The following is a 128,231-nucleotide window of genomic DNA, read 5'->3' on the forward strand; positions in this document are numbered from 1 at the left end:
CTCCTTTTCTGCTTCTCAAAATTACTATAAAACAATGAATTTAGTTAAAAATTTTTATACAATCAAAGACTAAAAGAAAATTTCAAATGTAAGTAAAATAAATAATAATGGACTGAAGTTTTAAAATATATCAAATAAATATGATTTTCCGAACAAACTACAATTTTGTTAACTTTTAAAAGCTTCCGATCTAAGTACAGATTTGAGCCAAAAATCCGTAAAAAGTGATTTTTCTCTCTTAGTAAACGGCCAAAAACTTTTTATTTTTGTATCAATTTGTATCTTAATATGTCTACTTTACCATATGTGAAAATAAGAAAAATTTAAATATACGAAACATGTAAAAATAACTAATGTATCCAAAAAAACTAAGAAAAATAGTGGAAATTCGGATTAGCCAATATCCATTTTAGTTAAATTATCTATGTCAATTTGGTAGTATCATCTGATAGACCCTATATGGTAATATCTTTTTATACAAAAAGAAAAACATTTAATCTTTTGAAAAAGAAGTAGGCATCGCATGATTGGCAATGGTATTTTTTTTATTCCTAAGGTAAAGAAAAAAGATAATGACCTTGACCTGACCTTGCTTTTAGAATAAAACGGTCAAATTTAATCTAGTTGATACCATCACTTAATGATAATGTCTTCTTGAGTCTAAGAAAATTTAATTTATTTTTAAATACAAGAAATATGAGAAGAATCCCCCCTTAACATCGCAAAAATTAAATATATTTTGTGAAGTTCTTCATTTATATATATTTCATTCTTTTTATGAAATAATGTTCATGTAATAAAAAAAAATAAATAAATAATAAGGGTAGGATCATATAAGGCACATATAGTCTTGCCCAATTCAATTGAAAAAAAAATTAGATTAAGTTAACATGGTTAATGGCAAAGATAAATATTGCAGTTTTAAAACACTGAAGGAAATCGCACATACTAAAATAAAAAAAAATGATATCGCCATTTTATTTTGAGGTCTTTACACTACATATCTATCTGACAGGTCAACAACAATGGTCTTATTACGTTTGACGCCCAGCTGAGTGAGTACAAACCTAAGTCCTTTCCCCTCCAAGAGAATATCCCCCTAATAGCGCCTTTCTGGGCGGATGTCGATGTCAGCAGAGATTGGTCTAAAGGAAACATTTGGTACCGACAGGAGAACAGTTCCCTTCTCCTGAACAGAGCATCCCAGGAAATTCAGAACTACTTCATATCGCAGAGAAACTTCCACGCCAACTGGCTGTTTATTGTAACCTGGGACAATGTCGGATTCTATGGTGCATCTGGACCAGGCCGAAACAAAGTAAATTTCAACTGTCATTCTTGTAAAAATTTAACCAAGAACATGAAACACACATGTACAGGTCACTTCTCAACGTTACTGAACATTTTCAAATTTAAAATATGAAAACCGATATATTTTTTTTCCTTCAGAAAAACACCTTTCAGGCTGTGCTTGTAAGGAATGAGGAGAGATCTTTTGTTATTTTTAATTATTTACGAGTAGAGTGGACTACCGGCAGTAACAGTTTGGGTGATCCTTCCACTGGACTAGGGGGCAGCACAGCTCAGGTATACAGACAATTCAAGATTTTTATCTTGTTAAAGATATATTTGTTATATATATGTAGGGCCTATATATTTATTTACTTATATGAAATAAATACATGTATTACTTTAAAATTTTAAATGAATTACAATCAGACCAATTAAAATATTTGTGAACTTGTTATATGAAATCTATGTGAAAGAGTATAAAAAGATAATGATTAAATTGTATTAACACAGGCGGGGTTTAACGCTGGGGACCAGAGGAACTATTACTCCATAGAAGGAGCCCAGACACCTGACGTTATTAACTTAACACTGACCAGTAACGTGGGTATCCCTGGAAAATGGGTTTTCCAAGTAGACGGAGATAATATTCTGGATATCAAATGTAGTCATGCTGGTAGGGTGCACATGTCTGTAATTCAGCATTTAAATTTACCCATAAGTGCATGACTAATTTTATACTTATAACTGTTTGATAACTATCCTTTTGAGTGAAAATTGTTGATAAGTTGAATATTTCTAATAGTAAATTTGCATATCAATGGTAAATGGATGAAATATTTTTTAGAACAAATTAACGTTTTTCCTAAAGTTGGATCCATGTTTGGAGGCGAGGAAATACGAATATCAGGACCATGTTTCAGTTCAGCATTTACAATTTTTGCCCGCATCAAAGAAACTAATGAGACATTTCAGTGCACGACTATTAATGACATATCAGGAGCTTGTATCATGCCCAGTGTTTTCCGCACCGGTCAGGTGACAATAGAGGTTAACCCCTATGAAATGGGTTGGAATTATTCCTCTGCTTATCAGATAGGTATGTTGCTTACTTGAACTTAGACTTATTTACGAAAAAATCAAAACTTTTTTTGCGCTTTCAGATTGTAAAATTGCTTCTTTTCTTTTGCAGAAAACGTAGCGTTTTTGACGCCAAAAATCATCCGCCATAATCCCGACTTGTGGGTCATCCAAAATAATGTGACCATGTCCTGGAATTTATCCCTTACTCCGTCCTCTCTTTTCTTCCTGGACATACTGGCCTATCAGGTTTGTTACCAATGATAATTTAAAAATACCCTTTTAAATGTTTTATTTATTTCCTTCATATTTTTAATAATACAGTTATCAAAATGAAAATCTTGGGATAAAATAATTTCTACGGATACTCTTATTTCATTTAAATATATACATGTAAGAGCAAAGTGTAGTTTGTAATGGAGTAATTCTCGTGGTAAAAAATAGCTTGCAGTTTGAGAAGGTTTCTATGTTTCATTTATTTTGAAGTGAGCTGCTTTTTTTTTTACAATTAGATTAAAACTGTAATTGTAGATCAGCAATATAAATAAAATGGGTGGGACATAGTACGTACATTTGCCTTTCTTATCTCTGCATTCGGTCTGTTTGTATCTCGTTTCGATTGAACAGACTCGGAAGAGGTTTTATCTGAATTATAGGCTTTCCTATTCTCCTCACTTTGCCAAGAAATCTGGCATTTTATAAATTATGTAGAAAAAATAGAAAAAAGCCGGAGGAAATTGTATTTAAGGTGGATTAACAGCTTATGTTTGATGACTTCATAAGCAGATGAAGTGAGAGATTACTAAAATTCATCTCGTCGCATTGCGTCATCGTATTCGTAAATGATAATTTATTAAGAGACAATATAATTTAAAAAACCCAAATAGACAGTAGTCTGCATAATTTATTAAAGTACTTTATCACAATTTATATTATTTAATTTGATCTTCGAAAGTCCCTCGATATGCCAGCAGGTTTGTTTTTATTAGGTATAAACTAAAGGGGTACAGTTTTGATACTATACCCCTTTTTGAACCTCACTGGTGAATTCTTCACACCTAAACACGGTAGATTATGTTCTAAATAGCTAATTCAATATATTTTCTTTGAAGTAAATTACCAGACGTTTAATGATAACCAAAGACATACAACTGTGTGACCGAAAATTTATTGATCAGTAAGTCAAGGTATTACAATGTTGGGAACGAGGAATGTTTTTAAGCGCTGTCTGGCTTTGCCTTCTTGGCTTATTTTGCAAGTCAGGTGGTACCACAGTAAGAAGATTGTCAAGAAATGTATTTCCTGAAGAACGTTTTGTCTTCCTTTCAGAATATAAATGATAGTGGGCCTAGCTTTGTTACTGTTCACAGTGATGAACTCTTTGACCTTCAGACTCCAATTAACTCATCCATTGCATTCACTTCCTTCATATTAGACGGGAATTTGTACGAGAGTATGACGTCACTGGTGTTGCGTGTAAGATACAATACCTCTGCTGGATTTAGGTAAACTTCATTTATTAGAAAATGGTCAAGAAAAGGGTTTGGAAAGCAAGTCAAAAAACTAAATTTATATAGACACACAAACCTGTAATTTGTAAGATACAATACCTCTGCTGGATTTAGGTAAACTTCATTTATTAGAAAATGGTCAAGAAAAGGGTTTGGAAAGCAAGTCAAAAAACTAAATTTATATAGACACACAAACCTGTAATTTATGGAAAGAGCAAGGTTCACTTAGGCCCCTTTTGGCCCTGTGAGTTTCTGAATCATAACTGCCCTGTTTTAGTTGACAGTACATTACATATGAGTGTAAATATCACTTGGACCCTTGATGACTGCATATTTATTGATCTAGCTAGTCCATGTATTACATAACGTCATGAATTGCGTCATTATTCCCAAATTCTGAAAAATTCTTCATATATGGTAAAAAATGTAAGGTGTTTTTCAAATATTTTGCATAGAACCCAACCTCTATTTCAAAATATGAAGTTGTATTATGATAAAACTATTTCTGAAGATTATAAAACATGATTTTGGATCTAGGGGAAAGAGTCTTCATTTCTTTGCTGTTCAAAACTCCCTTTTTTCTGCAAAATTCAAAAACATTGCAATTTCACAAAGCCCGTTTTTTTTTTAATTCTGGACTCAGGGGAAAAGTTTTTATTGAAAATAAAAGCACTAAATTATTATCTACTTTATATTGGTGTTTGAAATGAGACATAGCCCGGTCACATAGGGTCTTGATCAATTAATGCTTAAATTAAAGTGAATCATGCATGGTCATTGATTTATGAATAAATTTAAATTCCCCGACAGGGTATAAGGAAGAAAATGGACAACAAAAATGTTGAATCATCTGAACATTTCTTCACTTAATTATTTCTTATCTATTTATTTTAAGACCGTTAAAAATACATGAAATGCATTTTTAAATTCTGTTTTTTCTGTAGTTCGATTTGGTCAGACGTATTCCCAGTACGATGGTCCTCACCTGCAAATGCAGAAAAAATGTGCCAAAATTGGATAAAGAGTTCACTTCCTTTACTAAATGAAACTGAATCGACTTGTCCATGTACATTAAGACAAGCATCACGTGATACTGGGCGCTATTTTGTGGACCCTTTATGTAACCTTCAAAATAATCACAAAGATACAAATTGCCTGTACAACCAGGGTGCAGTTCAGTGCTTCCGGAGAATGCTGCACAGGTCTGTGGCTTATTTGTTTCAGAGAGTTGAATGAGCTTACTCGTTTTCTGGATTTTCTTTGAAAAAAAAGAATAATAAACTCTTACTACAATACAGCGCATTTCTTGACAAAAGAATTTCGCAGAAAAAAAAATCAATTGATCAAATACCGGTAACTGATTCTTACAATTTGGATAAACCGTTAAAATTTAATCAAGTATATATCATGTAATACTTGTGCAATAAACTATGCATCAAAACCTTGAAACGGATTAGAATATTGAAGTTTTGTAATGACTACTTATTCTGCTTTGTAGCTTATCTGTTAGTGGGGAAACGTGCTGCTACAACAGGGATGGAGAACTGTTGGATGCACGTGATACGCCTCACGCTGGAGGGACCCGTTCTCTCTATCACATACAGGCACAGGGAAGGGACGTTGTGCCTTTCTTCTCTTATTTCAAGAACGATTTGGTGCCTTTTGTTCAGTGTTGTCAATATTCCTACAATAATACCATGTGCCAACATTTCTTAAAACTTCGACCGCCAACAACGTGCCAAGCATACACACCGCCCACTCCTGGTAATTAATCTTTTAATTTGCTAATTAAGATTTGCAGAATGAAAGAAAAAAAATGAAGGCAGGATTTGTATTACAGAAAGTGTGCAGGAAAAGTGTAGGTCAAAGCAGATAACACTAACACAGAACACTTAATACCTATGGTATAATCAAGACACAAAAAAACGTTTGCGTGCTCTGCTTCTGTGTTTCGCCTTCTTAATGTAAGGATTCACAAATAATTTTAAGTATTTGCGTAAATAATATTCAGTATTCAGCATGATAATTATGATAAATAACTCACGAAATAGTTTCGTTTAGGCCACATAAATTTAAAATTTAGATTATCTCATCCTAATTTGCAATTGGGGCGGTTGGGCGGATTTTTTTTTTTTTTTTTTTTTGAAAATATCTACATAACACTCTTCTTACACAAAATTTTCACATGTTTATGCCAATATGAATAGATTTCATTGTTTATTCTTTTAAATATCTACCGAAGATTCTTGTAATTTGTAATAGAAAATTAAATATTTATAGTTTTTGAAATAGTTTAAAAACTGGTCGCTCTAGGAGAAGTGAATGCAACGTAGTCTTAGAAAATCAAATGTGGCATGAAGAAGGTGGAAACTCTGATTACTAATATCTGCTTGACAGTATCTAAGACATGCTACACTTTCATTTTACAGCCCAGGCAGCTGGAGATCCTCATTTGACAACGTTAGATAGGAAAGATTATACTTTTAATGGCATTGGGGATTTCGTCTTACTGCAAGACGTCAATTCTTCTATGGTTGTGCAAGTGCGCGCCATTCAGACGAGGGACACCGGTGGTGAGTCATGCAACAAAAAGTTTACTAGTATCTGTTCCTGACATAAAAACCAGATATTGATCAAATAATCTGATCAAATCCTACTCTTATCAGTACAGATACCCCAAAATACACAATTTTTCTATATTTTTAATGCTCTTATGGTTCCTTTGCCAAAAAGCGGTTATTATATAATTTTGAATGAAGACTATTTGTAACAATAAAAAAGAAATTTAGCTTTTTGATACTCAGTTTTTAATATCCTCCTTTTTCAAAAATTTCAGGGCTTTTACAAAACGCCAGTGTATTTTCTGCAATAGCAATGCAAACGAGAAATTCTGACAAAATCGAAATCTACAAAACTTTTGATGGAATGGCAGAGATTTTAGTAAACAATGACTCTGTAGAACTTGTAGAAACTACCTCAAACTTTAATGGTGTTAATCTGGAGATGGGAGAGAGAGAGGACTCTAAAGTGAATGTTCTAGTTGTGTTTGAGAATGAGGATTTATCCATATCAGTCGATGTGTCAAAGGATCTCCTCAACGTTCTAGTCATGATCAGTGGAGAAAGATACAAAGGTATCTTAAAAAATAAAGTCCCCTGGACTAAGTTTTCATTCTTAAGTATTAAATACATACTTAGTTGTACATCGTTCATCAAGTATTATTTTCTAAGCGAAATCTTGTTTCCTGTCACTAGAAGTCTGCACTCACTGTACTGAAAGTTTTCAATTTTGTTCAAGGTCTTTTGGAATCGTTGTGTAAGTCTTTGAAAACAGGTCAAGTTCTTAATCACCTTGACAATTTTTTAACTTTTCACTTGTATTTCAGGCCAAATTCGTGGCTTGCTTGGTAATTTTAATGGAGATGACAACGATGATTTCATAACACGACAAAGCGAAGTGCTACCTGCTGACGCCTCAATGGAAGACTTGCATTTTAAATTTGGAATGACCTGTAAGTAATTAATTTTTGGGATGACCTGCAAGTGATTAATTTTTGTCTGTAAGTGATTATTTTGGATCCACAGGATCAGTTAACTGAAAGGTGATTGAAAGTTTACAGAAAGGTGACTGAAAAGCAGAACTCTGCCATTCAGCCGTCTTTCCAGACCCCTCAGTTGCCATTCAGTTGCCTGAAAGATGCAGTTACATTCTGTGGGACTGACCTGTAATTAATTATTTTTGGAATGACTTGTATTAAAGTAATTAATGTCTAGTTTGTCTTCCCTTTCCTTCTAAAGAAAAACAGTTTTAAAACCAAAATTTCTGCGACAGTCATTAAATGAGAATTTTGATTTCTTTTTTAGGGGAGGTGCAAAATGATGAATTGCTATTCACACACCAAAACACCGAAAGCAATGCAATAAATTACACACCAATATTTCTGGACGATATCGGAAATCCGGACCTAAATTTTACTGCTGTTTTAGAACTATGTGGTGATAATAAACAGTGTCAATATGATTATAGTGTCACTAAAAATGAGAATATAGCGAAAGGGACCATGCAGTTTATAGAGAAATTTAAAGAAATTGAAAGTGATGTGCAGAAAGGTATTTACTGTATCCCTAAACCACGTCTAAGATTTTTAATCGAAACATTTCAATTACTATTTCTCTTTTTTTTTAATGACTTGATATGAAATGTAAAAATACATGTCAATTCCTCTAAAATCATGTTTTTATAGCAAATTGACATTTTTTATTAATAACTCAGTTGTAAGGTGCCCGTTTTTGGATGTACCTACGAATGGAAATCGCTCAGTAAGCGGGTACTCTGTAGGGGCCAATGCCACATTCTGGTGTCTCGAGGGTTTCCAAATTATTCAGGGTGCGTCCTTCATTGAGTGTAGAGAAGATGGAGGGTGGTCAGGGGCTACACCTATGTGTGTTAAGAAAGTTGGTAAGTTTAAGTTTCTTGTGTAAATTTCTTGTAAAAATCGCGTGCCGATTTGTAACATTTGAATGTGTTGACAAATCAAATTGTAAATTAAACGGTTTTGAATTGATAAATATATAAATTATTGATTTTATTTTATCTTGAAGTTGACGAGAGTTCAATCAGCGGTTTGGTTGTATACATAGCATCCAGCTCTGGAGCTCTGGTTGTTGTAGTTGTTATAGCAATTGTTCTTATGGTGCTCATAAAGTGTAGACGAAAACCCAAACCAGAGGCGGATCCGGAAATGTAATTTCTTGATTAGCTATGGACATTTAAAATAAATCACTGCTTCAGTTCGATTTTTTTTTTCTAAATTTGCATGTGTGTAAACTTCATGAAATAGTGATAACTGAATTTATTGATTTTATTTTAATTTTAGAAATGGACCTATATTTGAAAATCCCGTTTTTCTGGAAAGGTTCGTATTAATGTTCTGTAATGTTTCTAGCTGTTTTGTTTTTTGGGAATCTAGAAAGCAATCGATTGCATTGTAAGATCGTATAAGGTTGTGTTTAGTTTGGATCTCTTTGCCTTTCAGTTTATCGACGTTGGGAAATGGAGGAGCATTTAAAATCCCTCGTCCTACTTACGTGGATCCTAACCTGCTGGACGACTATTTTTTCTAGTGGCTTGTTGTGAATTTAGCAAACATTTCTGTGGTGCATCACTCTAGTCAGTGGATCTTTGAACCAGTCTTTCAAAATAAAAACTGCAATATTTTGACCGCCTCTCTGTTCTAGCCAGTCATTTCATTGTTAGATATAATCCTGTTGATTGTTATAACGTTTAAAGACAACCATTTTTATAGGAGTAATCTAGAGTATGGTTTTATGTGTGTTTATTATCGATAGGATGATTTTAGTGATTTTTATCATTCCAATCATCGGCAATGTCCTCATCACTTTATCATAGTTTGTATATTATCATTTCTACTTTCAATGTCATGGATGGGAGAAATATGAGCGAGTGTTCAGTGAACTTCGAATGTGAGCCATTGTGAAACTGTCACTGTTATTTTTAAGAATGCTGCATGGATATGTGCCGAGTATAAGTTTGTTGAACATGATACAAATTATTTGTATATAATGACGGAACAAAATCTTGAAATGAACAAATAAAAAAATAAAAAATAAGAATGGATTATGTTTGTTCAATTTTTTCTAATCATTTTTATTATCATTTATACAATAATAAAAATCCTTTTTTTTGTACAAAAAGGGGAATATAACAGATATTTTTGTTTATGTAAGTTTTAGCAAAATACAGCATTAATTGAATAACGGAAACCCAAGAAAGAGCGAACGTACATCGTTTACCGAGTAAAATACTAAAAGGTTATTTTTGTCGAAAATTTCCTGCGGTATCATGAACAATATCCCCGCCCCCTACATCTGGAGGCGTGCCAAAAATCCCAAAGGGTACTAAGGACATAATGCACCTTGTATTAAACAGAATAATTACTAGTAGGCTATATCAAACCTCTAAAGTATACATAAACGAGAAATTGAAATGTGCCTATTCATAACGTATTCTCTAGTCTCAACTACTTGAGGGGGAATACTAAAACGAGTCACCAATTCAAAATAGAGAATATTCATTACCTTCCACGAAGAATTAAGCGCTGTGTTTCATAAATATAAACTATCATTAAAGTTTTTAATTGATATACGTGTAGATTATCGTAAACACTGTGTTATTTTATTTAAACTATCGAATGTCTGAAAACAGAGTTGTAATAATTGTAAATCCAGAACTTTCAAAACCCAGCTATCATTTTACACATCGTTAACACACCCAAACAGTGTGCACCAGTGTGCTCCTATTTCATGTGACATTTGACACACTTGGGAGGATCGCCAGATTGAAAGTCAACATGCAGTCTATCATGCAATGAGCCTAGCATGGCATTCTCTATCCCGAGTTGTCGTTCCCGCTACGCTCCCACATACACAATTTAGAGTTGTCTTCCGCTACGCTCCCAACACCGAGATCTATCAACACTGGATGTACAAAATATTACAGTACAAGTTTTAAAAGGTTAAAATAGTAATTAATTTTTGTAATTATCAATAAAGATGATAATTTATCATTTGATTTAAATCTATAATCCCTCAATACGATATGATTTATTGTCAATAGCGGGAACGATTGATTGGTGTTTAACGTCCCTCTCGAGAATTTTTCACTCATATGGAGACGCCACCACTTGCCGGCGGAGGGCTGCAAATTTAGACCTATACTCGGCACTCAGGGCCAGTGAGGGAGCAGTGAGGGATCTTTTTCGTGCCAGCACCTACAGTGACACGGGACCTCGGTTTATATGGTCTCATCCTATTGGCTAAGGACCGGTCTCCACGTCCCGCAGTGGGATTCGAACCCGCGACGTAAGGATTAGCGTAAACAACAACCTCTGGATAGAGAATGCCTAAAGGCGTGAATATAAGATGACTTACCTTTTAAAGTGATCGACAGCTGATAGGCGGTAAGGGAAATAGGGATAAGAAGGAAAACCAGAGAAAATGAATTGAACAGAATCATTTAATGTTTTGTTGTTGGATATGGAATTAAATTTACTTATGAAACTTTTTTCCTCAAAAGAAGTACTAGTTTTTGTGTAATTCTACCATGTGTCCCTCTTCCTCTCCGTAGTTTTTATAGTTAAATCTTAAGTTATTTCGAGACTATAAATATTAAATCTAAATAGGACTGCACATGCTCGTATAATATACATGTAAATCTATGGATATTTATGAGAAAACTATTGACGGCCGTTTATTGCAAATAATTCAAATAATATCAAATAACATTATGCGCCGATCATACAAAGATATGGCAACATAGACACAAACATATACAATATGTACACAAGCAGTAGAACTACCATCTTGGCCCGAGGGACCTGGAAATACAGTCCCCCCCTCCCCCCCCCCGGAGATGGTTCTCTATACAAAATTCTGCCAAATGTGCCATGAGATCAAATCTCATGGAACATTCGCCAACAAAACGCAAGTGAAGGTGGTCAATTTTGCCCCTTTCTATATCAAATCAAATCAATATTCAATCATCAACATCAATCAAATCATATATACAAATCAAACACTTTGGCACTGTCACAATCAATATTTAATCCTGATTATTGTTTTATTTATTTTTATGATTTTTACTTATTTTTCCTTTACGGGACCTCTTTATTCTGTTACCTGTAAAGGCCGGTTTACACGGCAAAGCAAGCTGTATAAACCTCGTTGTATAAAGCAAAATGTTACCGTGTGTACGGCGCTATTACACGGAATTTAAACCTCCCCGGAGTCATATATTTCACGCGTTCGAATAGAGCGTGTCTCTATTCTGTACAGCAAGTCGTATGAGACTTTCTTTCTCTAGCCAATCAGTGGCCTGGGATTTGGGTGTTATATTTATGCTTCACTAACCACTTCAATTTTTTAAAAGAATACCTCAACCTTTTTATACGTGTACATTTACATGAGTTATGGCTTGTTCAAATTTAAAATGTAGAACAATATATTTTTACTTTTTCTCTGAAAAAAAATAAACAAAATCGTATAAAATAATTAAGAGCAAATATCAGTCTTTCAATGCTGAAACCCTACTTTATAATGGATGTCTTAAAGATCCATCAAATAAATTTTTGGCTTAGCATTCCTCCTTAAATGTATTTCAAATAGACGGTTTATTTTATATTACCGGTGGCCAAAAACGCACTGTAAGAGCAAATCGTTCTGCTGGTGAAATTGAATTTCTCATTAATATGTCCCTATTCTCTATAAATGAGGATACTGCGTCCAGAAGATCATCAAAATCTGTCATATCTATTCACAGAAACTTTCTAGAAAATAAATTAAAAACAGTACTTAGTTCTTTAATATGAACATGATATGCATGTAACAACGCACTTTGATTTTTTTTTTTCAAAGTGCGTTAAATTTGGGACCAAGTTAACACACTTTGAAAAAAAAATGTGCACGGCTTGGTCAATATATAATTAATTGGTTGGATAACTTTTTGTCACTTTAGGATCTGATATATAGAAGTTTTAAAGATTTTTCCAAAGGTTCTCGTAAATAATATAAAAGGAAAATGAGTCTTTAAGAAATAATGGAGGAATGATTGTTTAATGGCACAATTTCGTTTGTTCTTTTTTTTATCCAGTCTGTAATACGTTCGGTAGATGTAGGGTCGATAATATAAGTGACTTAAAGCAATGCATTTTTCTTAGGGAAATTATTTCTCCATTCCATGAAAATCTCTCTCTCTCTCTCTCTCTACCATATTCATCTATATATAGTGAACATAGATGAAACAATGGGTGACTCATTTATTTGATAGTAAGAAAAATAAACCTCAGCCAAAATAATTTTCCGGCACAATATGATGGTCTTTCATAGTTATTTGATTAGTATTACTGTACATTCCTAAATATAAGCAAAGAATTAATTATCGGATAATTTCGCGAGAAGCTCCACTCGCGAAATAAATTTACTTGCTTTTATTTGTATGATACTGTTCAGGCCCGTAGGAAGCAATTTCAGTTTGGGGGGGGGGGGGGGGGGCACAGCCATACAATTTTCAGTTGACGTTGAGGGGGCACTACCAAAAATTTCCTGACAAGCCAAAAAAAAATTCAACTACCAAAATTCCTTAACAAGCAAAAAAAAAAAAAAAAAAAGGTCGTCAGACGTTTTTATTGAGGGGGCACAAGCACACATTATCTATGTTTACTATAGTAATCTATCTATCGGCAAAATTATTGGGGGGGGCACGCCCCCCCCCGTGCCCCCCCCCCCCCGGTTCCTACGGCCATCGCTGTTATCCATATGAAAAATCTTAATCAACCGTCCATTCTATTGTTCTCGCGATTTGACGTCAAAGATCCATTTCGCGAAAAATAAGGAATCTACAGTAAGAGGTACGAAAAAAATATTTATGCATTTTATACACTTTTTTTTAATTCGTATTGTATTTGATTTTGTAAAGCTACTTTGGCCAAAGTATAGTAAGTTGGCTATTGTTTCTTAGGTCAGCGATATGGCCCCTGGGCCTCTCTTCTTTAATATAATAGGGTGCGTTATTTTATTTTCCTTATTTTTTAAGGAAAGCTTATCTCAATTTTTTAAATCTATTTTATGTTATCTCAATTTTATTGAGAGAAAATATACCAATGTCATACCAGTTATGTTAATACATATATTTGGGTAGGAAAGATAAACGCTGAGGGACCTTCTACCCGTCTTCTCCTCGTTTTTGATAAGAGTTGATCAATTCATCAATTTTCAAAGAAATATAACAAAATAATGCTGTCTATTACTTAAATCTAAGTCCAGAATTTTTGTTTGATACATATTTTTCAAAGTGCGTTAAGTGTCCCCATGGTAAAAAAATGTTAATGTACACTCTTAACGCACTTTGAAAAAAAATTTCAAAGTGCATTGATTTTGTCCCAATTTTAACGCACTTTGAAGAAATTTATCAATGTGCGTAATTTTTTCAGTGCGTTGCCACATATGCACCATAGTAGTCTCTCCTCCCGATCCATTGTCTGACCCGTCCTCTAGATTTCCTTTGCTGGTACAAATAAATGCAGTGCAAATGAAATTATCAAAATGTACATTAAAATAACTGTCTTCCTCTTCCTGTGCTTCCATGTTGACAAAATGAAAAAAAAACCGTACTTCTTCAAAGGGGCGTTTCGTTTGTTTAAATAACAATAGAGTGGAATGTAAACCTGTTTGACCATGTAGACACGTGAGGAATATATTAAAAAAGTTGTATACGACAAGTTGTATACGACATGTATTACCGTGTAAACCGGCCTTTACGCAGTTGTTACATGCTTGGCGTACAATCCAAGATGTGTAGATAGGTAGTTTTTACAACGGTAACCATTTCTCCATGAGGGGTAAGTTAAATTTTCTTATTATTTAGTATTTTGATATTGCATTAAGATTTGTTAACTTTGTAAGAAAACGGGTTAAGCAATGTTTTTGTTACTGTTTACGTATACAAGTCTTGCCGAGTAGAGCTACTCATGCGTGTAATGTTCTGGTTTTGTGCATGTAGTGATGTGTACTAAGTTATGTACGCAATGTACCGGTATTTTGTTGTTTTTTTTTTTTTTTGCCGCTTATACAGTCGGTGTTGTGGGTTTAGTTGTTAAAACCACTTGTGTTAAGAAATTGTGTATTCTTAATGTTGTCTACATATATAACAGTGTTTGGTTAGGTTTACTGTTTGTATGGTGCACAATTAGTGACTAGTTTTATTTTAGGTATACGTAACCTGTGACTTAAAAATGTTATTTAATTTAAAGATTCCTGATATAATCCTGATAATATCTAGTCATGTGTGTGTTGGCAATGACGTTCAACAGACCGGAGACCCACTGGGAGCCAGTTGGCGGTAGTCCATCGTGAAACGGGGCGTGTCTGGACGTGGTTGAGAGCGAACACCAGGATGACATGGATTGAAAGAGACTTTTAAGATATACATATTGTAAATTATAACTGTAAATATGGTGTAAATATTGTTCATACTGATTTTATTTATAGATAAAAAAAATGTCAATAGAAAAAAAATCTTGTGTCTGACTGAACAGAACACGACGGCTGTCGTGACAGGCACATGACAAGCAACTATTTAAGGATAGAGGAATACAACATACCTGATGTTACTATGAACTGGACCAGTGCATTTTTCATTAAATTTACAAATATACTGTTTCAAAGGTCAGATAGGTGCACGCCATCTCTTCTGAATAAACTTTTATTACTATCTACTTTGTCAGGATTTTTAATTGAAGCACAATCAACTTTTACAATAAATATTGCCAAAGAACTATTAATCCTTCTTCTACACTTTTCACCCTTAGAGTTAGATAAAGGATGTTTCCAATTTCTCCTTGGTAATATGTAGGACCATACAAATTATACAATTACAATTTTGGAAACAATTCCAGTAGCTTTAAGTTAACAACTATGTATTTCATGTACTTCTGTGTATCTAATAGTGTACTGTAAGGATTGCCTATGTCATTGCCTCCACAATGTGAAATAAGAAATGCTGGAGCTTTATATTTTTGAAACATAGATTTGATCGTAGGATATATCTGGTCCCAAACCAGTCCTTTAACTCCTTTCCAAACAATTTGATGTGAGAGGATACTCAAATTCTGGTTCATGTAATCAACTGCATATTTCTGTGCCCAGTGTATAAAAGAGGATCCAACAATCCAAATACATTCTGAAAATAATGCCAATTGAAAATTTTCTGTATTGGATATATATTTACACGCGTCCAACAGGTTGCATACACCCCGAGCACAACATTGATTTTTCGTCAATATCTTTAAATACGAACTGTTTTACTTACAGACAATTTATACATACGTTTATAAAGATTACATGTACTTAAACAGTAATATGAAAGTGATGATAAAGCGAAGCTTTATTCTGATATTTGATCTTAAAAACACAATGTCGCATCAGTCTTGCTCTGATCCTCGGAATTGTGTTGAGGTGTTTGATAAAACTAGAAAGTGTACAGTGGATAGTACTGGATACATTGGTATCCATATACTCTTCGATTCGATACACAAGAGCATGCTCTACGTATGAACAATGTCTTAAACGAGGTAAGTTATTGACAAACAAGTTGATGAAACAAAAATATCAGCAGTCTCGTTTAAACTCGTCATTTCGTAAGTTCTATGATCGATACAATGACCTTGTCAGCAAATACAATTTATCATTAAGCCAAATGCTGACTGACGTTTTTCCTACTAATTGTTAGGCCATTATTTACTCACTGAATTGTCTACGGATTTTTTTTGTTATCTCCCGACCATGGCAAGAAGCACACGGCGGGTGTGACGGGTCGGCAGGGGATGCTCACTCCTCCATTACACCTGATCCCACCTCTGATGTTTTAGAGGTCTGTGTTTGCTCTGCTCCAAAATTTGTATCATTTAATGGACTTTTGAGCTTGAATACTGTTTGTTATCTCCATACATTTCATTTCTTCCGTAGGCATATGCTTTTTGGCAAAATATATTCATAAATTGATAAATTGGACAAAAGACATTCCTTGACCGCCTTTCTATTGTTTCAAAATCATACATCCCGTGCACAACATACATGTAGTATACATCCCGCATGTTGGGATATACATGGTGTATTCGTTATTTCATATCTTATCTTTTATAGCTTGGGGGACACGTGTCCCTAATGAAAAAACAACACTATGAAAAGACATAGGATTTTCAATGTCATAATTGCTTGTACCTGTTGGAACTGACTGTCTTGTTGATTGTTGGGATGCAACTGTGTCAATTTTTGAGGCCAAGGTTGCTGGAACAGCTTGAGAATTTGGGTGCTTGAGAATTTGGGTGCTATGCTCAATTCTGAGGTGGAGGCAACCAATGTCGGGTTGGTTGCATTTAATGTAGGTTATGACATGGGAACTACCACTGTGGAAGTCTCTTGTTGCACGGACCTATTAACATTTTGAGTTGGTGTTATGGAAGGCATGTTTACTCCAGTGGTTTTGGCCCTTGCAAATGGGCTCCTCACCTTCGAGGCCCTCGTCTTCCTCGCTCGTAACATGCCTCATGATTGAAACGGGAAAAAATTATTTGTTTTATTATTATTATTATACATTCTGATTATTGATTATTTATTCATTTTAAATTTTGCGTTTATTTCAAAAATAATATTTATTAAAGATGGCGGATACCGAATGCCAAAATTGTACAAGTTCTTAACTTACTTTAGCCGGTCAACGATCACTGAACATCCGGTAAATTAGTATGAAATAATTCTGCAAACAATTATTTTTATTTACTTACTTTAATTGTTGTTTCGATACTTCTTTCATTTGCCGATGAGCGAGATGAAATTTTGTACCAAAATGTTCCCGGCATATAGCTTTGGAGAATGACAGAAGAGGAAGCTGGCAGTGAGCATGCTCAATGACGCCAAGTTAGTTGTACGAAAGAAATTAAAGTTATCCTTCTTGACCCATGATTATTAAAATTAAGAAGCAAATTGTGCTCGAAATAACCTAGCTGGCTTATCCAGATGAGATAAACCTAATCAAGCTTGTCATATTGGAAGATGTATTCAATTATAAATGAAAAACAACTTTTGGATCGTAACCAAATCAGAACAATAACTTATGCAATATTTTTATTTTAAAAAAGTGATCAAGAAAAGTTTATAATACTTTGGCAGATCAAATGTATTGAATAATTGACTTAAAATTTAAAACAATGTACCGAAGTATTAGTTTTGCACTTTTTTCATTGTACATGCTGTTAAAATTTCCTGTAAACTCGAATACACATCATTTTGGCTTCATAAGTGGTCCACTGATCTGCACTTTTTACATTCATGACCTACATGTAACACAAGAAGTGTTAAACATTTACCCGGAAATGGACTTTCTGAATAATTAGTAACCATTTTCTTGAGAAAGTAATTTTTAACCAGCCTGAAATATAAATACATACTCATTATTAAGAATAAAGGCACATATTCTAAGGATCTAAAGATTTTTCGAACAGTTAAATTCATTGAATTGAAAAGCATTTTTATTTGTGCCAAATAAAACATGGAAAAAGGCACATGTATATTTGATTACCAATTGAAATTTGTTTCTTCTCTTAAATTTTTATGCATGTGTACTTAAAAATACTTTCGGTACATGCAGGTTTCACTTGATCTCGTAAGTTAATAAGAAAATTACAAAAAAAAAATGTCTTGCGGAAGTGTCCCCTGGCTGACTAAAATGAAGTTTAACGTTCTTACAATGCACGATTAAAGGTTGTACTTGAATATGCATTGCCTATTAATTTATTTACGTATGTTTGTACCTTTCAAACTTTACATGTTAATTTCAATACGTCTCTCTTTCCGTGGACTGACTTTTCTGTTGCTTTTTAAATGATCATCATGATACAGTTTTCTTACACAAATTAAGTTATGATATATATGGAGTTAACGAACAGTATTCAAGCTCAAAAGTCCATTAAACATTACAAAATAGGAGCAGAGCAAACACGGGCCTCTTAAAACATCAGAGGTGGGATCAGGTGCCATGGAGGAGTAAGCATCCCCTGTCGACCGGTCACACCCGCCGTGTGCTCCTTGTAATGATCGGGAAGTAACGTAAATATCCGTCGACAATTCAGTGTGTAAATAATGGCTTAACAATTACTATGAAAAACGTCAGTCAGCATTTGACTCATTGATAAATTGTGTTTGCTGACAAGGTCATTGTATCGACCGTAAAACTTACGAAATGATGACTTTAAACGAGACTGCTGATATTCTTGTTTTATCAACTTGTTTGTCAATAATAATAACGTCTTTTTCAAGTAAAATATCCAAATATGAAACAGATATGTCAGACTCTATGGTATCTTTTATCTCAAGCTCACTGGGATATATTGTATCGACATAAGAATAGAAATAACCATTGTTAATTGACAATACGTCGTCGATATATCGAAATAATTTAATTTTGTTTGTATTCTAGCCCCTGATTGGTTAATATCCAAAAAGTAACACAAATTATTTCTGTATAACCTGGTTTGGTATGGGGACACATCCCCCTGACAATCAGCTGAATCATCTGTATCCATACAATCCTCTCATTTCCAGTCCTTGGGATTCATGGAAAATTCCAAATTTCATAAATGTACCTTTAACTTCAAACAATAATTCGATCTTACCACATGTAAACAAACAACACGACTGCTAGGCCTATGTATCAGTTTTGACCTCCCCTCGCCTCCCATCACTTCCGTTACTTCCGTTACTATGGTTGTATTATTGAGCGGCAAATTTGAATTAATAAAAAGCAACGAAATTTTACACCCATAGTTATTTAATGATTTTAAAATTAAATTATAAGGAATGACTCTAATTCTTGGCCAAATTATTCGAGTATAACCTGGTTTGGGTCAGTTTATGCTGTTTTATAATCCATTTCGCGGATTATAAAGCGTAAACTGACCCAAACCAGGTTATACTCGAATAATTTGGTCAAGAATTAGAGTCATTCCTAAAATGTCGAGTTGAAGGCCACAGCAAGTGTTTTCTTCTTTTCACGTATAAGATTTTGGACAAATTCTGCTTCATATGAATACAAAATAGGCCTGGTAATAACGGGGCGCAAATTGGTACCCATGGGAATTCCAATAGATTGTTGGAAGACCTGATCTCCAAGAACCAGATAGATATTGTCAATCAGAAACTCAAGCATCTTTTTATTGTCAACTTCAGAGTACTTGTGTGTACAATCAGAATGTTTTTTAACAAAATAATTTTGCAAATGACCAATGACAAGGTAAGTAAATATAAGAGTTCCATTTTAATTGAAAAAGCAGCTGTCAATGATATCAAAAAGCCTGGACTTAAATTTATCGTGGGGAATGGTTGTGTATAAAGTTGAAAAGTCCTAAGTTTTTAAGCTGTTTCATGATTTTGGTAAAATCTTGTGATTTCAAATTTTCCAAAAGTTCCTTGGAATTTTTAAGTATCTACTGCTTTACACCACTTCTCGATATCCACAATCACAGATCGAGGAATAAAAAATGGACTTTCTTTGACCTTTTCAAGAAGACTATGTAAAAGTTTCAAAGGGGCAGAGTAAAGTTTGGTGCGGATATGATGTAGACCTAACTGCTGATTTACGTAAGGTAGTAATGAATCAAAAGAGACATAGTGTTTAAAGGTTTATTGTAAAACCGATGACTACGCTTGTAAACATCTCTGGTTAAAAAGTCCCATCATATTTACATTGTTACACTGTGGACTCGAAAGATTTCCAACACTATCGACATTGTCATTACATCCATAGGGAAAGGCTGTCCCTAGTTTTCTAATCCAAAATTGTCTACGGAAAGGTGTACTCAGTGATGGACTGCTTGTTTTCTAGAATTCTAACTTTCATTGACAAAATAGAATGATCAGGTAAATTAAAATGCTTGTATAAAAGCTGCTGACCCCCATTATCTATTTGAAACCTATGACCTGATTTTCTTTTATTAATTGATCCCTTGGTTTCACCAACATAAACAAGTCCACAAAAATTATATTCTATTCCGTGGACAACATTAGTAGATTTGCAGTTCAGATTTTCCGAAGTTTTGGTATAGAAGCTCTGTCCAGTAAGATTACTGGTGAAAGAAGTGTTACATGTAGTTATCAAAATGTCACAGGTTTTACAGTTTTTCGCAGAACATTTTGAAATAGAAGACATGGGATCGCAAAAGGAATCTTCAAATATATCTCTAATAAAAACCTTACATTTTTTCATTTTTTTTTGTATTATTTTAGGAATGACTCTAATTCTTGGCCAAATTATTCAAGTATAACCTGGTTTGGGTCAGTTTACGCTTTATAATCCGCGAAATGGATTATAAAACAGCGTAAACTCACCCAAACCAGGTTATACTCGAATAATTTGGCCAAGAATTAGGGTCATTCCTTATAATTTAATTTTAAAATCATTAAATAACTATGGGTGTAAAATTTCGTTGCTTTTTAGTTCAAATTTGCCGCTCAATAATACAACCATAGTAACGGAAGTAACGGAAGTGATACATAGGCCTAGCAGCCTTGTTGTTTGTTTACATGTGGTAAGATCGAATTATTGTTTGAAGTTAAAGGTACATTTATTAAATCTGGAATTTTCCATGAATCCCGAGGACTGGAAATGAGAGGATTATATGGATACAGATGATTCAGCTGGTTGTCGGGGGGGGGGGGGGATGTGTCCCCATACCAAACCAGGTTATACAGAAATAATTTGTGTTCCTTTTTAGATATTAACCAATCAGGGGCTAGAATACAAACAAAATTAAATTATGTATTTTAAAACAATGCAGTTGTAGAGTTTTCATAGCATGACCTCATATGGAATAGAAAACACAATGATAGAAAATTATACACAATTCGTCTCGATGAACTGCTTTAATGGAAGAAAGTACATTTGCCTAGGGTTCTTTCCAAAAAGTACTATTTCTTCAAAAATGATTAATTATTCTCTCAATACATATCTTAGACATCGCACGTCAAAACCCTTCCATTTTGACACCGTTTTGGCGTTACAACATTGAGAAGCAATTTCTGACGGGCAGTTGCATCACACTATTCTCATTCATAGCTCAAGTTATATCCGTGTTTGGTGAAAAAAAAATGAAAACAAAAATGAAATATTTATAAGAATATGCATCAAATACATTTAGATTCTAATTTTGGTGGTTTTAAGCTTAAAAATTAGTGTTGTTTTTTAAAACAAAAATATTATTTCCTATCCAGTTTCCAAACCAACAATTTACTAAAAATATTGTTTCCGTGTAGAGGATGTTTTGATTATAAATATTTGAATATGTTTGCTTTATTCCTTCCTTAAACCTAGATTCAAGTATGCAGTCAGCAGAGGGGATCTGTTTAAAGTAAGAAATGTTGACAATGTTCTTTATATACAAAAACTTTCTTTAAATAATCGCATGTTGAATAATACTTTTCTTCTATAATTATTGTAAAAAATTGATTTCAGAAGTGATGGTAAATCCGATTGCTGTTTAGGTTTCCATTTAGTTCACGGTAGTTGCCAAAGTAAGTACTAAATATTTGAATAGCTTCAAGGCAGGTAGACTAAATTAATGGGTATTAAATGGAAATTTTTATTATTTGTTTTTAATTTTCCTGAGATGTTTATATTTGACTTTTTTCTCTCAATTTGAATCAAATTCAAGTGCCTCCATATTTATGGGGTTTTTTTTTTCATTAATTACTCCTCCCCTTCTTTTGGATTCAATAAAAGTTCTGATTATTTTTTCTTCAATCGTGAATACACTCTATAAATGTAACAAAGTACAAAAAAACTTATTTTCCCCTTATTTGGCAGAGTGTCCAGATGGAAAGTTTGGAGCCGACTGTAAGGAATCCTGTCCAGAAGGGAGGTATGGAGCACAGTGTGCAGAAGAATGCACGTGTCCACCGGATGTTTGTAAGAAGTACAATGGATGTCCCAAAACTGGTATTTAAATGGTTCTAACATAAGAACATGTTTATAGACTTCTTTTACATGAAAAAGGTTTGAGATTTTATTGTCAAATAATGTTTATAAATCGATAATGATTAACATGATTGATGTAAATATTCATGCATGTAATTACATTACAGAACTTATGGTTTCTGATGTAATCGTTACAGAAACACCTTCTTCATCTTTATCGCTCTCTACCTTAATGTCTTCACCACAACAACATTCCTCTTCCTCACAGTCCTCAATGTCCACACCAATATCAACAGTATCTGGTACTTTGATTGCAAGAAGTACCAAAGACTTACCTGTACATTCATCTCTACCCCATCTTATAATCCCGACTCAAGAGGTTGCTACTAGCAGTGACATGAAGTTAGTTATAGGAATGGGAGCAGGAATGGGTCTGCTTCTGATAGTTATCCTTGTGTTAGTGGCGCAAAGATTTCTGAGTAAGAAATCGAGACGATACGGTTCAACAAAACATGTCGAATGCAAGCCTTTTGGGGAAAGAAATTTATCTGCAGTATATCAAGAAATTAATTACGATTTAATAGAAGAGACAGCGATTGTGAAAAAATCAAGTAAAGAATACAAACAATACCATGTGATTAAGGAAGGAAGCGGCACCAGACCAAGATATGAAGGGATCCAAACATGCGACTTAAATTCTGATCTCAGCTCGTCAACGTACCTCGAACCACCTGATATCCAACCATCTCTGGAAGCTCACGGAGAGCCCTTAACTGGAGAAAAGAAAAATTCCTATGTAGAAGTAATTGAACAATCAATTCATAGTGGCAACATGTTTCCTGTTTCCGAATACAAGAATGAAAATCCCTTATTGAATGGTGAGCATGATTCTACTGAGTGTGAAAATACCACTGCCCTATACAGCGATACGGTAAATGTTGAAGCTGCAATAAAGACAGTCACAAAAAAGGACCCTGCTTATCTTGATGTTATCAACATTTAAAACATAAAATAACATTTTATTTTTTTATCATTTTATTTTAATGTCATATCGATTTAAAATCAAGTCTTAAACAGTTTGGCTAATGTAAAAAGATGAAAACGCTCGAAAACAAATTAGACACTACTATCTTAAAATATTCATTCATATTTGGATTTCTTTTGGACTATTCTAGTGGTCCAGTCAAAATTGTAGTAGTCTTCGGATACCAGATCTTCTAACAAACTATTGGAATTTCGATGGGCACTGATTGTGCTTTTTTATTATCCGACCTGTTTTATATTTCTATGAAGCATAATTATGCTGGAAAAACTCGACATTTAGTTATATCGACGATGTTTTATCAATTAAAAAAAGTTACTTCTATACATTTGTCGACTCAATATACCCAAGTGAACTCGAAATAAAAGACACCACTGTCTGTCACGTCTGTCTCATATTTGGATGTGTTAATGACTATAGACGATAAGGGCCAACTAACAAATAAACTGTATGACAAACAAAATGAATTTACCTTTTTCATCGTCAGCTATTCCATATTTATGTAGTAATATTCCAACATCACCTGCATATGGTATTTATATCTCCCATCTTATTAAACGATACTTAAGAGTCGAGCTTGCAGTATTTCGTAAATTTTATGGTCGTTTTAATGACTTTGTTAGAAAATATAAACTAGTGTAGAAGCACAAAATTTCGTTGATTTGTCATGAAAAAAGGTTTCGTGGGCATTAAATTTCGTTGTTTCGAAAGTTACCCTATTCAATATATAGTCATAAAAATTTAGTGTGGGATTTAATTTCGTTGATTATTACTAACAACGAAATAAACGAAATTTAATCCTTAGCGAATATTTCTGCTTTTATATAGGGTCTTATTTTGTCCGACACATTTCATACCAATTGTTAGGCCTTCGTTTTAATACTAGAATTGACTACGGAACATTCCGTTTACCTGATCAATACATAGGGCTCTTTGAGGGTGTGACCGGTTGATAAGGAATGGTTACTCCTTCTTGGCACCTGATCCCACCTCTGATTTTTTTTGGGTCCGTGTTTTATGCCCTATTCACAGATTTATATTGTTTGTAGGTTTTACTGAGATCCATCATGTTTCTCATTTCAATCTAGAAAATAAATCCATACGAAGCAACATTTTTTTCTTAAACCACGAGGACTGACACCACGAAAATAAGTGATTTTATAGTATTGTACGTAAAATTGCCTTTGAAATTTGTTAATTATCCTGACACAGTCCAATGATGTTTATGGTTGTTAATCCATTTATTTTAAGAAATCTGACTTGATGGAAAATTATTCATTATGTTGGGAATCAGCTCCATTATAGTAGACATTTCACGTGATTGGATCATTTTGAATTTGGGATAGAGCTAAAAACAATGTATCGGATTATGATTATCCAGACAATCTAGTAAATTTTGAGCACGGAAAAGGAAAACTGGAAAATGCAATGGTGAATTTTTATTTGAACTTGACAAGCGAAGAAAATAAAGCAGAGCCTGCAGGTACAATATCCACGTTTCGGTCTGTAGATCTTTTTCAATAAAAATGGAACTCGTAAATTTACTTACCTTGCCAAAGGTCATCTGCAAAATTATTTTATCAAAACATTCTGATTGTACACACAAGTACTCTGAAGTTGATATTAAAAAGATGTTTGAGTTTCTGATTGACAATATCTATATCTATGGAGACTAGGTCTTCCAACAATCTGTTGGAATTCCCATGGGTGCCAATTGCGCCCTGTTGTAAGCAGACCTATTTTTGTATTCATATGAATCAGAATTTATTCAAAATCTTATACATAAAAAAAAATCTTTTGCTGTTGCCTTCAACTCGACTTTTAGATATATCGACGACGTATTACATGTATCAATTAACAATAGTTATCTCCATTCATATGTCGACACGATATATCCCAGTGAGCTTGAAACAAAAAAAATACCACAGTCTCACACACCTGTTTCATATTTGGATATTTTACTAGAAAAAGACGTTAATGGTAATCTAACAACAAAGCTTTATAATAAACGTAATGACTTTAACTTTTCAATCGTCAACTTCTCATACTTATGCAGCAATATACATGTACCCTTATCAAATGCATATGGGGTATATATATATCTTTTTAGTTGATTCGATACGTAAGAGCATTCTCTACGTATGAACAATTTCTAAAACGAGGTAAGTTACTGACAAACAAGTTGATGAAACAAGAATATCAACAGCTCTCGTTTAAAGTCATCATTTCGTAAGTTCTATGGTCGATACAATGACCTTGTCAGCAAATACAATTTATCATTGAGTCAAATGCTGACTGACGTTTTTCATACTAATTGTTAGGCCATTATTTACACACTGAATTGTCGACGAATTTTTCCGTAAATTCCCGATCATGACAAGGAGCACACGGCGGGCATGACCGGTCGGCAGGGGATGCTCACTCCTCCATGGCACTTGATCCCATCTCTGATATTTTGGAGGTCCTTGTTTTCTCTGCTCCCAATTTGTATTGTTTTAATGGACTTTAAACTTGAATACTGCTCATCATCTCCATATTTCATCATACGGTTCTCTCTCCCGACACTCCCATAATTGTCCCCCGCTTTCACAAAAGCGAGGGGACATTACATCTCATTCGTCTGCCTGTCCGTCTGTCAGCCTGTCCGTCTCTCAGTCTGTCTGTCACAAAAATTTTGACCTTGGTCATAACTTTTGAATGAGAAGAGAAGAGAAAGGGCTTTCATATTTCAGTTGTACATTACCTGTGACAAGACCTTTCCAAATACACTATGATTTTTGACCCCGTGACCTTGAAGTTTGACCCAGTTTTCAAAAATTAATTGCTCATAAAAATTGAATGAGAACAGATAGGGCTTTTATATTATATATGAAAATTACCTGTGACAAGACCTTTCCAAATATACTATGATTTTTGACCCCGTGACCTTCTAGTTTGACCTACTTTTTAAAAAGGTTATCTTTGATTATAACTTTTGGTTGAGAATAGTAAGGGCTTTCATATTTGACATATGCATTACCTGTGACAAGACTTTTCCAAACATACTATGGTTTCTGACCCCCTTTACCCCGTGACTTTGAACTTGAAGTTTGACCTACTTTTCGAAATTCTTATCTTTGCTTATAACTTTTGATTGAGAATAGATAGGTCTTTCATATTTGACATGTGCATTACCAGTCAGAAGGTATTTCTGGGCATGCTATCATTTTTTACCCCTTGACCTAGACCTTCATTTTTGACCTAATTTTTGACAAATTTAACTTTGGTGATTACTTTTGAATGACATATGATAGGGATTTCATATTTGACAAGTGAATGTGCTATGATGTTTGACCCCGTGACCTTGACCTTCAAGTTTGACCTGTTTTTCAAACATTTCATCATTGTTGCTAACTTCTGAAGGAGCGATGATAGGGAATTCATATTTGACACGTGCATTACCTGTGACAATCACTTCTAAATGTAGTATGAGTTTTAATCCCATGACCTTGACCTTGAAGTTTGACCTACTTTTCAAAAATTTTAACATTGCTAATAACTTTTGATTGAGAGAAGATATGACATTTACATTTGACATGTGCCATGTGTATTAGTTGATTCAAGACCTTTACGATTGTATACTCTGCATTTTGATATTTTTATTTCACACGTGCATTACTTGTAACAAGACCTTTCGGATTTTATTATGATATTTGACCTCATGACCTTGATTTTTAAGTTTGATTTAGTTTTGAGAAGATATAATCTTTGCCATTACTGTTTTTAATTCAATAATTTATGTCTTTTTTGTATAGTGCACACACAAGACAGGACAAACAAACAAGACAGTTACATTGGGGTAGGACTTGGGTCCGGTATGGGATGAGAAGCAATCAACGGTTATATTATCAACTAATCAATGTTGAAAATATCTTAGGCTAGCTTTTACGGTGCAAAATTTCATGCACATGTACATGTACACCTTATTTTTTAAAAGCAAGGATACTGAATTTCTTCTGCGTTTCAGTGTGCTTTCGCGCTAAAATACTGTACGAAATAACTTAATTATATATTGTAGTGTATGTTAGTTCGTATTGAGTAATCCGGAAATAATACTTCTGTGCATGTTTTAGTAATCCGGAAATTACATTTCTGTGCATGTTTTGATTTTCTCTGTTAGTTAAATAAACGAGTTAAAAACAACACGTGTTTTTTTAATACAGCACTGTCTCAACGACATGTTTAATTGATAATACCAGATAGATCCTGAATCTATTACCATTACAACAAACGTAACAACTGGCGACGAGGAGTAAGTACGTGATTGACCTACTTTCATTTGTTTACAATGCCACACATCGGTAAAATAGAACAATTTGACGACTCGGTCGAATCATGGGAGTCATACGAGGAGAGATTACAGGCATTTTTTCTCGCAAATGACATTGATAATAACCATAAAGTTCCTGCCTTGATAAGTTTAATTGGTCCAAAAACCTACACACTTTTGAAAAACTTAATTGCCCCAGCTAAGGCTACAGACAAAGGCATAAAGGACCTTTTGAAGGCACTACGTGAGCATTTGAGCCCCAAACCCTCGGTGATTGCCGAGCGGTTCCGATTTCATAAGCGCAATCAACGCCCAGATGAATCGGTTTTGTCGTACATAGCAGAGCTCCGTAATCTGGCAACACATTGTCAATTTGAGGCAGCCCTGAGTGACACGTTACGTGACAGACTAGTGGTTGGTTTACGCCAAGAAACCATACAAAAGAGGCTACTCTCAGAGAAAGACCTTGACCTGGAGAAAGCAATCAACCTTGCTGTTGCTATGGAAACGGCAGCTAGAGATGCAGCTGAAGTACAGGGGGTAAAGAGTGAGACAGTTAACAAAATCAGCACACGTCCTAAACCACGTCAATTCAACAAGAAACCTACTGTGAGAAACACAAACGCTCAATCTCATGCACGACCAACAATACAGAAACCTTCATGCTATCGTTGTGATGGTGATCATCCAGCATCACAGTGTCGACACACAAACACTGTTTGTTCTTTCTGTCGGAAGGTGGGACATATTGAGCGAGCCTGCATGAAAAAGAAACGTGACAGGAACAAGGGACGTAACACTTCCCTATTCTATAATGAGGAGGAATTTCACTCTGAAGAACGCTACAAGGAGGGTGATGGAGAACCACTTCTACACATCACAAGCACTTTCCACATGAAATCACATCATGAACCACCAATAACTGTGGAACCAATTATTGAAGGCAAAGTCATCAAGATGGAAGTCGATACAGGAACAGCTGTTTCCGTGATTTCCAAGAGTGACTACAGTGCAAACTTTAGCAAGGTAAACCTTGAACCATCCAGTGAATTACTGCGTGCATATTCAGGAGACATGATTCAACCTGTGGGCAAGATGAAGGTGAATGTTAAACTCAACTCACAATCTGCTAACCTTGAATTACTTGTTGTTCCACATGATGGACCAGCTTTACTAGGAAGAGACTGGCTTGGAAAGCTACAGCTCAACTGGCAGGAGATAAAGACTTTACGTTCAAGTAATTCAACAAATCAGTCACCATTGAAGGATCTGCTTGACTCGCATAAGAAGTTGTTTTCACTGGAGTCGGAACTCTTAAACACATTAAGGGGACAGTTACAGTTGATCCAGAAGCCAAATCTGTGTTTCTTAAAGCTAGGACCGTTCCTTACTCTCTGAGGACCAAGGTTGAGCAAGAACTTGATCAATTACAGGCAGATGGAATTATTGAGCCTGTTGCACATAGCAAATGGGCTACTCCCATTGTTCCAGCCATTAAGAAGAATGGTAACGTTAGACTGTGCGGCGATTACAAAGTAACTGTCAATCCTGTAATGTGCGTCGACAAATACCCTCTTCCCAAAATTGAGGACATTTTCGCAACCCTAGCTGGTGGAAAGAATTTCTCAAAATTGGACTTAACGCAAGCATATCACCACATGGAACTAGATGAAGATTCACAGGATCTACTCGTCATAAACACCCATAAAGGCCTGTTTAAATACAAGCGACTTCCGTACGGAATTGCATCTGCTCCAGCACTATGGCAGCGTGCAATCGAGCAAGTATTACAGAATATACCATCAACACAAGTGATCATTGATGACATCATTGTTACTGGTCGCGATGACGAGGAGCACTTACACAACTTAAAACTGGTACTGGACCGTCTACAATCCTATGGACTACATGTGAATCTTCAGAAGTGTGAATTTTTTCAGGCTAATGTGAGCTATGTTGGACATGAAATTGATGCTCGTGGCCTACACAAGTCACCTGACAAAACTGAGGCTGTAAGAGATGCCCAACGCCCTGAGAATGTGTCACAGCTTAGATCATTTTTAGGTCTAGTGAACTATTATCACCGATTTATAGACAATCTGTCAAGTGTAGCAGGACCACTACATGAACTTCTCAACAAAGGAACCAAGTGGGAATGGAGTTCCAAGAGAGATAAAGCCTTCCAAGAAATCTAGGAGTTGATTTGCTCTGACAAGGTTTTGTGCCATTATGATGCCAAACTACCTTTGAAACTAGCTGCAGATGCTTCACCGTATGGGATCGGATCTGTACTTTCTCATGTGTTCCCAGATGGCTCCGAAAGACCTATAGCATTTGCGTCGCGCACATTAAACCAAGCAGAGAAGGCTTATTCACAAATTGACAAAGAGGCCCTTGCCCTCTATTGGGGTGTTAGAAAGTTCAATTCATACCTTTATGGACACAAATTTACACTTGTCACAGTCCACAAACCTCTTCTTAGCATTTTCAATCCAAAGAAGTCCCTTCCTGTGATGACAGCAGCACGTCTTCAGCGCTATGCTGTATTCCTCTCAGGATACCAGTATGACATTGAGTTTCGTGGAACCAAATCTCATGGTAATGCTGACGCACTGTCGCGTGTACCACTACCCAGTATTAATCAACCACAGGATGAAAAGGATCCCATTGATTTGTTCTACAACAGACATTTCGATGACTTACCTGTAACTTGTGTGCAAATTCGTAGGGAAACACAACGTGACCCAGTTCTGAGTCAAGTTTTGGACTATGTGTTCCGAGGACATTTTCCTCATGATTGTGATGAACAGTTAAAGCCGTACTACAATCGCAGAGAAGAACTCAATGTTTATCAAGGATGTGTTACATGGGGAAATCGTGTGATCATCCCAGACATTCTGCGTGAGAAAGTAATGACAGAGCTTCATTCTGGCCACATAGGTATTGTCAAAATGAAGGCAGTAGCCAGATCATATGTATGGTGGCCCAAAGTTGACGAAGCAATTGAGGAAGTCTGCAAGGCTTGTTCTGGTTGTAAACGTGTGCAGAATACACCTTCCGCTGCACCTGTTCACCCGTGGAATTTCCCGCCAAAGGCATGGCATCGCTTACACATAGATTTTGCCGGACCTTTTCACAATGCCATGTTTCTCATTGTTGTGGATGCATACTCGAAATGGCCGGAAATCTTTGAGATGAGGAGTACCACAAGCAATGCAACAATTAACACCTTACGAACCTTATTTGCACGACAGGGAATACCTGCAGAGATAATGGACCTCAATTTCGCTCAGAGGAATTTCGTCAGTTTATGGAGTCGAATGCCATCAGACACATAACCTCTTCTCCATTCCACCCGCGGACGAATGGCCAAGCTGAGAGGTTCGTTCAGTCATTTAAAAAAGCAATCAAATCTGCCTCAGGAGAATCAGCTTGCATAAACAAGAAACTAAGCTCATTTCTATGCAAATACAGAATCACACCACAAGGAACAACTAACGAATCAGCGTCTATTCTAATGTATGGCCGTAATATACGTACCCGATTGGATATTATGAAACCGGATTTAACCAGTACAGTACTGCAAAAACAATATGGCTCAAAGGCAAAACACTGTGGAAACGTGATTCGAGAATTTGCTGATGGGGACTCAGTAAACACGCGTGATTATCGCACTAACTCGGACAAATGGGCAAATGGACGAATCCATTCACGCACTGGACCTTTATCTTACAAGGTCGATGTAAATGGATCTCTTTGGAGGAGGCATATTGACCAAATAGTTCATACATCCAAAAATCAAGCCACATATCCAACTCCAGTGGATATTCCGTTTGTGCCATCAGCGAAGGTTCCATGTCCTACCGACAAAACTCAGGAATGCGCGAAGGACGTAGAGACCAGTACACCAGTAACAGTGCCACGTCGAAATCCGCCAAGAACTCGTAATAAGCCGGACAGACTGAATTTGTGAGCTCATCCATAATCTGAAAATGATCATTTACTGAGATGAACCTTTCTCATGTTTCTGTAAAGTTCATTTTGTGTGAAGTAATTTTTAGTTGTATTTGATTGAACTGTTTGCTACATTAATCTATTTCATTTTTGTTTTCATGGTGATCCTTCTACTAGTCAGGGAGGAGTGTAGTGTATGTTAGTTCGTATTGAGTAATCCGGAAATAATACTTCTGTGCATGTTTTAGTAATCCGGAAATTACATTTCTGTGCATGTTTTGATTTTCTCTGTTAGTTAAATAAACGAGTTAAAAACAACACGTGTTTTTTAATACAGCACTGTCTCAAAGACATGTTTAATTGATAATACCAGATAGATCCTGAATCTATTGCCATTACAACAAACGTAACATATATAACATAGTGAAAACATATGATCGTACAATGCGTTGACATCTTGGACTACATTGTTTAACTTTTTAGTTTTATTGACCACTAAATACCAGTCGACGCTACCTAAGATTGTTGTAGATATTTAAAAAGAGTAGGTAATACTTATGTAATAAAAAGCGCACATGTATTCGCAAACTTCCATGGAAATAAAATAAATCATTAATGTAAAAACATGTTCATGTCGAAGTTACAGTTGTCGCTACCCTTTGCAACCTATCGAAATGCTTGTACATGTCCCAATATTGCCTTGTATTTTTTTTTATTTTTTCGGCATGTTATGTTTACCTAATGAAACTTAGTTTATGTTAGTTTATATGAGGTCGATTTCCAATTGACCATCAAACTAAAAAGTCGTCAATCGCTAGCCAAAATTATGATTAAATGTCTCTAATTCTTTAATTATGCATAATTAATGCAAATGTATATGTTGAAAGTTTTCTTTAAAGTTAGGACATGACATATAAGCATTCATATATGAAAGTTTTGGAATTATAATAAAAGTTCTTTGACATCTATACTGACAGTACTATTCCCGTACTATATAAATCAGAAGGCTATTTATTCCCAAAGGGCGATGTAATGATCACAGATATTCCGTGCAATATCTCCTATTCTATTTTTGGACCTGATATGCCACCATAAACAGCGTGCTAAAGATTCGGCACACCCAACATTTTCATGGTAAAACTATACTAGTACACGGAAACATATCACACTTAATCAAATCTTCCTTGCATAGTCTATTAATAGATCATCGCTATTATGATTTGAACTGAGCAGAATATAACTTCATTGGCTTTTAAACCATCATAAATATGCCCGGAATTTGTAATAGATAAGCCTATAAAAAATTGCATGCTTAAAGATTCTTCTCATATTTATTGTTTTTAAAAATTAATGAAATGTTCACAGACTCGAAAAGTCAAGAGATATGGTAACAATTATAATGTAATTGCTCCTGATTTGTATTTTGATGGAGTTTTGTGCTTGATTGCTGTTCGTTATCTCCATATTTGATAATAGAAAGAAACTCTTTTTTCCCTCATATCGCCTCTTAAATTGGAAGCATTTCAAAGCTTACAAGACTGAAGTTTGTTTGGAAAATCATATTTATTTGATATTTTCAGACACTTAAGTCCTTAATTATCAATTTTATTTACTTCAAGGAATTCCTTTAGGCTTTCGATTGTTTAAAAATGTAAACTAAATTCATAATTCTGTAGTAATTTTGAGAAGCAGAACACGCCATATTTTCAAACGTTACGCCAAAAATATAATCCCTGCTAGATTTTAAACTCAGTTTACCATTTCTATAAGTTGAACAGCTGTAAGAAGGAAAGAAAATATGATTTTTTTAAATCCCCTACATCTAAATCTTACCGACATATGAGTTAATATGCTTTTAATATTTCATTTAGTCAGAACCAAACAAGAAATCATTCTTTTAATATCAATTCTAAGATATAGAATATGTTATAGAAGCAATTGTGCTTTCTGTCAAACCTAGAAACAAAGACAGTATTGAATGCTGTGTGAATTATTATCTAAAAGGTAATTCTTGTGAAGGTTAGTTGAAGTTACAAGCAAATTTCAATTTTTTTTGTAAAAAGTAATGAAACAATCATTTCGATTAAAAGATTTTTAAAACACGGTCATAATTATTTTGTACAGAGTGTTCATTGGATTGGTTTGGTTGGAATTGTGCGACTCCTTGCCCCCAGGAAGTTATGATTAGCTATGTTAAATAAGTATGATTGTAAAGACACATTTTGCAATAATAATGGCTGTCAGATCGATAACAAGAATACTTTTACTTCAAGTTTACTATCGGCGACATCAACAAGTACACGGAAAACAGATTGCACTTTAGATTCCATAAATATTACTCATAAAAGCTTTAATTTGATGGTAAAGTGATTTTTTCTTATATGTTCAATAATAAAATTCTAAATAATAGTCGATTTTCTTGTGAAATCAATATATGTTGTGTGGCCTAATATTATCTAGTTATTTATTGTTCCTATATTTCTAATCTCTGTATATTATCAATTGGCTAAAATATTTTTATTATTATTATTATTTTTTTTGGGGGGTTAATTTTTTTCTTTAAATATAATTGCATATAAATGGCGAAGAAATCAAAGAAATATTATACCAATATACACTAAGAAACAGCAGAAATAAAATTAATATTTATGTTTTTCTAATTATGGTGAATCGAGTTGTGTAGCTCAAATTGTATACAATTTTGTAATAATCATAATATTTTGTACAAGCAGATATGACATCTGCGTTCTCATTTATTCACAGAAATGACATTACAGAGTCATGTTGAAGCATCTTTTAAAAGCGGAAATGTGCCGAAATATCAACCCTTATAATCGTCACGGGAAGAGGTATTATTTTTCTTCTCGTGTCACTCATGATCATCATTATCAATCAGAAAGCTCGTTATACTAAGACACAGAAGAAGTATTTCACCATTAGAGAGGTGGTTTTCAATCTATACAGAAATTGGCGAGGAAATCAGCAAATCTAAAAAGAAGAAAGAAAGGAGGAAAAGAACAGGGTGACAAACGAGCATAAATCATCAATCAACACGATTTACCCGACACAAAGACTACCACTAAGATGAAATAATCATCCTTCAACTCTAAATGTATTTTTATAACTACATTAAATCAAAATCACAATAGAACTACTTTATTACCTGTTATCTGAATCAAATATGTTGCTGATACAAAATAATTTTTCTTTTAATTTTAAAAGTTATACATGTAGTCAACAATAGCTCTTTATCGTATGTAAAATATTTATATTGTTGATTTATGGATTTTTATTCCAATTGATTAAATAGAATTTCAGATACTTTATTGTAAAATCAACATGGTTTGTTACCATGGAGCACACTTAACTACATGGTAGGCCAAAAAAAACATATAGTCATGAGTTTCTCAAATACTTTCCCTTAACATTTAGTTTGCTAACAATTTTTTTAAGTAGCACGAGTTCGTTTGTAAATGTTTTAATATTGTGCTGCATACATGTTACCCTGCAACAGTGAAGCGCCATGACGTTTCTAACTTTTAAATCAGATTTTTCCTGATGATCTGTTTCCTCATAGACCGTCTATCCTCTGATATAGAGTTTCTACCACTCAAAAACTGTCTAAGTTATTTACACACAAATGCACGGCTCACTTTTAACATATTTCCTTCTTCCTCCAGCATTTGCAGCATTAAGCACTATTCGGTATATGAAAGGAATAACAATTCTTATTTGAACGTTTTTTTTTCGTTTTCCCTTCATATCGCAGATACATGTATGCTTTTAGACATTATTTAGTGTATTGTTTGTAAATTACTCAAGCATCGTACAAAATTTTGACCTGCTCCGTTACCCTTTTTCGAAGTTTAAAATTTTAAATAAGGTTGAAATATATAATAATATATTTGATATTTTAATACCAATCACTTGAATTTATTGTAAAAACATGTCTACCAAACTGGGACATAACATGATGTTAGGTAAAATAGCTATGGCAGAAGTCCGCCAACTTTTCGCACAGCCTTTGATCATGAAAAATGTGAAGATAACAAACACGATCTCAAAAAATCTACCAACAATACCGATCTATGAACAGGATTTCCAGACATAGAATTAAAACCAAGTTCTTCTAAAATACTTGTACAGTTACAATAATGAGCGAATGATTATACGTTGCTGTTTCTTTTACAATCAGTTTTTTATCTCTTTTCGTCAAATGTCCTATCAATTTAGAGGCATATCAGAACTGAAATAGCACAAAAAATTCAGACTGATAACTATATCGGAATGTTGCCCACTAATATCGGACTGCCAAACTGTCCGTAGAAATCTGTAAAATAATAATTAAAATATTTGTACTATTGATATCTAATGTTAAGTCTTATCAATAACAGTTTATGTGATACATATCTTATAATAACAGTAACATGATCCAAAGAGCCAGATCGAGACAAGTTGACAGATCATCAAATGAAACCAGACGTGATCAGACACTTCGAAAGAGTCGAGTTTGACCTGATGATCCTCATCTGACAACATGACAGGATCAGGCTCTTCGGACAAAGTTACTGTTATAATGCCTTTTTATTACATGCTCCTCTATTATTAGATAATATAATAAAAGGCTTTTTCTTTGTTTTTTGATTGAACAAAACACATTTTGAAGGAACGTTTTTGATAAAGAAGAAAAACGATGGGTTCTCATTATCGGTTTCAGTAAGTAGTCATTTAGATTCAGAAAACCACAGTCAGGTGAAACGGAATGTTGGATCATGTAAGCACATGATCATGTGAAAGTAAAACTGAATGAGACTCAAAAATATACTCGGATATATACATGTAATAAAAGTATTCTTCACTGATGCCATGAAAATGTTCATAGATCAAGGTTGGAAGGTATCCCTAACAAAAATATAATAAACTTTAGTCTATGAATGAAAATGAACAATGTTAATTGATAAAACTTCGAATTCGTTGATATATTTAAATGTTGAATTGAAGGTCATAGTGATCAAAAAATAAATTAGTCTACGTATTTTTCAATTAATCATTCGGAATGGTAATGGTGTGGGGAAGTTTTTGGTATTTTCGTATTTTTCATTTTTGATGATTTTGGAAAACTTTTGCAAAAAGTTGTAAATATTTTTTAGTATCGTTATTCGATTAACATAACTTCTAAAATTTGCTCTGGCATAGTAATTCTGTAGTTTTTTCCTTTACTGTTGTTAACATTTTTGTCAGGCGTTAAGACAGAGGCATGTAGAAACTTTTAATTATCCTGCTATATATCTTCGGTTGTAAGAATCACGCGTTTCCCATGGGTCTAATTGTGCCCCGTTATAAGCAGACCTGATTTTGTATTCATATGTAGCAGATTTTTTTTTCATGAAGAGAAGAAGAAGTCTTTCGCTAGGGCGTTTAAATCAACATAAAGATATATCGATAACGTTTTATCAGTTAATGATATTCATTTTTATTCCTACGTTGATTCAATTCCAATTCTAATTGAACTTTAAAATTGGCACCACAAAATCCGACACATCTGTTTCATGTTTGGATATTTTACTAGAGAAAGACATTGATGGCAAACCAACAACTAAACTTAATGATAAACATAATGTCTTATTCGTTTCTATCGTCAACTTTTCTTATTTATGCAGCAATATACCATTATCACCTTCATGTGGAATTTATTTCTCCCAGTTGATTCGATATGCAAGAACATGTTCTACGTAAGAACAATTTCTTGATCGAAGCAGACTAATGACAAATTAGTTCGTGATACAAGGATATCGACAATCTTGTTTAAAGTCATCATTTTCGCAAATTGTATGGTCAATACAATGACCTTGTTTGCACGTACAATCTGTTGTTAAGTCGAATGTTGACAGACTTCTTTCATACAAATTGGTAGGCCATTATTTTCACACCGTATTATCTACGGATTTTTCTCTTTACCAGATCATGACAAGGAGCACATGGCAGATGTGACCGGTCTAAAGAGGAAGATTACGGGACTGGCATATTGGTCCAGACCCCCCCCCCCCCTTGAATTTGTAGAGTTATTAAAAGTATATACTGTAGGAAATCAGATATAGTCTTGGAACCCCCCTAGCAAAGTTTGACCCCACCATCATCACCATTCTTTTCACCTTTGGGAAATGGATGTTAGGCTTTTTTTTTTATTGCTTGTCAAGAAACTTCCGCACATATATGAAAAATGTTATTGACTGAATATCGGGTAATGCTCTTTCTAGGTCTTTTCACAGGTGCGGACCTCGCAAGCTTAGTCCTTATCTAGGGCGGGCATATTTCCCGATATTCATTTAATAACCTCATTAAGTTTCATGTACAATTCTGAAATTATTTATCTTTTCTTTTCTGAGGAGGTACACTGCACAATCGTTTGAATAGAGCACACAACGACAAAATAAATTCATGCTACAACAATCATTTAACAACACGGAAACATATAAATTATTCTTTGCATAATTTATTTATAGATCACCGCCATTTTTATTTCCATTGAACGGAATATAAATTTCTTTAGCTCTGAACTCAATGGATAAATCCGGAATTTGTAAAAAGTAAGACTATACAAAAAAGCATACTTAAATATCATTCTTTGGCTAGAAATATATTGTAATAATAATTATAACTTTCCTTTGTTAAATCTAGAACAAAAGATGGTATTGAGTGCTGCGTGAATCATTATCTAAAAGGGAACTCTTGTGAAGGTAAGATGAAGTAAAAAATAAACATAAACAGGATAATGAAACTAAGACACAGTCAATATTTCTTTCTATCAATATCAATAATAATATTAAACTTTTAATGTCATTTTGCACAGAATGTTTAGTCGGTTGGTTTGGTTGGAATTGTGCGAATTCTTGCCCTCCAGGAAGTTATGGTTGGCTATGCTCAAATCAGTGTGAATGTCCGGAACAACTATGCAATTATATCTCAGGTTGTCCTACTGGTAACAAGATCACACTGACTTTAAGTTCATATTCTTCGACATCAACAAGTACGACGGATATCACTGAGGATGTTATAGATACATCTAGCAAAAGCTCTGATGGTGAAGTGATTACATTTCAGTTTACTCTTTTCTGTTCAGGAAGTTAAAAAAAAAAAATGATTGCCTGAAGAATGGCTTTCAACATTTAAAAAAGTTTAAAATAATTGTATGCTGTATGACCTATTATTTTTCTTGATATTCATTTTTATAATCAAAAACTATAAAACTTTTTATTTATATGGGTGCAGTCCACCAATTGTTTTCCCACAGACGGCAATGTTAACGTTTTTTCACATAGCAATGTCCCTAATTTTCGTTCAGCGGTGAGTGACCCCTCAAATCAAAGCACATCAAGTTGTCTTTCCCTGGTTAAAATCTCGAGGTGGCATGTCAGATTCGTTTTCCGGCAAAATGCGTCTGTCTGCGCTAACCTCTGAAAATGAAAGTGTAAGTAGGGGGAATTAAAGACTTCTCACTGGTGTTATAAAAAAAAATAATTCTGCTGTTCTTGATAAATTACATCTGCCAAGCTTTTTTTGCAAGGGAACATACTCCTTATCAACAAGTATGAGACTCAGTTTAATACATTATCACAGTTTTTTTTTTTTTTTATTCAGCTCTGCAAATTAAGGAACTTGTAATTTTTTCTGCACTACTTTCTTCCCCTACTGATTCTAAAAATAATTAGATGTATGTACCCATACATAATAGGAAATTACACATCCTCATTTTCATTTTAAATTGAAGATATCTTCATTTCACTCAGTTTTCTTAATGTCATTACATGTCACTGTTTGTAGCTTTTTTAAATTTATATCACAAAAATAAGAAAATAAGACTCCATTCCTGTTTTGCTAATATATATATATATATATTAAAATGAGTGATACTTTTGTCTAAAAAGGAAAATTGAGTACAACATCTATATCGTAAAAAGTAAAATTTATACCATTGTATTTAGGGCCAGTATTACGATCTTCTATGAAATCAGACTTGTCATCATTATCACAATCATCATCGTCATCATCAACATCGCAGATTATCTATGCAACTTCAACCGTCTTAAAATCGACTGTAACAACAAGAACGATATCTAACTCTGATAATGGGACTACAGATATCGCCATTTTACTAGTTCCCATCGGAATCGTAATTGTATTGCTACTAATAGTCATTATACTAATGATTGCTTGGAAACTAAATCTGGTACAACGTCACAATCAGGTTTTGACGTCAGAAGTGATAACATTGAAGAATGTAACCCAGTCTAGCGAGGAGACTACAGAATATCAAGAAATTAACATTGGAACCAGCCAAGAAAGAGCAGCTGAACAATTCGGCGTTAAAAGGAATTACCAACCTTATCATACAATATCAGAACAAGATATTTTGCAGTTATCTCTCTCTAGATATCAGGAAATTAATAGAATTGAAGGGGAAAATATTCCAGAACTTTTTTCAACTGAAAATGAGCAAAATGCTTCTGCATATCTTATACCTACGTCTTCAAAACCGACACATGCCTATATTGACGTTATAGAAACCTCACAGGAGGACATTGTGGTGAGGCCCAAAGGAGACGGTAACAATAGTGAGTCGTTTCTACTCACAGGAGAATATGACGATACTCTATGTTCTACCGACAATGAATGCATAACGTCTGAAAACATTTATCTTGATGCCATATAAGTTTCCATAATCAAAATTGCAAGAATATAAAGTGTTTTTGATTTACCTATTCGTTTGAACATTTTTATATAGGGAGTTTACAAGGAACTCTCTTAGCTTTGAAATGCCTGGCCTCAAGTCCATAAACTGAGAACAGACTTTAATTCAATTTTTTATTTTGAATATTTTGAGTTCTATTCACCATATGTGCATAAACTTTTGCAGTTTGTATAATACACAAATTAATACACATGTTGAAAATTTTATTCACTATCAAAATTATTTCAAAAACTACATTAATCTGAAAGTTTGACTTCAGTCTGTTCTCAGTTTATGGTCTTGGGATCACTATTACACGTACCCAGCGTTTTAAAAATCACTTTCAGGTGAAATCCTAACTTAATTTACTCAGTAATATATACTTAGTACATCATGTTTTGAACTAGAGTAATTGAAAAAAAAAAAACAAGTTAAAATGTTTTTCTACGCACTTGTTGTTATCAAGCACTATTAAAGGTTCAGGACGTAATATTGCGAAATTTTTACATCGCTTTTGTAAAATTTCTCAATATTTCAAGCACATTCTAATAGTTTTTTCCGGCTTAAGGAAATTAGACATTCCCAAACCATTTTATTATTTATATTTTTCTGAAAACGGTTTAAACAATGCACTATATAATTTCAAATTAAATAATTAATATTCTTCAACTTAATAACAATGTCATTAATTAAGCATTTCCTGTCAAAATCAAAGATTTTTTAAAAATATTATTATGTAGACGCTTGTCAAAACAAAAATTCTTGGTATGTGAGACAGAATTATATACATGTAATTTGTTTATCGTTTAAGTAAAAGCTTCAATGGAGACTGGCAGATGTAACAGGTAAATGTTCATGCTTTTGTTCGTCATGAATCATGAAAAGTAAAGTAAGTATGATGTTAAATCGGGGATTTAGTTGATAGAAAGTGCAATATCAATAATTGTCTAAATGGAAAAAATGAACATGTTAAACATCAATAATTTGTTTTGGTTGTAACGCGTCATTTGATTGGATAAAAAATTAGTTTATATCATATTGCTTGTGTTGTCTACGTCACAATAATTAACGTCAAAAATGTATCAATACGCTTGACGTTACATTTAAAATATGTACACTTTGAAGGCAATTTTGAAAAAGAAATAGTCTTATTTTCTACACTTAATGATTAAAAATTTAATCATAAGGAATGAATTTAATAGCTACCCATGTTATACTGGTCTAACCCGGGTTGGAACAATTTACGCTTTTTTAATAAACCGCTTTTCGGTTTATAAAGCGTAAACTGTCCCAACCCAGGCTATTACAGTATAATTTGGGTAGCTATTAAATTCATTCCTTAAATAGATATCAAAGAGTAATATGTTTGTTTGTTTGTTGTTTAACGTCCCTCTCGAGAATTTTTCACTCATATGGAGACGCCAATTGCTAGTGGAGAGCTGCAAATTTTTGTCCTATACTCGGCACTTACGGCCATTGAGCAGTAAGGGATCTTTTTCGTGCCAGCACCTACTGCGACACGGGACCTCGGTTTATACGGTCTCATCCGAAGGACCGATCTCCACGTCCCACAGTGGGATTCGAATCTGCGAGGTAAGGATCAACTCCTTACTTCGCGACTCTAGAGCAGACGCTCTAACCACTGCGCCACGCGGGCGACAAGATTAATATGATTTACTATTTAAAGAAAATATGCAAAAGAACAAAGGTAAAGGATAAATGCACTTAACACAGGTTTTTTTTGGTCTTTTTCGGTTGCTTCTGTTGCTTTTATATCTAAACCTTATTTCACTTTGTATGTTTATGAAAGAATCCTGTCAATTTGGAACCAAATTTAAATCTTAAAATGGTTTTAGACTGTGATACTATAAATTGATTCAATGTTTTTTGTCCTTACTACTTTCCAAATATAGAGAATTTACACTTACCAGCCCTTGAATGAACGTAAGATATGCATGAGAGGTGGAGCTAACATTGTAAAAATGGGTCTTAAATTAGACTTGATAAATAACAATGACTTATTTGGAAAAAAAGAACGTGATCACTCTTTCCAATCTGCTCTCCATTCTGTATGGTACAAATACACTACTGACAAAGGTTTCAATACGAAATTAACAATAGGAGCACGTCAATGTAATTAAAGCAGATTTTATATCAATGCCAGATGATTTAACGTGTTCGAACACAATGTCCTAGTTAGCACAAAACATGCTACTTTACAAGTAACGTGACGGAATTTAGTACTCACAAAGTTACCTGAGGTACGAAATCACGTGGTGAATCATAATATTCAACATGTCACAAGCCTTGGTTACAACACAGAGAGCGAATGTAAGAAGAAGCAGTTTTTTTCTCTTTTTAACCATGAGCACATGTTTGTTTATTAATCTTCTTTTGACACATTATTATTTATGCAAATATACAACTACTGTTAAACGGAGAACAAAAGACAAACATGCGCTGACTATGTCAAAAAAGTGGGCGTCTTCATTATCGAACGGAGATTCAAGAGATTGTGATGACCCCTGCCTTTAAAAATAGATTCGAACTTCGTAAATACACACTTTTATTAAACGTAATTACATAAAGTTGTAGATTGGATGTTGACCGTTCTTGCAATGAAAAGAAAAATGCTTGTTTTGAAAGTTTATTTTGTCGTAAATTTCGCATGTCCTTAATAAATCATCCTTTAAAGTTGTGAATAGGACTTTCGGACTAAATTCTAAGTTCTTTATTATTCTGCAAGACATTTTTAATATATATGCGATATTGTCATGAAAATTTAAATTCTATTTTTTAAAATCTCTTTTTGCAAATTATGTGTATTACATGTATGTGTAACATCATGTATTATTTCAAATAATTGAATGACATGCAATGAAGAGTCTAACAAATATAAGCATAAAACAAAAACAACATTCCAGAAAACATTTCTCAAGAATTTTGATCATAGACCTCATATAGTTATAATACCAGCAGAATAAGAACAATAAAAGTCAACTGATGTTATAAAAAGTTTAATGTTCCTGTCATTCAGAGTTTTGTAATATTAAATAAAAAATGGATAACGAAGGAAATTCGGACTGGTGTAATTAACAGGTTCATTGTTCAAATTCTAATGGCTTTTATTATATATTTAGCTAAACTGTATCATTTTCATTATATTTTATTATTCCCATTTTTTTCATTTATTTATTTATTTATTTTTTTTTTTTTTGGGGGGGGGGTATATTTTGTTAATAAAGGAAATATTGGTCATACACAATCAGGTATTTTCCTAGAAATATTCAGAGGAAAAAGCAGGTCATTGACCTAGTTATTTGAAAGTGAATAATACCACTACAGTTATAGATCTACAAAGTACAATAGGTGTTTTTCATTCAGGACTATCAATGGATTTTTTTGTAATTCCTAAATGTGTCTTCTAATGAAACAAAAGAAAAATGCTAATATTATATATAATGCCATGATTTGATTTACAGAGTGATAGTAAAAACACAAATCTACTATAAGAATCTAAAGAATCATAATCAATGGCTCATACAGTGGTAAACGTCTAAAACAAGATGTGTTTGTGAAACACCGATGCCCCCGTATTGCAGCTTATGGCGAAGGTTAAAGTTTCTCAAATGCAAGTCAAACTCCAGGTCAAGAGATCAAATATGTTGGTACCCAAAGAAAGGTCTTGTCTCAAGGAATATACTTGTGAAATATGAAAGCCCTAGTACAAACTATTGAAAAGTTATGGCGAAGGTTAAAGTTTTTCAAAAGTAAGTAAAACGTCAAAGTCAAGGTCAAATAGTGCCTAAGGGAAGGTCTTGTCACAAGTAATACACATGTTCATGAAATGTGAAAGCCCTAGAACCAATCGTTCAAATGTTATTGCCAAGGTTTAAGTTTTTCTAAAGTAGGTCTAACTCCAAGGTCAAGGTCAAAGGGTCAAAGTTGTTGGTATCCAAAGGAAGATCTTGTCACAAGGAATGCATATGTGAAGTATGAAAGCCCTAGCACCAACTGTTGAAAAGTTATGGTCAAGGTTAAGGTTTTCAAAAGTAGGTCAAACTCAAGGGTCAAGATCAGAGAATCAAAGATGTTGGTATCGAAAGAAGGCCTTGTCACAAGGAATACACATGTGAAGTGTGAAAGCCATAGCGTTAACTGGTCAAAAGTTATGGCCAAGGTTAAAGTTTTTTCAAAAGTAGGTCAAACTCCAAGGTCAACGTCAATGGGTCAAAGGTGTTGGTATCCAAAGAAATATCTTGTTACAAGGATTACACATGTGAAGTTTAAAAGCCCAAGCACTAACTGTTCAAAAGTTATGGCCAAGGTTAAAATCTTGTAAAATTTTGCAAAAGTGGGTCAAACTCCAAGATCAAGGTCAAAAGGTCAAATATGATGGTACCCAAAGAAAGGTCTTTTCACACGGAATACACATGTGAAATATGAAAGCCATAGTTCCAACCAATCAAAAGTTATGGGCAAGGTTAAAGTTTTTGCGGACAAACAGACAGACAGACAGACAGACGGACAGGGCAAAGACTACATACAGGGGTATAAAAAATCACCTAAAATGTTTCTGATCAATTTGCGTAATGCATGTCAGGCATTTAAATATAATTTTGATAAGATTAAATAAATGTTTCTCTTATAAGTGTACTTCTAGTATCAAAACCAATAACAGTGCTGAAGTGATGTTTGACAAGATATGTATGGGCTTGTACATGTATATTTTTTTATACGTATAACAACTGTTTTCACAAGTTTTATACCATTTTTGCAAAAATGAATTTTATTTAAAATTTAATAAATCATAATTTCTTTATACACAGCGCTGAAGAAACCATCATACTTTGCTGCACAAACTTCTACCAGACGAGTAATGCTTGTAAACGTAAGTAAACTAAGGAATAAGTCTGTGTTGTTCGATGTACATTAGGATAAGCAGCTTATAAAAGAGATATCACTAGCTCTAATGGCAGTTATCCTATCCTCATATACAGAAAAAATAATCACCTACTATAAGCTTAAATTGAAACTTTCAATAGCATGTACTCTTCGACTAAATTGACAGGAGTGTCATTCTACAGTAGGTCTGCATGTGAATGTACGTGCATAATACCTAGTTTTTCGTTTAAATTGATTTTAAAAAATGGATCTCTCGAAATGGATAGCTTAGGGATTCTAATACGGATATGTTTTGTCAGAACAATCTCGACAAAGACAATAGCCAGTTTATCCTAAAATTGCAAAGTGTATCTCCTACTTTTGTTCACAGCGTGTCCTCCAGGTACATATGGAAGAAACTGTTCGCTCATGTGTCCACGAGGCTGGTTTGGGAGTGAATGTAAATACTTGTGTAATTGCCAGCTTTCTGATTGTTACCCAACACATGGTTGTATGACGACGACCACTTCTAAAGCATCGTCATATCCTGCAACAGTAGAGTTAAGAGATACATCTCAAGGTGACGATATAAAAATGTAGAATGAAATAAAAGTCAAGCAAATTTTTAGTATCTAAATCAAATTATTTCATTTACATTAATGGGATTGTTTTCAGATATGACGAAGGTCTCATTCCTAGAAGTCAGTGGTACATCTTATCCAAGAAGTATAACAACATCATTTGTCTATCTCCATACAAATTCAGGTCTCTCAGCATCTCAACCGAATTATTACCCTGTTGTCATTGTCACCATATCAGTTGTGGTAGTTTTATTTATAACTATTTTGTTTACCATTTTGTTTCGGAAAATTGTCCGTTTACAAAACAGGAATAACATGATATCACAAGAGGTAGTTGCATTAAAAATGACTTCAGTAAATGATAATAATGTGTACGATCAGATTAGCGGGGTTATGTCAGCATCAGAAAGCTTAGGGCAGAAAAGTAATTTCTATAATGTTATTGACGAAAATAAAACGCTGCAAAATAATATTGATAATTATAAGGAACTTGAAAGACATTCAGGGGCCAACCGTTATCATTTCAAGGAGGAATCAATTCCAGATATACCATCTACAATGGAAAATGGGTCAGAATACTTGGAACCAATTTCAGATTCCAGAATCAGCAATACATATATTGACGTTATTGCCTAATAAATATTATTTTGTGGGTGTTCCTATCTGTTCAGCAGTATAATCAGTCTGGTGTGATTTAAATTGGGAAAAAAAAACATTTTGTGTGTGTTCCTATCTGTTTTGCAATAAAATCAATCTGGTGTGATTAAAATAAAAAAAAACCCATTGTCACTGTCTTGATTGTAAAATAAAAATATATATATTTATACTATGAAAAATGGTGTTCATAGTGTTCTAAATATAGTCATGTGAACGTGAAGATTGTAATGTTATTGTACTGACTGGCACCAACTGGCCTCATTTGAATCCTATATTTTTGGATTACTTTGATCTTTAAATTCATGGAAGTGTGCACTTCAGAAAAACATCACAAAATCATACAATTCATCGATTTTGAACCAGACAAAATATATATCCTGTACTTAAACATTACATAATATTCTAAAACGTGACAAATGATCAGATTTAGATTTAAAACTGAGCATTTCAATAACTAATATATGAACTTTTCAGTTTGTGCTGATGTCATTGAGTTGCATTCATAGACTTTCGTGTCCTTTTATTTAGTTTGATATTAGAAAAGGCACATATATTCTTCGTGGCTGTACAAAGGATCTTTAATGTAAAACCATATTGCCGATATTCATCACAATATTGTTGCAAGAACATTGAGAGAAACTAACATGAATACATTTATTTATCGATTTAGCTGCTTTGGTCATTCATCACGTTAAAGTCATTGAATTTGAAGGTTTGGTTTAAATGCTTTTATAATTCTAATTTATTTTTTTTATACCCTTTATTTAATCATTATTTATTTATCCATTTATTAACTAATTAAGTGAAAAAGGAAAGAAATGCTAAGGATTGAACATTGAAAGATACTCCTTCATTGTCAGCAGCCACTGTTGACTAACAAACAGATTTAAGACGATAGTCCAGCAGGAAAAAGAAGTGGGAAAGTGCTTCAAACAAGTGTCTCAAAGAAGTTTTCAAGCGAGTGGGGAGGGGAGAGGGGATACAGGAGTGCAAGATATCCCAAGTCAGAGGTACACACTTAATATATTTTTATTATGGTCAAAGCGAAAAGTGGTAAAATAATTTATAGTGGACATTCTTCTTAGGAAAATAAGAATATGGATGCAAACACGCGTTACTGGTAGGTACCACTCACAAAGGGCCTTTTAACAATGAAATATAGAGATAATGAACAGTAATCAAGCTCAAAAATAACTGAAACTATACAAATCGGGAGCAGACCTAACACGGACTTCTAAAAACATCATAGGTGGGATCAGGTGCCATGGAGGAGTAAGTCCCCTGTCTACTAGTCACACCCGTTGTGTGCTCCTTGTCATGATCGGAAAAATCTGTAGACAATTTAGTGTGTAAATAATGGCCTAACAATTTATATGAAAAACGTCAGTCAGCATTCGACTTAATGATAGATTGTTTTTGCTAACAAGGTCATTGTATGGACCATAGAACTTGCCAAAAGTTTACTTTAAATGAGATTGTTGATATCCTTGTTTTATCAACTTGTTTGTAAGTAGCTTGCCTTGTTTTAGAAATTGTTCGTACATAGAGCATGCTCTTGAGTATCGTATCAAATGGGAGATATAAACCCCATATGCAGTTGATAAGGGTATATATTGCTACATAAGTAAGGGAAGTTGACTATAGAAAAGTTGAAGTCGTCACGTTTATCGAGAAGTTTTGTTGTTAGGTTACCAATTGACACAGATACCCTGGTTCAAACTGTATCAGTTGAAGAAATTGTATTTTATAAGTTTTAAGGTGGAAGAGTCTTATGTGTTTGTTTTTTTTTTGTTTGTTTTTTTTTTCTCACGCTTACTTATATTTACCCTTACTTAAGGATCAATGGATCAGAATTAAATCACAATTTTTCAAAGTACCACAAATAAAATAACCAATGATTAATTTCTGAAAATGAAATATGTAGATGAGAGCAAAGGGTCATCTGGAGTTTAAAAAGAGTTTATTTAAATACGATTACAAAATTAAAAATAAAATTTTCTGGTGATTAGAATGATTTTATAAGTATATTTTCCTGACCGGATACTGACAAATAATCAAATAATGAAAGAAGTAAATTAATATCAACAATTATACACCACTCAAGTCTAATTTACAAATTGTTCACGACTGGGATGGATCAAGGAAGATGCATAAGGTATCTTGTTTTCCTTTTAGTTATAAAAAAATCACTGATTAAAGATATAACCTAAATGAATCATTGAACACTTTTATTTTTCTATTTAATGCAGTTCCTTAAACGGCGAAGTCGAATGTTGCTCTAATTTCTATTTGGATTCAGACGTCTGTAAACGCACGTACCATTTTAAATGTTTTTGTCAAATAAATTAATATAAAGTTTGTATTTTAAATATATGGTATTGATTTTTTCCTGGAAAATATAGTATAAAACTGTATATGAATTAAGCAAATTACAGGAAGGAATTTATATTCTTCCCTGTATTTTACAGCTTGTCCCCCCGGCACCTATGGCGTTAACTGCTCCTTCATCTGTCCCCGTCTCATGTATGGTGACCGCTGTGGATACTTCTGTAACTGTCCACCAGACCAGTGCGATGCTGCATATGGCTGTGTGGCAACAACTTCAACAGTCTCATCAAAGCCAACATCAGTTGGTATAACGATAGAAAATAGCCGTTTTATGTCAGTAAAAATATTGGTTTAAATTTCCTCCTAAACTCTAGATCTTATGCTATTTTAATCTTTTTTTTTTTTTTTTTTTTTTTTTTTTTTTTTTTTTTTTTTTTTTGCTGATATTTTCAGAAGTATCGGTGACGATTTCTACGCATACATCTCTGACTAAACGTTTTGGGATAACTGAATCTCCCTTCTCGACAATAAGGGACAGCACTCTATACATTAGAGATCAGATTGAGCCATTCCCGTACAGAGCAATCATACTAGGAATGGGTGCCGTGATAGCATTCTTTTTAGTATTTTCATTCATCCAAATATGTTCCAAAATGCGGTCAAAACGAAAGAGAAACAAATCGTCTGAAGAAAGTGGAATCTACCATGAAATTCCTGCAGCAGATGAGACAGTACAGCAGGAAATTACCGAACGTTATAACCAAGTTACAGAACACAGCGATATCAGCTATATTAAAAGACAAGAAAATAAGATAATGCAAAATACGAAGAAGGACGTCGATCCGTATAGAACACTGCTACATGATGATGTTAAACAAAAAGATTTTAAACCACCAATATCGGAAACATATTTGCAGAATATGTATTTAACAGTTGAAGAAGCAAAGAAAGACGAGACTGACTTCAGTTCGGATTCCGGAAGCAGAAAATCGTATCTAGAGCCTATTACAAAACAAGAAAAACATCTTTATGGCGATGTAATGGAAAATTCAAATGATTTTTCATGTTACACAAGTATTGAGAGTGACAGGGATATTACAATATATTCAGTAGATTGTGAAAATGACGATACATTGATGAGAAATCGAAGTCCAAAGGATTTTTCACCACAACAAGACATTTACTTAGAAGTCATTTAAATAATTAATATATAGATTTATCATACAAACGGACGATTTGCTTGGCGTCACAATGATCGGCTTAGGTGGAAATATAACATCATATTCACTTCACGTGCTGATGACAGGTTAACACGACTCAGAACACTAAAATAACTGTGATGAAATCGTGTATTAAATACGAGACTTCAAGTACTGTTATTCTATTTTAATATTTCTAATCTTCCATGTGACTAAGAAATAAAATGGCCAACCCTTTGACTTCGATGAATATTGTTCTTTTCTGGTAATTAATTGTCTGTAACTGTTCGTGTATAGGACCTCCATGATTGTTAATAAAAACGACAATACATAATTCTTAATCAGAAAGAGGATATATAATTGCATGTTATATAAGGATGAGCACATTGAGAAATAAAGTATACTCTTAAGTTACAAATACTATCTACTATAATTAGACAGCATACTTTATAAAAAGGAAATGGTTAATTTCAATAGGAAAAATGCTTTTAAAAACAAGTATTTTGATTATACAGACACGAGAATGGTCTATTATAAACTAAATAGACAATAAAAATGCAAAATGTTTGTCACTTTCACTTTCGTAGACATTAGAAATGCTGAAATAATTTAAATGATGAGAACTCCATAACTATAACGCTCTTTGGATGCAAAATTCTGACACACTGTCTGAATTGAAATCGGCTATTCAAAGAGTTTCAAGTCACTCTCTTTTGTTTTCGTCGCTTCAAAAGTGTGCAGGGGACTTCAACAAAATATACTGTATATAGCTGAAATTGGTAAAGATAAATTTCATTTGAAATGCATTTTTCTCAAGTATTATCATTAATTTCCCTAATTTCTTTCTTTTTATGGCTGGTAAGAGCAATCAACTCTACGTAAACAGTGTGCAATATAAAGCTTATACCTATACAATTTTTACTGAGATCAGCAAATTCTCGTTTTCTAGTTCATACATGTAGGAGGAAGCAGATATCTCGCGATCAGTCCCTCAAATAGTTTTTTTCTGGTTTTCATTGTGGAAGTCTTCTGTGTCAGGTTGAATACTGGGTTAAACATCAGCATCAAAAGCATGTAAACCAACAGCAATTCAATGTAAGTATGATTTCAATTCGTAAGGGGTAATTACTAGGCACCTAAAATATATCTGTGTCCTTTCAACGTTTTTGAATTCAAATAATAGTCCTATTATACAAACCACTATATATCGTTTTAAAAGAACCATGCCAATTAAAGCATACGTAGGAATTAATTGAAACTAATTATCATAATACTAATCTGAAACAATTTTCCGCACATGACAAGGAAAACAATATGTCTTCCACCTTTGAAGTAAAGACATAAAACTTGTAATATACTAATTAGAAACAAAATACCTGAACTATCAATATGAGTTGAATGTGAATGCCACAATTAAAGCAACCAATTTTCATACGAGCATTGAATATTTTTGTATTATTACAAACAATACAAATCTGTGAACAGGGGATAAAACAAGGACCCCTGGAAATTCTAGAGGTGGGATCAGGTCCCTAGGAGGAGAAAACATCCTTTGTCGACCAATCACACTCGCTGTGAGCCTTATTATCGATCATGTAGAGGGAATAATCTGTAGTCAAATTAAGTATGGTCGAAAAATTGATAAGACTTAAATTTGTGTAGAATACTGTCAAATTGCGCTGCTAAGAACACACATTTTGTAAATAAAACCTATTCAGAAAATGTCTGAAAACTTCTATTTGATTTTTCGTTACCATCTTAAAATAAGTTTTATGAATAGAAATAAAAAAAACTACAAAAACATGTTTGAAGATCAGACATTCATGAAAACATCAGACAGTTCATCTTAAAATAACTATTTACAATTTACAAGGACACAGTAACTTTTCTCTAGAGGAAAAGGTGTACCTATTTATTTCTTTCGAAATATACATGGAATGCTCAGAAACAAATTTAGCTTATACAGATACAATTCAATTAATTCACACAGATATAAAGTAATTGAAAAGAGATCGTCTTGTGTCATTCGCCACCCATGTTTCCTTTTTGGATCAGAAAATCTTATCCAGGACTTCTTTCCTGAGCAGATCTTTAAGTGACTGATTTTTCATGACAGCAAATAAAGCATTGTATCGTATATCTTTGATAGATTGAATCTTTGCAATGATGTCTACAGTCCAATTCATATACAGAGGTTAAACATTTTTTCAAAGATCATATCATTTCAATATTTAGTTGATAACCATTACAATTTTAACAATGGATATTATGGGTATTGTGAGCTGAATATAAAATGTGTTTTCCTATTCCTTTTGCGGGCAAAACTTTTTTTGGAGAATAGTTTATACAGAATAAGCACCTCAAATTATTATCACAGACTACCACTAAAAAACAAGTGACACCATTTCTTAATTATTTATTTATTAAGTTTGGCATCATATGGCCACGGCTGGTTGCAGATCAATTATTTAAGATACATGTGTTCAGTGGGTGCCGACCCAATTGGTTTTTGGCACACCTCCAATCAAAGCAAACAATCAATCAATCAATATTAACTGTACACATGTCATTTTTTACACTATAAGACTGGCGTTTGCTTTCCAAATTTTGCGGTGCGCCAGCCTTATAAAACAATATTCAATCAATCAATCAATATTCAATTGAATCAATCAATATCAAGTTCAATCAATCAATCAATAAATTTATCAATTCAATTAATGAATATCCAATCAATTAATGAATATTCAGTTGAATCAATCAAAAAGTTTCAGTCCAATGAATCAATCCATTTTCAATAATATCAATCAATATTCAATCAATCAATCAATATTCAATCAATCAATGTTCAATCAATCAATGTTTCAAAATTCAATCAATCAATGTTCAATCAATCAATGTTCAATCAATCAATACTCACTCAATTCAATGAATTGTAGTAAGTTTATGTTTAAGCCAAACAATATTTCAATAAATTAATCAATGTTCTGTGTTAATTATCAAGTCAATTAATTGTTTTCCATCGATAAGTCATCCACATAATCAAGTTGCAGCTGCGCCCTGTTAACAGCGACGCGTGTCAAGATGATTTGTGTTAAGCGCTATACGATGTATCTCTCCAACTGGCTCTTCGCTCTGTCAATTACAGAGACAAAATTGTCCGCATAATAAGATGACCAGCCGTGACGATGGGTGTTGTCTAGTCCTTGATCGATAGTTATCGTGTTGCAGCTTCACCCTGTTTAGAGTCAATAAGCCAATACGATTGGGTGAGCGAAGTCCTTCCTTCTGGTACTTGGAAGTGTCCATCACGATAGCATTCATCACTGTATGGCAAGGAATGGCAGCTTTGGCCGGTCGTGACTAAGGCAATGCAAGGTCTTATAATGATTGACAGCTTGGCTCCTTAGGCCTCTTTCTCTGAAATGAAAAGAACTCGGCGCAGAAAACAACTCAAAGTAATATGGGGTGTGGAAGGGCGGGTAAATTTTCTTAAAAATTCACAGCAAACCCTAAACGTGCAACATTTGGAAATGGTGTGAGAATGGAATGTACAGATGCTTGCGCATATATTGCGCGCGCATCCTTCCACGTGGGGCGCTGTGATAAATGGATTTATAACGCATTCACTACATAAATCCGATTATCACAGACTACCACTAAAAAACAAGTGACACCATTTCTTAATTATTTATTTATTAAGTTTGGCATCATATGGCCACGGCTGGTTGCAGATCAATTATTTAAGATACATGTGTTCAGTGGGTGCCGACCCAATTGGTTTTTGGCACACCTCCAATCAAAGCAAACAATCAATCAATCAATATTAACTGTACACATGTCATTTTTTACACTATAAGACTGGCGTTTGCTTTCCAAATTTTGCGGTGCGCCAGCCTTATAAAACAATATTCAATCAATCAATCAATATTCAATTGAATCAATCAATATCAAGTTCAATCAATCAATCAATAAATTTATCAATTCAATTAATGAATATCCAATCAATTAATGAATATTCAGTTGAATCAATCAAAAAGTTTCAGTCCAATGAATCAATCCATTTTCAATAATATCAATCAATATTCAATCAATCAATCAATATTCAATCAATCAATGTTCAATCAATCAATGTTTCAAAATTCAATCAATCAATGTTCAATCAATCAATGTTCAATCAATCAATACTCACTCAATTCAATGAATTGTAGTAAGTTTATGTTTAAGCCAAACAATATTTCAATAAATTAATCAATGTTCTGTCAAATTGTTTTCCATTGACAAGTTGTCAAAATAATTATGTTGCAGCCGCGCCCTGTTCACAGCGGCGCCAGTCGAGATGAATTGTGTTAAGCTAAATCCGCCAAACGTGGATAGTTACTCATGTAATATGCACGCCGCCACAAACGTGGGGGTAGCTTAACACTCTACTCACAAAACCAGCCGTGACCCCCACAATATATATCAATGATATTACTACTACTATAAATGATAATATTAAATCAAGTTGGCAGTTCACTATGTTTTTAAGCCCGCTTTTAAAAAAAAAATTTTGCTTACTGCCCGACGAATTGCATATATAAAATATCCTCTGTTGTAACTAGATTAATTATGCTTGGTAACTGAGTTAATTACTTTTGCGATCTTTTTCCTGATCGAACTTCCCATCACATCTGGAAACGACCCTATAGTTAACTTTACTGAACTATTTAAGGATTCGGCAGTTTTATCAATGCATATCTTTACACAGCCAAGGTCATTTGCCCCGCAATAGAATATCGGATTAGGAACCCCATTCTAGCACATTCCTCTCTTGCTTTGTTACAACATACTAAAATTTACTGCTGATTAAAATGAACAGATGAACCAAATATCTAGAGAAAAAGTTCAAATGTCTTTCTTATTCTATTGAACTGCAGGGTTTATAATCTATGAATGATAACATTTAAATTGTTCTCTTCCAAATAATTGAATTGATTCGCATGAAAGTAAGTAGCTTTTCAAGTTCTAAAAGAATATAATTTACATGTATAGTGCATATATTTATATTGAGACGAAACACATCTAGTTTAAGGTTAATATAAATAATAAATTACCAGGAATGTTTGCTCTGATTCGTAAACAATGGTGCATGACTAATAATTAACAATACAGAGAGTAACTGTGTCTCTTTACCCTACTGCCCCCCCCCCCCCCCCCCCGCAGTTTAACGTCTACGTGAATAAAGTACTCGTTTATAACGAGGTTCTACTTATGCAATGCCGAGTTTAAACTTAAAGTGCTTAGTATAAAAAGGTTTTCTTACTAAAGATAGTTAATTGTCTACTGTTGGATACATAATAACATTAATGAGGACATGAGATGGAATACACTATTTATTTATTTATTGATGATGATAGTATGGTAGATAAGATTCTTTGTTTCCAAATCAGGGCCCTTTCAGGCATCACAAACAACAAGCATGATTTCTACAATTACAAACAGTACAAACAATTTATGTGTATACATACTAAATAATCTATACATGTATTTGTATATTGTAAAATTTGACACTGTATATGTAAGTAATGTTGATAAATAAAATAGTACTTGCGTGATGATAACATGTGAAGTGTGATCAAGTAATTCTAAGATGGAGATCTCAATTTAATAAGGTAAAATCTAACAACGTGTATAAGTCATTTATAAATATACTAAACATCAAATCAAACTGTATAGATCTTACATATTTTGACGTCTGTTTATAAAGTTGTGTGATCTAATCGTAACCAAAATAACTTTACTACAATTATAGGTGTATAATCATATGCTGGCTTTCCCGCAGCCAGTATGCCTTCCGTCTGCGCTTACCGTGCTCAGCTAAAGAATATTACTGCTTAATCAGCCATATCGTAAAGAAATAAATATGAAGTGATTCAAAATTTAAATGACATAAAAACAAATGGTCTTTATACAAATGAAAAGTTGCTGCATTTTTTATGCCAATCATTGCATCGTGGGAACGCTGGTAACAGCGCGGTAAGACGGCACTGAAAGAATTGCATTTCATTTGAAGTGACTTTTAAGATTTATTGGCCCTTCCTATCAGCAAAATCTTAGGTTTAATTAGCTTTTCGTCAGAATGCAAACTTGACATGTATCAATTTCCAAACCCAGATGAATTAATTTTTGTGACGGGAACAAATGTTCAACGCATTGAAGAATTCCCAATGCTGACCAAAATCGCCAAACGTGTCATCAATTTTGAGCAAATGTTGGCGTGAGCTGAACAGAAAGACATCAAGATAAATAAATGTGTTTCATATTTCGAACCAGGTTGTGACCTGAAGACCCATTGAAAAAAGATAATATTTCATTTGTGTTTAATAAATGTACTAATCACTTTATTTATTTATTTTTTTTGTGATGATGTGTAACAACAAATGGAAGGCGTTTGACATAGTAGTTATACGAAGCCAAGTACGCAAAAAATCATCTGGTTTTCTAGACAATAGTCTAAAAACGATTTTTTTTTTTTTGTATCCATTTTGCCAGGTAAAGCTCTTATCAATGGTGCTATCATACCGATTATGGCCCTCAATCTATAAAATTTTTGGATTTATTGTTATGTGGATATTGATCCCCCTCCATGATTTATGGGCCTAGTTTTGATAGAGGTGTTAAGGAAAAAAGGAACAGCCATTCGCCCATAGCTATTTCACTCAGCAACATATACTGAATTTGTCTTGATACAGATCTACTGAAATTAATTTCAATTAATTAATTAATTAATTTGCTCTTCACTCCATGCGCCCTAAATTAAATTAAAACCATTTCTCAACTCATCGCCTAATTCTTGCTTTGGTGGAACATGACATGCATAAATATTGGAAGTAGTTTAATATTTACTTAAGAATGACCGATGTTTATTAATTGAATGCCAAGGAGTGGCGAAATTTAAGGTTTTCTGTTTCAAAAAGTGTTTCCCCAGGCCGGAGTTGCTGATTTGTTGAGGACGGACACGAAGATGTTAATCGAAGGGAGAACAAGCTTAAAATACATATCTTATAACAATGTACACATATATACACAATAAAAAACGATATTTGTCATCAAAACACTAGTCTTTCAATTGTATGAGGGGTGCTAGCGAGGACAGTTAAATATTACAAGTGAGGATCAGGTTCAAGGTATCACACCGGTAATTGTTTTCACTATGTAATTCTATATAGAATAAAAAATCATTAAAAATCAGGTATTCGAATTCATGAAAAAATATTTAGCAGGAAGTGTTAAACGTTACCAGTCACATCAGCTGACACCAAAAAATAGGGTACCTACACGGCATTTTCTGATTTTTTCCATCCGCAAACAGGAATACCCTCAAAACCACGTGTATTCAATGTGTTTATAAACATCCTGTGTGCACCCCAGGAAGTGGCCTCCTATGCCCCCAAAGAAATAGTTCCTGTCAAAAACCTTTCATATTTTACAAAGTACATAAAATATCCTAAGCACAGATACCAAAAATGTAAAAATAGAATAAGGGAAATTAAAAAATTTCTCACAATAAAAAAAATATTTCTTTATTATGTATGGAACTACAATTGACTAAGTTCATTTTGATTGGTCAATTACCGGTGTGATACCTTGAAGGACCTTTGAAGTTGTCAGATTTTTTTCATTTTTGCACCTGAGATTTCTTAAATAACTGTCACTAACATCCTGAAGTCTGGGGATCTAATTCCCATTATTGCTGGAGATATGATGCATTTATCTCCCTTACTTCAGAGCAGTCAAGAATACACACTGAGCACTCTGACAAAAGTTTTTTGTGCATATTTTGAAGCAGAATTTCATCCTTAATAGACTAAGCCTGGCAACCAATTTTGTATCCGTGGAGAGTATATGCACTGTTCTTCACAACAAACAAAAAATAATTCACAAGTCTGAGACCATTATGCAATTATTACATAACAAAATTGCATTTTACCCTCCTAAGAATGAGAGAATTTACAGAAATTGTTAAATATTAGGCTGATAATAAAATCTGCATCTGGTCAATTTATGTTCCAAATAAAGCCTAGGTACTTGTCTACAACCTGCTATGCAGAAGTTTATCTAAAAGCTGTGTTGTAACACAGGGCAGTCCAAATGATATCAGCATCTGGGGAGGTTCTGGACAGCTCTGACACTCCATTAAACTTGCTTTGATGATAAGAAAATGGAGAAAACAATTCAGATGTAATTTATTGTTGTGATTTATGTAACTGGCTTTCTCTGCAGACACAAGTTAGCCATGAAATTCCAATTGAACATACATAATTATCCTCTTTTCATTAAATTACTTAGGAATTTCAAAGGTGTTTGATGGATTTGCATGATTAATTCAAGATTACAGCTTTTTGTTTCACCAAATTTACATAAAAATTCAACATTTAAATTTAAAAATATAAATCTTAAACATTTTTATGGGTCTTAACACTTTTAAATGTGAATAAATGCAACAAAGAAACTAATATCAGGCCATCCTCCATGATTCTTGGAGGTGGGTGGGTGTACAAAAACTGCTGATAAAATTTATAGGAAGTGACAAAAGAAGAACAGTGCACTTTATTAGCTGAATTATGGTTATTCTGATATTTTGATTGTGTAAATATGTCAAATTTCTTCATCACTTTAATTTGTGATTTATTAATATTTCAGTACATTAATGTGCTTAACAAATCATGCTAAAATAAACATCCTGACTGAGACTTAATTTAAAAGAGAGGGTCAACACCTACATAAAAGTGGTAAAATGACAAAAAACATTCTCCGGCAAACTGAAAAATCTTGAATGTCAGCTGCGAAAGCATGGAAAAAGTCTAGAGAACCATAACAGGCATACCATGGTGCTAAGTGACATTCTGTACTATATGTGTGATGCATGGTTGGGACTCAGAATAAGTATTCACTCTCATGCCCTGACAGTATTTATGCATTTTTGGTCATAAGCTTCTTATTTTTGAAAAATTCTTAATAAATTTTATTTGTACATTACTTTTATTAGACAAATTTAACTCATTTCATTATTTCTATTCCTCCACTCCAGTAATAAATGAATCACTTAAGGTGAATAAAATGAAAGTAAACCCAGTCTCTGTAAAATTTAACACTTTTTAAAAACATGTTTTACTTCTTCACATTTTATCGCAGTTGTCGCTTTTGTTGAAAACTCATTCGCAAACCCAGAATTAGTCTTTTCTTGAAAAAATCAGCCTAAAGTGCTTTTACGGCAAAGTCTGTAGACACTATAATTGACTGCGGTCAGGTGGTGCACAGAGTTTAAAGTCATCTAAAATAAAAAACCAACAATTTCTAATTTCTTTCTACATGTCAGATGCATAATCCTACTTTGAAAGTCATAATTTGGAGTTTTGAGGGTAAAACATGACATATTATTAGTATTTTACATAGAAATCTGTATAAATTAATGTTAACCCTGCTTCTAAATTTAAAAATATGTACTTTCACACAGAAAGTTCATAAAATGACATATTTTGTTGAAATATGCCTTTTTAAAATTAAAACTGCCTTTAATATGGGTGTAGATGATTTTACACAATCACCTTCAAGGTATCACACCGGTAATTGTTTTCACTATGTAATTCTATATAGAATAAAAAATCATTAAAAATCAGGTATTCGAATTCATGAAAAAATATTTAGCAGGAAGTGTTAAACGTTACCAGTCACATCAGCTGACACCAAAAAATAGGGTACCTACACGGCATTTTCTGATTTTTTCCATCCGCAAACAGGAATACCCTCAAAACCACGTGTATTCAATGTGTTTATAAACATCCTGTGTGCACCCCAGGAAGTGGCCTCCTATGCCCCCAAAGAAATAGTTCCTGTCAAAAACCTTTCATATTTTACAAAGTACATAAAATATCCTAAGCACAGATACCAAAAATGTAAAAATAGAATAAGGGAAATTAAAAAATTTCTCACAATAAAAAAAATATTTCTTTATTATGTATGGAACTACAATTGACTAAGTTCATTTTGATTGGTCAATTACCGGTGTGATACCTTAATATTGCACGTAATGCAGCCATTACTTGCTATAAACTTAATTGTATTGTTTTTATAAATTATATATATATATCCCCTCCTTTCAAAGCTCATTGATTGGCGAATAAATAAATTAGTCTTATTATTATAGCCTCATATATCGATAACATTAAGGCTCCATGAAGTATATACTCGGAACAATGACCGACGATGCCGAGTGCGTGATCTTAAGAGTATGAGGTTAAATTAATTCAAGTTTATGGAACCCAATCTTAACGTGTGCATAATTATATTTATATTGCTCTAAACTCTGTGGTTGAAGGGGGTGTGCTTCAATTTAGATTCTACTAAATACAATAAAACAATTGTAATGATTAGCTTATTCTTTGCCTTTTCCCACTGATTTTAACAGAATGATCGATTAACTGAACATTTAGTATTTTCTTGTGCATTTTTTAAAAATGTAATTGATACAACAGTGAAAACATTATACTGATAATTGATGTAGGCATACAAGATGACATACCGTTTGTGCTGTGTGTAGTAGTATTATGCATGTCCTCCTCATTGCTGGTATTGACGTTATTCTCTCTCTCAATTTTGTAATGCCTTGTTTGGCTTTGGCGACTATAGATGTTGTGGACATCTTGGTCAATATTTACAGCAACAATACTCCTACAAGTAAGAGCCTCGGCTAACGTCCACACGCTCCTTACAGCCCTTCGGCGCGAAGTCAAAAACTCTAGCATGTTGAAGTACACTAACTGTACAATTAGTGCAAACAATCAGTAAAACCTCGTCTTTGTACACCACAGTCTTTTGACAATGTCATTGTGCAATATTCTAAATTTTCTTAAAAATTCACAGCAAACCCTAAACGTGCAACATTTGGAAATGGTGTGAGAATGGAATGTACAGATGCTTGCGCATATATTGCGCGCGCATCCTTCCACGTGGGGCGCTGTGATAAATGGATTTATAACGCATTCACTACATAAATCCGATTATTATCAATATTGAATTTAAAAATCATCAGAAATAGTTAAAAGTTTTCTTTTTCTTTTGAAATGTACCAACATTTTAGTTCTTGTACAATTTATAAAAGATTATACCGGTAAGAAAGTTATGATGAGGCATATCATCGAAATGATGCAGTCATCCTAATTTTTCTGTCATTTTGAAACAAATCATCTATATATGTCACATCCCTGTTATTTTTTGATTTTGTAGCTTATAAGAAAAAAACTCGTTCAAAGTAAATTATTATCCTTTTTTAAGCTCAATCAAGTAAATTGAGTGATATCTAAAAATACGATCGACATATCTATATTTTAAGCTCACCTGAGCTGAAAGCTCAAGCGAGCTTTTCTGATAACATTTTGTCCGTCGTCCGCCTGTCCGTCCGTCTAGCTGTCCGTCCGTCTGTAAACTTTTTACATTTTCGACTTTTTCTCCAGAACGACGTGGCCAATTTCAACCAAATTTGCCACAAGGCGTCATTGTGTAAAGGGGATTCAATTTTGTTCAAATGAAGGGCCACGCCGCCCTCTTTCAAGGGGAGATAATAAAAAATTAGTGAAAATTTGGTTGTATATTTTAAAAATCTTCTTCTCAAGAACCACTGAGCTGAACAAAGTTGAAACTTAAGTGAAATCTTCATTACATAGTGTAGATTCAAGTTTGTTCAAAATCATGACCCCCTGGGGTAGGGTGGGGCCACAATGGGGGATCAAAGTTTTACATAAGAATATATAGAAAAAAAATCTTGATTAATCTTCTTCTTAAGAACAACAAAGCCATGATTAGTTATGTTGATATGGAATCATCCTCAGGTAGTGTAGATGTAAATTTGTTCAAATCATCATCCCCGCGGGTAGGGTGGGGCCACTATGGGGGATCAAAGTTTTACATAGAAATACATAGGAAAAATCTTTAAAAATCTTTTTCTCAAGAACAACAAAGCCACAATTAGTCATATTGATATGGAAGTATCTCCAAGTATTGTAGATTCAAGTTTGTACAAATTATGACCCCGGGGGGTAGGGTGGGGCCACAATTGGGGATCAAAGTTTTACAAAGAAATATATAGAAAAAATCTTTAAAAATCTTCTTCTCAAGAACAACAAAGCCATAATTAGTCATATTGATATGGAATCATCCTCAGGTAGTGTAGATTCAAGTTTGTTCGAATCATGACCGTCAGGGTAGGGTGGGGCCACAATGAGGGATCAAAGTTTTACATAGGAATATATAGGAAAAATCTTTAAAAATCTTCTTCTCAAGAACAACAAAGCCATAATTAGTCATATTGATATGGAATCATCCTCAGGTAGTGTAGATTCAAGTTTGTTCGAATCATGACCGTCAGGGTAGGCTGGGGCCACAATGAGGGATCAAAGTTTTACATAGGAATATATAGGAAAAATCTTTAAAAATCTTCTTCTCAAGAACAACAAAGCCATACTTAGTCATATTTATATGGAATCATCCTCAGGTAGTGTAGATTCAAGTTTGTTAAAAGCATAACCCCCTTGGGTTGGGTAGGGCCACAATGGGGGATCAAAGTTTTACATAGGAATATATAAAGAAAAATCTTTAAAAATCTTCTCAAGAACAACAAAGCCACAGTTAGTCATATCAATATGGAAGCATTCTCAGGTTGGGTAGATTCAAGTTTGGTCAAATCAGGGGTAGGGTGGGGCCACAATGGGGGATCAAAGTTTTACATAGGAATATATAGGAAAAATCTTTTTAAAAATTCTTTTTCAAGAACAGGAAAGCCATGATTAGTCATATTGATATGGAAGTATCCCCAAGTATTGTGGATTCATGTTTGTTCAAGGCATCCTCCAGTAGTAGGGTGGGGCTATAATGGGGGATCAAAGTTTTACAAAAGAACATATATGGGAAAAATCTTTAAAAATCCTTTTCTCAAGAACAACAAAGCCATGATTAGTTATATTGATATGGAAGCATCCTCAGATAGTGTAGATTCAAGTCTGTTCAAATCATGACCCCCTCCCCCTGGGTAGGGTGGCAGACTTCTTTAAAATTCCGTTTTCAAGAACAGCAAAGCTATGATTAAATATATGAATATAGAAGCATTCTCAGAAAGTTTAGATTCAGTTTCATTCAAAACATGGCACCTGGGGGTAGGGTAAGCCTAGAACAGGCGATCAAAGCTTTACATATGAATATATAGGACAAGAAATCCGCTGACGAAGAACAGCAGGGCCATATTGACTCAGGTGAGCATTGTGGCCCATGGGCCTCTTGTTTCTTATATTCTTATATATATATTAATAGTGAATATTTTACAAATGGTAAAAAAGTAATTCTGGCTAAAGGTTTACATGTAAATCACCTGCATCAAAGCATGACCTGTATCAAAATTGGACCGATGTCTTAACAGATCAGCTGATAGAAACATAAATATTTACATTTTGATACACAAATGTTTGAGGAAAAGTAATTTTTGTTCATTTTCCTAAATATTCAGATGCAACGTCAGGAATTGCTATTCAACGTTGTAACGCCAAAAAGCTTAAGGCATCGAAATGGATTGTTTTTGACGTGATAAGATATCTATTTAGAGAATAATTAATCGCATGGAAGTAATAGTAATTTGTGTAGAGAACCTAGGCGGCTAAATATATTCTCTTTTTGAATCTAACTCCAGTTGACACAATGTTGAAAGAAAATCAGAAGAATTGGCTAAATCAGACAATCCAAAAAGAAAATCTGCTTCAAAATACAACAGATTTAGTGGTAAAAACCTCGGAATTCATTCAGAATTTAACATCCAAGAGTTTGGACAGCGAAGTGGTAACCAAATGTGAAAACTTACAAGCAGCCGTCTATGTACTGGGTGCTGCTGTATTTTGCCTACTAGTAATAGTAATGATCTTCATCTACAAAATTAAAATAAATCATAAATTATACGCCTTTAATGAAAACTCTGTTCACTCCATTCAGGAGAAAGTACAAAAAAGAAAGAAAGTGCGGGAGAAGCATAACAATAAAAAGCATTTTGGAAGAGTTGTCCTTCCTGTTTCATCTTATTTACATAGGGCTGAACGTCCTGATACTAATTGTCCAGAGGGTTCCGATATATACATCAGACCGAGGAACAGCGACGAAATGCATACATATATAGACGTTATGTCTGATACACAAAGTACTTTTAATGAGAAAAAGTATTTTACCTATTTAAATGAGGATGAAGATCACACGACAGGACGTACCGATTTGGAATATTATAATGTGTGTGATGTCGGTGAAAGAAACATTAAAGTACGATCAGTGATATATTTTAATGACACTGGATAGAAAGGAAAGAATGTATTTTTCATAAAAAACTCGGATACTCGAATGGTTGAGTTATGGTTGAAACAAAAATATACGTTTTCCGTGTACATGTACGTACAATGTGTATGAAAAGAAGTTCACATTTATAAAATTAATCTAGTTCATATAGCCCAACAGCTATGCAATTTTGATCAAGGGAGGATTTATAAGTACTTGAAAATGGACCAACTATTAAAATATCTACATATACCTGAGCTCTCATCCAGAAAATATTCCTGTAAAAGCAGAAATATTTCATTGCAGATAAAGGAGATGGGCGAGCAAGGCGTACAAAGTGCCTGTAGCTTCAAATTTATTAAAGTTATGTTCAACTTGTGAATTTAGTATTTACAGTAAAATTCTTATCATTAAGAGGTATAAAATTATGACAAACGAAACTTTCCCTTCGAGACTAACACGCTAACCACTTCGCTTTACCGCTCATACATGTACCATATATTGGCATTTAAAGTATGTTTGTGATATGACCTTTGGCTAAATGGACTTCAAATATTTCTCGAAAAAAATACGAATACTGAGTCAAAAGTGTATTTTTAAGGTATAGTGGAACTTTGCGCCATGTTTTAGTTATAAGAATGTATATATTTTTACGGATACTTTGAGTATAATCTCCTTTTTAAAAAATGGAGCGAAGACCCACTAATATGGGAAAATTGTTTGTTTTTTTCTGGTATGAAGAATTGATCATTTTAAGCCCTCTCTGGTGTATGTATGATTTTTCATAGATGAATAATTTCAATCTTTGTGAGATTGTTGTGGTTAGTGTAGATTTTATGAGGATTTTATTGCCATTAAGTGATATCACCTATTCGAATAGGCGATATCACCTATTCGAATAGGTGATATCACTTGTTTGAATAGGTGATATCACCTATAGAAAATGAATAGGTGATATCATCTATTCAATTTGAATAGGTGATATCACCAATTCGAATAGGTGATATCACCCATTTGCATTTCTCACAACAATAGATAATGAATGCTCCCTTCCTTAAGACTATCTAGATTTCCATTGGAACCAAGCAAATTCGGACTGCCCAGTTTTCCCCTGTAATTGAGACATTTAAATACCTTATGTTATCGACCCCTGTAAAGTTATATAACTCTTATAAATTATACCAAGCTGGGGTACAACAGATTGGCACACTTTTCTCTCTTTATTATGTAAATTGGGGCATTTTCCGTATGGAACAGTTAAAATTTATTGTGAGTTTTTCACGATTTTTCCTATAGTATACATGACAGATAAATGAAATAAATATAATTTGTGAGCAAAACAAACTATAAATTCTACTGGGGTGCTTAAAACTAAATGCGAAGGTGTAATCCATTGTCTCCAAGAACGGAGTGTTATAAAACGAAAGTGAAAGTAAATGAGAATTAAAGGCTATAGTCTTGGGAGCAGTTGTTATTTCATAAATAATTTAAATAGGTGATATCACCTATTCGAATAAGTGATATCACCTATTCAAAATGGTTAAGTGATATCACCTATTCGAATAGGTGATATCACCTATTTGAATTGGTGATAACACCTATTTAATTTGAATAGGTGATATCACCTATTCGAATAAGTGATTTCACCTATTCAAAAGGAATAAGTGATATCACCTATTTGAATGGGTGATATTGCCTATTCGATAAGTGATATCACTTAATTGAATAGGTGATATAACCAATTCAAATCAAATAGGTGATATCACCTATTAACATAGGTCACCTATTCGAATAGGTGATATCACCAATTCAGAAGCTGAATAGGTGATATCACTTATTCGAATAGGCGATATCACCAATTGAATAGGTGATATCACCTATTCGAATAGGTGATATCGATATCACTTTTTGGTACTAAATACCAAAACGGCGCCTCATAAGATTTACTTAAAGTATACATTAACGTTAAATAAAATATCAAAGAAAATTTTGTAATACAGAAAGTAAGACTTTTACTTTTACTTTCTTATTTGTCACACAATACGCATTTTTCTCACTTCGTTAGTCCATCTTCTTTCATTTATTTCGTTAACATTTTAGACAGAAATTGTTACGTTTGAAATAATGAAGCTAAGTCTCTACGATACTATAGATCCCTAAATAGTAGTGTGCGCGAGAAGTAATTAATTAATTATCAAGGAATTTTGCGAGAAGCATCACTAGAATTACCCACTTTATTTTTTTTTATTCATGCAAAAACTCTAGATCAAGATTGCGAATTTATATACTCTTGCGATTTGACGTCTTGAGGTCATTTTGCGATATCAAGTAGTCGCATAAAATAAAGAATCAGTTCACAAATCAAAGATATTTTCCCTGAAAACAATCCATTGCTTTTCATATTACATAATTAGTAATAAATACAGTTTCATTGCTTGAACAATACATAGCTGATGTCCAGTCTTTGCGTTGTGTTCGGTTAATATAAAGATTCATAATGTATCAATATGTATTGATTCCATCACCTGTACATTTTATTCTTGCAACTTATCCATGTTTACACGGCCAATTGTTTTACATATTAAAAATGAAGGTTTTAGACCATTGCTCAGTCTAGACAAGCGTTTTCATGTACAATTGAAAGAATTGTTATTTCATTTTTGATAAACCCTGCTTGTGTATCATTACTATGTATGCAATAAAGATAATAAAAGATAAATATCTCTTTACAATACCTCACAATAGCCCTCCAGTCTGGAGCTAATAAGTACGCGATAAAGAAAAAAAAATCATTTTACCAACTTCAGATATTTTACTTGTAGATTTTACTACATGCTTTATTGAATGAATTAATTTCAGAATCACTTTGCTAAAGAATATTCGTATTAGCTTAATCAAACCTGAGTTTATTTAACTGCAACTTGCAGCAAATTAATCTTTGAAAACCACAGAAATCCTTGGAAAATAAAAAAAAAAGAAATAACATAGTTTCGAAAGGAATAAATCAATATCACGCTTCATTTTTCTCCCATAATTTTTCCGGAATGGTTTTATATTTCTTACTGCCATTTAGGACCCTCTATACACTGCACACTGAAGAATTCCAATTCCATGGTACTTTAATCAAGCAAGATTGATTTGCCATTTGCTTTATACTGAGTAATTGAATGACGAGTTACAATTGTAATTGCTCCACATATTCTAAACTTAATAATTAAAGCAAGATGAAGTGATTGAAGACTTGCTTGTGTTTCCCTATATAGTAGTAAAAAAGCAACTATGATTTCTGTTCATGTTGTCTTTGAACTCTTTTCCTGGGAGAGGATAACAGATACATGTTCCCTACGTTGAAAATGAAATAGATTTACTCCATTTTTGCAAATTTATACCATATAAATTTTCTCACAGTCCAAAAAAATCATCAGCAGGTAGAAAGTCCTTAATTATTATTTCATCTGAATATTAATTTAGTGACAACACATATATTTTGTTTGAAAAAAATAGTGTCGACTGAAAAAATACAAATGCCGTTGATACTTCGGAAAGGAAATTCGTGAAGGGGATACAGTAATTTGAAAAAAAAAAACTCAGATTAAATTTGGCTGAAAATCCTAAAACAAAACACGTATGAATTCAGAAAGATTTTTTTACAGGAAAACAATGTTTAGTTTGTTGCCTTGAGAAAAAAATGTAATATTATCAGTTCATGCTGTAATTGCCTATTATGGTCTGTGTGTTGAATGTGCTTTCTTTTGTACTACAAATATAACAGAAATACATGTTTAATAAAATATATTGTAATATTTACTCATCTTTCTCTAAATAAAATACGTTTACTACCGAACAAAAACTTTCTATAGTTAACTATAGTTTATTATAGTAAGTAAAATTAACTATAGTAAATACTTTGATACTTTGATTTACTATGAAACTTTACTGTAGAACATTTTTGAGATTCTGAAGCATACAATCTCTTAAATTCAGTACCAATGATGTAAAATTTTAAAATAATATGCTAATTTAAAGTAATATTTCTATTTAATAAAAAAAAATACATATGTGTATTCCTATTTAATAAAAAAAATGCATATATGCATAAGAGAACATAAAATAATCTGAAATCCATTGTTAAAAAAACTCTGATTTATTAATGAAAATGTTGATACTATAGTCAAGTATAGTTATCTATAGTTTATTTTTGATAGGGTATTGACATTTTAATGATTTCTCTAAATGTCGCCCTGTTTACTAATCCGAAGCAAACATTTACTAACAGCTAACTATTGTTTAGTAAGTTAAACTTTAGCTAGGATAGTACATACGGGTACGATTAATACATATATTTTGATTTCTTACTATAATATGCTTTCAATAACTATGACTCTGTGAAACTTTGCTATCTCTCAAATTCAATATCAGTGGTGGCAAGTTAGAAATGATACAGGAATATGTAAGTTACATTTCTTTTTAAGGTACTCCGATCCTCAGGTTCTGAAAATCAGCTTTTAAGTAATTGAAAATGCTCACAAAATGTCTCTGATTTCACATAGTAACGTGAATTTACCCATGGAATTTCTTCAAAGTTTGTCATTATAGTTAATCATATTATATGGGGAAAATTATCAAATCTAAAACATATATCAAGGAAATGCGAATAAAAACACTAGCTATGCATTTTCTTATTGAAAATTGATCAACAAATATAATTTAGGATAAAAAATATAGGTACCCAGGCATTTGGAGAAAATTGCATCTTTTTTATGCTTATACAGTATTTTAGTTCTTCTTTTCACTTATAAATTGTCCTATAAAACATAGTGTAAAAAGTTTGTGCTATCATTGCTAGGCATCACATATCTCGATTACTCGATTACCAAATGAGATTTTTATTTATATTAAAAGGAAAGATTACTTGTATATTCCTTAATGAAATACAATGTATAACAATTTGAACTTAAAGGAAAAGCACTTGCTTTACTATAGTAAAAGCTTTACTTTGATTTACTATAATAGTGAATACTTTTATTTTTTGATAAGTCTACTAAGGTATCTTTTGTTAGTGATTTTCAATTGTGCTGGTTCCCAACTAATTTTTGAATACTTTAAGAAAATCTCATTTAAGAAAATTCATTTTCTGTTAAATGTTTTAACACGTTTAGTGTTTGGTTGTTTACAATTGCTGTAAATTCTTCAAAAACACTGAAGTATGAATTCAAAAGACAAAATATAAATGTAACTATTGGTTTTGTCTAATCTATACAACCCTAATAAATGTTGAAAATCACAACGTGAAGGTTTTTTTACCGGAATATTACAAAGTTTAGTTTCTTGCCCATTGAGAAAAAAAAAATAAAAACCAAAAATGATATTACAAGAACTTTGTATCTGCTTTCTATGGTTTGTGTGTTGAATTTATTACATTTTCAACAGTGAAATACTGTGATTTGTTCATTGAATAAAAGTGATATTCTCTCACAGTGTGAAAGGATACCAAAAGTGATATTCTCTCACAGTGTGAAAGGATATCAAAGTAAGTAAAATATAATTTCTGGCCTGTAATAAGATTAAGATAGTAACTAAACCGTCTTGACAGAAACCAAAACTGCCAATTTCTTCCCAAATATGTTGCTAAAATCCATGTTAGAATGTCTTATCATTTCACAACTGCTAAGCTATAGCCTCTCAACTGCTCAACTATGAGGTCACAGCCTATTACATTGTGTTAAGAAAAGACAGAGGCAAAGGGAAAATCAAAGACAATGTAATAAATAGAAAATTCAATGTTTTGTAGTTGGATATGGAATTTATTTCACTCGTGAGACAGAATTTTTTGATATTTTCACTCGTGCTTCGCACTCGTGAAAATATAAAAAAATCCTGTCCCACTCGTGAAATAAATTCCATATCCAACTACAAAACATTGAATATCCTCTATGTATTCGTTTTTACTTCAAATCTGTTAATAATTAATATAATATTGTATAATATTTACTCAACACGGAAGAACATCTTTATTTAAATACATATTCATCTTTTCGGGAAGTTTCCCTTAATTTCCCAAATAAAAAAAAATTTCATATCAATTTGACGTTTTAAATATTAGAATAATATGTTTTACGGTGTGACCGTTGGGGCGAGCGCAGTTGTACCATCACAGGAGTTCGCAATTTTATCAATAAAGTCAATAAAAATCACTCGATTGACCAAGCCATGAGCTATGCGTTAGCATAGCGAACAGGAATGCAACGCGTTTTGGAGAAATCGACCAATTTGCTTTTTCCCACCGCTTATTCAATACAGCTCGTCAGCATTCGTATCAAACAACATTTCTCTACTAAAATTTGCTTTCTAACCCTTCTCGAATGCTGTCAATACCCACTTTCTTCGATTTCGCGTAAACATTCGTTTTACCGAGAAGCCATTGCGTGACGTCACATCAAACCCGAACCTGACAAATAATTATTCGATTGTTTTAAATAAAAAAAAATAAATACGTTGTAAATTATTGTACATATTTTATTTTATAAATAAATTGAATAAATCATAATACTTAATATCCCCCGTTTATTTTTTTATGGGGAGAAACCATGTCGAGTTGTTCAAAAACAAAGGGCGATAATTTCAGTTGCATGTGCGCGCAAATTGAAATATTCAGTAAGTAAAAAGAAATTCGTCGTGTCCAACAACTTTTATGATACACTTTGGTAAGTTGGTGATAATATAAAGCAACAGGAAATAATTTAAAGTTTATTCTCTATCTTTTTTTTATTTAATAATTATCTGTCAGGTTCGGGTTTGATGTGACGTCACGCAATGGCTTCTCGGTAAAACGAATGTTTACGCGAAATCGAAGAAAGTGGGTATTGACAGCATTCGAGAAGGGTTAGAAAGCAAATTTTAGTAGAGAAATGTTGTTTGATACGAATGCTGACGAGCTGTATTGAATAAGCGGTGGGTAAAAGCAAATTGGTCGATTTCTCCAAAAACGCGTTGCATTCCTGTTCGCTATGCTAACACATAGCTCATGGCTTGATCAATCGAGTGATTTTTATTGACTTTATTGATAAAATTGCGAACTCCTGTGGTACCATCAAAAACCTATACACAGTTTACACATCAAACGTTGATGGATCCGCGTCTTCAAACGTCAAACAGCACGAGACACAGTCGAGACTGTGACGTCACATGACGTCGGAATTTACGGAGACAGCCGAGCGTCTGGTTGAACGAGACTAAAGATCTTGTGCAATAATAAATGAAATACGTTGTAGAGTGGATGTAATTATTTTTTATTTCTTTTAAGCCCTCTGCAAAGAAAGAAAAGTAAACGTATCTCTCGATAATGAATAATTATCCTTGGTCTTCTGAATGCTTTGTAAAAATTTCGCATGGAACCCTGGTAGCGAAGGAATTCTGGGAATGTTGCACCAGAAAATTTGCCTGACGTATGTACAGATTTCATTCCGAATTTTCTCTGTTCTTACACCTTAGTCTATTGAGCTCGCTTCGCGAGCGGCGCTTCGCGCCGCTCGCTGCGCTCGCTATTAGTGGGTATGGATTATACTTGATTAAACTGTTTCTTCTCTGTATGAGCATTGATACACGTGTAAGAGGAGAATGCGATAACACTCATCCTGATCAAAGTGGAAAGTAAGTAGACGTTCCCTATCATATTGATTTGAAATGTATCAATGGCTTTGATTTATCTGTGATCTTATTTAACTTCATTACGATTATAGCAATATATGTCTCTAATTATATTGTCTTACTTCAGGTTAATCTGCTGTACAAATTTCTTTCTATATAACGGAGAATGTAGAGGTATGTTATACATGTATACATGTAGTATCACAAGGCTTTTCAAATCTGTCACATCTTTTTTCGAATGATGATTAATAAAATCCTTTTTCAGAGTGCCCACCCGGTTCTTTCGGACAGAATTGTTCCCGTCAGTGCCACTATCCTTATTATGGTCGACTATGTATCTACTGGTGCCAGCCTGATAGTAACACATATGATCATGTAATGGGATGTACCAACAACACATTAAAGGATGCATCAACAAAAGCTAAACAACTCATAAATAGCACATTTACAGATGTAGCAGAAGGTTGACAGCTCATTTTAATCTTGTAACCATTGTATTTCATCAGTATAAATTATTTTACGTTTCACTTTTGTATATTTTGTCCAGAGATTCCTTCAAAGGAAACATCATCTCCAGATTCAATTAACATCACCAACAGCGGCTTTAAAGAAGAAACGGAAAACGGTGACACTTCAATTAAAAGTCGTCTAAACATAACAATCGTCATGTATAATTTATTTAGCATGAATTGCGTTTACTATTGATATTTAAATGACCTGCTTTGTTAGATTTCGTCCGGCTTACAAATCCTAAACAAAATTTACTAAAAGATAACTATTGTTTACTAAATTAAACTATTGTTAAGATAGTACATACAGGTACCTGTAGTAAATATGCATTTTGATGTCTTATATTAATATGCTTTCAATAACTATAATACTTTGAAACTTTACTATCTCTCAAACTCAATGATACAGGAATATAAAATAATCTTCATTTTGATATAAATAAAAATCTTATTTGGTAGTCGAGTAATCGAGATAAATGATATACAATGTTTAACAATTTGAACTTTAAGTAAAAGCACTTTGCAATGGTAAAAATGGTAAAAATTTTGTTACTTTGATCTAAATACTTTGATTCTTTGATTAGTTTATAACTAAGGTATCTTATGTTTGTGATTTTCAACTGTTACTGATTTATGTACAAACAATTTTTCAAACATCCGATTCGAATTAAGTTCTTAATGAAAAACTCAATTATTTTCTGTTAAATATATTTATATTGTACAAGTTTAGTTACGTTTTGTTGTTTTAACGATTGCAAAACGAACATAAATGTGCAGCTTCAAAGCCTACCAAGAAGTCCATCGATGAATGTTCGAGTTACCATCTCTCATCTGCCTCTAGAGTTTGTAAAATAAGCATAATCCCTCTCCTTTTCCTGAGAGATTTACCTTTCTTTAATGTTTATGTTTCATTAGTTAAATTTATTTAATCGTCCGTTGTTTTTTAGGATTTGTTTGCTTTTCGTGTAAATGTACGCTACGTTCGATATTCAGAGTATCAGAAATATACCGATTATATAGGTAGACGTTTTTTCTTCCGGTACAAAAAGTATTACTTAAAGCATAGATTTTGTAGCAATTATTGTATTGTGAATACAAAATACAACTTTGCAACAAGGTAAAATATTTTACGTGCCATACCATGACAGAGTGAGACATCTCAACTTTCCACGTGAACACATATATATTTGAAGGTATGATTATATATAAATACTGTATGTAGTTGATGGAAACATTGAAAATTTTCACACACACCCAGAAAAACCATTGTTAACCAGGGTGCAAGCTCGGAATGGTTTCATCATTCAGAAGCTAACAGTCTTTTTAACTAATGTTTCTCAACGAATCAATTTTCAAGTAATTTACATGAAAGTACAATGCTACATAATATAAATAAAATAATTGATTTATTTATAATTTTATCCCTTGCAACAATAATGATAAACCAAAAAGACTGATTTATTACAGAGGTAAGTCGACCAGAACAGTAGCAAAATATGAATGATTAGAGAAATGCACATTCTTCTCCCACACTAGTCTGAAACATTGAAAGCTCCATAAGGGGCATTCATTCTGATTCTGTGTATAGTTTTGAATAGATTGCCATCAAGTCTGTCAGATTTTTAAAAATTCTAAAAAAAAAAAATAAATAAATAAATAAATAAATATCCTCTTATCATTGAGTGCTCCCATGCAATAAATCAGTAAATCTAAGATATGTAGTGGTTTACATTTTTACCATCTATCAAATCATTTTAAAATGTCATAATATTGTTATCACGCAAAATTGATCCAAAGTCCAGAGAATAACTTCCGTCTGCGTCGTTCGTTCCAAATGATTCATAAAACTGTCGTTTACGTATAAATTATTAAAAGAATTAAGATGTGCTTTAACACACGGAAATTTTTCCTTGGATAATTCAAATATATGAATAGCTTAAAATGATTGATTTTGATAAATAGTCATTTGTTCCTTATCATTTATCATGTAGAAGGCATTATTGATATGGAACATGTAATGTTAATTAAGGTCTTCCGTCTTCACGGAAGACCTTATAGTGATTCTACTGTTTCTTCTTCTTCTTATTATTATTTTTCCGCCCATCTAATTTTGTGCACGCGATTTCTCAAAGACTACTTGATGAAATTTAATGAAATTTGCAGGAACAATGTGTTTTAATCTGAAGTTATTTTATCCGAGAGATTTTTTGGAAAATCACTTCCGGTGCCAAGTTACCGACCATTTTCTGAATTTTAAAAGACATTTTGTCCGCAACTAATCTCAAGAACGGTAAAAGATATCAATGTGAAACTTTCAGGGATTATAGATCGTGATAAATCCTAGCCGGGACATGACCTTTCGTTCGTCGTCGGTACTTCCGGTTGTTACCGTATGCGAAATTAAAAAAATTGAATTTTCTAACTTTTTTGTTTTTCAATATTTTTCTTTGATATTAGTAGAGTTAATAAAGGCATTTCCAAAAAGGCTTAATATATAATTTGTTTAAAAATTGATAAATCCAAACTCTAGATATTCGCATTTTAAAATTTGAAGCGGGTCCAAAATGGCGGCTGTCTCCGTAAACTCCGACGAGCAGGTCGGTACTCGGAGCTCCTCGGGTGGCTGGTACCTCGCACACTAACCTCAAACGTCAACGGTGTTCTATTATTTCGGGTTTAATCCTGATTATGTCTGAATTTTCTTTTTCATTTTTTACCTTTAATTTACGTTTTCATCTTTATAAATGATGTTTTTTTTTCTGTGTGAATCCTGCGCTATTTGCATTTGTTTTAAATAAATCCTAAAAAATCCTTGCATTTTTTAAGGACCATGTTATATTTTACGGACATTGGCAAGTTAAACAAAAAGCACGTGTACTTCCTTCAACGGGTAGAATCATCTATACAGCAAGAAAGAAAAGTAGTTATGACTTTGTTGTACATTGTATTCAGGAGACAAAGAGCCAACAGGTCGTCATTTACCATAGTTATGCTCAGTATGTTGGGAAGGGCAAAGATTTGACATATGCTGAAAAGTAGACCGACCGAGATCAGTTTCTAGGTTGTATGAAGGAAGCAGCATTTAGTAACTACTAATAAAAATTGAAATAAATCCATGCCAATATTTTTATGACAATGTGTTTCAATCAATTCAGTCAATTACATGATAGAATCAATCAACCAGTCTGACTCTCTTGACCCTCATGGATAATATGTAATTATAGCTGTTAAGGGAAGTAACTCAAAAATAGAGATCGGTGCCGGTATGTCCTTGTCTTGTTTCTATATTTACATTTTTAGCTAAAATATCTAGAAGTCATAGGAAATGAAAATAGATAATATATATAAAACAAAAACCATATGAAATAAGTGAGTTTTGGAGAAATATTATTGCAAAAAATTATGTAGGTCCCTTTTATCAACATTTTACATAGGAAATGCATTGAGAATTGCAAAAACACTGATTTGACAAAATCTAAAAAAAAAAAAAAAAAAAAAAAGAAGGTTGACTTGGTAGGTTAAACAATCCAGAATATAGCCTGTTTATTACAATTAAAACTACTCTCAAGAGTTCTTGAAAAATTCTATACGAGAAGTTGTCTAAGCAAGAACTCGAAAACGGTAAGACACCAAACTTATATGAGCAACAGTCCTTAAGATGTAGGCAAAACCAGTTGGGTTCAGAGCGTCAGCCGTCACTTCCAGTCGTCACAGGAAGTGATAAAAGAAATAGAAAATTTCAACTTTTCTTTTTTTAATTAAAAATTGCATCACTTTATTGCATCTTTTTCGCAGATTCGAAAGATGTTGGTCCCACCGGAAACAAAATCTACAATTTCCGGTTATATGAGATAAACTAAATAATTTCAGCATTTTACTTTCCCATAAATATTCTTTATAGATAAAGTATTTAAAATGAATTTTAAATATGTTATTCAGAGTGCAAATGTCTAGAGTAACCTTGAAAACGTCAACTTCCGGTTTAAGGAAATAGCACGTTGGATTTTCACGCTGACGACCAGGGTTAAATTTCTAGAGTGTCTGAATTTCTTTTATCACTTTTTCAGCTTGAATTCTCGTTTTTATTTTCTGAATCGGACGGAAGACCTCTCATTGCTCGCAATGAGTTTCTAGTTTTTTTTTCTCTTTTGTTTAAATATTGGAATACTAACAAAAGCGGAATGCAATAACACTCATCCAGATCAAAGCGGAAAGTAAGTAAATATTCATTCTGGCAAAACATGTCAAAATGATTGATTGTATGTTGGTTTACGTCCCATTCCAGAATTTTTCACAAATACAGAGACAAAATATATATCTATTTTTTTATGTGCTAACTTATTCAAAAGTAATCATGATTTTCTATACATCTAGTTTTAATATTTCTCATTCCAGGTTTAACTGCTGTACAAACTATTTTCTTTATAATGGGGAATGCAGAGGTATGTTAAAATAAGTTGGCATGACTTTACAAATCTCTTGCTCGTCATTTTTCAAACAATGTTAAAGACTTATTTTTCAGAGTGTCCACCCGGTTTTTTCGCACAGAATTGTTCACGTCAGTGTCACTATCCTCACTTTGGTAGATTATGCATGTACAGGTGTCAGCCTGATAGTAACACATATGATCATGTAATGGGATGTAAAAACAACACATTCAAGGATGAATCTCCAAAATGTAAACAGCTCATTTACAATTTCTCGCGACACTACTTTTTTCATCTCTGTAAGGCATTCCATGTATCAATGTCTATATTTTTTTTCCAGATGATCTATATGAAACATCATCTCCAGATTCAACTACACAATAATCAAATAAAACAGTTACAATAACAAAAGAAATGATCACAGTAAAGGAAAATGACAATGATAAAAAACAAAAAACCGGCAAAGCTGAAAACAGCTGTAATATCTGTTGGAAGTATTCTGGTATCAATAATAGCAATATTTACAATAATATGGATGTCGATGTCAATATGTAGAAAACAGACAGTAAATATAGTTAACAAGGACAACGCGTCAGTTTACATGGAAATCGATAATGGTTCGAGCCACATAGAATCTCGGGATCAAACACTTGAGAGAACAGTATTAGATGTGTCATGCACAACTCTTGATGAGACAACGGAAGAGAGACCACAACTCCCAGCAAGAATGACCGTTGTTCCATCGTCAGATAAAAATGCAACTACTTAATTCATGTTTAAACACAAGCGAAATCATATAGACAGACAAATGAAATATATCAGTTGTGTAAAGTGTGAAAGAGCGACTTCTCATTTGATAGAATACCTATGGCTACTTAAAGGCATTAATGTTTAAATGATTTTCAAAAAATATCTATGAAAATAATTAGAAAACAAAATAAGTTACATATACATTTCAATCCTTTACAGAGAATATACGTCGCCCGCGTGGCGCAGTGGTTAGAGCGTTCGCTCTAGAGTCGCCGAGTAAGGAGTTGATCCTTACGTCGCGGGTTCGAATCCCATTATGGGACGTGGAGACCGGTCCTTCGGATGAGACCGTATAAACCGAGGTCCCGTGTCGCAGTAGGTGCTGGCACGAAAAAGATCCCTCACTGCTCAATGGCCGTAAGTTCCGAGTATAGGTCACAATTTGCAGCTCTCCACCGGCAAGTGGTGGCGTCTCCATATGAGTGAAAAATTCTCGAGAGGGACGTTAAACAATAAAAAAAAAAACAGAGAATATACCAGGTAAAGACAATTCATGGGGTGTGAAATTAGATATTTTTTCTTGTTTCAGCAATATGCTCTGCTGCATAAAGATATTTAAGTTCAGCTTTCATTCCTAGAATTTAACACTCCGCTGACTACACTGAGCTCGATTTTTGCCAAACAACAAAAGGCAGATTTGTTCCAAACAATCTCATTTATTATGAAATGACAACATATAATATAATACATAAAACTGAATAAAAAAGACTGAGAGACCATGTAAAATTACAACACAATTCATTAGAAAAAATAGTAAACAATTACGCAATAAAAAAAATTACCTCCCAGTATGCGACTATTACATAACATATATAAATTGACAAAATAGGTGGTCTCCAAGATATGGCCGTCCTATAGTCTAGCTAATACATATGGATTAAAGATATATACTGTTCACTGAATAAAGCAATAAAAGATAATATATATTGCAAGAGAATATCTAAAGCTATAAATGAAATATATGGAGATAACGAACAGTATTCAAGCTCAAAAGTCCATTAAACAATACAAAATAGGAGCAGAGCAAACACGGACCTCCAAACATCAGAGGTGGGATCAAGTGCCATGGAGGAGTGAGCATCCCCTGCCGATCGGTCACACCCGCCGTGTGCTCCTTGTCATGATCGGGAAATAACGGAAAAATCCGCCGACAATTCAGTGTGTAAATAATGGCCTAACAATTATAAATGATAAATTGTATTTGCTGACAAGGTCATTGTATCGACCATAGAACTTATGAAATGATGACTTTAAACGAGACAGCTGATATTCTTGTATCATCAACTTATTTGTCAATAATTTACCTCGTTTTAGAAATTGTACATACGTAGAGCATGCTCTTGCGTATCGAATCAACTGAGAGATATATACCCCGTATGCAGGTGATGAAGGTATATTGCTGCATAAGTAAGGGAAGTTGACGATTGAAAAGTTAAAGTCATCACGTTTATCATAAAGCTTGGTTGTTAGATTACCATTAACGTCTTTTTCAAGTAAAATATCCAAATATGAAACAGATGTGTCAGACTCTGTGGTATCTTTTATCTCAAGTTCACCAGGATATATCGTATCGACATAAGAATGAAAATAGCCATTGTTAATTGACAATACGTCGTCGATATATCTAAATGTCGAGTTGAACGCCACAGCAAGTGTTTTCTTCTTTTCACGCACAAGATTTTGGACAAATTCTGCTTCATATGAATACAAAAAAAGGCGCAATTGGTACCCATAGGAATTCCAATAGATTGTTGGAAGACCTGGTCTCCAAAAACCACATAGATATTGTCTATAAAACAATTTCCTCTTTTCTGTATTGTGTACGAGGAAAGGATATATCAAATATTTATTTGTGTAAACTTGCTGAATTATTCACGTTAATATAGGAATAATTTATGAAATATTCGGTAGACTTTAATTCCATTGTAAGGAATTTCATTCACTTCTAATATTTTTTGACATTTAAATTACCAAAAAAGTATAAATTATGATGATCAATTTTCATGCTATATACATGAACACCAATCTGTATATCATATAAATATACTATGGCTTTCCTAATCCAAGTTTCCAAATCTGTTTTACGTTTCCATACAGCTTCATACAATAGTGTTTTTGATATATCAAAACACTTAACAGACAGATTTACATGTGTATGATTTAATATCTAATTATAAATTATTTATTAAAAAAAGATACCTTTTTGGGTAAAACTACTTTGATAATTTCATGTTCCGTGTTAAAGGGCATGTATATTATACTTCGGGGTTCTTCAACCCTGGCTCAATTTAGCTGTTTTGTATGTTTGAACACGATAAAAATATTACTTTCTTGATACGTATATACGTTACAGGTACAATGTAACTTCTACAGCTGGTTCAGTCAAATCGTAACTGATCATGAGACTGATGTGGCCAGTACGGTACCACCCTGACCAAGGGGTTACATAAAGCTCTTTTTTGCAAAATAAAAATGCAGAATAACGCCAAAATTGTGCTCAGAATGATTCTTGTTTGCTTCGTTCACAAATGCTTGTAGAGCAAGAGTAAAATACCTATTGAATCGAAGGGCAAATTAAGGTCCAGTCTAAATATATGACAGTCGTCTACAATCATTTTAAATGAATTTCACTTAGCATTTAAATGTCCTATTTACCACAGACATTGATGATAGCCAGTAGAAGACGCCCACAGAATCAAGGTAAAATATCAAAGTCAAATTTAAAAAATTAAAAAGTAAGGCCATCTTTAAAAAAAAAACTGCTTGTTTGCCCTCTCCAGACCGACTGATTAAAAGCGGTCCGACTCAAAACTTTTTAAACTTACAGAAAACATTTGTTTTATTCATTCCGAAGTTTTCTCATCCCATCAATAACTATTCAGCTACATATTCACAAGTGTTGTTGAATAAAAATAAATCCCCTACCCTTTTATATATCCTGAGTAGGGAGAGGGCAAGCAAACATTTTTTTTAAAGATGACCTAATTTAAACAGTAACACTTTTAAAACATTTCAATCTCATATTTGCTATAGAGATACAAAGGTTTCACAGAAAAAATATAAAAATATTGAGGCAAAATTAATGATAGGTGTTAACAAATGTTTATTTACATCCTTGACATCGCTCATTCTCTAGTACTTGAATTAGTGATGCTGAATATCAATAAACTATCAATAGTATTATTATAGAGAGTGGGTGGTGATTCATATCGATAATTAATCACTGGGTAGTCGAAGGCTATAGTAGCAATAAAAGTTCAATATTGAATAATATGAAGAAAAAATATTGTATTGCGTGTGTGTTTGTGTTGGGGGGCATCCTTAAGATGCCTTGTTAACATATCTTAATACTTATGTTATCGATATCATGTATGAATTTGGTAATAATATATAGAAAAATAATACAAACACTTTTCCATTTCACATCCTATCAGACCGAGGCACGTTCAGCCAGAGGGTAGAAGGCCCGAGGACTGATATTGCTCTAAGGCTTTATGTAAAAGTTTCTTTTTTTTATTTTGAAGAAGTAGTTGTCTATGATTTTTTTAAAAAAAAACTGGTCTTTAATATTGTCAACTGCATTATTATTTTGTAAACAAAGCTTTAAGCAAGTAGAATATTTACTGTAAAATAATATGTCAAATAAATACATGTATGATCTGTCATTAATATCATAGTGACAGAAATATTCTGAATGCTGGCAAAATTCATTACTCACATACTAGTTCAAAGATAATGAACCAAAATATGAAAATGAGGAAGAAAAAAATCAATAAAAACAAACAAAAACCACGACAATACCTCACCAACAAAGAAATATTTTTTGCATCGTCAAATTGATACATATTTCCTTTTTGACTGCATTGTAACAAATACTTAGCCTTTTGGTTTAAATGTTGTAATTAAACTTTGGTATTCGTCTCTTATTCCTCAATTTAATTTGGGGAAAAAATAAATTGAGCATATAGTACGAAATTATCTGAATTACTATTAATCACTTCAGAAATTTACGTCAACATGCAATTATAAGGTAAATAAACAAATCTGAATTTCTCCTTATGTGATGAAGTTGGCTTTTGTTTAGCTAATATTATGTTTGGTTTTGTGTTTTCCCTTTGAGTTTTGTCGTTAGGTGTTTCCATAGTTTTGAGTGTGCGTATATAAGTTAAATTTAGAAAACTGGTTGGGTCAGAACGATAGAGACTCGTGGCAGTGAAAGGGGTGTTGTGCCACGTATAAAGTTTTGGTCACCATGAACGTTCTCATTAATGGTGAATTTCTGAAATTAGTCTGGAACCGGTAGCCGGGGAACGGTGAAATTCTGTGTGTGGTCATTTCTGTTTTCTCCAGCCGGTTAGCTAGTTTTTTTGTAACTATTTATAGGAGTTAGTTACTTTAAGTCTGTATATTTGTTTTATATTAGGTAGTCTGGTTATTTCTGCACTTTAGTATATAGTCAGTATTCTAGAAAAGTCATTTTATTTTAGTGCATAGGGGATAGAGTATACCAGGGGCTAGGGGCTAAGGACTTGAGACGGTGAATGGTCAGCTTGTGTTTAGGACCGGAGTATGTGGTGTGGCTACGGTGGAATTGTGTCATTGCAAACTAATGGGAGAAACATCATGTCCGTCTAACTGAGGGGTAGACGAATACCGCTAGGACTTTATCAGTGGGAGGCCTATGAATCCAGGACTGGAACGTCAGTGAACTTTGTGTGGTGTACGGAAGTCCAGTGGTGTTAATAAAGTGTGTTGATGAAGTGAACAGGTGTCAGACAAACTCCCAATTTGGTTTAGTAAATAAACTTTTCCTAAAATTACATGTATATGACACTGAAAAGTATTTAAAGGATAATTTCTACTTTGAACTTTTTTTAAACAACTTGGAATTGGAATTCCAACAACTTGGAATTAATTGTTGTTTAATACAAAAGTTGCTGTTTTCATTAAACAAGTTTTGTTTATATATTTGTTTCTGACACGCAGTATTAAGTTCATTGTTTGTGTGTCGTATCAGTTATTTCTGTATTACGTTGTTATTCTTTCTTTTCTGTGTGTGTGTTTGCGAGTGTGGTGTATGTAAGTTTTTTGTGGTATTGTTTTTTTTGTTTATTCATTTATTTGTTCTGTAAATAAATTTGTTTTGTTTGTTTTTATTTGTTTTGTTTTTTTGTTTTGTTTTGTTTTGTTTTGTTTTGTTTTTTTTTTTGTTTAATTGATTCTACAGTGTTTCGTTTTCTTCCGTTTGCTTCCGGACTTACACAAAATTAAAAGAACTCATTACACCTTATATAGGGAAAAAAGGGTTTTAATAAAGTCCAACATGATTTTTTTTTAATTTCCAGTGAACCCTGAATCAAGACTTTCCCCTTTCCCACCCAACATAACAAGCTGTGAAAGGAAACAGCAATTGCTTATTACATAATTGTTTATCGAATTAAAGGCATGTTTCAAAGCACTGTAAGAAAATAACATATAAAATCAGTTATGAAAAAGGAAGGAAACGGATTATAAATTTTTTGGCCCCATTTCTAAATCACTCATTTTACAAGGCCTAAATTTAGGGAACTCCTATATTTTAATTGGCGACAGAATTTTATAAACTTTATGAATTGAATTATGTCGAAGATTATGCAAGACGATGGCTCAAATATGAAGACCTTGGGACTTTGTCAGAATGGATAAAAAGTAAAAGGTGTTATATGTTAAAATCTCGTGTTAAATGATTGAATAGCAATAACAACCATCTATCATTCTGTATTTCATAATTCAGATTAACTAAAGAGCTAGTTTACTTGAACATCAGGTACTGGTTCCAATCGCCAAAGCAGGTATTAATACCATTTTTGTTTGTAGGGCTCAATATCCCAACTGCATTTTAGGGGATCTTGTTAAAAATCCTTCCGATTCTATGCACAGGTACTTTGAACTTGATGTAAAAAAGATTGAGTTTTGAGTTTCTAATTGACAATATCTATGTAGTCTTTGGGGACCAGGTTTTCCAACAAACTGTTAGAATTCCAATGGTTTATAATTGTGCCTTATTATTGGAAGACCAGTATTTGTATAATTTATGAAGCAGAAGTTATTCAAAACCATCTTAAAGAAGTTTCTTGCTTAGGCCCTCAATTTGATACTTAGATACATTGATGACATTTGAACAATTATCGCACCGAATAGTGACAATATTATTGGATTTGACAATTGATTAATTTGAATCACGGGTTACATTTTATAAAACACGTTTTAATTGGTTGATTAGGGCCCGCCTACTCTCGTGTGGTATCCTTTGCCTATATATATTTGAAATATTTGATGGTTGAAAACTGGTTGACTTTGAATTAAAAATGAAACAAACCTGAAAATCATATTTTAGCATGTGATATACTTTTCAAGGACGGTACGTGTATATTTTTAACACTTTTCATCCTACTATACATGTATTTTTTGCCAATTTTCTCTACAATAAACAGCTGATAAATTATCGTGATCTCCCATTTTCTGTATTCGTCAAATTGAATAGTCTGTGCGACTTTTCATCGCACTAAAATCTTTTCCTTTGAGTTTTAGTCCGTATTGATTGTAAACAAGTGAATTTTTACACTGGGTAGGCAAACCCAAGGTTAAAAAACTCGGGTATTATTGTAAAGCATATCCAATTGATACTTGAGCACTTGTTATTGAAATTGCATAGCAAATAAAACACAATGTGACATATCGGAATAATGAAGTTTACTGGATTATTGCCACAACTGTCAAAAAAAAAATGCCATAAAGTTTCTAATGTGTGTTCATTACTGCATACCCATTTTACCGGCCGTCATAGCAATAAACAAAAGATCAGAAAATCGGAATCCTGTTTTTTAGTGCAGCGAATATTATCTATATATAGTCATAATAGATTAATAATTATTCACCGAATCTAAGTAAATCTACTTTTAATTTTTATTGAAGTACTGAAGAAGAAAAATGGGGAATAATGGCCATGTTTTTCAATCGCAAAAGTATGCACCATGGTCATTTATTTTTTACTATTGACCAGCAAACAGAATTATTGATTTTGATTCTGATTAGAAGATTATTTTATTGTGACGTAACGATACCGTCGCGACTTCAAAAAAAAAAACAACACAATGTCAGAATAAAAAAAAGAAAGTAACACAATCATCGCAACTTAAAGATTCACTGCAGTGCATTGGATACAAATGAGGCCAAAATAAAAAATACCTTTGTTTCCCCTAACGCGACCGATCCACTTAAATCGTGCCAACTGAAAAGTTTTTTTTAATAAGATTATTTAGATATTTTTTTACTGTTTGTCAACTTTATAAAATACAATTTCATCAGAATCCATTGTTTTATCAGAACGGCGGCTTTTGTTTTACTCTCATTGGGCGCCCACAACATGTGGCCACAGAGGGTTAGTTCGTGTTATAAAATAATGGTGACGTACCAATCTTATATATCTTTAACTTATCAGAATCCTACATTCTTGAGACATTTCGTGAATTAAATGTACCATGACTAAGGAGTGTTTAGATGGTATTTACAAATATGTCTTCTAAAATTAACGTGCGTAGTAAGCATGACAAATGCCCCCATGAGCAGATGAGGGGCCCACCTTGTGTATGCATATCATTTCATTCGATCTAATAAACAGTTAATGTATGATCCTATTTTTACTATAAAGGACCATAGGAGTTGTAAATATGTCTTTGTATAATAATATCATCTTGATCAATATAATTCTGATGTCGTTTCTTCATTCCTTTTATCTATGGGGAATTAACTTCGTGACTATAACATTAGATATATGAAACTTTAATCATTTTAGATATGGTTTGGTTGAATTAAATATTGCTTATACATGTACAACTCTTTCCAGATAGTGTTGAAATCTTAAAAATTAGCTTATGGTACGGCTTCCTGAGACGTATAGTGTATTTTTCTTTAGTTAGGCCATTGAAAATACATTGTTTCTTTGCTTTAAAATACCTTTAAAATTGTTGGGACGGTGGAGGGCTCCTAAATTAAACATTTACTCGGCACCTATGGCCATTGATCATTAAGCATCAGTAGGGATCTTTTTCGTGCCAACATCTACATGTATACTGCGACACTGGACCTGCGTTTTTTAAGGTCTCATTCGACTGACCAGTCTCCACGTCCCTCTTCGGGACCTGTGACTTAGAATAAGCTCCTGAATTACGTCGTGTCTCCAAAACGAAATACTGGAATCACTGCGCCACGCGAGGCCCTTGACATTTTGTCTGTGTAAATACTCGAAGATGATAGTAGGTTTGAAAAATATACTCGGATGTCCGATGGTTGAGTATTTACGAATCTGGTCTTTTTGTAAATACACACAATGTATTCGATTTCAATAAATTTACGATGGCCTGAGATATTTCACAAGTTCAGATAAATAATATTTGTGACTTAATTTACCATACATGTTGCTTCATTTGTATGATATTCGGTTTAAAAATCCGTTTCCTTTGTTCTTTCTTATTTATAAAGATATCATTCAATTTTTCATAATGTAATTTCAAAACTGCTGTCAGATAAAAAAAAAATAATTTACCTACCTACCTACCCAACTTGAGATATTAGGGTCTGGTTAGGGGAAACAAAGATATTTTTAATGATGGCCTGAGTTGCTGAATTTTAATAAATAAAATCAAAATAATATATCTTATTGATTTGTTCTGTTTGTTCTGTTTTTCATATAGCAAAACAAATATTGACTGTGTTTTCAGGCAACACTGATTATGTTACCCACCAAGGGCACACCTCCTAACCTTATTTGGATAAATCGGAACTTTTCGGAGTTAAACGTCATAAAATATGAACAAAATCCGTAAACGTCCGAACAGCTTTCATTGCGAGAACTCTCGAGAATTAGATGAGACTAACACGCGAGAGGTGAAAATCGAGAGAAATATTCAACTTGAAAAAGAGGTAAAACTTTATGTTTTCTCGATTAACAAGGTTTTTAAATTGCATAAAGTTGAAAAACAAACGTTTCTTAACATGAAAAGTGAAAGTATGTATAAAGTTTCTCATTCTGTCACGTGCTATTGTACATGAAAGTGTTAAAACTGCACCTCTTTTTTTCCATTTTTCCACGTGCAAGAGAGTAGTTGTGTCGGTAAAGATGAACGCACATACACTGGTTTAGGAAAAAAGCATTCGTAAGTAGAAGTCGATTTATTTTTTCGATTACCTGTAGCACAAAATGGATAAATATTTAAGGGCAAGTTTGTAAAATGCTGTAAAAGCATGTTTTAAATTGAAGAGAAAATGTAGATGTGCTATAGTCCGTTCCTAAACAAGCGATGTGTATTCAGAGATTATCCAGTGATCTGTGAGAACCTTGTGTCTTTTTTTAACACCAAGAGACTAAAATTTAATTCTATCCATAACTCGTTGAAACGAAAATATACGTTTTCCATGTACATGTACGTACAATGTATATGAAAAGAAGTTCACATTTATAAAATTAATTTAGTTCATATAGCCCAACAGCTATGCAATTTTGATTAAGGGAGGATTTATAAGTACCTGAGAATGGACCAACTATTAAAATATCTACATATACCTGAGCTCTCATCCAGAAAATATTCCTGTAAAAGCAGAAATATTTAATTGCAGATAAAGGAGATGGGCGAGCAAGGCATACAAAGTGCCTGTAGCTTCATATATATATATATTTATTAAAGTTATGTTTAGTATTTACAGTAAAATTCTTATCATTGAGAGGTATAAAATTATGGCAAATAAAACTTTCCCTTCGAGACTAACACGCTAACCACTTCGCTATACCGCTCATACCATATATATGCATTTAAAGTATGTTTGTGATATCATAATGACCTTTGGCCAAATGGACTTCAAAAATACGAATACTGAGTCAACAAGTGTATTTTTAAGGTATAGTGGAACTTTGCTCCATGTTTTAGTTATAAGAATGTATAAATTTTTACGCATACTATGAGTATAATCTTCTTTTTTAAAAAAGGGAGCGAAGACCCACTAATATGGGAAAATTGTTTGTTTGTTTGTTTGTTTGTTTGTGTTTTTTTTTTCTGGTATGAAGAATTGATCATTTTTGCCCTCTCTGGTGTATGTATGATTTTTCATTGATGAATAATTTCAATCTTTGTGAGATTGTTGTGATTAGTGTAGATTTACTTAAAGTACACATTAATGTTAAATTAAATATCAAAGAAAATTTTGTCATACAGAAAGTGAGACTTAACTTTTACTTTCTTATTTGTCACACAATACGCATTTTTGTCACTTCGTTAGTCCATCTTCTTTCATTTATTTCGTTAATATTTTAGACAGAAATTGTTACGTTTGAAATAATGAAGCTACGTCTCTACGATACTATAGATCCCTAAATAGTAGTGTACGCGAGAAGTAATTAATTAATTATCAAGGAATTTTGCGAGAAGCATCACTAGAATTACCTGCTTTATTTTTTTTATTCATGCAAAAACTCTACATCAATATTGCGAATTTATACTCTTGCGATTTGACGTCTTGAGGTCATTTTGCGATATTAAGTAGTCGCATAAAATAAAGAATCAGTTCACAAATCAAAGATATTTTCCCTGAAAACAATTCATTGCTTTTCATATTACATATTTAGTAATAAATACAGTTTAATTGCTGGAATAATATATAGCTTATGTCCAGTCTTTGCCTTGTGTTCGGTTAATATAAAGATCCACAATGTATCAATGCGTATTGACTCCATCACATATACATTTTATTCTTGCAACTTATCCATGTTCACACGGCCAGATGTTTTACATATTAAAAATGAAGGATTTAGACCATTGCTCAGTCTAGACAAGCGTTTTCATGTACAATTGAAAGAATTGTTATTTCATTTTTGATAAACTCTGCTTGTGTATCATTACTATGTACGTATACAATAAAGATAATAAAAGATAAATATCTCTTTACAATACCTCACAATACCCCTCCAGTCTGGGGCTAATAAGTACGTGATAAGGAAAAAAAAATCATTTTAACAACTTCAGATATTTTACTTTTAGATTTTACTACATGCTTTATTGAATGAATTAATTTCAGAAACACTTTGCTGAAGAATATTCGTATTAACTAAATCAAACCTGAGTTTATTTAACTGCAACTTGCAGCAAATTAATCTTTGAAAACCCCAGAAATCCTTGGAAAATAAAAAAAAGAAAAGAAATAACATAGTTTCGAAAGGATCATTTTATCATTTTTGATAAACTCTGCTTGTGTATCATTTCAGGGTAAAAAAAAAGCAGGTCATTGACCTAGTTATTTGAAAGTGAATAATAACACTACAGATATAGGTCTACAAAGTACAATAGGTGGATTTTCATTTCTATCAATGGATGGATTTTTTTTTTTGTAATTCTTAAACGTGTCTTCTAATGAAACAAAGGAAAAATGCTAATACTATACATAAAGCCATGTTGTAAATTTGAATTTTCCGAGTGGTAGTAAAAACACAAATCTACTATAAGAATATAAAGAATTATAAGGAATCAATGGCTCATAAAGTGGTAAACTTCTTTTAAAAAAAATCACCACCTAAAATATTCTGATAAATTTGCGTACACATGTAAGGCACTAAAAATTAAATTTTTTAAAGATCAAATATATCTTTCTCTTATATACATGTAAGTGTTCTTCTAGTATCAAAACCAATAACAGTGCTGAAGTGATGTTTGACAAGAGATGTATGAGCTTGTACATGTATATATTGTTATACGCATAACAACTGTTTTCACAAGTTTTATACCATCTATTGCAAAAATGGTTTTTATTTAAATTTAATAAATCGTAATTTCTTTATACACAGCGCTGAAGAAACCATTATACTTTGCTGCACAAACTTCTACCAGACGAGTAACGCTTGTAAACGTAAGTAAACTAAAGAGTAGTGACAGTTATCATATCCTTACACGCACAAAAAAATCACAAGCTATAAGCTTGAAACTTTCAATAGCATGTTCTCTTCGACTAAATTGACATAAGTGTCATTCTACAGTCCGTGTAGGTCTGCATCTGAACATACGTGTATATGAGGCGCCGATTTGGTATTTACTGCCAAAAAGTGATATCACTAATTCGAATAGGTGATATCACCTATTCAATTGGTAATATCACCTATTCGAATAAGTAATATCATCTATTTGAATAGGTGATATCACCTATTTGATTTGAATTGGTGATATCATCTATTCGAATAGGTGATATCACCTATTCGAATAGGTGATATCACCCATTCAGATAGGCGATATCACTTATTCCTTTTGAATACGTGATATCACTTATTCGAATAGGTGATATCACCAATTCAAATAGGTGATATCACCTATTCGAATAGGTGATATCACTTTATAATTTTGAATTGGTGATATCACTTATTCGAAAAGGTGATATCACCTATTCAAATTATTTATGAAATAACAAACTCCCAAGACTATAGCCTTTAATTTTCATTTACTTTCATTTTCGTTTTATAACTTACCGTTCTTGGAGACAATGGGTTACAGCTTCGCATTGTGTTTTAAGCACCCCAGTAGAATTTGTAGTTTGTTTTGCTCACAAATTATATTTATTACACTTATCTATCATGTGTACTATAGGAAAAATCGTGAAAAACGCATAATAAGCATTAACTGTTCCATACGGAAAATGCCCCACTTTACATAATAAAGAGAGAAAGGTATGTCACTCTGTTGTACCCCAGCTTGGTATAATTTATAGAATTTATATAACTTTACAGGGGTCGATAACATAAGGTATTTAAAATGTCTTAATTACAGGGGAAAAAGGGGCAGCCCGAATTTGTTTGGTTCCAATGGAAATCTAGATAGTCTTGAGGAAGGGAGCATTCATTATTTATTGTTGTAAGAAATGCAAATAGGTGATATCACCTATTCGATTTGGTGACATCACCTATTCAAATTGAATAGGTGATATCACCTATTTAAATAGGTGATATCACCTATTCAGCACGAATAGGTGATATCACCTATTCGTATAGGTGATATCACCTATTCATTTCAAATAGGTGATATCACCTATTCGAATAAGTGATATCACCTATTCGAATAGGTGATATATCTAAATGGCAATAAATACCAAAACGGCGCCTCATACGTGTATAATACCTAGTGTTTCACATTAATTGATTTAACAAATTGGATCAGTCGATTTTGGATTTGGATTGGATATGCAAGCTTAGAAATTCTAATACGGATATATTTTGTCAGAACAATCTCGACAAAGACAATAGCCAGTTTATCCTAAAATTGCAAAGTGTATCTCCTACTTTTTTCACAGCGTGTCCTCCAGGTACATATGGAAGAAACTGTTCGCTCGTGTGTCCACGAGGCTGGTTTGGGAGTGAATGTAAATACTCGTGTAATCGCCAGCTTTCTGATTGTTACCCAACACATGGTTGTATGACGACGACCACCTCTAAAGCATCGTCATATCCTGCAACAGTAGAGTTAAGAGATACATCTCAAGGTGACGATATAAAAACGTACATTGAAATAAAAGTCAAGAAATTTTTTAATAATTAAATCAAATTATTTCATTTACATTAATTGGATTGTTTTCAGATATGACGAAGGTCTCATTCCCATTAGTCAGTGGTACATCTTATCCAAGAAGTATAACAACATTCTTTGTCCATCTCCATACAAATTCAGGTCTTTCAGCATCTCAACCGAATTATTTACCTGTTGTCATTGTCTCTGTTTCCGTTTTGTTAGTATTATTCATAACTATTTTGTTTGCCATTTTGTTTCGGAAAATTGTCCATTTTCAAAACAGGAATAACATGATTTCACAAGAGGTAGTTGCTTTAAAAATGACTTCAGTAAATGATAATAATGTGTACGATCAGATTAGCGGGGGAAGAAAGCATCGGACAGAAAAGTAATTGCTATAATGTTATTGACGAAAATAAAACGCTGCAAAATAATATTGATAATTATAACGAACTTGAAAGACTTTCAGGGGCAAACTGTTATAACTTCATGGAGGAATCAATCTACAATGGAAAATGGGTCAGAATACTTGGAACCAATTTCAGATTCCAGAATCAGCAATACATATATTGACGTCATTGCCTAATAAATATTATTTTGTGTGTGTTCCTATCTGTTCAGCAGTATAAGAAGTCTGGTTTGATTTAAATTGTCAAAAAAAACATTGTCACTGTCATGATTGTAAAATAAAAAAAATATGTATATTTTTGATATGAAAAATGGTGTTCATAGTGTTCTAAAAATATCCGTGTGAACGTGGAGATTGTAATGTTATTGTACTGACTGGCACCAACTGGCCTCATTTGAATCCTATATTTTTGGATTACTTTGATCTTTAAATTCATGGAAGTGTGCACTTCAGAAAAACATCACAAAATCATACAATTCATCGATTTTGAACCAGACAAAATATATATCCTGTACTTAAACATTACATAATATTCTAAAATGTGACAAATGATCAGATTTAGATTTAAAACTGAGCATTTCAATCACTAATATATGAACTTTTCAGTTTGTGCTGATGTCATTGGGTTGCATTTATAGACTTTCGTGTCCTTTTATTTAGTTTGATTTTAGAAAAGACACATATATTCTTCGTGGCTGTTCAAAGGATCTATAATGTAAAATCATATTGCCGATATTCATCACAATATTGTTGCAAGAACATTGAGAGAAACTAATATGAATACATCTATTTATCGATTTAGCTGCTTTGGTCATTCATCACGTTAAAGTCATAGAATTTGAAGTTTTGGTTTAAATGCTTTTATGATTCTAATTTATTTTCTTTACACCCTTTATTTAATCATTATCTATTTATCCATTTATTAACTAATTCAGTGGAAAAGGATATAGAAATGCTAAGGATTGAACATTGAAAGATACTCCCTCATTGTCAGCAGCCATTGTTGACTAGCAAAAGATTTAAGAAGATAGTCCAGCAGGAAAAAGAAGTGGGTAAGTGCATCAAACAAGTGTCTCAAAGAAGTTTTCAAGCGAGTGGGGAGGGGAGAGGGGATACAGGAGTGCAAGATATCCCAAGTCAGAGGTATACACTTAATATATTTTTATTATGGTCAAAGCGAAAAGTGGTAAAATACTTTATAGTGGACATTCTTCTTAGGAAAATAAGAATATGGATGCAAACAAGCGTTACTGGTAGGTACCACTCACAAAGGGCCTTTTAACAATGAAATATAGAGATAATGAACAGTAACCAAGCTCAAAAATACAGTGAAACTATACAAATCTGGAGCAGAGCTAAAACGGACCTCTAAAAACATCATAGGTGGGATCAGGTGCCATGGAGGAGTAAGCATCCCCTGTCTACTAGTCACACCCGTTGTGTGCTCCTTGTCATGATCGGAAAAATCTGTAGACAATTTAGTGTGTAAATAATGGCCTAACAATTTATATGAAAAACGTCAGTCAGCATTCGACTTAATGATAGATTGTATTTGCTAACATGGTCATTGAATGGACCATAGAACTTGCCAAAAGTTTACTTTAAATGAGATTGTTGAAATCCTTGTTTTATCAACTTGTTTGTCAGTAGCTTGCCTTGTTTAAGAAATTGTTCGTACATAGAGCATGCTCTGGAGTATCGTATCAAATGGGAGATATAAACCCCATATGCAGGTGATAAGGGTATATATTGCTACATAAGTAAGAGAAGTTGACTATAGAAAAGTTGAAGTCGTCACGTTTATCGAGAAGTTTTGTTGTAAGGTTACCAATTGATACAGATACCCTGGTTCAAACTGTACCAGTTGAAGGAATTCTATTTTATAAGTTTTAAGGTGGAAGAGTCTTATGTGTTTGTTTGTTTTTTTTCTCACGCTTACTTATATTTACCCTTACTTAAGGACCAATGGATCAGAATTAAATCACAATTTTTCAAAGTACCACAAATAAAATAACCAATGATTAATTTCTGAAAATGAAATATGTAGATGAGAGCAAAGGGTCATCTGGAGTTTAAAAAGAGTTTATTTAAATACGATTACAAAATTAAAAATAAAATTTTCTGGTGATTAGAATGATTTTATAAGTATATTTTCCTGACCGGATACTGACAAATAATCAAATAATTAAAGAAGTAAATTAAATATTAACAATTATACACCACTCAAGTCTAATTTACAAATTGTTCACGACTGGGATGGATCAAGGAAGATGCATCAGGTATGAAAAAATTCATTTCTCAAAAAATCTTGTTTTCCTTTTAGTGATAAAAAAATCATTGATTAAAGAAATAACCTAAATGAATCATTGAACACTTTTATTTTTCTATTTAATGCAGTTCCTTAAACGGCGAAGTCGAATGTTGCTCTAATTTCTATTTGGATTCAGACGTTTGTAAACGCACGTACCATTTTAAATCTTTTTGTCAAATAAATTAATATAAAGTTTGTATTTTAAATATATGGTATTGATTTTTTTCCCTGGAAAATATGGTATAAAACTGTATATGAATTAAGCAAATTACAGGAAGGAATTTATATTCTTCCCTGTATTTTACAGCTTGTCCCCCCGGCACCTATGGCGTTAACTGCTCCTTCATGTGCCCCCGTCTCATGTATGGTGACCGCTGTGGATACTTCTGTAACTGTCCACCAGACCAGTGCGATGCTGCGTATGGCTGTGTGGCAACAACTTCAACAGTCTCATCAAAGCCAACATCAGTTGGTATAACGATAGAAAATAGCCGTTTTATGTCAGTAAAAATATTGGTTTAAATTTCCTCCTAAACTCTAGATCTTATGCTATTTTAATCTTTTTTCTTTTTTTTTTAATTTTTATTTTGGCTGATATTTTCAGAAGTATCGGTGACGATTTCTACGCATACAACTCTGACTAAACGTTTTGGGATAACTGAATCTCCCTTCTCGACAATAAGGGACAGCACTCTATACATTAGAGATCAGACTGAGCCATTTCCGTACAGAGCAATCATACTAGGAATGGGTGCCGTGATAGCATTCTCTTTAGTATTTTCATTCATCCAAATATGTTCCAAAATGCGGTCAAAACGAAAGAGAAACAAATCGTCTGAAGAAAGTGGAATCTACTATGAAATTCCTGCAGCAGATGAGACAGTACAGCATGAAATTACCGAACATTACAACCAAGTTACAGAACACAGCGATATCAGCTATATTAAAAGACAAGAAAATAAGATAATGCAAAATACGAAGAACGACGTCGACCCGTATAGAACACTGCTACATGATGATGTTAAACTAGAAGATTTTAAACCACCAACATCTGAAACATATTTGCAGAATATGTATTTAACAGTTGAAGAAACAAAGAAAAACGAGACAGACTTCAGTTCTGATTCCGGAAGCAGGAAATCGTATCTAGAGCCCATTACAAAACAAGAAAAACATCTTTATGGCGATGTAATGGAAAATTCAAATGATTTTTCATGTTACACAAGTATTGAGAGTGACAGGGATATTACAATATATTCAGTAGATTGTGAAAATGACGATACATTGATGAGAAAGGATTTTTCACCACAAGACATTTACTTAGACGTCATTTAAATAATTAATATATAGATTTATCATACAAACGGACGATTTGCTTGGCGTCACAATGATCGGCCTAGGTGGAAATATAACATCATATTCACTTCACATGCTGATGACAGGTTAACACGACTCGGAACACTAAAATAACTGTGATGAAATCGTGTATTAAATACGAGACTTTAAGTACTGTTATTCTATTTTAATATTTCTAATATTCCATGTGACTAAGAAATAAAATGGCCAACCCTTTGACTTTGATGAATATTGTTCTTTTCTGGTAATTGATTGTCTGTAACTGTTCGTGTATAGGACTTCCATGATTGTTAATAAAAACGACAATACATAATTCTTAATCAGAAAGAGGATATATAATTGCATTTTTATAGAAGGATGAGCACATTGAGAAATAAAGTATACTCTTAAGTTACAAATACTATCTACTATAATTAGACAGCATACTTTATAAAAAGGAAGTGGTTAATTTCAATAGGAAAAATGCTTTTAAAAACAAGTATTTTGATTATACAGACACGAGAATGGTCTATTATAAACTAAATAGACAATAAAAATGCAAAATGAAATAATTTAAATGATGAGAACTCCATAACTATAACGCTCTTTGGATGCAAAATTCTGACACACTGTCTGAGTTGAATAGGCTATTCAAAGAGTTTCAAGTCACTCTCTTTTGTTTTCGTCGATTCAAAAAAGTGCAGGGGACTTCAACAAAATATACTGTATATAGCTGAAATTGGTAAAGATAAATTTCATTTGAAATGCATTTTTCTCAAGCATTATCATCAATTTCCTTGATTTCTTTCTTTTTATGGCTGGTAAGAGGAATAAACTCTACGTAAACAGTGTACAATATAAAGCTTATACCTATACAATTTTAATGAGATCAGCAAATTCTCGTTTTTTAGTTCATACATGTAGGAGGAAGCAGCTATCTCGCGATCAGTCCTCCAAATAGTTTTTTTTTCTGGTTTTCATTGTGGAAAAGTCTTCAGTGTCAGGTTGAATACTGGGTTAAACATCAGCACCAAAAGCATGTAAACCAACAGCAATTCAATGTAAGTATGATTTCAGTTCGTAAGTGGTAATAACTAGGCACCTAAAATATATCTGTGTCCTTTCATTGTTTTTGAATTCAAATAATAATCCTATTATACAAACCACTAAATAAAGTTTTTAAAGTTTGTTCAAGGCATCCTCCAGTAGTAGGGTGGGGCCATAATGGGAGGTCAAAGTTTTGAAAGAAATATCTTCAAAAATCTTATTCTCAAGAACAACAAAGCCATGATTAGTCATATTGATATGGAAGCATCCTCAGGTAGTTGTTTGTATATTGTTTAAAGTCCCTCTCGAGAATTCTTCACTCATATGGAGACGCCACCACTTGCCGGTGGAGAGCTGCAAATTTTGTCCTATACTCGGTACTTACGGCCATTGAGCAGTGAGGGATCTTTTTCGTGCCAGCACCTACTGCGACATGGGACCTCGGTTTATACAGTCTCATCCGAAGGACCGGTCTCCACGTCCCACAGTGGGATTCGAACCCGCGACGTAAGGATCAACTCCTTACGCCGCGACTCTAGAGCAGATGCTCTAACCACTGCGCCACGCGGGCGACCTCAGGTAGTGTAGATTCAAGTCTGTTCAAATCTTGACCTCCCTCCCCCCGGGTAGGGTGGCAGACATCTTTAAAATTCCGTTTTCAAGAACTGCAAAGCCATGATTAAATATATGAATATAGAAGCATTCTCAGAAAGTTTAGATTCAGTTTCATTCAAAACATGGCACCTAGGGGTAGGGTATGCATAGAACAGGCGATCATAGCTTTACATATGAATATATAGGAGAAGGAATCTGCTGACGAAGAACAGCAGGGCCATATTGACTCAGATAAGCGTTGTGGCCCATGGACCTCTTGTTTCTTATATACTTTGTTAAATGAATATGCATTGATATACCTGTTTATGAATAGTGAATATTTTACAAATGGTAAAAACAAAGTAATTCTGGCTAAAGGTTTACATGTAAATCACCTGCATCAAAGCATGATCTGTATCAAAATTGGACCCGATGTCTTAACAGATCAGCTGATAGAAACATAAATATTTACATTTTAATGAACAAATGTTTGAGAAAAAGTAATTTTGTTCATTTTCCTAAATATTCAGATGCTACGTCAGGAATTGCTACTCAACGTTGTAACGCCAAAAAGCTCATGGCGTCGAAATGGATTGTTTTTGACGTGCAGTGTATAAGATATCTATTTAGAGAATAATTAATCACATGGAAGTAATAGTAATTTGTGTACAGAACCTAGGCGGCTAAATATACTCTCTTTTTGAATCTAACTCCAGTTGACACAATGTTGAAAGAAAATCAGAAGAATTTGCTAAATTGGACAATTGAAAAAGAAAATCTGCTGCAAAATACAACAGATTTAGTGGTGAAAACCTCGGAATTCATTCAGAATTTAACCTCCAAGAGTTTGGACAGCGAAGTGGTAACCAAATGTGAAAACTTACAAGCAGCCGTCTATGTACTGGGTGCTGCTGTATTTTGCCTACTAGCAATAGTAATGATTTTCATCTACAAAATTAAAATAAATCACAAATCATACGCCTTTAATAAAAACTCTATTCACTCCATTCAGGAGAAAGTACAAAAAAGAAAGAGAGTGCGGGAGAAGAATATGTCCACCAACAATAAAAAGCATTTTGGAAGAGTTGTCCTTCCTGTTTCCTCTTATTTACATAGGGCTGAACATTCTGATACTAATTTTCCGAAGGGTTCTGATGGATACATCAGACCGAGGAACAGCGACGAAATGCATATATATATAGACGTTATATCTGATACACAAAGTATTTTTAATGAAAGAAAGTATTCTACCTGTTTAAATGAGGATGAAGATCACACGACAGGACGTACCGATTCGGAATATTATAATGTGTGTGATGTCGGTGAAAGAAGTACTAAAGCACGATCAGTGATATATTTTAATGAAACTGGATAGAAAGGAAAGAATGTATTTTTCATAGAAAACCCCGGATACTCGAATGGTTGAGTTATGGTTGAAACGAAAATATACGTTTTCCATGTACATGTATGTACAATGTATATGAAAAGAAGTTCACATTTATAAAATTAATCTAGTTCATATAGCCCAACAGCTATGCAATTTTGATCAATGGAGGATTTATAAATACTTGAGAATGGACCAACTATTAAAATATCTGCATATACAAGAGCTCTCATCCAGAAAATATTCCTGTTAAAGCAGAAATATTTCGTTGCAGATAAAGGAGCAAGGCGTACAAAGTGCTTGTAGCTTCAAATTTCTTAAAGTTATGTTCAACTTGTGAATTTAGTATTTACAGTAAATTCTTATCATTGAGAAGTATAAAACGATGACAACAAAACTTTCCCTTCGAGACTAACACGCTAACCACTACGCTATACCGCTCATACCATATATCGGCATTTAAAGTATGTTTGTGATATGACCTTTGGCCAAATGGACTTCAAATATTTCTCGAAAAAATACGAATGCTGGGTCAAAATGTGTATTTTTAAGGTATAGTGGAACTTCGCTCCATGTTTTAGTTATCATAAGAATGTATATTTTTACGCATACTATAAGTATAATCTTTTTTTGTTTAAATGGATCGAAGACCCACTAATATAGGAAAATTGTTTTTGTATGAAGAATTGATCATTTTTGCCCTTTGGTGTATGTATGATTTTTCATAGACGAATAATTTCAATCTTTGTGAGATTGTTTTGATTAGTGTAGACTTAATTAAATTACACATTAATGTTGAATGAAATATCAAAGAAAATTTTGTCATACAGAAAGTGAGAGTCAACTTTTACTTTCTTATTTGTCACACAATACGCATTTTTGTCGCCTCGTTTGTCCATCTTCTTTCATTTATTTCGTTAACATTTTTGACAGAAATTGTTACTTTTGAAATAATGAGGCTAAGTCTCTACGATACTATAGATTCCTAAATAACAGTGTACGCGTCGAAAAGTAATTATCAAGGAATTTTGCGAGAAGCATCACTAGAATTACTCGCTTTATTTTTTTTTAATTCACGTAAAAATTCTAGATACAGATTGCGAATTCATACTCTTGCGAGTTGACATCTTGAGATCATTTTGCAATATTAAGTACTCGCATCAAATAAAGAATTAGTTCACAAATCGACTACATTTTCCCTGAATCTTGGATACAATTCATTGCTTTTCATATCACGTATATTTAGTAATAAAAACAGTTTCATTGCTTGAACAATATATAGCTGATGTCACAATCGTTGTCTCGTGTTCGGTTAATATAAAGATCCATGATATTTCAATGCGTATTGACTCAATCACATATACATTTTATTCTTGCAACTTATCTATGATTTACACGGCCAGATGTTTTACAAATTAAAAATGAAGGTTTTAGGCCATTGTTCTGTCTAGACAAACGTTTTCATTTATATTTGAAAGAAAGATTAGTTATTTTAGTTCTGATAAACCCTGCTTGTGTATCATTACTATGTATGCAATAAAGATAATAAAAGATAAATATCTCTTTACAATACCTCACAATTGCCCGCCGCTACTACAGTACGTGATGAGGAAAAAACTAAATCATTTTAACAACTTCAGATTTTACTTTTAGATTTTACTACATGCTTTATTGAATGAATTAATTTTCAGAATCACTTTGCTAAAGAATATTCGTATTAGCTAAATCAAACCTGAGTTTATTTAACTGTAACTTGCAGCAAATTAATCTTTGAAAATCCCGGAAATCCTTGGAAAATTAAAAAAAAAAAAACAAAAACAAAAAAAGAAACCCTAAATAACATAGAGTCGAAATAAACAGATCAATATCATGCTTCATTTTCCTCCCATAATTTTCCCGAATTGTTTTTTTATTTCTTATTGTCATTAAGGGCCCTCTATACACTGCACACTGAAGAGTTCCAATTCCATGGTACTTCAATCAGGAAAGATTGATCTGGCCTTTGCTTTATACTGAGTAATTGAATGGTGTGTTACAGTTTGTAATCATTCCACGTATTCTCAGCTTAATAATTAGAGCAAGATGAAGTGATTGAAGACTTTTTTTGCATGTGTTTTCTCTACATAGTAGCAAAAAAAAAGCAATGGTTTCTGTTCATGTTGTCTTTGAACTCTTTCCTACGATGGCCGACAGCGGCCGCCACTTTCTGATTAAGAATATTGTCATTTTGTACAGCGTTTTTGTCAATTTTCGTTGACATATTACAACTAAACTGGTAATGCTATATGTACATGTACACTTTTTACACTGACAATTCACACCAGCGAAAAACATTAAAATTCTTTCGTGTGATATGAAATTAAGATACATAAAACAGGTGGCTTGAAAGAGATGAGGAGCATTTTAATGATTTTCACCCTCAATTAGTCTGAGATACCGTAACCCAGTTAATCCTAGATTAGACATAAATCGTCATTCTGTCACCTTGTTGTATCGTTAAAAAGATATTCTTGGGATTGTAATTAAAAGGCGAATAAAAGTAATAATTTTGTTGTAATGGATATACATGAATATAATGGATATATCTCGATCCTCAAAGTGTACGAGACAACTCGATCCTACCTATTATGTAGAGGTAGAAAAACAGGATTTAGTAGCTCTACATGTGAGCATCAAAAGTTTATGGAATGTATCAAAAACCAAACTTTAGATACGGAAATATACCCGTTTTTAAGCAAGAATAAAATGACAACCTTAAATGTGGGAGTCTGTATTTACTCTCTAAATACATAAAATTAATAACTAAATGCTTGAAACACTTTTAAAGGCCAACGCAACCTCTCAAGACTTCCACCTGGTCGGCCAATTATTTTTCAATGTGGCAAGGGAATGAAAATATAGGTACATGTAACTAATGTGATCATTTCCTCGTGCGCATTGTTCAAAAAACAAAATTCATACATCAAAGACACGTCCGATTATGAACAAAATCATCCTGGTTACCTATGATGTGACCAGCAGGTACACCAACATGGAATTTTATGAATTAATTACTACAATCTGTCGAGAAAGCATATAATATTAAATATCTAGAAGACAATACTAATCTGTAATCACCCCGACCTTGCTGTTCTGCTACAACCTTAAGCTTAACACCTTCAAGTAACCTGTTTTATGTATCTTCATTTCATATCACAAGAAAGAATTTTAATGATTTTCTCCAGCGTAAATTGTCAGTGTAAAAACTGTATATGGATATATAGCATTACCAGTTTAGTTGTAATTTGTCAATGAAAATTGACAAAAAAGCTGTACAAAACGACAATATTCAGAATCAAAAGTGGCGGCCGCTGTCGGCCATCGTACTTTCCCGGGAGAGGATAACAGATACATGTTCCCTATGTTTAGATAGATTTACTTCAGTTTTGCAAGTTTATATCGTATAGTATTTCTTACAACCCCCCCCCCCCCCAAAAAAAAAAAAATCAGCGGCATTAGAAGGTCCTTAATTTTGATTTGTTCTGGATATTAATTATGTGACAACACATATTTTGTTTGAAAAAAATTGTGTGAACTGAAAAAGTCCAAAAGCCGTAAGATACTTTGGAAGGGAAATCCATGAAGGGGATACAGTGTTTTCAACAAATCCTCAGATTAAATATGGCTGAAAATCCTTAAACAAAACACGGATGAATTCAAAAGGTTAAATAAACATGTAACTACAAAGTATTGGTTTAATTAGTTTAATCTATACAACCCTAGGAAGTGTTGCAAAAGTATCTTGAAGGTTTTTTTTACAGGAATAAAACAATGTTTTGAATTAGTTTGTTGCCTTGATAGAAAAAAATAAAAATGTAATATTACCAGTTCATTTTGTAATTGTTTGCTATGGTTGGATGTGTTTTCTTTTGTACTGCAAATCTAACAGAAATAATGTAATATAGTATAATATTTACTCAACACAGTAGAATATCTTTCTCTAAAAAAAATACGTTAACTATACATTTCAATAATTTTTCTACGAAAATGTCGTTCTGTTTACAAATCCGAGGCAAAAATTTACTAAAAGATAACTATTATTCAGTAAGGTGAACTATAGTTAGGGATAGTACATACAGGTACCTGTAGATAAATAGATGTATTTTGATGTCTTACTTTAATACCTTTCAATAACTATGATACTTTGAAACTTTACTATCTCTCAGATGGCAAGTTTGGAGAGGATACAGGAATATACATGTACAAGTAATCTTTCCTTTTAATATAAAAAATCTCATTTGGTAATTAATAAAGTAATCGGGATTAATTATATACAATGTATAACAATTTGAACATCAAGGAAAAGCACCTTGCATTACTATGGTAAAAACTTAACTTTAATTTACTAAATTAGTAAATATTTTGATTATTTGATTACTATTAGTTTACTAAGGTATCTTTTGTTAGTCATTTTCAACTGTACTGGCCCCCAACTAATTTTTGGACCTTTTGAAGATGACAAACCTTCCTCAAACATAAGATTCAAATCAAGTTCTCATTGAAAAATCTCATTGATTTTCTGTTAAATATTTTTATACGTTTAGCGTTTGGTTGTTTGTAACGATTGCTGAAAATCCCTCAAAAACACAGAGGTATGAATTCAAAGGACTAACTATTAGTTTTGTCTAATTTATACACCCCCTAGAAATGTTGAAAATCACATCGTGAAGGTTTTTTTTTTTTTTTTTTTTTTTTTTTTTTTTTTTTTTTCCCCGGAATATTACAATATCTAGTATCTTGTCCTTGAGAAAAAATTAAACACCAACAATAATATTACTGGAATTTTGTATATGCTTACTATGGTTTGTGTGTTGAATGTATTCGTTTTTACTTCAAATCTGTTAGAAATCTATCATATAATATAGTATAATATTTACTCAACACGGAAGAACATCTTTATTTAAATAAATATTCATCTTTTCGGGAAGTTTCCCTTAATTTCCCAAAATTTAGATAAAGTTTCATACCAATTTGACTTTTTAAATATAAGAATATTAGTGGAAATGGATTATACTGTTATAAAACTGTTTCTTCTCTGTATGAGCATTGATACACATGTAAGAGGAGACTGCGATAACACTATTCCTGATCAAAGTGGAAAGTAAGTGGACGTTCGCTATCATAATGATTTGAAATGTTTCGATGGCTTTGATTTATCTTTGATCTTATTTTACTTCATTACTATTATATTTATATATGCCTATAGTTATATTGTCTTACTTCAGGTTAAACTGCTGTTTACACTTCTTTCTTTATAATGGAGAATGCAGAGGTATGTTTCATATGTAGTATCATCACAAGGCTTTACAAACCTGCCTCTAAAATTTTTTTAAATGATGTTTGATAAAATCCTTTTTCAGAGTGCCTACCCGGATTTTTTGGAGACAATTGTTCCCGTCAGTGTTACTATCCTTACTATGGTCGACTTTGTCTGTACATGTGTCAGTGTGACAATAACACATGTGACCATGTTATAGGATGTACTAACAACACATCTATGGATGCATCAACAAAAGGTTGATAACTCATTAACATTGTCTCTTCAGTTAAATAGTAAAACTACTGTTTTATCTGTGTAAAGTATTTCATGTATCAGTGTCCTATCTTTTTTGCAGGTGTTTTTGCTCGTGAAAAATTTACAGATTCAACTACACATTTATCAAATATTACAGTAACAATTAAAAAAGAAATGATCACAATGCAGAAAAATGACAGAGGTGATACCTCAATTCAAAGTTGTCTAAACATAACCACTATAATGCATAATTTACTATGATACTTATAAACTTGAAAGTTTTCAAATGTTTCACTATTCTTTCTTTTTAAAGTGAATAAAAAATTTTATTCACTTTAAAAAGAAAGAATACTGAAACATTTGAAAACTTTCATTTGATTCAATCGAAAAATCGAGATTAATGATATACAATGAACATGTTTAACAATTTGAACTTTAAAGTAAAAGGACTTTTCTTTAATATGGTAAAAACTTTACTTTGATTTTCTATAACATTAATACTTGGATTATTTGTTTAGTTTGTTAAGGTGTCTTTTGTTAGTAATTTGATTTGAATTGGCTCTCAACTAATTTTTGGACACTTTGAATATGACAAACATTCCTCAAACATCCGATTCAAATTAAGTTCGTAGTGAACAAACCCATTTATTTTCCGTTAGATATTTTTACACGGCTAGCGTTTGGTTGTTTACGATTTCAAAACGAAAATAAATGTGCAGTCACAAAGCCAACCAAGAAGTCAATCGATGAATGTTCGATTCATCCTCATCTGCCTCTATATTTTGAAGAAAAAAATATATATGCATAATCCATCTCCTTTTTCATAGAATTTTTATGGTTTGTTTTTCTTTGGAATGTCTATTGTTCATTGCAGGGATGGGGTAATTGAAAAAAAGTAATTGTAATTGACTGTAATTAATTACATTTTTCGAAGTAATTGGAAGCAATTTGTAATTGAACATTTTTCAAGTACTTGTAATTGTAATTTAATTAATTACACTGAAAAAAATACCATGTAATTTCCATTACTTTTTCAATTACATTCAATTACTTTATATAATACACATTCATGATATATTCATAATATATCGTCACCACTACCTCCCCATTTTACTGGTTTTTATTTTATTGTTAAACATATCCCCAATCCTTCAATTATACAAAATCTAAGGTTAATGCTTAGAAACAAATAATTAAATGATTGGTTTAAAAATAATAAACTAGTTTCCTTCTAATCATTATGTAAATTTTAAATTTTTTTTATCTATGTTTATAAATATGAATTTTGAACCACCCTTCTTAGGTCTATTCAGCTATGAAACACACATTTATTATATTTTAATCTTTGTTGTTTGATCAATAATAAAGTAAAAGAAGGTGTGTGTCATTAATTAAGCTAGAGTTCTCTCTTGTTGGGAAAAGATAATTGCTCTACTGACCACAGCTTTAAATTGCAATCAAAACAAATCAACTCCTATAAAGAGATATTAATTCCATGATTTAGAAGACAAAGCTAATGGAGATAATTATTTCAATTTAAAATGCTCCGCTAGCTTTAGAAAAGAAAAACTTTCAATTTGATAAGTATTTTAACATCTAAACAGATTTTTATGAATGAATTTTCTATCTGTACAATTCTGATTTATGAAGTAAAATTGTTCAACATAAATAGCAATTTAAGATGATCAGGTTACCTTCAAAGGAAATATTTAATTTGAGGGGTTACAGTTGCGACTCATTTTACTCTATTAAAATACTCACTTTTAATCAAATATCATAAGCCATGCAATTTGTGTACATGTAGGTTTTGTGTGGTGGTACTTCATTAGTTGACTGTTTATTTATTCGCCAGTTTGTTTGTTTATGATATGAATTTTTTTTACCTACGTTTTGTGAAGATGAAACAATTATGATATTCAGAGTATCACAAATATATGGATTAAACACACACAAAACTGTACCTTGAAAGCATAGATTTTGTAGCGATTATTGTATTGTGAATACCAAATACAACGGTGAGATATCTTACGTGCCATACCCTCATTGAGTGAGACAGATGAACTTTCCACGTGACTATATACGCCTAGATTTGAAGGTATGATAATATGAATTATACTCTAATGATTTATTTATTCATTTATAATTTTATCTCACACAACAACAGTAATAAACAAGATGTGTTTGTGAAACTCTGATACTCCGTATGGCAGCTTATGGCGAAGGTTAAAGTTTCTCAAATGCAAGTCAAAATCCAGGCTAAAAGATAAAAAAAAAATTGGTACCCAAAGAAAGGACTTGTCTCGAGGAATATACCTGTGAAATTGAAAGCTCTAGCTCCCACTGTTCAAAAGTTATGACGAAGGTTAAAGTTTTTTAAAAAGTAAGTAAAACTTCAAGGTCAAAGTTTTTGGTATATAAAGGAAGGTCTTGTCACATAGACTACATATGTGAAGTATGAAAGCTCTAGCACCAACCATTCAAAAGTTATGGCCAAAGTTAAAGTTTTTCAAAAGTAGGTCAAACTCCTAGGTCAAGGTCAAAAGGTCAAAGTTGTTGGTATCCATGTCATAAGTGGTAAGGTCCTGTCATAAGAAATACACATGTGAAGTTTGAAACCCCAATTCAGTGTGTAAATAATGGCCTAACAAATAGTATGAAAAACGTTAGTCAGCATATGACTTAATGATAGATTGTATATTTGCTGACAAGGTCATTGTATCAATCATAGAACTTACGAAATGATGACTTTAAACGAGACTGTTGATATTCTTGTTTCATCAACTTTTTTGTCAATAACTTACCTCGTTTTAGAAATTGTTCACACGAACAGCATGCTCTTGCGTATCGAATCAACTGAGAGATATACATATTTCATACACCCCATGTGCAGGTGATAAGGGTATATTTCTGCATAAGTAAGGAAAGTTGACGATTGAAAAATCATCACCTTTATCATAAAGCTTTGTTGTTAGACTAAAAAGATTGATTTATTGCAGAGGTAAATCGACCAAAAACAATAGCAAAACATGAATGATTAGCAGATGACACATTCTCCTCCATGCAACACTAATCTGAAACATTCAAACATTTTTTCTGATTCTGTGTTAAGATTGTCATCAAGTCCGTCAGATATTTTAAAAATCCTATTCTTATTTAATATCATCCATTCATTGAGTACTCCCATGCAATAAATCAGTTAATTTATATTATTCAGTGGTATACGTTTCTACCATCTATCAAATCATTTTAAAAAGTTACAATATTGTTATCAGGCAAAATTGATCTGGGACAAAGTCCAGAGAATAACTTCCGTCCGCGTCGTTCGTTCCAAATGATTAAAACTGTCGTTTACATATTAATTAATTTTATAATTTGCTTTTAACACACGGAAGTTTTTTTTCCTTGAATAATTCAAATATTTCAATAGCTGCAAAATGATTTATTTGGTTAAATTCTCAAAGTTGTTGCGCATCATTAATCTTGTAGATGGAATTATTGATATGGAATATGTTATGTTAAAAAGTTTTCTTTTTTGTTTAAATATTGGAATACTAACGAAAGCGGAGTGCAAAAACACTCATCCAGATAAAAGCGGAAAGTGAGTAAATATTCTTTCTGACAAAACATGTCGAAATAATTGATTGTATGTTGTTTTACGTTACATTCCGGTAATTTTCACTGATATATGGAGACGAAATACATGAATATTTGATTTATATGTGTTATTCAATTTTTTAAATAGTAATCATGATTATGGATACATAGATTTCTAGTTATTGTATTTTATTCCAGGTTAAACTGCTGCACACACTTCTTTCTATATAATGGAGAATGCAGAGGTTTGTTAAAATATGATCGCATGACCTTATACAAATTTACTGCTCATCATTTCTCAAATGATGTTGAATACACACTCTTTTCAGAGTGCCCTCCCGGATTTTTTGGAGATAATTGTTCCCGTCAGTGTCACTATCCCTTCTATGGTCGGCTATGTCAGTACATATGTCAGTGTGACAATAACACATGTGATCGTGTTTTGGGATGTACAAACAACAAATTTCTGGATGCATCAACAAAAGGTTGATAACTCATTAACATTGTCTCTTCAGTTAAGGTATTCAATGTATAACGACCATATTTTGTACCTAATAAATGAATGGTCTTATATTTTTAATCATGGTAGCATTTTGATTTTTGAAGGTGTTATCAAATAAAAGTACTCCACCAAAGGAATTTACAAAATTTTGTTTATTGTCCTATTAATTGCACCTTGAATTTTACATTGAAGTCGATGGGCAGTGCATGTTTTATTAAGATATTGTATAAAGTAATTTGAAGTTCATACAAATCTCTTGGTGAAAATATGCATAAACTCTCTCTTAATTAAAATATGAAATAAAATAAATCATCTACCAAAGATATTTGGAAAAAATTGAAATTTTCATCTTTCATCAAGCGCAGATAACTCTTGTAAAACGTTTAAGGTCCAAAATAGCCGGCTTCTAATATGTTGTCAGTCATGTAAATTTGGTATATTTTACTTTCATCATTATTTAGCAATACATATTTATCTAGTTTAAAATGATTCAAAAGTGTTCAAGATTCCTTCCTTATGCATTGCATACCTTAAATAGTGAAACTATAGTATTACATGTATCAGTGTCCTTTCTTTTTTTCTAGGTGTTTTTCCTCTTGAAAAATTTACAGACTCAACTACACATTTATCAAATATAACAGTAACAATTAAAAAAGAAATGACCACAATGCAGAAAAATGACAGAGGTAAAAATCAAAAAACAACGACAAAGCTGAAAACAGTAGTAATATATATTGGAAGTATTGTGATATCAATAATAGTGGTGTGTACAATAATATGGATGTCGATGTCAATATGTAGAAAATGGACAGTAAATATAGCTAACGAGGACAACGACATAGCGTCAGTTTACATGGAAATCGATGATGGTTCGAACCACATAGAATCTCGGGATCAAACACTTGGCGGAACTGTATTAGATGAGTTATGCACGACTCTTGAAGAGAGACCGCAACTTCCAGCAAGAATGACCGTTGTTGTAACTTCAGATAAAGACACTCCTTCTTCATGTTTAAACATATGTACAGACAAATGAAATGTATATTGGTTGTGTAAAGTGTGAAAGAGCGACTTCTCATTTGATAGAATACCTAAGCTTAATTAAAGGCATTTAATGTTCTAATGATTTTCGAAAGTTAAGCATGAAAATAATCAGAAAAATAAAATAAGTTACAGATACATTTCAATCCTTTATAGAGAATATTTCAGGTAAAGACAATGCGTGGACAGAGAGTGGAATTAGATTTTTTTTCCATTTCAGCAATATGCTCTGCTGCATAAAGACATAAAATGATCATGGAATAAAGCAATAAAGGATTATATTGCCAGGAAATGTCTATAAAGATGCAAATTTTCAAAGGACAAAATATTAACGAGGCCGAGTCTAATTCGAGTACGCATAACTTTGCACAACTTTTTAGTTTCATGCATTCGTAGGTGCAACATAACACTTATCCTAAGTATTGTAATTTTGATACAAAATTAACATTATATTATATCATCTGTAAAGTTTATGGGTCTTAAAATGTGATTTTAAGACAATGATTAGGAATAAACGCTGAAATGGCTTTAACGACGTCAATGTTCTCCGGTTCTCAAAGCAATGCATGACGCTGAAAAATGACACATGACTCGCTTGAGTTTTCAAGACGTCCATGGACATTTTATTAAAAACTGTTGACAGAACATCAAAAGAAACATCCAGCAATCTAAACACTGTTATTTTTTACCAAAATAATTTATCCGCCCCGTTATATACAAATGTATGCTGCAATATGGCAAATTTAGAGGTATTAGGCATTGGAAAAAATAAACTTTTTAATACATGTAATTCCTAGACCAAACCAGATGGTCAACTTTTTTGAAATTTCCCTATTTGGTGACTTTTTACAATAACTTTCATGTATTTGACTGAAAAGGAAATCCCCAGGGCAGAAATACAAAAAAACATGGGAAAAATTTGATAATTTGGCGCTTTTCCAACAAATTCCCATAGGGTTGAATGGTAAAATTTGACAACTTTTGAGATGGCCTCCTAAGAAATCGGGATGGTAAACATTTGATTTTTTTTATCTTAAAATAATTAATATAATATTAAAAATTCATTCAAGAAAATTTATCAAAGTATCTAGGGTGGAAATAATTAGACTCGGCCTCGATAATATTGATAATTAATCACTGGGTAGTTGAAGTCTAAAGTAGGAATAATATTTAATAGTATTTAAAACAAACATTTTGTGTGTGTGTGTAGGTGTGTTTGTAAACCCTGTCAATTGGACACGTGCTTTAGACGGCACACGTTTAAATGAACACGGAAAAATCCAAATGAACACGAAATGGTGGTGTTCAGTTGGATTTTATCATAAATCAACTGGAAAATGTCCTAGGATGCATCCCATTTCAAAAAAATGAAGTGTTAATTTGACCGGATGCATGAGATCTGTGTAATGAGTGTGTATAAGATGACCACGGATCCATCATTTTTTCTTCTCGGCGAGACTTACACACATTGCGAGTGCGCATGCTCGTTACATCAAATGACGTCGTAAATGACATCATAATACAGTACCCGTTTCACACTTAGTCATGTACATGAGGATGAAGTAAACTTTGTAAAAGGTAAGTAAAAAATCTGTAAATAAATAAATGAAAAATTTTATGTATTAAATATGGCCTATGAATTAATGAGTAAAGATATGTGTCCATTATGACATTACGGCATTATTGTCTACTCAATATTTTTCCTACGGTATGTATACATGTATATGCTGTATAGTTACAATGTGCATCGTTGCATGATTGCAGTATAAATGGTTTTAACCAATATACTAAAAGTTATTATTATTAATGTTAGTAAAAACATAAAGAAATTTTTTTCTATATCTACATGTATGTCTCTGGGAAAATAAACACGTTCCGTATTGGCATTTGTTGTACTCGCGGAGAGAAACTATTTCTGCATCTAATATTTCAATTTTATTGAATCAACGTTGATCTTTTGCAATGTGTAGCAAAATATATTGTCAAAAATTTTAAATGTTTTCTTGCGTTTCGCATCTTGTTTATGTGTCATGTCAAGTTCGAAGGTTTCGTATTAAAAACGAAAGTAGAGTCGGTCACGCCATGTGTTATGGGCAGGGGAAACGTTCAGTCTGCCTGGGTTATATATAGGTACGTGGGCTACTAAAATCATTGTTAATATTGTGTACACATTAAGCTGTCAACTAAAAAAACACATGTACTTCTGAGGCGTGAATATTAGAAATAATTTCTGCACATTTAAATTATGAAAGGGGAGGGGGGGGGGGGGGCAGCTGTTTACTTCTCCCAGGGACATAATGATATAATTGTTAAGCATGTATAGGTCCCTGCGTCAACGTGATCTTCTAGCCCTGACAAACTGAAGATATAGTGCAGCTTATAATATAAGTTGATATTTATGTCAAAGACATGCTGTGCATTTAGACAGTGACATGCCCTAATTTTAATGTACAGTGTACAAAGATTTCAAAGTATGAGAATTTAAAGATTGATACTTGTCATTTTATTGACATGCACTCATTATTGCATTGGGACAATTTTGAGAGAATATGTAAATATAGCTGTGACAGGGACCTATATACTAGTATATAGGTCCCTGACTGTGATGATTCATGAAAATGATGCGACTTCTACTAAGTTACAGTCATTAAAGAATATTTTCCTATTTATTTATCATCCTGGAATTCATGTTTTAAAACTGATGTTATTATTATAATACATTTCAGGTAGATTCATTGATTTCGGATCAGAAAATTATCAATGTTCATGGATTCCCAGAACACAGCAGGGAGAAGTTTATGGTATGAATGCAATTATATAATATTCATTCATTTAATAGTATAATTAATTTAAGCTACATGTCAGGAAAAAAACAAACACTACCTGAAGTTCTAATGATCTGAGTTCATGTTCATGTTAATGTGTTTGTGTATCAGCATGATCTGTATACCTTTTCCTGCATTGTTTCATACTACAGTCATGAATCAGTGTTTTACATGTAATATTTATTTACCTTAATGACAGTCTGTTGGCCCAAGACCGGCAAATATTTGGGAGGATCAATAAATTTAAAATTAAGTCTGTATGTTATCAGTTAATTGTGCCAGTATAAAAAAATTAAAGGTTCAGTTTAAAGGACAAAGATGGAACTTCACCAGTGATACATGTAGTCCAGATAAAGAGTAAAATAAAATTATTTAAATGGGATATTAAAAAAAAAGATGTTTGCAACTGACAGTCATACCAATAATTTTCATTATTTAGCTATTTTCCATAATAAACAGGACAGATAATTAATACTACACCATTGGCCATTGTTGTCATTGGGGTATACCATGTAATGTATTAATATATTAAACAAATAAGAACTACTATAAATTCTCTTTTATTGTGTGCACACTTTTATTTTCAGCAAAAAAAAAAAACAAAAACAAAAAAAAAAAAAAAAAAAACAAAACAAAACAAAAAAAAAACAAAAAAACAAAAAAACAAAGAAGGAGGGATACACACTTATACATGTATTTATTGGGGTATAATGCAACCACTGAAATTCAAAATGAAGAGATTTACTTCCATTCAGGGATTTAAAAAAAAAAAATAAATGAAAATTAAGATTTTCCAAATGCAGAGAATACAAGTATGTTATATGGAATTATGATTGAACATTTACAAATATTCAAAATCCTTCAAAAGTTTTCTGTCATCAAGGGTGTACATCATAGAGACATAAATAACAGAGATTTGCAGCTGTTTGAAATCTTGCAGTTTTTTTAAACTCACTCCCACTCTAACATGAGGCACTGGAAAATGCAGGGAAAAGTAATTTTTGTTGTTTTTTTTTTGAATATGGGATTAATTATGCATAAATTAGTGAAGCTAACATTGGCATTATGTAAAACTGGATCTATTAGCAATTACCGATAGAATAAAAAAATCAAAAATTTCAACAGGTTTTATGATTTTTCCCCTCAAAGTAATAAAAAATGTAATCACACTAGATGACTCTGCTCACTTATTTACATTATCAATAGAAAGGCCAGAGAAGCTACATTTTATATATATACATGTATATATATATATATATACAATACATGTATATGCTTTTAAAGCAGAAACATTCCTTTATTTCGACAGTTGTTCATTGTTAACCATAATTGTTAACATTATCTATTCAACGAAATTAAATCCCACATGAAATTTTACATTTCAGTATAATGAGTAGGGTTACATTCGTAACAACGAAATTTAATGCCCACAAAACCTTCTCAGATAACAAATAACAAAATTTTATCCCCACGAAAATTTGTGCTTCTACAGTATATAATCAACACCTTAATGCGAGTAAAACTTACAGCAGATGCATTTAGTATTTTTAAGTGCAGTGACTGGAAAAGCACAGTAATTACTCAGACCAAAGTCAACTTAAATCATTATTTAGTGTTAAGGAACAAGTTGTTTGTAAGTGTATTAAAAATACTAAACAAGACAATAAAAGACAAGACAATAACAACAAAAAATATAAGGGGCCTCATAATCTTTTAGAGGGAATCATTATTAATTAATGTTTGATATCGATTGACTGGCAGACCCTGTAAACCTGAGTGATCAATTATGTTAAGAGCAGTTTGTTAATAAAGAGTATCTGTTACCACTTTAACCAGATATTAAAATTTCATTTAAAAGGTAAACATGTTGTTGATAGTGAACAAGTCTGTGTGCCAAGAATATTATATGTAATTTCAAATGAACAAGAAATGTTATCATCTGTGTATTACTTAGATTGCATAAATTAAGCTCTCTGTATATATTTTTTGATGGAATTAGAAGAAATCTGAAAGATTGTAACCCCTTCCCAATTTTTTACCCTCCATGATTATTTTAATTTCAGTTTTCACATACAAATCAATTACACTCTATGTCAATTTTAAATTATATTCCACTTGAATATACTGTACACCAAAGAGCTCTGATTTTATGGTATTTTATGGAGATAGAGACTAATTCGCCCTGGGGTCTAAATCAAATTTAATAAATCTATTGAAATCCTAGCAGTCTGTTATTGAATTTTAGTTAATGCAAGCATTCTTAACAATTGAATAAGAAAATCATATTATATAAAGGCATACATAATGAGCTAATCAGATCTACTTTACTTTCTTGAATTTCAACATGTTCAGCATAGGGTACATTACACCCTAAGAAAAATATTCAAAGACATTAAAGTATTGATGAACAGAAATCTCTACACATTGTTTATTTAAGTGAGAAAACACATGCAAATAAAGTATTCAATTTATTTATCTTGGACTAAAAACATTTTTGATTTAGTGTATAGAGGGTCCTTAACAGTCCTTTAATTGTCTTTAGTCTAATCGGGATCGGTATTCAACTTAACATTCACTTTCATTTTAATCATGCGAATGTGATTTTGACAGCTGAAAAGAATATGTATTAACTGGTTGTGAAACTTTGTTGAGGGTGTACAGTATGAGATATGTACATTTTATGTCGTCTTCACAAGGAGGGTTTAATTCGAATTGAACGTAAGTTAATACAAATTAAATTTGAACCACATTCACATGGAGAATTTATGCAAATAAGTTAATTCAAATTAATTTACTGCGCATCAAATTTCTTTGCATTAACTCCGTGTGAACACTAAGCAATAATTAGAATTAAATTTTGATGCATGCGTAATATAGCACGATTACATGTAAGCCACATGCCATATGTTTGTGGTCAGGTACATTATTTACATGATTAAATACAATGAAACAAATGAAAGCCACCAGTCCTCCTCAATGTTTGGAAATATAGGATTTTTCTTAATATGATGACCTGAAGTTGAAAATACACTGTTTTATAAATAACTATATTTTGTATTTCCTGTCCTATACATACTAACGCTACATTACTAGATATATTATGTATAATGATATACTGATGATGCTTTATCAATGGATAGTAATTATTCATTTTTATTCCTACATTAACTTATTCAGGTGTGACCGGTTAACAGAGGATGCTTACTCCTCCTAGACATCTGACCCCACCTCTGGAATTTCCAGAGGGTCCTTGTTTTTTGCCAGGCACTTCACAGATTTGTATTGCTTATAGATTTTCTTAAATTGATCACTATTCATTATATTTAATTTTTTTCATTCACATGTATATCTCTTTGAACTCAAAATTGAAGACACCACAGAGGCTTATACATCTGTTTCATATTTGAATATTTTACTAAAGACATTAATGGCAAGGTAACAATTAAACTTTATGATAAACACGTAACTTTAATTTTTCTATTATTAACTTCTCTTACTTATGTAGCATTATCACCTGCATATGGAGTTTAAGTCTCCCATTTGATTCAAAGGGCAAGAGCATGTGTACCAAGTACAAACAATAACTAAAATGAGGCAAGCTATTGGCAAATAAGTTGATGATACAGGTATAGCCAACATTTTGCAAATTCTGTGTTTGTTACAATGACCTTGTTAACAAATACAGTCTACAGATAAGTCAAGTGTTTACTGATGTTTTCATACAGAAATTGTTAGGCTGTTATTTTCATACTGAAGTGTCTACAGATTTATCCATTCACCCTATTATGACAAGGAGCTCACAGCAGGTGTAACTAGTTGACAGGGGATGCTTATTCCTCCATTATAACTCATCCCACCTCTTTTGAGCTTGAATACTGTTTGTAATCTTGATATTTCATTAAAGGTCTTCAACATTCTAATAGATGGGAATCACTTTATCTTTTCAGTTATGAACATTTCTTAGCAACAAACCCTGTAAGAAGAAGGACGTCTGTTCTACAGCTTGTGGTGGATTATAGAACACATGATATCAACCAAGTTTAAAGGAAGCATGTATAGCCACATTAGAAAGATTTAAGGATTGTGAGAAACCAAATATGACAAATCAGAATAACTTCCATGGGAGTGTGAAAAAAAAGAATAGTAGAGTGTAATCCTCAGGACTTTCTTCAGACTTCCATAAAGTCAGGAAATACTGTTGAACTGACAAAATTAACAAAAATCATGATTGTCAAAAATTCAAGGAAGATGTGCAAGTTAAGACTAAGACGGATTTTAGGAGTTTTGATGACAAAGAATCAACCTTTGGAAATATGGCTTTAAACTTGGATCTCTTTATTGGTAATTGAATTAAACATTTATCTTGATTGTTAATAACCTAACAATTATGATTACTACCATTTAATTTTAACTAATTTTTACATGTAGTTTCTCTCATTGATTTTTTTAAATACATATATTTTCAATTTTCATGAAAGCTAAAGGACAAGGTGCATGTATGACTTTACACCCCTTCCCTCTTTTTGAGTTTTTAGCTCACCTGAGATGAAAGCTCAAATGAGCTTTTCTGATCACATGTCTGTCCGTCCATCTGTAAACTTTTCACATTTTCAACTTCTTCTCAAGAACCACTTGGCCAAATTTAAGCAAAGTACAAAACATTCTTGAGCAAAGGGGATTCTAAATTGTTAAAATGAAGGGCCAATTTCCCTTCCAAGGGGAGATCATCAGGAAAATGCAAATAGGGTGGGGTCATTGTAACATCTTTTTTCAAGAAGCAATGAGACAGAAAAGCTGAAACTTATATGGAAGCTTCCTGAGGTAGTGTAGATTCTAGATTATTTAAATCTTGCCACTGGGGGGGGGGGGGGCACGATGGGGCCACAATACTTACTTACTTATAGGAAAAATCTTTAGATATCTCCTTCTCAAGAACCACTGTGGCAGAAAAGCTGAAACTTATATAAATGCTGCCTAAGGAATTGTAGATGATGAATTGTTCAGATCATGGCCCCTGGGGGTAAGGTGAGGCCTCAATAGGGAATGGATGTTTTACATTGAAATATATAGGAAAAAAAAATCTTTAAAAATCTTCTTCTCAAGACTACTGGACTAGTAAAGATAAAATGTAGTTGAAAGCTTCCTGAGGTAGTGTAGATTGTAAATTGTTCAAAACATGTCCCCCAGGGGTAGGGTGGGGCACAATAGGGGATCAAACTTTTACATTGAAATATTAGGAAAAAAATTTAAATATCTTCTTCTCAAGAAATATTGGACTAGAAAAGATGAAAATTAGGTGCAAGCTTTCTGGGGCACAATATAGGGATTATATTGGGTAAATCTTTAAAACGCTTAATTCTTCTCAAGAACAACAAAGCCATGATGAATCATATTAATGTGGAAGCATCCTCTGGTAGCGTAGATTCATTTTTTTTAACAAATAATGGCCACTATATATATGATGGGGCCACAAAATACAATCAAAATTTTACATAGAAATACATGTATATTGGGGGAAAACCTGTTGCAGAACAGCAGGGCCAAAGTGACTCAGGTGAGTGTTGTGGCCCATAGGCCTCTTGTTTTGTTGTCAGCCCCTAGCTTTGCTTTGAATCTAATCTCATAAATGCTTTCTCATTCAAAAATTACAAAGTCTAGAGTAAAGATTCATTGAGTTAAAAGTAGGGATGAGTATCGAAATGCAAAAAAAAAATTAATCATGACAATATTTTGACTTAATTGTGTTTTATGATATATATTGATGCATATCACTTTTTTTTTTACTTCTGTTCTACGTGTTCTACTGTAGAATATAAAAAATCATAAAAGTTTTCACTGTAAAATTGTTAGGAATAAATGCATTCTTCAATCATTATGAAATAAGGTTTGTTTATAAGGCCAAATAAAAAAATATGTGTGGTTCCGGTTACCCGACCTTCCCTATTTTATACCCCCGACCCTAACTTTTTTTTTGGCAATTTTCATATTTTTTCCGGAATTTTGATTTCCATCAATGGCTCCAGTTTAAGTTTTAGTTTCAGCAATGACGGCCTCCTTGCAAAACATATTGCAAGTGTTTAATAGTGTTAAATCCAAAGCAAGCTAGCATATAGGTGTCCCCGACCAATATTGACTAGTATATTATCACACCACATCTAAATGCCATTTGCAAAGCAGTGATAGGTATTATTTAGAAAAAAATTAAGAAAATCATTTTGTTAAAAAAAAAAAAATTTAAAAAAAATCCCTACCTACCTACCCTAATTTTTTTGGAAGTGTAAGCGGAACCACACATATTTTTTTGTTTGGCCTAAATATAATTTATAGAATAATTAATACAAAATTCTATATCTCAAAACAAAAACAAACAAAAAAAAAAAACCAAAAAAAAGAAATTACATTTTGTAAAGTACAGTGTACTTTACGATGACTTGAATTCTTTTCTAATTTTTAAATTGACAAATAAAAAAAAGAGTTAAGATAATTTATTGCTTTTAACTGGAAACCAACTTCAGTTGAAAGGTATCTCCATACATGTATTATTAACTGGTATAACAATACACCCCTAATTAAAAGACTATGTGTGACAAATAAAGGACATATAGATTTAATGAATTTATAATTGCAATAAAATCATTAAATACTTTTAGATAAAATCTGTTAAAAGCAGACATGTCAGTTAATTTTGTAAATTTAACCGATAAGAGGGATATGCTGAAGACATTAAGTGTATATGTAGACAACATATTTAAACAAGAGTACATGTTTCAAGGAACACATGTGTCACCTGCTTTGTAGTTTCATTTCAGGTGTAAACAAATCTATGAGTGCATGGTCAGCTTTTTACTTAATTACTATATATAAAGTATGATAAACTGATAGTTCATGCATTTGCCTGTAAAAAAAAAAGACGTACATGGATTAAGTATACGACTGCAATAGAATCTGACAATCAAAGAAAATATGGTTCCTTAACCCTCAAAGACATGTCAAATAAACATTTAAATTTGAATTTATTAGAAATAACTATTTATCATTTTATTAATTGTTTCCAACAATCCTCCAAAAGATTTCAGTCTGTCTTTACTGCAACCATTGTCAGTCTTCACGATCCATTGTTGAATACTGATCCCGATGTATTTTAATGGTATTTTGAATACATGTATAAGTTTGTGTGGTATCAGAATATTATACAGTTTCAAAGTACTTTTTCATGAGCTAAACATGTTTCCAATAAGCATTCAAAAGAGATTTCAGTCTATCTTTACCATGTGTTTACTGCAAATCTTAGTCTACATGATCCATTGTGAAATACCCATCATGATTTATTTTCATAGTATTTGAATATATTAAAGTTTGTCTGGTAACTGAATATCATAGCCGGTTTCAAAGTACATAATCATGAGATCATGAACATATATTAATGCTAATTATCTAAACCCTGCCTCTCAAAATTCAATATTCATAAGTTTAATTAACTGCCCAAGATATTTTTTGCAAATTAGGTCAAATGTCAAGGTCAAGTGGATTGTAATGCTGATATTTTTTATATTGCCTTATGACAAATAGTATACATGCTAAATAGCATAGACTTACCTCTTAAATGTCAAATATATGTTGTATATCAGCACTATGAACTATTTTAAAGGTCAAGGTCAAAGGTCACAAGGTCGGTACCTCCATGATAATTTACAAAAGCTGTAGTGCCAAGCAATGTATGTGCAAAATATCAAATCCATACCTCTAACAGTTCTTGAGATATAGGGTGTGACAGACAGACGGACAGCTAGACACAGACAGATGCTTGGTAAAGTGATCCCTCAGTGCCGATCTGCAGACGACACCGAATAGTGAATGAATTCTAGCAATGGACAGGCTTTCTACAGCGCAGTGTATAAATGTGAAAACTTCCTACACACAATATTGTCATTAAAAAGCCCCTGCAACCTTTACATCTAATATTCTTGATAATTACTTTCTTCAAATTTTAATCTGCCATAGCAAGAATGATGCAAGTGATGAAAAATATTTGCTAAAAAGGATCAATTAAAATTTCTAATGTTTAAAAAAATGTTTTCTTTACTCTTTATTCATCATAATTTTATGTGAATCTAGTTTTAAATTTTATATTCTGTTTTAATCACCAAATGTAAGATTATCACTATTTAGAAAAAAAAATTCTCAATTAAAAAAAAGTTGGGTCTTTTAACTTTTGAGGGGGTGTAAACTTCTTATTTTATTAGTCCCCTGTGGGTGAAACTGGAGGGGACTATAGGTTTTCTCCTTCACGGTCTAACTGTCAGTCTGTTCCATTTGGTTTTCCACACTTCTTTGTTTTATTACAGCTATGCTCTGAAAAGTGGGGTTTTCCTTTTAATTTATTTAGTAAGCATGTTCTACATGTTCTACATGTATATGACACATCATGTTCATGTACACATGTACTTAGGGATCAATATTTTTATGATGTTCATTTTTAAATTAATGAATAAACTACTGTTTTAGAGAGTCTTCAAAATATTTGCACACCGTATGTAATTATTTTAATCCCCTACCAGTGACACCGGAGGGGAGTATAGGTTTCCCCCTTATCTGTCCATCAGTCTGTCTGTCAGTCTTCGTCACTTGGTTTTCTGGATTTTTTTTTCTAAACACTCGCAGATACATGTGTATTCAGCTGATTTTAAGTATATGTGAGTGTACCTGGATAAGTTACAGATCAAGTTTGCATTTCATTACACTTTGTTGATTTTTGACAGAATTATAGCCTTTGGGAACCAGATTACTGTGACTTGCCAGTAGGCTTATGCAATACTCTCAAGATGATTGTTATTTTGAAATTTATTTTCATTTACAAATAACAATTAACATATACATATAACAGTAGAATGTATAAGGATTACATTTAAAACAAAAATAGCACATCATAAGTACATGTACATTGTAGGGCAACATACAGTTTATAAAATGATAATGTATAAATATGCAGGAAGGATTTTATGATTGGAAGTGTTTTTTTTTAAAACATGCTTGATTAAATGATCATTTAAATTTAATTTCAATATAGATGCATGCATGATGGTGGGCTGAAGAAGAAAACCAGGACAAATGAAAATTCCTAGTGTTCATCAGAAAAAATGATCGAATCATGCAGCCATTTTGAGTGCTTGAATGCCCAACTGAGAGAGCCAGCCAATGCGGAAAATATTTCTTGGAAGTTACACCAAATCTGCTGTGACAATTGAATTAAAGCTTTAAAAGTACATTTAAAAACATACTGCCTTAAAATTACATTTGTATATGGTGTAATTATTTCAAGGAGATACAACACACCTGGTTTAACAGTAAGGTCCATAGCTAAACATGGATATGGAATTTAGCTCCCCTGATCCAAAGGCTCAATTGCAAAGGTTCAATTGCACAATTCTGATAAAAAGAAGTCTTTGGTGTCCAACAATGCATTATTTATATGTTTGAGTGTTTACCTCCATTAACTTTTAACATTTTCTAATTTTTTTTAACATTTGGTCAATGTAAACCACATTTGGTACAATGTATCTCAGCTTAAAAGGAGTTATAAAGCTTATTCAAATAAAGGGCTGCATCCTTTTCCAAGGGGAGATAATGAAGAAATATGAAAAATGGGATAATGTCAAAGACATTTAAAAACTTTCATTTTATGATCTATTTGGTCATATAAGACAAATGTTATCCAAGAGTTTTCTTAATGAGCATAGATTCAAGTTTTTTTCATTGCCCCTAAGGCAAGGGTAGAGCTGCAGAAGGGGTTATATGTTTTGCATAAAAATAGATATAAGTGAAAAACTAGCAGGGTGACATAAATCAAAGTCATATGCAAACATTACAACATCATATGGATTTAATTTTGTTCAAATTATAGACATTGGGGCTAAAAGTAAGGTTTTCATTTTGCATGTATCTATGTGTCAACATTTAAATTTGTTTAATTTATGGGCATTGGGGTTAGAAACGGACTGAAATTAGGGTTTAAATTGTACATGTATAGAAGTGTCAACATTTTTTATAGGAATATGGAGGGGGAAAATCTTTAAAAACAATCTTTTTAAGAACAGTAGACACAAAATGTCTCAGGCAAGCATTTTGGCTTTTGGCATCTTCAGTGTATTAGATTTTCATTCATATAATTTTAAGATCATAAAAGTACACCCTAGCTTTTCTGAAGAAACAAAGTGAGTTTAATTTTTTAAAATAATAAATGATTTTAATGGAAAAAGATGAATTAAGCCTAGTCATAAAGGTCCAGTTTTTATTTTGAAGTCTTTGTGAGGGTTTTTACTTATTTGAGAAGTAATTTGAATTTGTACTTGGTTGTGTGTGGCACATAATTATATCTGTGTAAACCAGTATATTATATGCAAATATTGTTCAGAATTAGTTGACTTATTAATGAAATTAATTGTAAAGATTCAAGTGATCCTTCTGGTCAGGTGTTTTTTTTATTACAAGTTCTTTTTTATCATTTTTTTTTTAAAAGCAAATTTGAAAATATGTAAAGAGATAGGCATTATTTACTATTTATATTTCAAGTCTCAGTGGAAGTAATGTTTGAGGTCCAAAATTGAAATATATCAGTCTGTTTTAATATTTGATCTCCTAGCCTAGCCCGTATTCTTCAATGTGATAAAATATTCTCATTATATAAATGAATTAATAAAGTAATAAAGTAAATTTGTATTCATTTTTATCAAATATCTATGTATATCTTAAAAGATTCTTTGTTTGCATTTGCAATATCCGGTAACATGCCTCAGACTGGCCCTACCAAATCTAGGGACCAAAATGTGTCACTCTCCCTGCCACCGTCCTTTACAACTTGGAGTTTATGATGAACTAGTGAATTGTGTATGAAATTACGTATGACTTGGGTTGTGGTGAAGTTTGAGACTGTGATGGCTGGGGCCATGAGAGTTACTTTGTTCAAGGAAAAAACGCTACTGAAAGACACACGCTTGGGTTTTTCTACAATACAGAGTACTAAATTTCATGGGTGATATTGAGGATATCAAATCTACATTCAATAAAGAAATCAGTGACAATGTTAAGCAACCTCAACCCCCCCCCCCCCCCGCTCCACATTTTGTGTACTTGTATGAGAATCCCCCCCCCCCCCACTTTTTTTTCAAATTTCCACTTTGATGATACTGATGGAAGGGGTTAAGAAAAATAATATATTATTTAATAAGGTTGGATACAGGTGGTATTGAACCAGGGCTTTGGAGCACACTCCATTAAAGAAATTCTGGAAATATTTAAGGAACCTAAAACCAGTTTTCTTCCTTCTATTGATAGCACATTGCCGAGATCACAAATCCACAAAAGTTCTGTTCACTAAATTCAATTTTCATGCTACAAGAGTTGAAGTGTTTTGATTTTATTCCTTAGTAATAATTCATCATTTATTTATTCAAAATGAAAATAAAAAAATAATAATTTAGCACGAGTTTCAGTGCCCCTCCCCCCCCCCCCCCAAAAAAAAAAACTCATAAAGTTCAACGAATGAACGCATTATCTGAAGACTGGGTATAAAATTGTTGTCCTTCCTCTTTGTGTTTTATGTATGCATCAAGATCATATCCCAGTCACTGTGGTATTTAAGAAATTTTATGTAGTACAGTGTATGTAGATAACCACTACATGTACAACGTTGACTGGTGTAATTTCATGTGCACCATGTAGTTAAACCTATAATTACAAGATTGGTGAAATCATAGTGCACTTTTGAACGTCACAGAAATTCTTTTTTTGTGACCATGGCAACACCGTTCACTGAAATAAAAAAAAGTGAAACAAAGAATTCTGTGTATCTTAGCGTACTCTACTTGTATATACCAAGTTTTATTTAAATCGGGCAAAATTAACTGTCGGAAGAGATACAAGAAGTCCACACTACCATTGCATAAAATCTTTCTATCATATAAAATCGACAAGTAGAGCCTAAAACTAATTCAATGCATGCTTTATTTTGATAGCATCAGTCACTTCTCTTTAAAGGAAGTACAAGTATCACTTGTCAATTTATTTGTATTTCTGGGAAGTTTTTTTTTTTTCAGTTTTACTACATTTTAATTTGAAGGGAAAAAAAACCCTGCTCGCCCGGGGACGCAAAACACAGCATTTATTTACTGTGGCCTAATGAAATGAGCTTGTTAGTCCGTTGGCCTGTATATTATAGATTTTTGCAAGAGTATCTGAGGGCCCGGAAATACAACATCGTTATTTTGGTATATTATACTTTTATGTAAATTACTGGAATTTGATTCTTTGAGAAACATTTGTTTAAAAAACACTGTTACCCTCTGAATGATGAAACCACGCCTTCTAGATAGAATTTAGTAACAGTCAACATTGCTTGACGACGAGTGATATCAACCCCCCCCCCTCCCCCAAGAAAAATACCGCCCAGAATGTATGCGCGAACGCTTCATCTTTATTTACATTATTTGTATAAAACACCCAGAATAATATAATAAATACTACATGTAGTAGAGGGTATCATTTGAAAATTTACAATGTTACCCTCAACTATATACATGCAGTATTTATATAATACGATGTCCATGGATACTATAACCAAAGAAGTCACTTTTTTCGTTTATGCGATATAATGAATTACCTTTATAACGGATTAAAATTGTTCGTCCCTGGCTACAAGCATGTTTTACTTTGTAATGCGGAGTACACTGTATCTATTAACAATAGTCACAAGAAGTTCTTCAAAAGCGCGTGTGTCAACACAAACAAGTTATGTGATTTGCTGTTTCATTTTAATAATTTTCCATACATGTTTATTTAATATCTTTCATAAATGAAATTCAATTCAGTAAACACTGTGCCGTGTCAGCATAATGTGCATATCGTAACTAGAAAACGTAATTAAGATAGGTTGCGGGTTTACTGGGAAAAAATATTCACAAGAAAACATATCCCAAAATTTTAATTGTTCTAATGTTCAGTGCATTTTGAGACATAACGGTATTATCTGTATTATTTATTTAGTTTGCCTATCTAGGTTAATTGAAATATTACTATAAACGCGGTGTAGTTTGTTGTGCATTTTTTTTTATTATTGTTTTACTGTGGAAATGCGTATTTAGAAAAATAGCGCTTTCTACATTTTTTTCGAATGGAGATATGATTTTAAAAATCAGATAATTTTTTTATAAGGACTTAAAGGAATTATTCAAGAATATTTAAATGTTAAGACGAGGTAAAATTAAATTAAACCTATTGATATATTAAAAAAATTAATATGTCTTCGGTGAAAATTTAAACGGACGAGGAGCAATGCAGTTACATTGTGTATTCCAAAACGGGAGGTCATTACTGCTACATTGCGAAAAATTTCAACTCATTACCGCTACATTTCTTTGAAATTTCGGGTGATCATTACCGCTACATTTTATCTATAAAACAATTGCGATTACAACTCATTACCACTACATATTCAAATCTGCCAGCAATGGCACGAAATATGCATGAGTTCTATTCAGGCCGGAAGGAGAGTAACAACACGAGTCAGAAAAAAACTGTACGCAAAATATGAAAATGATGAGATTTCCAGACAGCACTAGCACAGACGTCTGAAAGGAACTATTTGACAAGAAAAAAGTCTGTCGAAGCGAACGATATAATTTTAAAGTAGGTTAATGATTGATATATGAACAAAATACGAGCTTGAAGCGGGGGTGCCTGAAATGGAGTTAGGCACCTTGTGGTAAAAATAAGTATGGGTGCCCCGTATACGAAACAAGTGCCTGTGAGCACTAGGCCCACGTCAAGCAAATGGCCTTCATAGATCTATCAATTCTGTGAAGACTGTGTGTTTTATCCACAGGTACTTCGGGACAGGACCCCCCCTCCCCCCCGATATTCAACCCTGGGGCTTGTTGGACATTTTTTTCACAAATTAGATTTATTGCACTTATTCATCATGTGTACCATAGGAAAAAATCGTGAAAACCCCAAAATAATCGTTCCACACAAAAATACCCCACTATACATTATAATGTATAGTGGGGTATTTTTTTTTTGAGGGGGGGGGGGGGGGGTACTGTCCACAAGTACCTGTGGTTTTATCCATGAACAATTTCTCTGTTTTAATATTTTCGAAAACATTTTATTACGTAGATTTTATATACTAGTAAAAAAGTGAGAAAAAAATCTGCTGAAAGTCCTACATTCACTTCCCTCGTGGTGAGCAGAAAAAAAGTCTTATACATGTGTTTGTTGTACTTTTAATCAATATGTTCATGAAAAAGCTGCTGGCTATAACAAACGAGGCAATGTAGCGGTAATAATCTTTTTTATAGCGGTAATGAGTATGTAGTTGTAATGAAAATTTTGAAAATGTAGCGGTAATGATACGCACCCTCCGAAACATATGACTCGATCTACACCCCACCCCATTTGGTCGACTTATTTCAATACAAACCCCTTTTGATAATTTTTTATTTGTAACAACTTTAAAGATTAAAACGTTTTTATTTTATTTTATTATTTACGGATTTGAATTTAATATTCCAACAAATTTGTCTCTATTAAAAAACTATTGAAAACTATTACATGTACATGTATTACAGTAATAAGTAGATACATGTAAAAGGCTTTTTGAATTGAACAGTTTCATATTTTTTCCCGACTAATCAATCATTTAAGACGACAATAGTATTAGAATATGCACGTACTGTAGTCCCACGTGCAAGCCTATTTTCCGAGGCGAAGTCAGCAAGATTTCAGTTCCCCAAGAGCAAGTCTATCTCCCGAGGCGAAGCCGAGGGAAATAGGCTTGCTCGAGGGGAACTTGAATCTTGCTGACTCCTTCAATGATATACTTTAGCTGTTTTATTACATCGATACAAAAATATTTTCAGAGAATCAGGAAAATGAGTCAATTTACTCTTATTTGGTGAAAATCAGTAGAGGTACAATATATATTTTTTTTTTGTATCGGATAAAATTCTGGGAGAAAACTTTTCTAATAATCAAGATATATTGATAACGTATATACTTGATATATCTATATGTTGCGTTAAGTTTTTTTATTTACTTGTTATTAAGCGTTATTTTTCCCGATTTCTCTTAGTTTTTTTTTTATCGGTAAGTATCTATCGATGTATAATGGGGGCCTATAGCATATAAATTTGCACTTTCTGCTTGTATTTCACAAACACAGAATTTTAAAAGAAACCACTTTGTATGTGTATTGTTGCCACCACCTTTCCTTCTCTTAAATTTTAAAGTACTGTGGGTATATACTGTTCCTAAAAATAAATCAGCGCTCCGTTCATTAAATGCTGGGAGATAAAAAAGTTAATTTTGGCGACTAAAACTGACATTATTTTGTAAACCATATTGGAAAAACACCATTTCATCATGTCTAGAAAAGTAAACTGTTATAGGTGAATTAAAGCGAACAAATGCTTCCAGTCGAAGAAACCCTAAGGGAAAGATAACGAAGTACGGAGCTAGTGCCAAAATGGTCCGTATTATCGGAGGAAAAGTCACTGTGGATGAGTAAATTTGCACAAAATGCACCCTTAATTGGAATATATATAGACGAAGCTTCAGACTTCTTCTGATGATGGCAATTCAAATGCTAAAACTTTTTATATCGACACAAAATCTCACAATGTACCTTTTGTAGATCATTTAGAAAAAAAAATCTTAAAAACTGTTTCTAAGGAAGCCTGCACACAGTTATTTTTGAAGTATAATGTGATATTGCACGACAATGCACGTGCATCCCCCTCTCACTTGTCTAATGTACATATGATTAGAGATATAGATGTTATTGAAAACCTCCATAGGACTGATGAAATAGGGCGTTAAAATGTCTTAATTGGAATGAGAATTATTTCTCTCACTGGAGGGATATTTTGTTAAAATCAGAAAGTACATCAGTGGATTTCGACAATGAATCCCTAAATAATGAAGATTATAGTGACTTGACTGGAATTAAAAAAAAAGGAATAGGTCACATTTAAAATAATATTTGTTTGCCCTTTCCTGACTCAGGGTAATAAATAGTGGGTCGATAGGTAGGTAGGAAAAAAATGTTTCCCCCTAGAAATTTCAACATACACGTTGAAGGGATGAAAAAATTCAGAAATAAACAAGGAAAAAAAAATATCGTTTCCTGGAGGTTTAAAAAAAAATTTGAGTCGGGCCATTTTTAGCCGGTCGG

General features: G+C 32.9%; 5 protein-coding genes and 1 long non-coding RNA gene across 7 annotated transcripts in view; all 6 read left to right on the top strand.

Annotated features, from left to right (window-relative positions):
* LOC133173675 (sushi domain-containing protein 2-like) overlaps positions 1-9,489 on the top strand; it is a 15,116-nt gene extending 5,627 nt beyond the window's left edge. The window contains exons 2-17 of the mRNA XM_061308665.1: positions 1,016-1,318; positions 1,450-1,587; positions 1,804-1,966; positions 2,138-2,389; positions 2,483-2,619; positions 3,700-3,875; positions 4,826-5,083; positions 5,380-5,645; positions 6,311-6,454; positions 6,718-7,014; positions 7,267-7,392; positions 7,745-7,990; positions 8,154-8,339; positions 8,483-8,624; positions 8,758-8,796; positions 8,917-9,489. Coding sequence (XP_061164649.1) covers positions 1,016-1,318; positions 1,450-1,587; positions 1,804-1,966; positions 2,138-2,389; positions 2,483-2,619; positions 3,700-3,875; positions 4,826-5,083; positions 5,380-5,645; positions 6,311-6,454; positions 6,718-7,014; positions 7,267-7,392; positions 7,745-7,990; positions 8,154-8,339; positions 8,483-8,624; positions 8,758-8,796; positions 8,917-9,004 — 2,961 coding nt within the window. The 3' untranslated portion in view covers positions 9,005-9,489. The remainder of the gene's footprint in view (positions 1-1,015; positions 1,319-1,449; positions 1,588-1,803; positions 1,967-2,137; positions 2,390-2,482; positions 2,620-3,699; positions 3,876-4,825; positions 5,084-5,379; positions 5,646-6,310; positions 6,455-6,717; positions 7,015-7,266; positions 7,393-7,744; positions 7,991-8,153; positions 8,340-8,482; positions 8,625-8,757; positions 8,797-8,916) is intronic.
* Positions 9,490-21,826: 12,337 nt separating this feature from the next.
* On the top strand, positions 21,827-23,450 carry LOC133173879 (uncharacterized). Its single transcript, XM_061308949.1, has 4 exons — positions 21,827-21,855; positions 21,960-22,018; positions 22,311-22,442; positions 22,589-23,450. Exons 1-4 carry the CDS (start codon positions 21,827-21,829, stop codon positions 23,422-23,424), a joined length of 1,056 nt encoding a protein of 351 aa, XP_061164933.1. The 3' UTR covers positions 23,425-23,450.
* Positions 23,451-27,790: 4,340 nt separating this feature from the next.
* On the top strand, positions 27,791-31,110 carry LOC133173881 (uncharacterized protein K02A2.6-like). The gene is made up of 3 exons (XM_061308950.1): positions 27,791-29,009; positions 29,147-29,932; positions 30,029-31,110. Exons 1-3 carry the CDS (start codon positions 27,791-27,793, stop codon positions 31,108-31,110), a joined length of 3,087 nt encoding a protein of 1,028 aa, XP_061164934.1.
* A 179-nt stretch (positions 31,111-31,289) lies between these two features.
* On the top strand, positions 31,290-31,745 carry LOC133173882 (uncharacterized). Its single transcript, XM_061308951.1, has one exon. It carries the CDS (start codon positions 31,290-31,292, stop codon positions 31,743-31,745), a length of 456 nt encoding a protein of 151 aa, XP_061164935.1.
* A 45,208-nt stretch (positions 31,746-76,953) lies between these two features.
* On the top strand, positions 76,954-109,266 carry LOC133173883 (uncharacterized). The gene is made up of 4 exons (XM_061308952.1): positions 76,954-77,041; positions 103,890-104,045; positions 104,145-104,246; positions 108,725-109,266. The coding sequence occupies exons 1-4, from the start codon at positions 76,954-76,956 to the stop codon at positions 109,174-109,176; spliced, it is 798 nt and encodes a 265-aa protein (XP_061164936.1). The 3' UTR covers positions 109,177-109,266.
* A 2,008-nt stretch (positions 109,267-111,274) lies between these two features.
* Positions 111,275-121,381, top strand: LOC133173294 (uncharacterized). Of its 2 annotated transcripts, XR_009719015.1 has the most exons (4): positions 111,275-111,311; positions 111,908-111,982; positions 115,954-116,347; positions 121,074-121,381. It is a non-coding gene; the product is annotated as an uncharacterized LOC133173294 (long non-coding RNA). The 2 variants fall into 2 exon arrangements; XR_009719016.1 differs by lacking the exons at positions 111,275-111,311; positions 111,908-111,982 and adding an exon at positions 114,690-114,724.
* Positions 121,382-128,231: the final 6,850 nt, after the last annotated feature.

The sequence above is a fragment of the Saccostrea echinata genome, unplaced genomic scaffold, assembly GCF_033153115.1.
Source record: "Saccostrea echinata isolate AGI-Se365-2 ecotype Australia unplaced genomic scaffold, CSIRO_AGI_Sech_v1 ptg000056l, whole genome shotgun sequence".
Classification (NCBI taxonomy): domain Eukaryota; kingdom Metazoa; phylum Mollusca; class Bivalvia; order Ostreida; family Ostreidae; genus Saccostrea; species Saccostrea echinata.

What these genes read in the sequence shown, in the direction of transcription:
- LOC133173883 (XM_061308952.1), top strand. Translation starts at nt 76,954, where the DNA reads ATGATTTTCTATACATCTAGTTTTAATATTTCTCATTCCAGGTTTAAC. An exon ending in TTATAATGGGGAATGCAGAG is followed by an intron (nt 77,042 to 103,889) that starts GTATGTTAAAAT and finishes ATCCTTTTTCAG; the next exon opens with AGTGCCTACCCGGATTTTTT. An exon ending in AATGCAGAAAAATGACAGAG is followed by an intron (nt 104,247 to 108,724) that starts GTGATACCTCAA and finishes CTTTTTTTCTAG; the next exon opens with GTGTTTTTCCTCTTGAAAAA.
- LOC133173881 (XM_061308950.1), top strand. Translation starts at nt 27,791, where the DNA reads ATGCCACACATCGGTAAAATAGAACAATTTGACGACTCGGTCGAATCA. An exon ending in GATAAAGACTTTACGTTCAA is followed by an intron (nt 29,010 to 29,146) that starts GTAATTCAACAA and finishes TGTTTCTTAAAG; the next exon opens with CTAGGACCGTTCCTTACTCT. An exon ending in AGGAACCAAGTGGGAATGGA is followed by an intron (nt 29,933 to 30,028) that starts GTTCCAAGAGAG and finishes CTTTGAAACTAG; the next exon opens with CTGCAGATGCTTCACCGTAT.
- LOC133173882 (XM_061308951.1), top strand. Translation starts at nt 31,290, where the DNA reads ATGTATGGCCGTAATATACGTACCCGATTGGATATTATGAAACCGGAT.
- LOC133173879 (XM_061308949.1), top strand. Translation starts at nt 21,827, where the DNA reads ATGCAGTCAGCAGAGGGGATCTGTTTAAA. An exon ending in AGTTCACGGTAGTTGCCAAA is followed by an intron (nt 22,019 to 22,310) that starts GTAAGTACTAAA and finishes CTTATTTGGCAG; the next exon opens with AGTGTCCAGATGGAAAGTTT. An exon ending in CAATGGATGTCCCAAAACTG is followed by an intron (nt 22,443 to 22,588) that starts GTATTTAAATGG and finishes ATTACATTACAG; the next exon opens with AACTTATGGTTTCTGATGTA.